Here is a 144179-nt window from a genome sequence, read left to right as displayed (position 1 = left end):
TGGTCTCGATCTCCTGACCTCATGATCCGCCCGTCTCGGCCTCCCAAAGTGCTGGGATTACAGGCTTGAGCCACCGCGCCCGGCCAACAAGTAATGTTTAAAAAATAAAAGATTCCTTATCAATCCCTTGGGACACTGATAAGGAAAGAATCAGTAAGGAAGCAAATCCAGTTTATAGATTGGGAAGGTGCTGTTCTCTGGAAAGCAGAATGTCTCTAAGTCCTGTGCCTGCCCTTCCCTGAGGGACAATTGGAGAAAGAGGGAGGACAGAAACCAGAAGACAATTTGGGCAAGTCTGAGAGCAAAGGGGATCTTGCCCTACTTTTCCAGGCAAAAGCAGGTAAGTGGCAAGACCCTAGAGTAAAAAAGTTTACATGGGATGTCCAGGCAGATGCTAAAAGAACAATAGAACATTTTCTTGGTAACCAAGAGCAGCTGAAATATGGCATTGAGAGCTAGCACCCCTGGAAAGACTACTGAGTGAAATGGGGCATCTTGCATAGACTAACAGCTGAAAACCACAGAGACAAAAGCATATCTCAGCAGATCCAGCAGGAATAGATGATTACATGGAGGCTCATGCTTCCTTCCTCAACAGTGCCTTTACTGCCATGTAGCACCCTCTTCCACTAAAATAAGACACATGCTTGGGAAAAGGGAGAACTTCCAAAGTAACTGAGATCACATTTTTCACTGCCCTATAGACTCTAAAGCTCATAATAGAAATAAAGCTGTCAATATAAAATAAAGCTGTATTTCATAGACCTATGTTGTTGGACTAGAATATGTCATCATGTCATCCCTACCAAGCCACGTGACCAAAGACAGGTGACAACCTCATTTAGAATATGGCAATAGTACTATTTACTTTGCAGAGCTGTTGTAAGGAGTTGAGACACAACATGCAAGTAGCTCATGCACAGCGATGTGTTAAGTTTCTAGTAATATTACTCCAGAAAAAATCCCCCAGCATTATTTAGCATCATCAGAGACTCTCTTTGCTAAATTGTTTTCTATACATAGACATATCAGATGCTGATAGTGGAGCAAGAGTAGAGTTTTCCTGCAAGAAGATAAAAATAAGAGATTAATTATAATTTATACATCCAATGTATATTTGTTGCACTACAACCATACAGACATGCAAACAACAGCACAGGAAAGCCATGGTAAGAATGGTGAAGCTAAATGGGATTAAAAATGACAGTTATGTGGATTGCCAAATATCAACTGCCACCACCACCCCCTCACCCAGATATGTTTTCACTCAAAGAGGCAGAAACATCAGAAGAAAAACTGAGCACTACAACTCCACCCTGAGCGATGGTGGCTTTTGGTTTTAGCCAGTGGTTTGGTTTTGTTCTAGATTAAATTAGTCATAGAATCTAAAATCCATGAGAAAAATGGGCCCCTCTGAGGTTTGGCACAGTTCTACCACTCACCCAATTTCTAAATAGGGGCCTCCAAGCAACGGGGGCCTCCAAGCAAGGGGCTTCCAAGCATAACAACGTCCTGAGCTGCCACCTGCCACACAGTTCATTAAGTTCATTCTAGATTTTTCCAGACTAACAAGGCATTCATAACTATGTAATGTAATATCCACTCAACTGTCCATAAACTTAGAAATGTTACTGCAAGAGAAATGACCACCATTAATCAGTGAGTCCAGTGCTGTTTTCCAACCTTTACTATCATAGTAGACACTAGAAGATTTATAACACAGACTCTACTTCAAGGAAGGACTTATCCCAGTTTCTGGAGGCCAGCAGACAGTCTTCAGCTGTCATTCCCATCAGGAACTTCCTTGGCTACAGACAATCCCGTCGCCCAAGGTCATGCACTTCCCAGGACTACACACAGACAATGATGGATTTATGCATCAGTATCAGGACCTGGCCACCTTGACCCAACTGGAAACAATCCTGAAGGGTCATTTTAGTTATAAAACTCCTGGTTAGGTAAGCCAAGGCTCTGGTTGGTTCTGCATGCCAGGTCAACTTTCTCCTTGCCCAATTCTGTTTCCTCCTTTTCCCTTCCCTTTCTGTCCCTTTTTTTCCACAGGTGTTGATCCCAAGAGCATCCCTTTAAAAACATCCTGCACCCTAAATTTCATGTTAGAATCTGCTTCCCAGAAAACTAAACCTTTGACAGCTATAAGATAAATATCTTGGGTTGGAGGCTGCCAGACATCAAGGAGATCCAATGTGCCTCAAATTATATATATATATTTTTAAAAGCTACCACAATAGTCCTAGTCTTACCTCGAGTTTTGCTTCACAGGGTTAAATTTAAATCCAAATAAATATAACCATCTGCAGATGTGTTGGGAGACAATTCCCCATGGGTCTGTCATATTTCTACACACTTGCAAGTAGAGACATGACAAGTAGAGACACTTTGCAAGTAGAGAGTCCCTTTTCCTGGACTATCTTTTCAAGGATGATTGTATAGTCAATAGCCTTGGAAAATGAAGACAGTGTCTCTCTGGAGAAAGGAGTAGGTTTCCTAAGTAGTATAATAAAGAGACTGTCTCTCTCTGGGGCAAAGGTGAAGCAAGTTTGCTTGCAGTCCATCATAAAAAATAGGAGTTTCCCAACTTGATGTTTTTCAGCTGTGATATATGCCTACTGTATGTTCAGGATTCACCTAGGCTGTTTAATGTTCCCCCAATAAGACTTCTGGGGCAAGAGGAACCAAGACAAACATGAAGCCCACGCTGTTTGCTACACTATGAATAATAAAGAAAAAACCATTAGAAGCCCAAATATCACTTTTATTAATGATAGAGATCAGCATGAAGCAGCCCAAAGGGCTTGCTAAATGAACCCGAGAAGTAGATAGATTTTTCCACTCACTGTAGGCATGATCAGGAAATTAATACCCTGTGGGAAAGAGAATTCCTACTCCCTGCACAAAACAAGCCCCAAGAGACAAACTGGGATGGAGCTGGCCATGGGCAGGCCCCAGTCCTCCAGTTTACCATTAAAATAAACATAGTCAATCAAAGGGGGAATGAAATATCTGGGTATAATTTTTTTTTTTTTTTTTTTTTTTTTTAGCAGAGTCTCACTCTGTTGCCAGGCTGGAGTGCAGTGGTGCAATCTTGGTTCACTGCAACCTCCACCTCCCGGTTCAAGTGATTCTCCCGCCTCAGCCTCCCGAGTAGCTGCGACTAGAAGCTCACCCCACCACTCCCGGCTTATTTTTGTATTTTTAGTAGAGATGGGGTTTCACCATGTTGGCCAAGCTGGTCTCAAACTCCTGGCCTCAAGCAATCTGCTCGCCTTGACCTTCCAAAGTGTTGGGATTACAGGAGTGAGCCACCGCGCCTAGCCACCTGACTGTAATTCTAATGGGGCTCCAGTCAGTAAGAGGAAGCATGAGAAATCAAAGAAAACCTCTCTTCTAGCTACTTGTCAAGAGCTGTTCAGGGTCTAAGATTTCACCTTGCTTGCAAACTGACAAGTCAGCAAGCCACAGTTTCACGGATGCTGGCAGAAGACACAAGATCCTTCAGTCAGAGATAAAGGACTTGTTACTCAGAGCACAGATTCTCCAACTCTGGCTGCAGATTAGAATCATTTAGATAGATTTTGGAAAATACTATTGTCTGGGGCCCAGTCCCATAGGCTCTGATTTAATTAGTGTGAGGTATAACTAGGCATTAGAATTTTTAAAGGCTCCCTTGGTGATCCTATTTTAAAGCCAAGATACTTCAGATTATATCCACATACCCAAAGGCTCAGAATCCCTTCCTACCTCACAGCAGATAGCCTCATGTAGCAACTTCGGACTGGGAGAAAGCCACATGCCTTTATTTTAACTCAATGATCCATGACCTGCTCAGTGTTGCACCTCTGACTAGAAATCATGTGGTTTTACATTAGCATATGTGTTTCATAGATCAGAAAGCATTTTCTCTTATGTTACAGAGGAGAGAGCTGAGGCTAGTAGAACTTAAGTGACTTGCCTTAGGTAGCCCAGTAAGTTGGTTACGATGACTTAAACCTAGTCACTTTACTAGTGGAATGAGTTTCGGTGCTAATTAGTGTGGCCAAAGCTAGAGGACACTATGGGACTTACGACTTCCTATGAACTATTCAGTAAAACACCCTAAATTTCCCTTTTAGCCTCCCTCACATTTGTTTATTGTCTATTTTCCTGGTGACCTATAAGTTTCGGGAGGAGAGGAGGGCCACATCTGTCTTGTTTACTGGTGTATCCCCAGCACATAGCACAATTGCAGACACATGAGGATTCTCAAATATATCTGGTCCTTTGCTCATTTTTTGCTCTTCCTAGAATGATACAACTTTCAGTGCGGATTGAATAGCACCTTTCCTATCTATAAAACAAAAGCCTTGCTCTTATTTATGAGAAAATAGCTCCAGGTTGAAACTTGCTACATTATAAAAGATGGGGTGAATCTTTGCTAGTTGAACAATTTCTACTTGGAGTAAAGTTAAAGACTAATGCTTGTTGAGTTCAGATAAAGAACAAGGGCAGAAAGTAAATAAGTAGCTATTGTGTCACTGTTGGAGGGATACAAACAATAACATCAACGGATGATAGCTGAGCTGTGTCCCTACTGACATTTCAATATTATGCAATTAGGCCCTTCTCATGGGAAAAATCTGATTGGTGTCTAAAATTTGAAGATACACTGTGCCACTGAGTGGGAAATCAGTGTGTTCCCAGTAGTAGATGACATTGAATTCAACCAAACATCCAAATGAGCCTTATTTCCAAGTTCCTGTTCTGTGCACTTTAAGAGATGGAAAGCCACATCCAGATAGACACTGCACATTTTTTGCCACTTGCTTCACTGAGAGTGGGTATTTCATAGCATTATTGTATATAAAGGGCAGAATGAATAGTTCTGGGTAAGATTAGTACTAAGAGGCTTCTTCATAATATTCATATTTTAATTGAATCTCCTAAGTCTGTAGAAAGGAAATCTAAGCCAGCATGCAGTGCAGGTACAAATCCTTAACTCTGGTCCTTTTTTAGTCCCAAGCTGCCAATGTAGCTATGCGGTGTAGACAGTGGGAGAGAAAGCCCAGCACTCATACTTTGTTAGCCTCAAGAAGTACCCTGGAATTTTCAGAACCAAATAGACTCGCATCAGATACACATCTTTGCCACAACTTGAGGAAAATACTGGTATTTTTGTGCGTTTGTTTTGCCAGTAAGTTAATCAAAATACAAATAGAATATATCCCATTTATAGTATGTACAAGATGAAATATTGTTAAGATCTTAATTTACCCTAAATAAATCTATAAATTCAATGTAACAATTATCAAAACTTCAGCAATCTTTTGTAGAAATTAATAAGCTAATTCTAAAGTTTATAAGGAAATGCAGAGGATGTAGAATATGCAAACAATTTTGAAAAAGAACAAAGCTGGAGGACTCCCATTATCTAATTTTAAGACTTACTATAAAGCTACAATAACCAAAACAATGCAATAGTTACATAATGATAGACACACGGATCCACTGAACAAAGTAGAGAATCTAGAAAATGATCCATACCTATACGTCAACTGATGATCAACAAAAGGTGCCAAGGCAATTCAAGAAGGAAAAGTAAGCCTTATCAACAAATGGTGCTAGAACAACTGGATATCCCATGTAAAAACAGAAACGTTCGTCCACACCTCACATCAGACACCAATTTATTACTGACCTAGATAGATTATAGACCTAAATGTAAAAGCTAAAACTATAAGACATCTAAAGGAAAATATCTGCCAGCTCAGGGTAAGCAAAGATTTTTTAATGGGATACAAAAAGCAAAAACTATAATAATAAAAAATTGATAAATTGAATGTCATCAAAATTTAAATGTGTTGGTCTCTAAAATATACCATTAGAAAAATAAAAAAGCAAAGGCAAGAAATACGAAAGAAAATATTTGTGATATACATGTCTTACTAAGGGCCTATACCCAGCAAGTGAACATCAACTAAAAGGATCTTTTGTGGAAAATTGGGAAAATTTGGATAGAAACTATATATTAGATTATATCAGTGTTTCTCAAATATTTTTTCATTATTACTTCCCAAGCAATATTTTAGACATTGTTTTTCTAACTGCACAAAAGAAGTTTTAATACCACAGTTATACTGTATATCTTCTTGTACACTATATGGATAGCTGTGTTTTTCATAGGAAAACAGTAAGTTTTTTGTCACACACAGCCCTGAGAAAAAATTTTCACCTATTGAGAATGCATAGATTATACTTAATTTTGTTAATTTTGCTAAAAGTAATCGTGGTATTATGGCCATACAAGAAAATATCATTATTTTAAGAGCTGTATAACAAAGTAAATACAAAATAAGTGCGAAATGTCATAATAGCTTAAATTTACCCTAAAATACTTTGGAATTAAAAAACAGATGAAACTAACATAGCAAAATGCCAATCAAATCAAATGATTGGTATATGATGGTTCTTTAATACTATTTTTTTTTACTTTGCTTTACATTTAAGATTTTTTATACTAAAAAGTAAAATACGACAAAAGATGTTAACAGAGGTATCTTTATGATGGCGAATGAAGTGGTTTTAAAAATTATTCTTTGTATTTTTCTGTATGATTTAAATTGTTGATATGAAATGTATTATATATATAAATGATAAGATTGTTATAAAAAAATAACAAACTTTAAGCAAACTAGAATAGAAAGAAATTTCTTTATCCTGATAATAGACCTCTATAAAAAATAAATCTACATCAGACATCACTCTTAAAGGCAAAATATTGAAAGTGTTCCTTTACTTTTTTTTTTTTTTTTTTTGAGGCGGAGTCTCGCTCTGTCGCCTGGACTGGAGTACAGTGGCGGATCTCAGCTCACTGCAAGCTCCGCCTCCGGGTTTACGCCATTCTCCTGCCTCAGCCTCCTGAGTAGCTGGGACTACAGGCGCCCGCCACCTCGCCCGGCTAGGTTTTTTTGTATTTTTAGTAGAGACGGGGTTTCACCGTGTTAGCCAGGATGGTCTCGATCTCCTGACCTCGTGATCCGCCCGTCTCGGCCTCCCAAAGTGCTGGGATTACAGGCTTGAGCCACCGCGCCCGGCCTTCCTTTACTATTAAGAACAATACAAGAGGGTTCGCAGTTACCACTTTTTCAACACTATACTGGAAGTTCATAGCAAATGCAGGAAGACAAGACAAAAAAAAATTTAAATCTAAGGATTGGGAAAAACTATTATTATTACAAGGTAATCTAAGATAATTTACAGATTAATAATAAGAATTAATGGTCATTCTATTGAACATCCACTTTAGAAAACTCTTCAGCCTTATCTACTAAAAGTAAACTTGCACATAATGTACCACTATCAATTTATTCTATTTCTAGGAACATATCCTAGAAAACTCTTGTACATGTGCACTAAGAGACATTTATGATCATATAAATAGAATTGTGTTTGCATTAGCAATAAATAAAGAAAGAAAGAAATCAATATAAATATCCATCAGTGGTAGATTGGATACATAAATTATAGTATATACATAAATACAGTTGAATGCTATTCAACAAAGACATGAATGTTCGATATCCTGTCTGCAGACTCTACCCCTGATCCTAGACTAAGCCTTATGAATGCTTGTGACAAGTCACAGGAACGATCAAGCTAGAAGGAAAAACTAATCAACAAAATTCAAAACCATGGAGCAACTCAGCATATTCTGTACCTCACAGAAAAAGAATTATATATTTTTATTCCCCCAGGCCATCAGGGTCTCACTTCTCTAAAGTTTGAATGTGTCACTACAAAATCACTCCAAAAGAAGGAATTTCGCATTCAATTTTGTATCAAATACACAAAATGTAGAGTTAGATTAAATCTCTTCTTAGTTCCCTGAGTCTTTTGATCAAAATAGAATTTCTTTTCTTCTTTCATTGTGATAGATAATAACAAACGTCTTATACTAGAATTGCAGTCATTTTTTCAATAATAATTTTGCTTTCCAGTCAGCCTAAATAAAAGCTCACTGTTTCAACCCCTATGAATGCTGGTTCAAATGAGGGTCACAAACATTCTTAAAAACTACAATTTCTTATCATCTATTTAGCATTGGCATTATTATTCAACAGCATATTGCTCCCTATTTAAGCATTGTGAATATTCTCAATTTATCCTAGTGTATTTCCCCCTGTGAAAGCTGAAGTCAAAACCCAGGACATCATCAAAACATTCCACTTTGGAGACACTTTTTTTCAGTATTACAGAAAAGAGCTTCTCTTTTATTCTCTCACACACAATCTCCAACATGGCTTTCTTGAGTTGAAGGCAAATCACAGGACAGCAGCAGTGACATCACGATGATCCTATAAGCCAGCGTGTGTTACTTTGGGCTGCCATAAGAAAATACCACCATCTTGGTGGCTTAAAGGACAGACATTTATTTTCTCACAGTTCTAGAGGCTGGGGAGTCCAAGGTCAAGGTGCTAGCCAATTAGGTTTCTGGTGAGGTGAGGGCTCTCTTCTTGGCTTGTAGACTACCACTTTCTCATTGTATCATCTCATGTTCACATTGAGAGAGGGAGAGGGAAAGAGAGAGCACATAGGCACTCTGGAGTCTCCTCTTATAGGGAGACTAATCTTATAGAATTACGGCTTCACCCTTATGACCTCATTTAACCTTAATTACTTCCTTACTCCAAATACAGCCACACTGGGGGTTAGGGCTTCAACATATCAATTTAGTGGGGGACACAATTTACTCCATAGTACAATGTGTCTCAAAGTATCTGTGCTGAGGGCCAGGTTAACTTTGTTTGTTTGTTTTGCTTTAAGTTTCATCTGTTGTGGACCAATACTTTTATACAAATCCAACAGGAATGAATCCACAGAACAATGAAATGAAGAAAAACCTAAAACCATCAAGAATATAAGACCTGATTTTTGTATTATCAGATTCAGTAAACACAAAGTTACTCTGTAAATGGCTGTTTAAAATACTTTTATAGTGGTAAAATATATATAACAAAATTTACCATTTTAACCACTTTAAGTGTATAATTCAGTAGCATTAAGTACATTCACATGTTGTACAACCATCACTACCAGCCATTTCCAGAACTTTTTCACCATGCCAAACAGAAACTCTGTACTCATTAAAAAGTAACTCTCCATTTCTCCCCTCTTCCCAGCCCATAGTAACCAGCATTCTACTGTCTTCCTCTGAATTTGCCTATTCTAGGTACCTCATATAAGTGGAATTATACAGCATTTGTTCTTTCTTACTGTATTTTTAGCCGTGCAAAAGTTTTGGTTTTTTTAATGTAGTCTAATATGTAATCTAATCTCTTCGTATGTGGCTTCTGAATTTTGAGTAATAATTAGAAAGGTTTTTATAAATTATAAAGGAATTCACCCATGTTTTCTTCTATTGTTTCTTTTTGAAAAAATTTAGATCTTTCATCCATTTGGAGGAATTTTTGGTGTGTGGAACTGGGACTGATCTTGACTTTTTGGGCATGGATTCCCACACTTTGCTTAGGTTTTCTATTTTAAGTGTTGATGCCCATACTCAAGGACTTGGCAGTCCTCAGCATCTTCCCCTTCCCATTAGTTATCTGCAATTAGCTTTGCCCATTAACCCATCCAAAATACCCCTCGTGAATATTCATCTGTCATACACATTAGCTCCATCCTTTTCCCCAAAGACCCCAAAAGTCTCAGTTCTCCCAGGTACAACTCTTATGTAGGAGGCTTGACATGATATGACTAGCATGACATGCCCAGAGCACTGAAAGTTTTGCATTTCCAAGGGTGAGGTTTGGGTTCTTGGTGTTATTCCTACTGCATATCGGTCTGTATTTGGATTGGAAAGTTTTTAGGAGTATCTGGGGGGTAAAGAGTGGTGAGGAAAGGCAGCACTATAAAATGAGATGGGTAGGTCACGTGATGGTGAGCTTCAATTTCCCTTGGATTTTCCTTCTGGTCCCCCTCCTGCTTTCTTCTTCGCCTCACTTTTGTCTTGGTGTCATTGAATGAGGGTGATTAATCTTCATCATTTGAGCATGTTTTTAAGAATTTTGCAATGCAAGTCTGACTCCTGAAGTTTGTATAGCATGCTTTTCTCTAGGGGAAGGTTAATAAACTGTTTCACTAACAGAAAAAGTTTTCAAATGCGGGAAAATAGATGAGTGTTTGCTCTCCGTGAAAATTCTTTTCATACTGAATAATGCAGCTGTCAGTCCACAAGTTGATTTCTCAAAAACTTACTGCCAAACAAACTGCTACTTCCTGGTCCCTACCTACAATGAAAGTTGTTTATTCATTAATCAGTTATGTGCCTTGTTTACGTGTGCTTTCTGCTGAAGGCAAAATGCCCCATGTGTTACCTTTAAATGAACTAAAGCCAAATTTCCTTTACTATCTTCTAGGATTTTGACTATTCTGGCCATTTTATCTGATCTTCTCTTTTAAATGTGGGAAATCATCATAAAATGGACTAGCTTTTCCCTTGCACTGATCTTTATTTCACATGGGTTTTTGTTTTTTTGTTTTTTGAGATGGTGTTTCACTCTGTTGCTCAGGCTGGAGTGCAGTGGTGCAATCTCGGCTCACTGCAGCCTCTACCTCCCAGGTTCAAGTGATTCTTTTGCCTCAGTCTCCCAGGTAGTTGAGAGACTACAGGTGTGTGCCGCCATGCCTGGCTAATTTGTTGTTGTTGTTGTTGTTGTTGTTTGTATTTTTAGTAGAGACAGGGTTTCACTATGTTGGCTAGGCTGGTCTCGAACTTCTGACCTCAAGTGATCCACCGGCCTCAGCCTCCCAAAGTGCTGGGATTACAGATGTGAGCCACCACGCCCAGCCTGATCTTTATTTTGGTTAGTCAAAAATGGATTGGTTTTTGAACTGAGATCACGATTAATGGAGGTAGAATGAATTAGCCCATACTTGCTTCACTATAAATGAATACCTGAGGTTGAGTAATTTATATATATTAAAAAAGAGGTTTAATTGGCTCATAGTTTTGCATCTGCTCAGCTTCTGGTGAGGGCCTCAAGAATCTTACAATCATGGCAGAAGGCCATGGGGAGCCAGCAGGTCATGTGGCAAGAACAGGAGCAACAGAGTGAGGCAGGGGCCCCAGACTTTTAAACAACCAGATCTCACATGAACTAATTGAGTAAGAACTCACTTATCACCAAGGGGATGGTGCTAAGCCATTCATGAGGGATCCACCCCCAAGATCCAATACCTCCCACCAGGCCCCACCTCCAACATTGGAAGTCACATTTCAGTATGAGATTTGGAGAGGACACAAATCCAAACCACATCATGGAGGATTTGCATTGTGCTGCCAAACAGGAAATTCTCAAGTGGTGTGCAATGAATGAATGTGGGACAGCATACCCCAGATATTCTCATTGATCATAAAACTGCTGTGCTATCCCAATAAATGACTCTTGATTAAAGACAATGCGTTTATTGCCTTGAGAAGTCCAAACCTTGTTGGCCTGAAAGCCTCTTGAAAGGCAAGCACCATGTTTAATTTTGAGTGTGCCCTGAGGCCATAGTATGAAAGAAATTATTACATTGACTAAAGATACAATTTTTAGATAATATTTTTCATTCTAATTTTTAAAAAGTAATAAATCAAAGGAAACTGATTGTAAATAACCTGAACACCATAATTTTAGATATATATGTAAAGTGTGAACGAAGAAATGAGCTAAATCCACACATAACATCTTATCTTTGTAAGACATGGGAAATCCATAGAAAATATTATCTTGGTTTGAGTTGTCCCCTGAAAGCAGATCCTTAATCAAGAATTCAGGAGTTTATTTGGGAGATGATCTCAGGAAAATGCCAGTAGTGGAGCATATACATGAGAAAGAGAAAGGAAGGAAGTCAGTGAAGTGTGTTATCAAGCCAATATCACTGTGGGCAACTGGAACTAAATCCACTGAATGCTGGAAGACACTGAAGACTATGCCTCATAGTTGCCCCAACTAAGGGGTGAGGAAGTCTGTAGTTGGTTGAGGGCTGCTCCTAAGAGCATTAAGTCTCTGGCACATCCGTGACTCGACCAAGGATGAACTCAAGCATGAATGTCAAGGGTATACGGAAGGAGTAGCAACAATATTCCCTCCTAAATGAAAGTGATGGAAAGTAGAGGACAAAAAAAAATTTCATGCTCTTCTAAAACACCATTTGGAGTCTAGAAACTAATTCCCATAGGAAAATAATTTAGAATAACTAAAGCCAGAGAGAAAAGGAGCGAGAACAAAAAGAGATAAAGAGAGACAGAAAGACAGGAGAGAGAGAGAGAGAGAGAGAGAGAGAGAGAGAGAGAGAGAGAGAGAGAGAGAGAGAAACAAAAACCAAAAGAAGTAACCAAAGGTTTCCATTAAAGCAATATATTGAGTTATTAAGTATTCATAGCCTCCCATATCTCTTTGCAATGACCGTAGGGTTTCCTAACTAAAAAATACAACTTATTTAATATAATCCCCCAAATTTCAAGTTACCATGCTGAAAAATCCAAGGATGGGTTAGGTATATTATCTTCCCTACTTGAAGTATTGGTTTTTGCCTTCTCAAAATTTTGTTCATTTTTAAGAGGGTTTTCTTTAGAGTTAGTTTGGTGACTCAGATATGCGAATTTTAACTCTTGATCTCATCTGTAAGCTTCAGGTTTGGGGGGCAGATGTTGGAGAGAAACTAGAGTCATCCAGAAGACAGTAAGGTCGATGATAATGTAGCTGCAAAACACGTAGTGGGAAAAATAATGACAGAAGATCTTTGGCTTGGAGAAGAAGGGGGAGTGGGAAAGCTGCTTCCAATCATGTCAAAATCTGAAATCGAGGTAAAACTGGTTATCCTCTTTTGTTCTCCTGCATCCATCAAAATAGTTTTTATGTGTGTTGGGGAGTGGGAGAGAGCAAATGAGGAAGGAGACAGGGAAAGAGAAGGGGTTAGGAAACCAAGAACTGAAATTAAAGATTAGTGGTTTCTACTGACTCAAGGCAGAAGCTGGTAATGAAGGCCAGAGGCATGAGCCAAGACTCTGGGGAAACAGCAGACACTATGTTGTCAGAATTGCCAAGAACAAACAGAAAGTCCAAAAGACCAGCGGCAGAATTTAAGACAAGATTACAAAACTGAGAGTTTAGATGATGGCAACTGGATCAAAATGAAAGTAAGCTGGGAATAAGTGAAGAGGCGGTTAGGGGGTGTCATGTTAACAGTCCTGAAGCTGGGAGGGACCAGAGCTTAAAACTAGCACCAAATGTTGGAAGGAGCAGGAAAGCACAGCCACCAGAAGGTCCACCATTCCCCAGATGTCCACTATACTCTGCCTTTGCATACAGAGTAAATCTTAACTCTCTTTGCAAGCTCTCTTCACATGCTGCCTCCTTCACGGAATTGGTTTCCCCCTCTGTGCCCCTATGATAATTTTTAGGACATTTTGCCTTACTTCTCTTATAAACAGGCATATGCGCACACACACACACACACACACACACACACACAGAATGAAGACTGTCTTGCTCATTTTTTCATGTCCCCTATCTCCAGTGCAATGACTGCTCATGGTAGTTCATCACCATATTCTCTGACCTACAAAAGCACTTTCTCTATACCTCCCTAGGGGTATGTCCACAGTGAGAAACCAATAAAAATAATAATAATTGTAGCTATTACTTATTGAGCACTTGCTATAAACCAGAAACTGACACTGACACTAGCCTCTTTACCTCTCTTTTCCATCTGGAAAACAGGAATAATGACATCTAGCTCGTGGAGATGTTATCATGGTTACATAAAGTGATGCAAGTGAGACAGACTCTTAGCACTGGGGCTGACAAATATTAAGCATTTGATAAATATTTTACCACAGTATTTGTTTTAATTAGAAGAAGGAAAATTCATGAGATCAATAGAAGAGAAGGAGTGTTATTGCCTAAAGGAGAAATGAACTGCTAGGGAGTTGCCAAAGACCAATATGCTTTATCTTATTTTTTTGCCTACTATTTTGTCTATTCTTTCTATTAGAGAAAAAGAGTGTGTGTTCTGTGGGCACTACCTTTTGTTTAATCTTCATGTGTTTTGGGATTTTCCAGTTATCCTTCTGTTATTAATTTCTACTTTAATTCCATATTTATGTGAAAACAGACATTGAATGATTTCTATTCTTTTCAATTTGTTAAGGTGTGTTTTATGGACAAGAATGTGGTCTATCTTGGTGATTGCTTCGTGTGAATTTGAGAAGAATGTATATTCCACTGTTGCTGGATGTAGTAGTTTATAGATATCAATTATATCCAATTGATTGATGGTGGTGTTGAGTTCAACTATGTCCTTACTGACTTTCTGCCTGTTGAACCTGTCCATTTCTGATAAAGGGGTGTTGAAGTCTCCGACTGTAATAGTGGACTCATCTATTTCTCCTTGCAGTTCTATCTGTTTTTACCTCACATATTTTGATGCTATGTGGCTAGGCGCATACATGGTAACAATTGTTACATCTTCTTAGATAACTGACCCCTTATCATTATGTAATGTCCCTCTTTATTGCTGATAACTTCCCTTGCTTTGAAGTCTCGTCTGTCTGAAATTAATATAGCTACTTCTGCTTTCTTTTCCATAGTATTAGCATATACATATTTCTCCATTCCTCTACTTTAAATTTATATGTATCTTTATATTTAAAGTGAGTTTTTTTATAGTTTCAACTTTTATTTGGATTCAAGGGGTATATATGCAGATTTGTTACATGGGGATATTGGATGGTGCTGAGGTTTGGAGTATAGATCCTGTCACCCAGGTTGTGAACGTAGTACCTAAGAGGTAATTTTTCAACCCACATATCCATCCTTCCCTATCCTCCTAGTAGTCCATAGTGTCTATTGCCCCCATCTTTATGTCCATGTGTACTCAATGTTTAGCTCCCACTTATAAGTGACAACATGCAGTATTTGGTTTTCTGAGCCTGTGTTAATTTGCTTAGGATTATGGTCTCCAGCTGCATCCATGTTGTTGCAAAGGACATGATTTCATTCTTTTTTATTGTTGCATAGTATTCCATGGTGTATATGTACCATATTTTCTTATCCAGCCCACCATTGATGGGAACCTAGGTTGATCTCACATCTTTGCTATTGTGAATAGTGCTGCAATGAACATACAACTGCATGTACCTTCTTGGTAGAACAATTCCTTTTCCTTTGGGTATATACCCAGCAATGGGATTGCTGGGTTGAATGGCAGCTGTGTTTTAAGTTCTTTGAGAAATCTCCACACTGCTTTCCACACTGGCTAAACCAATTTACATTCCTACCAGCAGTGTGTAAGCTTTCCCTTTTTCCCGCAGCCTCACCACCATCTGTTATTTTTTCACTTTTTAATGATATTACTTTTACTGGCAATTGCCATTACTTTTAATGGCAAAAACTGCAATTATTTTTGCACCAACCTAATAGCTATTCTGGCTGGTGGAGATGGTATTTCATGGTGGTTTGATTTGCATTTCTCTGATGATTAGTGAAGATGAACATTTTTTCATACTTTTTTGGCTGCTTACATGTCTTCTTTTGAGAAGTATCTCTATTCATGTCCTTTGCTCATTTTTAATGGGGTTGTTTTTAGCTTGTTGATTTGTTTAAGTTCTTTACAGATTGTGGCTATTAGACCTTTCTCAGATGCATAGTTTGTGAATATTTTCTCGCATTCTGTAGGTGTTCTGTTTTTTGATCATTTCTTTTGCTATGCGGAAGCTCTTTCATTTAATTAGGTCCCAATTGTCAATTTTTATTTTTGTTACAATTCTTGGTGTTTTGTTTGTAAGAATTTTTGACTTTGTCATCAGGTAAGGCCCATGTCGAGAAGGATCGTTCCTGAGTTTTTTTCTAGGATTTTATTGTCTGAGGTCTTGCATTCAAATCTTAAATCCATCTTTTTTTGTATGTGGTGAAAGGTAGGGGTCTAGTTTCATTCTTCTGCATATGGATAGCCAGTTATCCCAGCACCATTTATTACATAGGGAGTCCTTTCCCCATGGTTTGTTTTTGTTAGCTTCACCAAGATCAGATGGTTGGCCAGGCGCGTTGGCTCAGGCCTGTAATTCCAGCACTTTGGGAGGTCGAGGCAGGTGGATCACCTGAGGTCGTGAGTTCGAGACCAGTCTGACCAACATGGAGAAAGCCCGTCTCTACTAAAAATACAAAAATTAGCTGGGCGTGGTGGTGGGCACTTGTAATCCCACCTACTTGGGAGGCTGAGGCAGGAGAATCACTTGAACCCAGAAGGCAGAGGTTGTGATGAGCCAAGATTGGCCATTGCACTCCAGCCTGGGCAGCAAGAGTGAAACTCCGTCTGGGAAAAAAAAAAAAAAAAAAAAAAATCAGACAGCTGTAGATGTGCTGCTTTATTTCTGGGTTCTCTATTCTATTTCCTTGGTCTTTGTGTCTATTTTTGTACCAGTCCCATGCTGTTTTGGTTACTGCAGCATTATACTATAGTTTGAAGTCAGGTAGTGTGATGCTTCTGGCTTTGTTCTTTTTGCCTAGGAATTCTTGGCTATTTGGGCTCTTTTTTGTTCCATATGAATTTTAGAGTAGTTTTTTCTATTTCTGTGAAAAATGATGTTGATACCTTGATACAAATAGTGATTGAATCTGTAGATTGCTTTGGGCAGTATGGCCATTTTAATGATATTGATTCTTCCAATCTATGAACATGTAATATTTTCCCATTATTTGTGTCATGTCTGATTTCCTTCAGCAGTATTTTGTAGTTCTCCTTGGTCACTTGCATTCCTAGGTATTTCATTTTTTTGTGGTTATTGTAAATGGAATTGCTTTCTTGATTTGGCTCTCAGCATGAACATTACTGGTGTATAGAAATGTACTGATTTTTGTACATTTGGTATTTTGGTATCCTGAAACTTTACTGAAATAATTTTTCAGTTCTAGGAGCCTTTTGGCATAGCCTTTAGGGTTTTCTAGGTATAGAGTCATATCATCAATGAAGAGAGATAGTTGGATTTATTTTCCTATTTGAATGCCTTTAATTTCTTTCTCTTGACTAATTGCTCTGACTAGGACTTTCAGTTCTGTGTTAAATAGGAATGGTGAGAGAGGGCATCCTTGTCTTGTGCCAGTTCTCAAGAAGAATGGTTCCAGCTACACTTTTACACCGTTAGTGGGAGTGTAAATTAGTTCAACCATTGTGGAAGACAGTGTGGCGATTCCTCAAGGATCTAGAACTAGAAATACCATTTGACCCAGCCATCCCATTACTGAGTATATACCCAAAGGATTATAAATCATGCTACTATAAAGACCCATGCACATGTATGTTTATTGTGGCACTATTCACAATAGTAAAGACTTGGAACCAACCCAAATGTCCATCAATAATAGACTGGATAAAGAAAATGTGGCACATATACACCATGGAATACTATGCAGCCATTAAAAAGGATGAGTTCATGTCCTTTGCATGGACATGGATCAAGCTGGAAATGAACATTCTCAGCAAAATATCACAAGGACAGAAAACCAAACACCTCATGTTCTCACTCATAAGTGGGAGCTGAACAATGAGAACACATGGACACAAGGAGGGGAACATCACACACCAGGGCCTGTTGGAGGGTGGGGAGCTGGGGGAGGAATAGTGTTAGGAGAAATACCTAATGTAAATGATGAGTTGATGGGTGCAGCAAACCAACATGGCACACGTATACCTATATAACAAACCTGCACGTTGTGCACATGTACCCTAGAACTTAAAAAACAAAGAAGAAGAAGGATTCCAGCTTTGCCCATCCAGTATGATGTTGACTGTGGATTTGTCATAGATGGGTGTTATTATTTTGAGGGATGTTCAGTATGATGTTGACTGTGGATTTGTCATAGATGGCTGTTATATTTTGAGGGATGTTCCTTTGATTCCTAGTCTGTTGATGTTTTTTGTCACGAAGGGATTTCAGATTTTATCAAAAGATTTTTCTGTGTCTATTGAGATGATCATATGGTTTTGGCTTTAGTTCTTTTTATGTGGTGAATCACATTCATTGATTTGCATATGTTGAACCAGCTGTGCACCCCAGGAATAAAGCCTACTTGGTCATGGTGTATCAACTTTTTTATGTGCTGCTGGATTCAGATTGTTAGTATTTTGTTGAAGATTTTTGCATCTATGTTCATCAGGGATATTGGCCTGAAGTTTCTTTTTTCATGTGTCTCTGTCAGATTTTGGTTTCAGGCTGAAGCTGGCTTCATAGAATGAGTTAGGGAAGAGTCCCTACTCCTCACCTGTTTTGAATAGTTTCAATAGGATTGGTACCAGTTCTTCTTTGTACATCTGGTAGAACTGAGCTATGAATCCATGTGGTCCAGAGATTTTGTTGGTTGGTAGGTTTTTATTATTGATTCAATTTCATAACTTGTTATTGATCTGTTCAGGTTTCCACTTTCTTCCTGGTTCAATCCTTGTATATATCCAGGAATTTATCCATTTCCTCTAGATTTCTTATTTTGTATGCATAGAGTTGTTAATAATAGTCTCTGGGGATCTTTTGTATTTCTGTGGGATCTGTTGTAATGTCATCTTTGTCATTTCTGATTGCACTTATTTCTATGTTCTCTCTTTTTTGTTTGTTAATCTAGCTACCAGTCTAGCAATCTTGTTTATTTTTCCAAAAACAAACTCTTGGTTTCATTAATCTTCTGCATATTCGTGTTTCAGTTTCATTCAGTTCTTTTCCAATCTTCTTTCTTTCCTTCTGCCAGCTTTGGGGTTGGTTTTTTTCTTTCTTTCTAGTTCTTCTAGGTACAAAGTTAGATTGTTCATTTGAGATTTTTCTACCTTCCTGATGAAGGCACTTAGCTCTATAAACTTTTCTTTTAACACTGCTTTAGATGCATCCCACAGATTTTGGTAAGTTGTGTCCCTATTTTCATTAATTTCAAATAATTTTTTATTTCTCCCTTAGTTTCATTGTTCATCCAGGAGTTATTCAGGAGTAAGTTGTTTAATTTCCATATATTTGTGTAGTTTTGAGAGATCTGCTTGATATTGATTTCCATTTTTATTGCATTGTGGTCTGAGAGTGTGCTTGGTATAATTTTGACTTTTTAAAAAAATGTCCTGAGACTTACTTTATGACTGAGCACATGTTCAATCTTCGAATATGTTCTGTGTGCAGATGAGAGAACATATATGCTGTGGTTGTTGGGTGGCATATTCTGTAGATGTCTATTAGGTCCAGTTGTTCAAGTGTTGAATTTAAGTCTAGAATTTCTTTGTTCATTTTCTGCCTCAATGATCTAATGTTGTCAATGGGGTGTTGAAGTCTCCAACTATTATTGTCTGGCTGTCTAAGTCTTCTTATAGGTCAAGAAGAACTTGTTTTATGAATCTAGATGCTTTGTTGTTGAGTGTGTATATTTTTAGGATAGTTAAATTGTTGAATTGTACTCTTTATTATTATGTAATGCCCTTCTTGTCCTTCTTGATTGTCGTAGGTCTGAAGTCTGTTTTATCTGATATAAGAATAATGAATCCTGCTCTTTTCTGTTTTCGTTTGCATCGTTGATCTTTCTCCATCCCTTTACTTTGGGCCTGTGGTTGTCATTACATGTGAGATGGATCTCTTGAAGACAGCAGATGATGGAGTTTGTCATTTTATCCATCTTGTCATCTCTGTCTTTTAATTCCCTTACTATTTGCTTGTCTGAGAAGTATTTAATTTCTCATTTGCTTATGAAGCTTAGTTTGGCTGTATATGAAGTCTGGGTTCGAATTTCTTTTCTTTAAGAACACTGAAAATAGGTCCCCAATCTTTTCTGGCTTGTAAGGTTTCTCTTGAGAAGTCTGCTGCTAGCCTGGTGGGGTTTCCTTGTATGGACCTGACCCTTTTCTCCAGCTACTTTTATAATTTTTTATTTCCCAGTGACCTCAGTGAATATGAGGATTATGTACCTAAGGGATGGTTGTCTTGTAGAGTATCTAGCAGGGGTTCTCTGTCGTTCTTGAATTTGCATGTCAACCTCTAGCAAACTTGCATGTCAACCCTCTAGGATTGGGGAAATTTTCATGGACTCTGTCCTTAAATATATTTTCAAGTTGCTTACTCTCCTTCTCTCTCAGAAATGCTAAAAGTCATAGGTTTTGTCTCTTTACATAGTCCCAATTTCTTGGAGGTTTTGTTCATTTTAAAATTCTTTTTTCTTTATTTTTGTCAGACTGGGTTGATTTGAGGAATCCTTCTGCAAGCTCTGAAATTCTTTTCTCAGCTTGGTCTATTCTGCTGTTAATTTTTCCAAGTATAAAATTCTTATAGTGAATTTTTCAGTTCCAGAAATTCAGTTTGGTTCTTTCTTAAAATGGCTATTTTGTCTTTCAGGTCTTGGATTATTTCACCGGATTCTTTGGATTGGGTTTCAACTTGCTCCTGAGTCTCAATGAGCTTCATTGCCATCCAGATTCTGAATTCGATGTCTGTCATTTCAGCCTGGTTAAAAACCATTGTAGGGAAGCTAATGTGATTATTTGGAGGTAAGACACTCTGACTTTTAGAGTTGCCAGAGTTCTTGCACTGGTTCTTTCTCATCTGTGAGGGCTGATGTTCTTAGTCACTATAGTTTCAAATATGTCTTCTGTTTCTTTCTATTCTCCTTCTGGTGTTTTCATTACATATTTGTAGTTGTCCCACAGTTTTTGGACATTCTGTTCTGTTTTTTCAGTGTTTGTTCTCTTTGCTTTTTGGGTTTGACGGTTTCTATTGATACATCCTCAGGCCCAGAGATTCCTTGTTCAGCTATCTTCATTCTACTAATGATCCCATTGAAGACATTCTTCATTTCTGCTACAGTGGTTTTGATCTCTAGAATTTCTGTTTTCCTTCCTTCCTTCCTTCCTCCCTCCCTCCCTCCCTCCCTCCCTCCCTTCCTTCCTTCCTTTGGATTTCTGTCTCTTTGCTTACATTGTCCATCTGCTCTTGCATGCTGTCTACTTTTTCAATTAGGTCCCTTAACAAATTAATCCTAGTAGTTCTGAACTCACAGTCTGGTAATTCCAACATCCCTGCCATATCTGAGTCTAGTTCTGGTTATTTGCTCTTTCTGAATGGTTTTTTTTGCCTTTTAGTGTGTCTTGTAATTTTTTCTTGATAGCTGGCCATGATGTACTGGGTAAAGAAGCTGCTGAAAATAGGCCTTTAGTAATGTAGTGGTGAAGTGTGGAAGAGGGGGAAGTGTTCTATAGTCCTATTATTAGGTCTCAGTCTTTTAGTGAGCCTGTACCTCTGGAGTGTGAACTCCCCAGGGGTTTTTAGATTTTTTTTCTCTACATTCTCCCTTAGGTGGGACAGGATAGCTAGAAAAGGCTGGAATTGGGTATTTCCCTTCTGCCAGGTCAGTTAGGCTCTGACAAAACTCCAGAGGTTAGGCTCTGATCAAATAGTTTCTCTTGCAGGCAATCTATGTTAAGAACAGAGTGCTCTAACATTTTTCAAAATTGTCCCTTTTCATCTTCTGCCAGAAGCACAAGGGCATTTTCCTCCAACATTTACTGTGAGAACCTGGTCAAGCTCCTGCAGGTAAAACTTACAAGAGCATAAAAGACCATCCCCCCATGACTGGATCCCCTGGAGTTTTTAAATCTCAGTCTTGTCCTCGCCTAGCCTTCAGCAATTTAATTACAGCTCAGGTTTTCCTACCCTGGCACTGGTCCCTGTGGCGGTTTCTACTCCAGTATGTCATGGGACACTGTATCTGCCAGTCTGTTTCTCCAGTTTTGGAAACAGCAATTGTCCCTGTTGATGGTCTAAGAAGATTGTTGATTTTTCACTTTGTTCAGCTTTTTACTTGTTAGTATGAAATGGTGATGTCCCAGCTCCTTACTGTAGAACCGGAAACTGGAATGGCACTACCTTTTTTTTTTTTTTTTTTAACGGAGTCTCGCTTTGTTGCCAGGCTGGAGTGCATTGGCACTATCTCGGTTCACTGCTACCTCCGCCTCCCGGGTTCAATGATTCTCCTGCCTCAGCTTCCCGAGTAGCTGGGACTACAGGTGCGTGCCAGCACACCTGTCTAATTTTTTGTATTTTTAGTAGAGACGGGGTTTCACCATGTTGGCCGGGATGGTTTCTAGCTCTTGACCTCGTGATCCGCCCGTCTCGGCTTCCCAAAGTGCTGGGATTACAGGGTTGAGCCACTGCGCCCCGCCGGCACTACCTTTTTAGTCAGTAACAGAAACACTGCTTTTGCTACTACTTTGACCATGAGTCATCTGAGGGCTTGTGTTATGGACTGAATGTTTATGTTCCCTCAAAATTCATATATTAAAGCCCTAATCCCCAGTGTGATGGTATTTGAAGAGGGGACCTGTAAGAGGTAATTAGTTCATGAGGGTAAGGCTTGGTCTTATGAAATTAGTGCTCTTATAAGAAGAGACACCAGAGAGCTTGTTTTCTCTCTCTCTCTCTTCTCTCTCTCTCTCTCTCTATCTCTCTCTCACACACAACACACACACACACACTTTCTCTCTCTCTCTTTCTCTTTCTCTCTCTCTCTCTCTCTCATGTGAGACCACAGTGAGAAGGCAGCCATCTGCAAGTCAGGAGGATAGCACACACCAGAATTCAACTATGCTGGCACCCTGATCTTGAACTTCCATCCTTCAGAACTGTGAGAAAAGGCATTTCTTTTGTTTAAGCATCCAATCTATGGTATTTTTTTAACAGAAGCCTGAGAAAACTAAGACTGCTTTCATCAAGGAATGCTGCTCACAAGATTTTTACATAAGGAAGAAGCAATTTATTCAACAACAATTTGTTGAGCATATGAATACCAAGCACTGTGCTAAGCACTGGGGATACAGTGGTGAACAAGACAGCATTTTGCCTTCATGGATATTTCAGTGCCAAAGGAGAGATAACTACAAGTAAGGGAGAGAGTTCATCACACAGACTCTCTCTCTAGCACACACACACACATACAGATACACACTGTGTGCACAGAGAGACAGAGGGATAGAAAGAGAGACAGAAAGGCAACACTACAAAGGAAAGTCCTCCATTGGGTGCAATTTGGACCAGATAACTTTGGAATCCCTTTCAATTTTCCAAGGGTTTAGGCGTTGATTTGCTTAAGCCACAGTTCAAAAGCCTTGCCTGAGGGAAGGAGGTCTGGGGGCCTGGAGGGCTTTGGGGCAAAGCTCCACTGGCTAAACATCCTTCCCAGGCTCTGATGAGTGACTGGCCAATCATTCCCAATGACTTAATGAAGCTGATGTTGAAATAGAAAAGTGTATCTTTGCTTAGGCTCATCTAAGCTCTGTGTCCACCACACTTACATGTGTATATCATTAGATTACATTTCTCAATCCTTGCAGCCTGCATGAAATTTTATGTCTTTAAATTGTTTCCGTCTGTAATTATTCAGCCCTTCAGAACCAGAGATCAACTGTTAGTGGGTAACTGGTGCTGAACCACATGATTCACTGGGATAATGTATGATATGCCTTGCAGCCTGAAAATGCCAAAGGTCCAAACAGCTTATTCTTAGAATGTTAGGAAGCATGGAAAAGGCCATTTCTCATTGCAGAATAAAGCTTGGAAATGGAAGTAAGTCATCCGTTTGTGCTAACGTATAGCAGTTTCATCACTGAAAACACCAGAGGCATCAAAAGACAACAGTACTGCCCTTTGACTTCATTGAAAAGATACATATATCAGTTCCTGCTCAGATTCTCCAGTGACCTTCCTTCTGATGCACAGAAGCAGCCGATGTTCAGTCAATAACCTACAAGGACTTAAGTGGCCTCTTTCACTCAGGTTCTCTGTGCTTTCCTGCAGCCTCCTCTTCCTGGAACTTTCTTCCACCACATATCTGGGTGGCTTACTATCTCACATCTTCCTGACCAGTGTTCAAATGTTCTTTCTCAGAGAGGCTTTCCTGGACCTTCCTTACTAATAAAAAACAAACAAACAAACCCAAAACAAAACAAACAAACAAAAAAACAGATTCCACCTCACAGTCCGGACCCCCTTAGCCTGCTTTAGTTTACATGATAGGAGTCATTAACACCTGAGATGTGTGTGTTTATTTGTTTTCTTTCTCCCTCAACCATGGTTTGCAATGTCTACATGGGCTCGGAGCTGGTCTGATTTGTTCTGAATCCTCAGAATTCAGAAGCCTGTTTGACTAGAGTAAGTACTCAACACATACTTGTTCCAAAAATGATAGGGAAGTGCAAAGGCCTCTGAATGATCATGACATTCTTAGTGACAAAGAGCAAGAATGGGACTTGCCCCACCAGATATCAAGACTTAATATAAAGCTATACTTCTTCAGGCAGTATGATACTGATGCAAATACACAATAGATTGATGGAACAGAATAGAGAGCCCTAAAATAGATGCTTGTGTATCCGGACACAATTTACAACCAAGGAAGGTCAGTGGGGAAGGGATGGACTCTTCAATAAACACAATTCAACGGCTGCTCACAAATGCAAGGGGAAAAATAAAGAAAGCCAGTACCTTACCTTATGTGTACACAAAAATCAGTTTTAGATGGATAAGACCTAAATTTGAAAGGCAAAATTAAAAAGCACTTATATGGTAATGTAGAATATCTTTATGTACTCTAAATAGAGAAAGGTTTCTTAATATGATAGAAAATATATTTCCACAAATGAAATAATTGATAAATTAGACTACTTTAATAAAAAGGAATTCCATTTACCAAAAAATCATAACAAGAGTTAAGTAAAAACATAAGATGGGAAAAAGCACTTGCTACACATATAACCAACAAATAATTAGTGCTCAGGCCCTATAACTGCACCTTAGGAATCCTTTTCTTTCTTTCTTTCTTTCTTTTTTTTTTTTTTTGAGACAGAGTCTCACTCTGTTGCCCAGGCTGGAGTGCAGGGGCGTGATCTTGCCTCACTGCAACCTCCACCTCCCAGGTTCAAGTGATTCTCATGCCTCAGCCTCCCAAATAGCTGGCATTACAGGCACCTGTCACCACTCCTGGCTAATTTTTGCATTTGTAGTAGCGATGGGGTTTCACCATGCTGGCCAGGCTGGTCTCGAACTCCTGGCATCAAGTGATCCTCCTGCCTCGGACTCCCAGTGTTGGGATTACAGGTGTGAGCCACCATGCCTAGCCACAGGAATCCTTAATAACAAAGACAAAACTATTTGAAAAGTGAGGGAAACAGTAGAACAGACATATTACAAAATAGGACATTTGAATGTGTTCACATGTATTAACATGGAAATGCAAATTAATACCACAATAATATCAATTCCATGCACATTTTAACAAAATCAAAAGTTACAATTCCAGATACTGGTATGAATGTGGAGCAACCAGAACTCTCATACATGGCTGTTTGGAATATGAACTGGCACAACCATTTTTGGAGTAGAGCTTGGTCTTTCCTAGTAAAATAGAACATGTTCTACAACCCAGTAATTCCACTTCTATATGTACATTCTAAAGAAGCTCATGCCCATGTGGTCCAAGAAGAACATGCAAGAATATTCAACACCATAATATTTATATCATCTGAAAGAGGAAACAATTCAAGCGTTCATCCATAATAGAATCAGTAAGTAAACTGTGTTATAACCAGAAAAAGAAATATTCCATAGCAATGAAAATTGATGAAATAGAGCTATATCGGATGAATCGAAAAAGTCACAAAAGAAAACATTCTGTGTAGTTTAAACTATATTAAATTCTAAAACAAGCAAAATAAGTACATTTTATTTGAGGATGCATGTATATTTACAAATACAAAGAAGAGAAAGAAAATCATTACCCAAAACTCAGACTTGGGATAACTCAACAAAGAGGAATGGAAGTGGGGCCGGATACTTTATATTTTGGCATTAAGGCTGGGCGCGGTGGCTCAAGCCTGTAATCCCAGCACTTTGGGAGGCCGAGACGGGCGGATCACGAGGTCAGGAGATCGAGACCATCCTGGCTAACACGGTGAAACCCCGTCTCTACTAAAAAATACAAAAAACTAGCCGGGCGAGGTGGCGGGCACCTGTGGTCCCAGCTACTCGGGAGGCTGAGGCAGGAGAATGGCGTAAACCCGAGAGGCGGAGCTTGCAGTGAGCTGAGATCCGGCCACTGCACTCCAGCCTGGGCGACAGAGCGAGACTCCGTCTCAAAAAAAATAAAAAAAAAAAAATTGGCATTAAACAACAAAACTGAAACTGAGTATATTCTGATGCTCATTAGTTCCATTCTGAGGAATATATCCTCTAAGACTAGAAAATCTCTTGAATATGTGCATCAGGATACAGATTCAAAAATGTTCTTATCTATGTTGTTTGTAATCACAAAATATCGGGAACAATCCAACTGCCAATTGACAAGAGAATGAGTGAATAGTTGTGGATATTCATTTAATGAAAATTAATGACCCAGAGCTTGGCATGTCAACTTGGACAACTTTTGCAGCATAATATTGAGGGGAAAATGCAAATCATATTAATAAAATACATCAACTGGTTTCCATTTGTATGAAGTCCAAAAATATATAAAACTAAAGACAATGCTATATGCAGCTACACTGCCCAATATAGTAGCCACTGGCCACATGTGGCTAATAAGCATTTGAAAAGTGGATGGTCCAAATTCAGATGTTCTGTACATTTAAAATATGCACAAGATTTCAAAGAATTCATATTTTTAAAAGAATGTCAAATACGTCACTAATAATTTTTTGTATTGACTCTACAGCGAAATGACAGTATTTTGGATAGACTGGGTTAAATAAAATATATTTTTAATGAATTTCACCTGTTTCTTTATACTAATTTAAATGTGGCCACTGGAAAATTCAAAATTACATGTGACTTGCATTTGTAGCTTACATTATATTTCTATTGGACAGTGCTGGTACACCAATATCCACACAGATATTATGACTTTAAAAGAAACAATAAAAACAAAATTTGGGTTAGAGATTCTTGTAGGTGGAGGGAGATGGTGTGTGGAAGGAATACGGATGGCTTTAAAGTTTTGGTAAGATTCTCCTCTTAAGCTGAGTTGCAGGTATCCAGCTGTTCATTTGATTGTTAATCTGTACTCCTCACATATTATTACAAATATTTTTCCTATATACTTATGTTTAATACCAATTTTTTAAAATTATAAATTATTTTAAGCCTTAATACCTGAAAATTGAATTTTACATAAGTAAAGCCAAATAAAACTAAAATGAGAATATCAGATGAGTCATCAGGAAGGTCATAAGGATAGAGATTCTATTGGACTGTGGCAGGCTGAAAAGGAGCCAGTCACAGGGAGAGGAAGAGATGGAGCATTCCAGGAGGAGGAACAGTGTATATGAAGACTATGAACTTCATTCTCATGTTTGAAGAACTGAAAGGAAACCAGAGATATGAGGATGATGACTAAGACTAAGATAAAGATGATGAGGTTGGCAGGGGCAGTATATGCTTATAGGACATAGTAAGGGGCTATATATTTTTCAAAATGCAATGGAAAGCCACAGAAAGGTTTTAAGCCTGATGACAAATGGATTCTATATTTTCTTTAAAAAGATTAATCTGTCCACTGAGTGGACAATATATTGTAGGTGGAGGTGAGGTCCAGACAAGGATGACAGTGGACTAGGGTGGGAGTGGCGGGAATGGAGAGAAGTGGAGGGATGTGGGGTTTAGTTTTGAGATAGAATCAAGAAATGACTGATGAACTGGATGTGCTCAGAACAGAACACTGAAAAGTCTCGAATGAATCCCAGACACTCCCAGATTTCTGGCTCAGTCAGATTTCTGGCTTGAGAAATTCTCTGCCTGGTGGTGGTCTTTACCGACATGGGGAAAGCTTGGTGGGAGAAAGGATTAAAATCAAGTATTTGTTGAACACTTTAAACTTAGCTTGAGACATTCAAGTGGATTTATCAAATAAGAAGGGGGATATATGTAACTAGAATTCAGAAGAGAGATTTGGGGTAAAAATAAATGTGGGAGTTGTCAGTAGGTAAAATAGAGCTGAAAACCATGACGATGGGTGCCTTCTAGAGCACAAGTCAGCAAACTTTCTCTGTAAAGGCCTGGGAAGTAAATATTTTCAGTTTTATGGGCCATACACAGTTTCTGTTGAAAAACACTCAGTGCTGCCATTGTAGGGAGAAAGCAGTCATAGACAATGTGCAGATTAATGGTAATGATTGTGTTCCAATAAAACTTTATTTACAAAAAGAGGCGCTAGGCTAGAGTTGGCCCACAGACCATAATTTGCCAAGGCCTGTACTAAAGAGAGAAGAGGAAAGCGCCCAGACTAAGACCTAGAAAACACCAATCATGATAGAGGAAGCAAAATATGGACACAGTCTCCTCCTAGGAGAGACATGTTAGCTCCGAGAGCAGTCATACACAGCTGCTATGTAAGTTAATTATTCACATTTCAGTATCAGTAGGACATTTAGTAAATATGCTCTCACTAAGTCACTGATTATCACTCATACTTCCAAGTGTTGGTGCAATACTCCATTTACAAATATTAATTTACTCTTTTATCTCTTGAAGGCAAATTTAACTATGGGTAAGAAATTGTTGAATTTCCGGAACATATGAGCTGTGGGAAAGAAAGATTGGCAGAAAGTGTAGTAGCATCCTTGCTACTCCCCACTGGAGGAATGTGCCTTTAGCTCAGGCGTCAATATGAAAAATACTCTTTCCAACAGAGAATAAGCACAATAAAACTCACTCCTCTGCAGTTCAGCAGATGACATGGAAAATAAGTTAGAGGCATCTAGTCATAGTCCAAGCAGTTCAAACTAAGAAAGCTACTGAAAACTGTGCTACAGAGAAAAGCCAACAGCAGGCTTTCTGACATGAGTTCAACAGGTACTAGATGAAGCAGCCTCATTAGCAATCAACTGGTAATATAAATCTCAGAAATTAAGGATGAAGGGACTGATAATTTTGCAAAAATGTTAATAAGAGATGTAAAATTGGAAAACAATTTCAGCAAGGACTTGTATGTGGGAAAAATAAAATGTTTTCATTTTTCCATTACTTCAAAAATAGGTAATGGGCCAGACTATTTTTATAAACAAAGTTTTATTGGAAAACAGCCACACCCATTCATTTATATATTGTCTAAGGATGCTTTCTCTCTACAATGGCAGAGTGGAGTAGTTGCAACAGACATCTTATGGCTCATAAGGCCTAAAATATTTACTATCTGGGCTCTTACAGGAAAAGCTTCCAGGCCTCTGTCTGATACACGATATTTAGAAGAAAATCAGCAGAATGTTTCCAGAAAAAGGAAAGAACTCCTAAATAGAGAAAATCTCTCAGCCACATACAGTAAGGATTGTGACCAGTTTCTTAATGAAAAGGGAACAGGAAATAAAGAACAGAACCTCACCATATGTCACTATGTCACATGTAGTTTTTTTAACAATTGATCATAGGTAAACTGTATAAAGTTCTTATTCTATAATTTTGGAATAGAAATAATTTCCATCTAATCCTTTTGAAGTTTTCATAGGTGTAGATTTTAAGAACCACCATCTGTTACAGACACTTATGCAAGTCGAATGGGTGAACTCTCCCTAAGTATTGCAAGCAGTTAGTATCCAGAATAGGAAAAACCAAGACCACAATTCTCTGACGCTTACCAGGACTATCTTAGCAAGTATACGAAACACATTATGGAAGTTCTAACCCACCCTTTCACTTCCATTTAACCTCCTTTCTTCCATGATAAAAATCAAAAGCTGTGCTAAAGTAGAAATTTACTATTTATTAAAATGTTATTGCATAGAGGATGATTTAGCACAGAGAAATAGAAATAGGTATCAAAAGATTTTCATCATATAACTCTCTCTGCCACCAACTAGGTCCATGTTCTCAATCCATGATTATACACTATGTAACATTTTCTAATTATGTCCACATAGGTTTGCTTATCCTACATGGGACATATTAAATTTTATGATCCATAAAAGCTGGTACTATGGATTAAATCTTTTTTATTTATTCCTTGGCATCTATCAGTAAGGAAGAAATTAATTTGATAAAGTCTTTGTTACATAGATATCTGAATGTAAACATTTTTCAGACATTAAACCTACTTTATAATAATCAGTTGAGATATTGAACACTGATTGGATGGGTGAGAAGAGAGGAACAGGCATTGCACAACAGATGTGCATGTATGCATGTACACACACACACACACACACACACTCAATGCTTAGTTTAACTCTAATTTTCAGAAATATATAATTTTCTGAAATTATAAATATTTAATTTTCAGAAATATAACCAGAGAAGAGGGCAAGAGCCAGGAGACCCTGGCAAAAGTATGAACCCAAGAGACTGAACCACTCCAAGGTGGGAGAAAAAAAGATCAATTATTGAGTTGGGATATGAGGGACAAAGGGTAAGATATTGCATATATTGGATATTGGGAGATAGCTAAGCTGAAAAAGACCAGCAGATTCCAAAGGTTAAGAGAGGCAGCATCAAATGTAGAAGCCTTAGCTAAGGCAGGACAGAGCAGACAGGTGCTCCCATGTTTTAAATGTGTAGTAGAAAAAGACAAATTAAGAAGGAAGAAAGATTATGTTATTTGGGGCTGATAATATAATGCTAATAGATGATAGACAAAGCAACCTTATTCAACCCAAAGCTATTTTCTTATTCTTCTCTGTTAAAAAGAATGACCTTTGGACTAGAGAATATAAATCAAATAGTGTTAAGAGTGAAGTGAAGACAAAGATGGGTGAGAAGACTGCATGAAGGTAACAAGTCTTTTTCTTTATTTTAAATTCCTTAGCTTGAATCAGTTATATCCCAGGACTCTGAAAAACTTGAACAAGAGGTTATATTCAAGAAGTTTGAAGAGTCATAAAGTATGGGAGAGATGCTAAATGCACTGTTGATCTCATATAAGATGAACAGATAAGGTGGTCCTAATTCTTTTTTTTTTTTTTTTTTTTTTGAGACGGGAGTCTCACTCTGTCGCCCAGGCTGGAGTGCAGTGGCCGGGTCTCAGCTCACTGCAAGCTCCGCCTCCCGGGTTTACGCCATTCTCCTGCCTCAGCCTCCCGAGTAGCTGGGACCACAGGCGCCCGCCACCTCGCCCGGCTAGTTTTTTTTGTATGTTTTAGTAGAGATGGGGTTTCACCGTGTTAGCCAGGATGGTCTCGATCTCTTGACCTCGTGATCCGCCCATCTCGGCCTCCCAAAGTGCTGGGATTACAGGCTTGAGCCACCGCGCCCGGCCAGAGGTGGTCCTAATTCTTAAAAGAGTAAAGGAGAATTCTTTTTCTATAGCCTAATGAACAATTTGTAGAACAAGATTCTAGAGCAGGCTATTGGAAGGACTATTTGTGAAGACAAGTGGTGCTCGTCATGGGGAAAGATTTACTCAGGACAAGTAACATCTGGCCATTTGATCCTCATTTCTGATGGTGATATCTGATTGGTAGATCAGAGAATGTGGTAGCCAAAGAGAATCTGAAGACTAGCAAATCATTGACAAAGCCTGTCAGGATGTCCTTGGGAAAAGACTAAATGAAAGTTGGATGGATGTTTAATGGTTGAACATCCTTACCTCATAGGATCTCATTGCTGGGTCAAGTCAACACAGGGGAAAATTCCTAGTGATCTCCAAAAGGCTCTATTCTCACCTGTCACTATTCAACATATTGATCACAGATTTGGAAGATAATGTTGGTCATATGCTAACCAAACATGTTTGTGACAGGAAGCTGGGTATTAATAGTGTATTAATACACTAGGTGGCATAATTCAGATCCAAAGAAGCTTTAACAGACTAGATTTTAAATCGTTTCATTACAGGCTCCCTATCTTTGCATTCCTCTGGTATTTATCTCAGTTTCTTACACTAGATTCTCAAAGAATGTTTTGTGAATGGACAAATGAATTAATTAATTAACAATAGGAAGAGTCTAAGGGGATGAGGTTAGTAGTAAAAACGATAGCTGACTACCAAAATCTGTCCTCCCCTTCTTATATAGAAATAGAGTTGTGTCTAGTACATGATTGCTCAACTAGACCACATTCCCCAGCCTCCTTTGCAGTTAGGCATGGTCATGTGACTGAGTTCTCACTCATTAAATGTTGGCACATATGATGAGTTCTACTTCCAACTCTCTTTTAAGATGTTGAGAACCTCTTATATGCTCCCTTTCCTTTCCCACTGGCTGAAACTGGGACAGACTTGACAGTAGTCCAGCCTCAAGAAAGTAGATAAAGACAGTGCCCCAGGAGAATGACTGAGCTACAAGGTGGGAGCTAGCCTGGGTCCCTAGAAGGCCATATGGGGCAAAGCTTCTCTGATGACCCAGACTGCTCACATCAGAACTGTTATATGAAATATAAGCCACTTTACAGAGAGCTTCTTTCTTAATTTTTAATTTTTGTGGGTACATGGTAGGTGCATACATGTATGGGGTAGACAAGCTATTTTAATACAAGCATGCAATGCATAATTATCACATCATGGAAGATGGGGTATCCATACTCTCAAGCATTTATCCTTTGCATTACAAATACTTCAATTACACTCTTTTAGTTATTTTCAAATGTACAATGAATTTATTGTTGACTACAGTCACCCTGTTGTGCTATCAAATGCTATCATTCTTTCTATTTTTTGTACCCATTAACTACCCCTACCTCCCCCTCACCCACCCCTCAACTACCCTTCCCAGCCTCTGGTAACCATCATTATATTCTCTATCTCTATGAGTTCAATTGTTTTGATGTTTAGATCCGTTCAATTGTTTTGATGTTTAGATCCCACAAATAAGTGAGAACACACAATGTTTCTCTTTCGGTGTCTGGCTTATTTCACTTAGCATAATAACCTCCAGTTCCATTCATGTCATTGCAAATGACTGAATCTCATTCTTTTTTATGGCGTATACTCCATTGTGTATAAGTACCACTTTTTCTTTATCTATTTATCTGTTGGTGGACACTTAGTTGGCTTCCAAATATTGGCTATTGTGAACAGAGCTGCAACAAACATGGAAGTGCAGATATCCCTTCGATGTATTGATTTCCTTTCTCGTGGGTATATACCCAGCAGTGGAATTGCTGGGTCACATGATAGCTCTATTTTAGTTTTTGAGGAAAGTCCAAACTGTTCTCCATAGTGGTTGTACTAATTTACACTCCCACAAACAGTGTACAAGGTTTCCCTTTTCTCCACATCCCCATTAGCATTTATTATTGCCTGTCTTCTGGATATAAGCCATTTTAACTAGGGTGAGATCATATCACAGTGTAGTTTTTACTTGCATTTCTCTGATGATCAATGATATTGAGCACCTTTTTGTATGTCTGTTTGCCATTTGTCTTCTTTTGAGAAATGTCTATTCAGATCTTTTGGCTATTATTTAATCAGGTTTCTAGATTTTTTCCTATAGAGTTGTTTGAGCTTCTTGCATGTTCAGGTTATTAATCCCTTGTCAGACAGGTAGTTTGCAAATATCTTCTCCTATTGTATGGGTTGTCTCTTCACTTTGTTGTTTCCTTTGCTGCACAGAAGCTTTTTAACTTGATATTATTCCATTTTTCCATTTTTGCTTTGGTTGCCTGCGCTAGTGGGGTATTACTCAAGAAATCTTTGCCCAGACCAAGGTCCTGGAGAGTTTCCCCAATGTTTTCTTGTAGTAGTTTCATAGTTTTAGGTCTTATATTTGATTCTTTAATCCTTTTTTTAAATGTATGTATATGGTGAGAGATAAGGGTCTAGTTTCATTCTTCTGCATATGGATATCCAGTTTTCCCAGCAATGTTTATTGAAGAGACTGTCTTTTCCCCATGTATGTTCTTGTCACCTTAGTTGAAAATAAGTTCACTGTAGGTGTATGGATTTGTTTCTGGGTTCTCTATTCTATTCCATTGGTCGATGTGTCTGTTTTATGTCAGTACCATGCTGTTTTGGTTAGTATAGCTCTGTAGTACAATTTGAAGTCAGGTAATGTGATTCTGGACGGTTTCTTTTTATGTTTGCTTAGTCTTGATCCTAAGAAGAGATTCAATGTGAGGTCGTCCAGCCAATAAGCAGTGTATTAGGGGTAAAAGTCATGGAGTACTCTTATGTCTAAAGAAAAACCTGGCTGGGCGCGGTGGCTCAAGCCTGTAATCCCAGCACTTTGGGAGGCCGAGATGGGCGGATCACGAGGTCAGGAGATCGAGACCATCCTGGCTAACACGGTGAAACCCCATCTCTACTAAAAATACAAAAACGAGCCGGGCGAGGTGGCGGGCGCCTGTAGTCCCAGCTACTCGGGAGGCTGAGGCAGGAGAATGGCGTAAACCCGGGAGGCGGAGCTTGCAGTGAGCTGAGATCTGGCCACTGCACTCCAGCCTGGGCGACAGAGCGAGACTCTGCCTCAAAAAAAAAAAAAGAAAGAAAAACCTAATGACTTCACAAATACGGAATAGGAGGACTCTAGCTTAACTGCCTCATGTGTGAAAAGACTTGGAGATTTTTTGGTTAACTAAAGGATGATTATCACTCAATAGTGTGCCATAACTGGGGGTGAGGGTAGTGAATATAGTCCTATCAGTGTGCCATCTAGAATGAAGGCAGTGACAGTTGGACTGAAGTCTTTCTGCCCTTGTCAGACCATGGCTGGCAACCTTCAGATCACAGTGCAGACTCATTTCTTTGACAAGACTTATCGAGTACGTTATGGGAATATGATTACATCTTAGTGGTCCATGAGTGCTAACAAATTCGGTGAAACTTTTTATTTTTGCTTACAATTCTCAGGTGGACTGCATCTGAGTCAGACAATCTGGATGCCTCCAGCAAAGCCTATTCAGAGGAGATAAATCAGGATGGTGAACACATTAAAAATTATGTCCTATAAGGAGTATTTGTTGGTCTTGAGTGGGAAGAAAGTGACTCACCACAATGCAGAGGAACTCTAGGGGGACAAAATAGCAGATGTCTTCAAATATTTGTAGGACTCTTCACAAGGAAGAGGAATGAGACGTGTTCTGAATGGTATCTGAAAAATTGGAACTTGAAACTGCACACAAAAAACAGCAATACTCCATATAACGCTAATGTATAAACATCTACATTTTTCTAAAATTAAGAGATGCCCATTTATATTTACAGAAGAATCCTTCCCTTCATAAAAGGATTTTAATAGTGATTTCTTCTATGCATTTAATTTTTTAATTTTTTTTTTTTTTTTTTTTTTGAGACCAAATCTCACTCTGTTGCCCAGGCTGGGGTGCAGTGGTGCAATCTCTGCTCACTGCAACCTCTGCCTCCCTGGGTCAAGTGATTCTCCTGCCTCAGCCTCCCGAGTAGCTGGGATTACAGGCGCCTGCCACCATGCTTGGCTAATTTTTGTATTTTCAGTAGAGACAGGGTTTCACCATGTTGGCCAGGCTGGTCTCAAACTCCTGACCTCAGGTGATCCACCCGCCTTGGCCGCCCAAACCGCTGGGATTACAGGTGTGAGCCACTGTGCCCGGCTGCATTTAAGATTTTTTAGTTGCAAAATAACCTTACAGGAATACTGAATCCCTCAGCTCCGTGGCACAGCACAATCAGCAAGGCTAATATGAGGCAAGTTTAAAAAAGAAACTACTGACAAATGTGTGGGAGGCAATAGAGAAATCACAAGGAGTGGCAAAGAATCCCAGGGCTAGTAACAACAGGGCCAAGGGAAAGGCAGTTACTGGAACTTGCAGACAGTGAGCATTGAAAGTTGAGTGAAATTGGCTGCATGCTGAGGGATGCACATTATGATGACCCTACAGGATACTTGAACTTCACTGTCTTCCCCTCTTGCAATCTGCCACGGTTTCCCATTGGCTGAACCCAACCAGAAGCCAGAGGTCAGGAAACACATTTATGGAATCCATGCAGATCAGCCCTTCAGTCCATAAAGCAGATCAGCCCTTCAGTCCATAAAACAGAGTAGAAAAGGTGAAGAGTAGAAAGGATCTGCAGGAGCAAATGGAAGCCATCAAGGAAATGTAATGTGAATCTGAATGTTCTACTTTATGTATCAATGCTCCTGTCATACATCTTTTCATTTTATTCCATATATGAGCAATACTAATGAAACCTCAGTGATAGCAGTCTCCAAAACAAGTAGTGTGAGCTGATATAAAATGAAAATGAAAACCCGGTATGCTGGAAGTGAAGCTGGTGTTTTCTCATCTCCCTCCACTCACATGGATGAGTGAGCTCTCCATTTTTAAACACAATTTGCAGACTGATCTGCCTCTATTATATGCTAAACCTATGGTAAATCAAAAGAGGAAAATACATTTTGCCTCTGTAAAGAATGCCTCCAACAGTAAGATGAAGATTTTGTTTTCACAAAGCATCAAATGATCCACTGTAAAAGTTCGAATAGTTCAGAATTCTAAAAGCAAATCTAGCTGCATAAAGTTAAAATCCTGGGGGAAAAAAAAGATAAGATACAGTAATACTCTCGGGCCTAAACATTTTGTTTGGGTTTTGAATTAGACATATGTTCACTCATCATCCTCATTTGTGCAAAGAGTAAAACCTGTCTCATTGGCAATTTTTATTTCAACATGACTCCCTTCTGTAAATGCCCTCTCTCAGTTATAGCACATGGTTTTTTTAAAGCCTTGGGCAGACTCACACATTTTCTGCTGCTGTTGTTGCTCCCACGGCACTTTTTTCTTCCCTTTCTTACAGCACACATCATTTCGTATCATAATTATTGAACATGTCTGACTCCCTTGCTAGACTGTGAGCCCCCAGGAAGAAAGACCATGCCTTACTCATCTTTGCATCCTGCAGTCCCAGGAGCTCCTTCCCCAGGGTACACACCCAATGAATACTTGTCAAATAAATTAATGATGACGCATCTTTACCTTCTGTCTTTGCTTTCTTGGGGAGAAGGATTCGTGAACTAAGAGAACACCATCCTTCCTACACATTCTCCAAAGTGAAGCTTGTGGTTTGTGTTTTCTTCTTAACTATTCTGTATTTGTATTTGCATGTACTATACAAGCAAATGTAAGGTTTTGTTAAACTGAATCACTTCGAGTTGAGATCAGCACACTTTTTTTTTCAAGGGTCAGAGAGTATAACTATTTTAGGTCCACCCTTGTAGCGCCATCGACAATATGTAAATGATAGGGCGTGACTGTGTTCCAATAAAACAGGCCTCCATTACCAGACACTAGGTTGTGAGCAATGCTGCAATGAGTAACCTTGTACACATAGCCTTCCTTTCTTGTGCATATGTATCTGTAGGATCAATGACAAAATGTGGGATTGCTGGGGAAAGAATAACTACATCTGTAAATTTGGTAGATATGGCCAAATTTGTGCATTTGTTGATTTAAAAATTTAACTAAGACAAGAAAGAAACATGATCTCAAAATCAAATATTCCTGGCTTCTAAAGTTAGAATCAGAACAGGAATTAGTCAACATTTACTGAATATCTATCATCTCTGCCTACTCACTACACTATGAGAAAAACAAATGTCTCTTCACTCAGAAACTATAAAATCTGGTCAATATAAATTGGCTACAGTGATTTTTTGACTTGAGGTCGTTTTTAAGTAAATTGAGTAATTAATGATTTAACTAATAAGAGAATATCTGCTCAAAATTTATTACCATTATGGCTTAAGATACCCTTGGCTAAAAGAGGTCATCTGGACTAATATAACACTTTATCTTTGCATCTTTGGAATCTCTTTTTGATGTTTTACCTTATATTAAGAATATCTATATACTTTTTTATGTCCCTTACCTAATGAATATACATGAGCTCTTGGTCATTTACCTTTTTTGCTTGGTTAGTCCATCAACACAAAGTCTGCAGAAAGCACAAAGTACCCTAAATAGTTACTCTCTGGTCCTTTTTTAAAAGGAAGTTTGCTGACCCCAACTCTAAATGATTTCGTTTAACAAAATCTTACATTTGCTAGTGAATCCTTTTTTAAGGAGGGACTCCATGTTCAGCATTTTTATCATATACAGAAGACCATTCAGATCATCTTTCTAGCTATGTCAATTAAATTTCACAGATGATGAATAGATTAGACCTTGCACGATTCATGTAATATTAGGCATGCTGTTGTAAGGAGACAATACCTTTCCTTTGCTTGTACTTGGGGCCTCAGAATTCCTCTGAGGATACGAAAACAAATGTGGGAGTGGCCGAAAGTTAAGAGACCCTGGGAGAAACCACAAGGCTGCTGAATGCATCATCACATGGATTTTCTCCAATGCCTGTGGTCACCTTGTTGTCCCCTCTCAGACCAATATTCATGGATTATCTTGTCAGAAAGCTTTACCACTGGATTCTCATGTCACACAACAATGTGTCCTCTACTCAGCAGATTCGAGTCTGAACAGCCAGAAAGTTCAAATAACAGAAATGGCTTTGATCATACACACACACACACACACACACACACACACACACACAAATACGGTGAATTAGCCCCCAAGATCCAACAACCATAACTAGTTTGATGTTGTGCTTAAAACCTTTGCAACATCTAAAAGTGTTTTGTGAATTATCAAAGAAAGATTTAAATAAGGATAATATAGCTTTAGTGTTAATTATATCACATTGTTGTATAAACTCTTGGAATTTGGTTCAGTGAAATGAAAATCTTTTGTCTATAAGTTTTTTGAATTATTTTCATGTCTTTATTAAAACATGGTAATATTATGGAGTCTCCAGGGAATTTGGTGATTGTGTGGATTTTTCTGATTACACTCTAATTATTGCTGATTACTTAAGAGTTTAAAATATGTAACAGTAACACTAGTAGTATAAATTAAATATTCAGAGTAAGCTGATTAATACTCAAACCAGAAAATTAGTTGACTACCTAACTCCCCCAGATATCTGGAATAATCAGTTTACTTACATGGAATGGGTCTCTGGGAACTCTCTTAAACATTCTGAGTTAAGCAAAGCTGACTCTTCATCGGCCTTCTATATTTCTTTCAGCCAGAAACTGGCTAGCTTAAGACAACAGAAACTTATCCTCTCGCAGGTCTGGAGACTAGAAGTTCAAAATCAAGTTGTCAGCAAGGCCACAGTCCCTCTGAGGGCTCTAGGGGAGAATCCTTCCTTGCGTCTTCCTAGCTTCTGGTGGTTGCAAGCAATCCTTGGCATTTCTTTGGCTTATAGATGCCTCATTCCAGTCTCCACCTCTGTGGTCTCGTGGGGCTCGGCCTGTGTGTCTGTCTCTGTGTTTTCTCCTCTTTTCATAAGAACACCGGCCATGTTGGATTAAGAGCTCATTCTAGTCCAGTATGAACTTATCTCAACTTAATTAATTATATCTTCAATGACCCAGTTTCCAAATAGGGTCACATTCTAAGGTGTTGGGAGTTAGAACTTCAACATATCTTTCAGGGGACATAATTCAACGCATAACCCTTCCCACTGGCAGGTACCCTAATTTAGTCCCAACCAACACCTACCCATCCATGAACTGAAGAGAAAAAAATCATTTTTTATTTACGCTCAGTGATGCATGTCAGGGGGATTGGAGAGCATTGGGATTGGCTCTGGGCTTTCTGCAGCATTGACTACTTTCCACTCTTGAATTCTTCCCAGTCCAGGTTTAAACAGCTGTAAACTGGGAGGAAGCATGCACAAAGCCAGGCCTCCCACAGATGACTTTGGAAGGGTCCACTGAGTCCTGATGACAGTGGCAGTGGTCCTTTGGTTTTGAGACTCCTACCAGGACAAGAATAATGCATGAAAAGGACTCCTGAAAGTTCCAACTCTGCTCTGTGTCCTATACAAGCAACCAGCACTGAATGTCCTCCAGATATTCCTTATGGGGTAATCAATGCCAAGTACCAAATCTATTTCTTCTTGGTTAGTCATCTTCTCGACTCTGACCAGACCTTCCTTTCCTTCAAGAGGTTATCTTTTATCATCTTTGGCTAGAGTTGCTAGTGAGTAACATCAGTTTTCAAGCCCAGCCCCCTTAGCCTTTTCTTTGCCTATTGTCAAGGTAGCAAAGCAAAGTCTATAAAGCACAGGAAGGGAGAAGGAAAGATGGGAATTAATTTATCGATCAGGTGGATCTTATTAAGACATAAAACATAAAACTGACTGAAACAAGCAAGCTTATAAACATGATGCACCTCATATAACTTCATTTGTGTCAATGTGGAGGAAAAACTGGCCCAAAGCAATACCAGTATCAATCATGAATGCATATATATGTGACAAAATTATAAACACACAGACTGGATATTGCCAGATTCATAGTGAAGTTGGCTTCTGGGGATGAACAGAAGGAAAGAGAAAAGGAGAAAGGGGAACAGCCTTGGGGCACAGAAAATAAGACGTTTCAATTTTATCTGTTAAAAGAAAAGATAACATTAAAAGAAAATGTGTAAAACATTAACATTTATCAATTCTAGATGGCTTGTATACACAGGCATTTTGTCATATAAACTGCAATTGTTTATGAATGTTTTAACTTTTAAAAACAAAAAAGTAAGATAATTGTTGTTGAATAATATGGAGCTGGGTGTAAACAAGCAAGAGGTCATTTCTTTCTTTTTTTTTTTGGTTTTTTGTTTTTTGTTTTTGAGATGGAGTCTGGCTCTGTCACCTAAGTTGGAGTGCAGTGGTGTGATCTCGGCTTACTACAACCAGCAAGAGGTCAATTCTTTCTATTTCTACATTATGGTTAATCACCTGAAGGGGATTTTCTCAGCTTTGACAGGATGGCTGGTAATATTTAGTTTGAGTAGCATTGTCTTCCATTCTGAATTAACTGTACAAAAGATTACCCTTGGAAATGAAAAGAAACACAATTTTTTTAAAGTCCAAGTCAAGTTTATCCTATCTTACTCTCCCTCTAACACCTCTTAGCAGTGGTTCTCACACTTGGGCGTGCATCAGGATCACCAATGGGACTTGTTTAAACACAGGTTGCTGGGCCCCACCACCAGAGTTTCTGATCCAATAGCTCTGAACCAGGAATCTGCACTTCTAACAAGTTCCCAGGTGATGCTGACGCTGCTGGTCTGAGAGCCACACTTTAAGAACCACTGATCTAAAGAAAAAAGAAAGAAAAGCTTTACTGAAATCAAGGCTGATTTTAATGTGGACAATTTATAACTGACAAAGTGTTAAATCAATGGTAGAGGCCTTTTATATAATCATTTTAGATGAGAAAATAATATTGGTTTTACTGAAATATTCATTCATTTATTTGGGGCCAAATAGATCCAAGGAAAATAAAGAGTCCTAGGCAGGGTTAAGAATACCAAGTGTTGCAGTTGTTTAATACAAATGCAAAATATTTCTAGAAAGATATATGTAACATGCAATACAAACCATAAATCAATGACTAGTATCCTGTTCATCTGTTTTGGTAACAAATAAAGACAGAAAACTAGGAGTTCTTACCTTGCTGCCCCTCATCCTATTACCTACACCTAATTACTGCTCCCATCTAATTCCACCTGATCCACTGCTCATGTACCCTGTACACCTGCTACCCCACAAGGTATCCTTCCAACTGACATCTGTCAACATTTCTAGATGTTCTTACTTCATATGTTGCTACTGGTTTTTCAAGATGCCCTATCATTATTTAAATTACTGCTATAACACAAACTTTGACAATGCTTTCTGAAAAGAAGCATCTTGCTCTTGGTACTGTTTCAAAAAACCCAGTTTCATAATTCGTATTTCAGTGCACATTTATTTTCAAAACCATTTGATGGATAAATCATCTTCATAAAGTTATGTTTTTGCTTCTCATTGCAACCCAAAAATCTTTGAAGACGCCATGTGTGAATATCCAGGACTCAAAATACAAAAGTCAGCAATTATCTGCCTTTAAAATGCCATCTTCACAAAGCTAATTTATCAGATGTTTTCCAATATTCTCCATGGACAGCAAAGGCAAAACAAGTATGTCAATTGAACAGCAGTTGCTGCTTTTCGCCCAGCATAGTAGCCAATGCAACTAGAACTCTTATCAAATTAAGCACTATGAAATGAGAATGAAGGAAAAGTAGTGACAACCTCCATCAAAGTTTCTCAGTTTCAATAAAATAGGACTTTAGCAAGAAGTCTTTTCACAACATACCACTTACTTCTCCTTTCCCCTGAACATAGATTCTGGATGTTCAAATCATCACAGCATAGTAGCAGCCCACTAAAATTTATAGTAGGTAGGCATCATTCAGGATTGTGTAGCCCTAGGATCTAATTCAACAAAATAATTTCTACATTAATTCAAAAACTTCCCCCTCTGGTTATAGAATGAAGTCTTAAGATCATCGACTAAAAAGCAGTATCCCACACTCCTGGGCTCCAAAACACTGTGGTTGGTGTAAGAAAAGATAAGAGAAGGAAGCTGCAATCTGTGATCCAGGTCAACATAAAAGAAAAAAGAAATGAGCTCACGAAAGCTTACAAAACATTGGCATAACCAAATGCCAACCAATGTTGCTACCGTAAGAGTTAAAGAAAGATGAAAGAAATACGAAACACAGCTTGGCAGTCAAAGACAGGTTTTCTTTAGATAAAACCTGAGAGGGACTTCTGACCGATTTCGGCCAGGAGCCCTTTCTCTTACAGACTAAGAGTATATATTGGTTTTAGGGTAAGGGGGCTTATCAGAAGCTTGGAATGTTTATATATGGGGAAAAGTTTATGGCAGGGTTGGAATCTCTCTGGGAGGAGGGGAGGTTATCTTGGGGCAGACATCTTTCTGGCCCAGAAGGGGGTTACCTTGGGGCTAGCATCTTCCAGGCTGGAGGGGGCTTATCTAGGGGCCAGCATGTATCTGGTCTGGGAGGAGTTTGGAATGTTTCTGATTGGAGATGTTATTTGCAGTTTATGGTCATGCTGACCTTAGCCATTAGGCTGATGCCCTTTGGATTTAGGCGTTTTTTTATCAAGGTGAACTTTAGAATGAGGAGCTTGTCCAAGATGACGATGCTCCCTCTCTGTGAGCTACGTAAAAAGGATAGTATAATATTGTCTTAGTCTTAAGTAACTGGAATGGGCTATTATAGCTAATGTAGTTTTCTATTCCAAGAAAGGCTAAGCAGATGCTTTTCTTCTTAATTTTCCAATATTGTTGCTAGCACATGGTTGTAGTGGGTTTTGTAGACTGGTTTCCTCAACTCTGTTCCAACCTTCTTCTGTGCCTTCTAGGATTACAGAGACTTGAAAGCAACAAGCTCTGTTTTCCAAGTTCCCTTACAGCTAGAACTGTGGAAGAGATTTAGATTCTGTATAACAGATGCACTCTTATAATACTTGGATTTGAAACCAAGTTATGTAGGAAAAGAGGCCAGATGTGAGAAATCCATTTTGTGGGTGTAAATTATACCTACAGCGGCCAGGTTCCAATGCTATCGTTTGAGGCTGTGGCTTCCTGACTTAGCAGAGGTGGCTTCTCTATCACAGCAGAGGCAATACAGCTCCTGAGCCAGCACTTTAGGGGTCATGACCCACTCAAAAGGCAGGTTTTAGACTGAAGCAGAAACAACAGTGACACTGGAGGCCCCATTTTGTGGTTTGCTTTGAAAATCGCTCCTGGCAGTTCAGCTCACAGCCTGTCTCTTCAGGCCTTCTAATGATATTGTCACTTAATACTCCATACTTGTCCCTTTATGCTTAAGCCATTTATATTTTATTCTGTCTCTGTAAGTGATCCCCAATGAATACAGTAGATATTCACTTCCCTACCTTAATAAATACAGTGTAATAAATGTACTTGATGATTAAAGTACCTTAAAATTCCTCAAAGTTATTGTTGGGATAATAAAGAAAAAGAGTTTTGTTCAAATGAAATTAATGAATGCCAAATCACCTTGAACTTGAACTTCCAGGAATAACTTAATTTTATGTGAACAAAAATCTCCTTTCACATTCTCATAGTAAGCAAAATACTAGAGGTATAGAAGAATAAGGAAATCAAGTGAAGAGAATATTGAAAGCATAACTTACAGTTAAATGAGTAAATAAGGCTGTGTGTTAGCAGTGGGTTTAATATCTCAATAGTAAAATGGCAGAGACTCCAGCAGCAGCCCAGGAAAAGACAATGTGGGCTTGGATTGGGGTGGTAAGAAAGAGATGGAGACTAGAGCAAAGATGGTGAGTATCATAATTTGAATTCCCCCAGAAGCAAACCTTGAGAGGACAATTTGAACGCAAGTCGTTTTTTAAGAGACAAAAACCAATAGGGGAGTGGGAAAGTGTATAGTTTTCTATTGCTGCTGTAACAAATCACCACAAATTTAGTGGCTTAAAACAGTACAAATGTATTCTCTTACAGTTCTGAGGGTCAAAAGTCCAAATCCGTTTCATTTGGCTAAAATCAAGGTGTCAGCAGGACTGGTTCCTTGTAAAGTCTCCAGGGGAGAATCCATTTCCTTTCCTCTTCCAGCTTCTGGAGGCCACCAGCATTCCTTGACTTGTAATCCCTTCCTCCACTTTCAAAGCACATCATTTCAGTCTCTGCTTCTATCATCACATTACCTTCTCTTCTCACTCTGACTCCTGCTGAGTCCCTCTTAGAAAGGAGCCATGTGGTTACATCAAGCCCACTCAGAAAATCCAGGATAATCTCCCCATGTAAATATTCTCAAATTAATCACATCTGTGAAGTTCCTTTTGCTTATTATATTACCTGTAATGTAATAATCACAGGTTCCAAAGATCAGAATATTTGAGCGGCCCTTATTCAGCCTACCTACCACAGGAAGTGAGACAGTGAAGGGGAGGAAGTCAGTAAAGTGTGTATTAATTGAGCCAGTTTTCATGGTGGACCACTGGAATTCAATCCCACTGGGGAACTCTGGGAGAGTGTGGAGAGCAGAGCTTCTCAAGCTTCAAGCTTCAGTGTGCATATGAATCCCCTGGGGATCTTATTAAAATGCAGATTCTGATTCAGTAGGTTTGAGGTAGAGCTGAGATTCTGCATTTCCAACAAGTTTCCAGGTGACACCAATGCTGTTGATCTGGTACCATGGTTTAAATAGCAATGATGTAGAATGTACCTCAACGCTATCCCAAATGAGGGGCAAGGAGGCTGTTCACCTCCTTGTCAAAAGGAGGCTTATTGGAGGCTTATTCACCAACTCCCTGTTCTTCCTTAGTGGAGAGCTGCTTTCAGGCCACTTCCTGATTGCCCTGTATGTGGGTGGAGAATGCTCCTGAGGCAAAAAAAAAAAAAAAAAAGTCCAAGGGGAGTCATAGTTGTTTACAATGAACAACCTTCATTGTATGAAGGTGAGTGGAAAGGGAACATGGGCAGGACACAACAACATGTGCTACAGTGACTGACTAGGTGTAGAAAGACAAGAAGGAAGAATAGGATGGAGGACAGGAGAAGAAGGAAAAGCATGCTAATGAGAAAGGAGATTCATCCAGTTTGGAATCCAAGACACTGGGAAAACACTGGTAGCATGAATAAATAATTGTGAGGGTCAAGATGACTTTATTTCCACCCAGATGCTCAAATGCCTGACTTAATGCTATGCTGACTCTTTGGTCATCTAGAGTGTACAAAGCTGCATCAAAGCCTCTGAGTGTCTGTTTGCAGCCTATCAAAATGATGTCTCCCCTGAACCCCTAAGCCTGGGGTTCCCTCTCCACATATAATTCTCTTGCAACCTGGAGGTTACTCTGGGAACAAGTCCTCTGCAAATTCCAAGAAACAGGTAATAAGAGCTTGGAGGAGGATTGTGGTTACAAGAATAGAAGCATGAGATGTAAGAAATATTCCAGAGGACATGCTTCAAAGGAGGCAGAATATTTAAGTGCTGAAATTGTGCTCAAGTGAATGTCACAATTTAAAGCCAATGTAATTTTAGTTTGATTACCGATTCTCTAAATGTCCTTAAGTATAAGTCATCTGTTGACTAGCAGTTTACAATGCATTAGCTGTTGACACACGCAATACGTGAAACTTGGAAGTATTGCCATGTAAACAAAATAAGATTTGCCTGCCATTTTGCATTATATCAAAAGAGCATAAATAAAAATTAAGGTACACTTCTCTTCCAGTTATATTGCTATTGTTCCTTCTAACAAAGCAATTTCTAGAAAGGTAGGATGTTACCTAGAATATCTTCTTTGTTCAAACACACAGAAGTAATAACTGACTTTTAGAGACATGTGTGTACTATCCATTTTGAGTCTCCATCATTCATTGTCACACACTATTACTACTGTAGCCTTTAGAGAATTTTCACTTTTCCATGGATATAACTGATGTGAGCTATCAGCACAAGAAATTCCTGGCACCAAGTCATCTTAAGCAGCACATGTCTTAGAAGGCACCAGGTTATCAAGGAAAGAGGGATTTGGAGTTATAAGTCTTAATTCCACAACCAGCTTTCCCCAGATTGTCAACTGGCCTCAGATTGATTGAATTCAAAGCCCTTTTCTATGCTAAAATTTTAGGTTTTTGATAAATATTTTTTGTATATATATATTATATATATCATTTTTGATATGTATAATATATTTATAATTTCCAGTAACATATGTATATATGTTACTGGCAATGATATAGAACCAGATTAATTTAAATGCTTTGCACCAATTGCTCACACTCCTCTACTCTGAGTTCACTGTTTCCCTTCCATACATTCCATACATTCATTTCAGTAACTCTCCTTCCACTTACAAGATGCAAAAACGGTAAGATGTTTAAAAAAAAAAAACTCAGCTAATAAAATCCCAATAAAAGTCTGGAATCTAATTAATAGTCATATAACAGTGTGTTAGTGTTGACAAATGTCCCATAGTCACGCGGGATGTTAACCTTAGGGGAAATGGGGTAAAGGGTGTATGGGAAGACCCTGTGCTATCTTTGCAATTTCTCTGTAAATCTAAAATTACTCCAAAATGAAAAGCTTATTACAAGAATAAGCAAACTTGGGTTTGGAAATCTACCCACCCAAACCCCATATTCACTAGCTGTGTGATTTGAAAAAAAGTGATTAAATGCTCTCAGAAACAGTTTCCTCATTTGTAAAATATGAACGATACCATCCACTTTTCTGGAGAAGTCAGGATTCAAGATCAGATTAGACACTTTATACATAGTTTTGGTGTTACTTTTACTAAATTTTAAAGGATCTGGGGTAACTTAGAGTAAAAAGCAACAGAGTAGCCAGAAAAGGGCACCATCATCAACATTCTCCTTGGTAAGTTGCCCAAATGAGTTCTGCAAGTTCATTCTGATTTCCTTAAAGGTGGCACTTTCATAAACATAAAATGAATGTATTATAAAAGATCTAAGGAAGACAGAGGAATTGATCAATCCAAAATCTAAATTCTTGAAAAACAAATACCATAAAAAACTTGTAGAAAATCAAATCAAGGGGAAAAAATATAAGAACACTGTGCAGTTTCATGTTAGCAAAATTCTAAACTTTAACAAAATTGATGTTTTTCTTTTTAAATTTGTTTATTTTTAATTGTTATGGATGCACAATAGTTCTACATATTTATGTGATATTTTGATACAAGCGTGTGATGATCAAATTAGGGTAACTAGGATATCCATCACCTCAAGCGTTTATCATTTCTTCATGTAAGAACATTCCAGTGCCACTCTTCTATTTTGAAATATGCAATATAAACTGATCTCACTTTAAAATATGGATATGAAAATCTAACTAATGTAATACTAATTTAATGAAACTAACATTTCCTTTAAATAATAATCTATCATAACTAAATCCATTTTATTATTCTTACAAAAATGGAAGAATGACTTAATATGAGAATATTTGGTAACACACAGTAAATCAAAGAAATTAAAAGACCAACTAAAAAAGCATATGGAGCTGGGCATGGTGGCTAATGCCTGTAATCCCATCACTTTGGGAGGCCAAGGTGGGTGGATCGCTGGAGCTCAGGAGTTCAAAAGCAGCTTCGGCAATATGGCGAAATCCTGTCTCTATTAAAAATATAAAAATTAGCCAGGTGTTCTGGTGCACGCCTGTAATCCCAGCTACTGAGTTGGCTGAAGCAGAACCCAGGAGGCAGAGGCTGCAGTAAGCTGAGATCCTACCACTGCACTCCAGCTGGGCGACAGAGCAAGATTCCTTCTCAAAAAAAAAAAAAAAAAAAAAAAAGCATATGATATTCTCAGTTACTGAAAAGGCATTTTATAAAATAAATCCCCCATTCTTTAACTATTTAAAACTGAAATTAGAAAAGCATAAACTTATACGATTTTCTAAAGTCTGTATCAACCTCTAAGATCAAAAACAAGGCAAGGATGCTCAGTCTTGCCACTTTGATTCAATGTAATATTGAAAATCCTAGCCAGATAAATTAGGCAAGAAAAAGAAATACAAGGAATTCAAATGGAAAATGAAGAGGCAAAAGTATCTCTGTTTGCAGATGCCATGATTTTGCATGTAGAAAACCCTACAGATTCCAGGGGGAAAAAAAAAAAAAACCTGTTAGACAAATTCAGCAAAACTGTAGGATAGAAAAGGAACACTAAAAAATTGGTTGTGTTTCTATACACTAATAATTTTAAAAGGAAATTAGGAAAACAATCCCATTTATAATAGCATCAAAAAGAATAAAAACTTAAGAATAAACTTAACCAAGGAGGAAAAAGACTTATACACTGAAAACTATAAAACACTGCTGAAAGAAATTAAAGAAGACCCAAATAAATGAAAAGATATCCCATGTTCATAGACTGGAACACCTATATTTAAAATGCCCATACTGCTCAATGCAACTTACAATCCCTATCAAAATTCCAATGGTTTTTTTTTTTTTTTTGAGACGGAGTCTTGCTCTGTTGCCCAGGCTGGAGTACAGTGGCCGGATCTCAGCTCACTGCAAGCTCCATCTCCCGGGTTTACGCCATTATCCTGCCTCAGCCTCCCGAGTAGCTGGGACTACAGGAGCCCGCCACCTCGCCCGGATAGTTTTTTGTATTTTTCTTAGTAGAGATGGGCTTTCACCATGTTAGCCAGGATGGTCTCGATCTCCTGACCTCGTGATCCGCCCGTCTCGGCCTCCCAAAGTGCTGGGATTACAGGCTTGAGCCACCGCGCCCAGCTCCAATGGTATTTTTTGTAGAAATTTTTAAAATGCTAAAATCCAAATGAAATATCAAAGAACCTCTAATAGCTAAAACAATCTTAAGAAGGAAGAACAAATTTGGAGACCTCATAACTTCTAATTTCAAAATATATTGCAAGGCTACAGTAATCAATCTGTCTGTTCCAACTATGCCTGTTGGAACCCAAAGCTGGGAAGCTCATCTGCCCACTTGACCCTTGGGATTCCTCTGCCATCCCCATCCCTTGTGCAGGTTGTGTGCCCCTCTCTGTGGAGGTGCAGTGCAGACAGAAGCAACAGCAGGGGCCTGGCTTCCAGGGGAATTGCTAGGCTAGTTTGAGGAAGGAAGGAAGCCCCACCTATGATGTCCACCCCATAGCCTGGAAGAAGCTCCATGCCAACAGGAAAGACCAACATGGAAGCCACAGCCCTACTAATTCTGTGGCTCATCAATCCTGCTGAATAGCCCAGCTACAATCACCACATCCCATTATCAGGGCCTCCTGTCCCCACATTTCCATCTGCCCATAGACAAACATGCCTCTCTTCCTGTCACTTCAGAGTAGACCCAGTTATTGGCTGATATTTTTCAAGTAAACTTTCAATGAGAAAGTTAAAAAACAATAACAAAACGAAAACAGTATGATACTGGCATAAAGACAGGTAAATAGGCCAATGGGACAGAATAGAGAGCCCAGAAATATACCTTCACATATATGATCAAATGGTTTTCAACAAAGATGGCAAGATTACACAATGGGAAAAGGATAGTCGCTTCAACAAATAGTGTTGGGAAAACTGGATATCCACATGCAAAAGAAGACGTTGAATCCTTAATCTTATGCCATATACAAAAATTAATTCAAAGTAACTTAAAGAACTAAACATAAGACCTGAAATATCATTAAACTCCTAGAAGAAAATATAGGGGAAAAGCTTCACGATACTGGAATAGGCAATGATTTCTTGGATATGACACCGAAGCACAGCCAACAAAAGCAAAAATAGACAAATTGGTCTATGTCAAACATAAAAACTTCTGTCCTTCAAATGAAACAATCAATAGAGTGAAAAGAGGACCTATGAAATGGGAGAAAATGTTTGCAAACCTTATATTGGATACAGGTTAGTATTCAGAATATATAACTTACTTCTACAACTCAACAGAAAAACAAATAACCCAGTTTAAAAGTGGGCAAAGGACTTGGATAGATATTTCTCTATAGAAGATGTACAAATGGGCAAAAGCATATGAAAAGATGCTCAACATCACTAATTATCAAGGAAAATACAAATCAAAACCACCATGAGATATCACCTCACACCCATTAAGATAGTCACTATTTAAAAAAAAAAAAAAAAACAGAAAATAGGCCAGGTGCAGTGGCTCACGCCTATAATCCCAGTAGTGTGGGAGGCCAAGGCAGGCGGATCATCTCAGGTTGGGAGTTCAAGATCAGCCTGACCAACATGGAGAAACCCCGTCTCTATTAAAAATACAAAATTAGCCAGGCATGGTGGCGCACGCCTGTAATCCCAGCTACTCAGGAGGCTGAGGCAGGAGAATCACTTGAACACGGGAGGTGGAGGTTGTGGTGAGCCAAGATCATGCCATTGCACTCCAGTCTGGGCAACAAAAGCGAGACTCCATCTCAAAAACAAAACAAAACAAAAAAACCCAGAAAATAGTAAGTGTTGGTAAGGATGTGGAGAAATTGGAACCCTTGTGTACTGTTGGTGAAATTGTAAACTGATGCAGCTGCTACGGAAAACAAAAAATGAAAAATGAAACTACCATATGATTCAGCAATCCCACTTCTGACTATATATCCAAAAGGATTGAAAACAGGATCTGAAAGAGCTATTTGTACACCCATGTTCATTGCATTATTCACAATAGCCAAGAAGTGGAAGCAACCTAAATGTCCATTGCTATATGAATAGATAAAGAGAATGTGGTATATACATACATACATATATACATATTCAGCCTTAAAAAAGAAGGAAATCCTGTCATATACTACTACATGGATGAACCTGGAGGATATTATGCTAAGTGAAATATGCCAATCACAAAATGATAAATACTGCATGATTTCACTTATTCAGTAACTAAAGTAATCAAACTCATAGAAACAGAAAATAGAATAGTGGTTGCCAGGAGCTAGGGAAAAGGGAAAAGGGAAGTTGTTCACTGTGTATAGAGTTTCAGCCATGCAAGATGAAAGTGTTCTATATATCTGCTGCATAAAAAATGTGCATATAGTTAACAATACTATATAGTACACTAAAAAATTGTTGAGGGTGAATTTATATATTTTTTTACCACAATTTTAAAAAGCCTATATCAAGCAACAGCCAAGATATATTTAACAGCAGAGCCATAGAAGCACTCCATTAAAATAGGATATAAAACAAGCATTCTCACAATAATCATTAATATTTAGCATTATTTTCATTCTGTCAATTGCAATAAGATATGAATCAGAAACAAACATAAAATTATTATTTGCAGGTAATATTATACAGATGTAAAACAAAATAAAATCCACTTAAAAATTATTTAAAGTGATAAGAAAGTTCAGTAAAGTGACTGCACACTTAAGTACAGAACCAAGAAATGCAAGAAATTAATAGTTTTCCTTCCCAATAGTAGCCAAAAAGAATATATATTTGAAAAACAGATCACATTCACGAAAGCAACAAAGATATAAAATACTCACTTGTTAAATATGTAGAACCCCTATGACAGAAACTATAAAATTTTACCAAGACACATAAAGAAAGACTTACGTATATAGAATCCTGCCATATTTCCAGCTGTCATGACAAAACATTATAAATATGTCAATTATTCCTAAAATGATTTATAGATTCAATTTCAGTAAATAGTCCATTTTTTAAATTTAAAAATATTTCTCTCAGAAATGTGAGTTGGGCTTTCATCTTTCATTCTACCCATCTTTGTAATTTCAAGAAAATGAAAAAAAACTAAAGGTTTGGGCTATGATGATGTCAATGGGATTAGGGGAATATCTGGACTTCTAAAAAACACTTATGTTCCAGAATCAGGAAGCATGTTCATGCTATGCCATCGTGTCCCAAACACATATTTTCTCTTCTATTAAATAGTCACCCAATGATTACTTTAATCAACTTTCTTCCCTTCTCAATTAGTTGAAATTTAGTATTTATGTACACCTGAGTATTTGCCTACTTATTTATTGATTATGGACTTGGTGGATGACCGCAAGGCTCAACCTATCTAGAACAGCCCAGATTTTTGATATGCTGAATAGCATGAGATGTCAAAAACTCACAAAGAGAAAATGGGAGATGAGTTGAATCATTGTTTGCAGCAACAGACTGATTATCACATAACTCTACAATGTTCCTCCAGCCCCACTATTATGCACTGTGGAAGAGGTTTGCTAATGCTAGGCTGCTTTGGCAGATTCTTGAGGACTCTATAAATCTCTATAAAGGACTCACACACTGGAGATAAGATTAAATTATTATGTGGGTCTTATGCAACCCACTAGCTCTGACCCTCTCATGTATTGGTCAATAATTGGTCCTTGTCCCTTTTTTTTTTTTTTTTAATTTTTTTTTTTTTTTTTTTTGAGACGGAGTTTCGCTCTGTCGCCCGGGCTGGAGTGCAGTGGCCAGATTTCAGCTCACTGCAAGCTCCGCCTCCCGGGTTTATGCCATTCTCCTGCCTCAGCCCCCCAAGTATCTGGGACTACAGGCGCCTGCCACCACGCCCGGCTAGTTTTTTGTATTTTTAGTAGAGACGGGGTTTCACCGTGTTAGCCAGGATGGTCTCGATCTCCTGACCTCGTGATTCACCCGTCTCGGCCTCCCAAAGTCCTGGGATTACAGGCTTCAGCCACCGCGCCCGGCCCTTTTTTTTTTAATTATCCCAGGACACAAATGGGCCACACTTCTGGGAAGAAGGACCTGGTCCTTGGAATTATTTGGCATTTTAAGAGGTGATTCAAGGGGCCCATGTCCCTCTATTTGTGGCTCCAAGACCTCCAGGGCATAGTTCTTTTTTTTTTAATTTCAACTTTTATTTTAGATTCAGGGGGTAAGTGTGCAGGTTTGTTACATGGGTATATTACATGATGCTGAGGTTTGTGGTACAATTAATCTCATGACCCAGGCAGTGAGCATAGTACCCAATAATAGGCAGCTTTTTTTTAGTCCTTGCCCCCTCCCTCTCTCCTCGCTTTTGGAGTTCCCAGTATCTACTGCTGCCATCTTTGCGCCCATGTGTACCCAATGTTTAGCTCCCACTTATAAATGAGAACCTGCAGTATTTGGTTTTCTGTTCATGTGTTAAGTCACTTAGGATACTGCCCTCCAGCTGCATTCCATGTTGCTGCAAAGGACATGATTTCATTCTTTTATAGTATTCTTTATCCAGTCAAGGGCATAGTTCTTATCTCCATGGTCAAAGCGAAGTATCCTGGCTAGCAGGAAAAGGGAAGAGTAAAGGAGTTGGAAACTGCACATTATCAAATAGCATTGAAGAGAACTTGGTCACAAAGACACACCTAATCCCAATGGGGAGCTGGGAATGTAGATTCTAGTGCCCTGGGACAAGGGGAGAATTCATTCAGGGGACAACCAGTTGCCTTTCACAGTCCTTACATGGAGTACAGCAGTGAATGGGCACAGACTTAAACATTTGAGAACAATGCCTGGAGTTCCTACTTCATCACCTGCACACCATGTGCCCTCATTTTAAAATCATTTCCCCATTGATAGTGTTGACCTGCCATAATGGCATGTTTTCCCAAACGCATTGCTGACTGGACTAGATAAAGAGGAATATCTTTATCCATAAAGATAAAGAAGACCTCATGCATTTGCAGAAAGATCTTAATACGCAAGTCTTAAAAATAAACACCTTCAGGGTAACTATCCCTTAAAAGATGTTTCAGAAATTGTAGTTAACATTTGATTACATGTAATCATTTCAAATTTAGTCAAGTCCTTTCTGGGTTCGGCTAAATAACTTTCTCCCTCTTGCTTTTCATATTTCACTGATGTTTCAAAACCAATTTCTAGAGGAAGGGCTTGTCAATTCATACCAATCAAGTCCAAAATGGCCTCCATGTATTTTTCTCTGGCTTTGTGCTCTTCATTTACCACGTGCTTTGTCATCGGTAAACCCAAGGCCATCTTACAGTCCCTCTTGTACTGAAAACGAATCACATTTATTTATAACTAAGACACCCTTGAGGGAAAGGGAGAGAACAAAGTAGCTGGTTTACTTAAGTACGGAACCAAGAAATGCAATTTACCTCCTCAGTCTTTGCCCACCCTTTCCCAAGGCCATAATATATCCCTCAAAATAAGCACAATTGACTAAGATGTACTGCAACTGCAAAAAAGGAGATATTCTTCAAAAATATAATCTTTTGACTAAAAAATGTAATCATCTCATTACTAACATAGATCAGAATAATCCAGACAACTGCATTTTATATGAAGATTAGTCTAAATGGAACCCAGAATTAACTCTAAAATGAGTGAGTGTTTGGAAAAACAAAGTAGTTCTTCCTTAGGTAGCGAAGTCTCTGAGCTGCTGATTGTGTACCTGTGTTGGATAACACCTTAAAATGGGTAAAACCTCATGAATAAAGAGGCTTCTTTGCGGCTGTTTTTCTATAAACCACAGAACACTTCTGTTTACTTTTACTAAAGAATTAGATGAACACAAGCTGAAGAGTAGCAAATGAAGTGGCTGTCAACAGACAGGGATAAACCTATTAAAAAAAAAAATCAGATTGCTCTTTGAATTGGGAGAAAAGGATAATAGATGCTGGCAGAGCCACCCAAGGCAATTTGCCTGGATCTCAGAAAGATATTTGCTAACCTTGGCACAGTAAACTAATAAATAAAGAAATTTAAAAATCAATGCTAACATTCATAAATGAAAATTATCCTGGCTGGAGTTTGAGGTATATTATTTTAAAGACAGGGATGCCACATTGTCATGGTAACTAAGACAGAAAAGAACTCCTGGTATTTACTTAGGCAAGGCAAGCTATCAAATAAAATTCTTTTCTAAACAATAAAGTTCTTTGACGGAAAACATGTGGGTTTTCCTATATAAGACTAAGCATATAATCTAAGTAAATCTTGTTAAACTTAATGTTTAATCATTGCTCTTACATAAAGGGAAATCACTCTTGCCTGTTAACTCAAATTGTAATTCCTTAATTTTTTTCTTGGAAACCTATTTGCAAAAAACAATGTGCTTCCCAGGCGCATTGTTTAATACCAAGGGCATGGCAAAGAAGGCTTTTATGACCTGCTTCCAACATATGTCTCAACATTAATTTCCCGCATACCCATGTTCCTGCCATGTTCCTTAAGCTCTAATTACTTAAGAATATCCTTTATTTCTAGAACAGGCCATTTGCCTCCATCTAACTTTGTCATATATTATTCCCTCCATCTAGAATGCTCTTCCTGCTTCCCTTACGTCCCCCACCTCCCACCTAACAGCCTAGCAAAATCTTACTTATCCTGATCTCATTAAGAAACAGTTTCCCAAGATCATGTCCTTTGCAAGGACATGGATGGAGCTGCAAGCCATTATCTTCAGCAAACTAACACAGGAACAGAAAATCAAAAACCTCATGCTCTCACTTGTAAGTAGGAGCTGAACAATAAGAACACATGGACACAGGGAGGGGAATAACACACACTGGGGCCTGTCAGGGGGTCAGGGGGAGGGAGAGCATCAGAATCAATAACTACTGCATGTGGGGCTTAATACCTAGGTGATGGGTTGATAGGTGCAGCAAACCACCATGGCACATGTTTACCTATGTAACAAATCTGCATGTCCTGCCCAATGTATCTTGAAACTTTAAATTAAATTAATTTTTTTTTTTTAAAGACAGAGTTTTGCTCTGTTGCCCAGGCTGCAGTGAAGTGGTGTAATCTCGGCTCACTGCAACCTCTGCCCGCCAGGTTCAAGTGATTCTCCTACCTCAGTCTCCCGAGTATTTGGGATCACAGGCATCTGCCACCACCCCTGGCTAATTTTTTTTTTTTTTTTTTTTTACTTTTAATAAATATGGGGTTTTGCCATGCTGGCCAGGCTGGTCTCAAACTCCTGACCTCAGGTGATTCACCCGCCTCAGCCTCCCAAAGTCCTGGGATTGCAGGTGTGAGCCACTGCGCCCCGCCTAAATTAAATGTTTTAAAAAAGAAACAGTTTCCATGTCTCTTCCTTTGTAAAACTGTCCCCAAGCAAAGTTAGTTCTCCTTTCCTTTGTTCCCCGACAGTCCATACACCAACTTCAGGCATGGCCATATTCTACTGCAATCCCCTGCTTACATGCCAATTCTCCTATCCAGGGCATCAGCTCCCCAAGGACACATAGTCTCAAACATCTCTCAATTCCCAGCGTCTTCCCTATAGCTACTGCCCAACGCATGTGAGATAAAGGAACTTAAGTGTAATGACTGCTGTTGGTTCAAGTTCTATGAGTACCTGTGATCTTTTGCCAGAGGGCTTTCTTTGGCTACTAAAGCTTGCTCTGCCCACACCCAAGCTGAAAGCATAGAACAGGTTAGAGGTACAGGAGTAGTCTTCAAGCAATGACCGACATAAGTTAGTGGATAAAAACTCCATTCCACTCACCCCTTAGATGGGAGGACTCTCAGTTGCATGATCTATACTGTCAAGCAAAATTCCCCAGAGTCAGATTAAGCTTGAGTTGCCCTTAGTTTGTATGTCTTTTTTATTGATATATAACAGATGCACATATTTGGGAGTACATGTGATAATTTAATACATTTATATAATTTGTAAAGATCAAATCAGTGTAATTGGCATAATCATCACCTTAAATATTTAACTTTTCTTTATGTTAGAAACATTCCAATGATTCTCTTTTAGCTATCTTGAAATATACAAAAGATTATTGTAAACTATTGTCACCGTACTGACCTATTAAACACTAGGTCTTAGTTCTTCTATCAAACTGTATATTTGCACCCATTAATCAACCTCTCTTTATCCCTCCTCCCACCTACCCTTCCTGACCTCTGGTAGTGTCAATGTCTTGAAAACACACCCTGCAAAGACTTCCTTTCCTTTTCTATCTAATTTCCCCACTCTGCTACCGGTGTTTCCTAGAACCACCTCCCACATAAACTACTTGCACTCAAATCCTTGTCTCCAGGTTACCTTGTGAGGGAACCCAATTAAGAAAAGAAAATACTGAGTTGAATGTAGCACAAAGTTTCAATGGGGTTTCAGTCAAGGTGAGTGTGTTCTTTTAGAGACTGCTTGATTTAACTTGCTCTTTAAGATCAAATGCATACTTTCCTAGATCACGTGCCCCAAAATGGGAAGTTTTTTGACTTATTTCTTAAAATAATAGGTGATTTTTAAGGCTGTTTAAGCAAAAGAATAGCATAACAGAAGCAGTGTTTTAGGAAAGCTATTCTGGCAGCAGTATACGGATCGATGGATGATAAAAGGAAGACACTGGGGAAGCTGAGTAGTCATTGCTAATGCAGGAATTTTCAGATAGGAAATGATGAATGTCTGTTCTAGGATAGTAGCCTCGGAAATAAAAAATAAAAGGCAAATATGAATGATAGTGAAGAAACAAATAGCTCAATCATTCCTGTCAAGCTGTGACTATTTGCCAGTTGCTACTGAATTCAAAGACAAGAAGTAGGGTATAGCACAAAAAGTCAAGGCATGAGCTCCAGCTGAGCTTCTGCTAATGACTCTTGGTCAAGTCGCTTGGCTTCAGCTTCCACATCTGTTAATCAAGACAGATGAGAACAATACCTCCAATCCTACCTGCTTTTACAAAGTTTTTCCAACTATTTAATGAGACACTGTCTATAAAAATGTTTTGAAAGTTATAAAGAGCTAAAGACATTTGATACACTTTTACTGCAGAATATATACATCTCATAATCTCAGTCTACAATCAAAAGTAAGAAAGAATAGCCAAGCATCACAACAGTAAAAAAATGGCAGCATTAAACATCGATAAAATGCTATTGTAAATTGAGCAATGCAGACTATTAGATACAAGAAGAAATTATAATGAATGTATTAATCTTGCAAGCCACAGAAAGCAAAAGAACTCAGTGAAAGGAGGAAAAAACAGTGAACTGGATTTGGCAGAAAAACTATAGTTAAACATTTCGTATATTTATGATCAATTGATTTTCGACAAGTGTGCCAAGACAATTAAATGGGGAAAGAATAGTCTTTTCTACAAATGCTGCAAGGGCAACTGGATATCCACATGCAAAAGAATGAAATTGGACCCCTACTTTACACCATACACAAAAAATTAACTCAAAAGGACCATAGACATAAATGTAAGAGCTAAAACTATAAAACACTTGGAAGAAAATATAGGAATATATCCTCATGACCTTAGGTTGGGCAATAATTTCTGAGATATGACACCAAGAGCATAAGTTACAAAAGAAAATAACACATAAAGTGTGCTTCATCAAAATAAAAAACGTTTGTGCTTCAAAGGACACTATCAAGAAAGTGAAAACTAAAACCCACAGAACGGAAGAAAATATTTACAAATCATATATCTGATAAGGGTCTAATAACCAGAATATATTTCTTAAAACTCTTGTGACTCAACAATAAAAACACAAATAACCCAATTTTAAAATGGGCAAAGGATCTGAACAGACATTTCTCAAAATAAGATATATAAATCACCAATAGGCACATTAAACAATGTTCACTATCATTAGTCATCAGAAAAATGCAAATCAAAACGACAATTAGATATTACTTTATATCGACGAGGATAGCTATAACAAAAAAGAAAGATAAGACTTCTTTTTTTTTTTTTTTGAGACAGAGTCTCACTCTGTCGCCCAGGCTGGAGTGCCGTGGCTGGATCTCAGCTCACTGCAAGCTCCACCTCCCGGGTTTATGCCATTCTCCTGCCTCAGCCTCCCAAGTAGCTGGGACTACAGGCACCCGCCACCTCGCTCAGCTAGTTTTTTGTGTGTGTGTAGTTTTTAGTAGAGACGGGGTTTCACCATGTTAGCCAGGATGGTCTCGATCTCCTGACCTCATGATCCGCCCGTCTCGGCCTCCCAAAGTGCTGGGATTACAGGCTTGAGCCACCGCGCCCGGCCGAAAAAAGAAAGATAATAACAAGGGTTGTGAGGATGCAGAGAAACTGGAACCCTCATATATTGCTGCTAGGATTATAAAAAGGTGCAGCCACTTTGGAAAACAGTCTGGCACTTTCTCAACATGTTAAATAGAGAGTTGCCATATGACCCAGCAATTCTGCTCCTTGTTATATGCCCAGGAGAATTGAAAAGATGCCTACACAAAAACTTGTACACAAATTTCATAGCAGCACAAAACTGGAAACAACTCGAGTATCCACCAATCATGAAGGATAAACATAAATGTGGTACATCCTCACAGTGGAATATTATTTGGCTATAGGAAGGCATGAAGTACTCATTCGTCCTACCACTGTTAAAAAACAGTATACTAAGTGAAGGACATCAGTCACAAAAGACCACATGTGAATGCATTTATGAAATTCCCAGAATAGTCAAATCCAAAGAGACAGAAAGTATATTAATGGTTATCAGGGACTAGGGGAAGGGAGCAATGGGAAGTGATCGCCAAGGAGTACAAGGTTTATTTTTGGAGTGATGACGATTTTTTGGAATTAGATAGTAGTGATGGTTGCACAATGTTGTGGCCACACTAAAAAACACTGCATTGTACACTCTCAACAAGTACAATTTATGGTATTTGGGTTGTATCTCAATTTTAAGATTATATATTATGTTATTCCATTGCTTTTTTTTAAATTTATCTCCTCAAATTCCTTTTACCAGTGATTCCATTTCTATAACATTCTTGAAGTAAATAAATTTATAGTGATGGAGACTACACTAATGATTGACAGGGCATAGGGATGAGGCAGGGTATGACTATAATGAGGTAACATGAGGGAGTTCTTGTGGTGATGGAACAGTTCTGTTACACATATCTATAAATGTTATAGAAATTCATAGAATTATACGAGAGAATGAGGGAATGTAAAAACTAATGAAACCAAGTAAGTTCCGTAGTTGAATTAATAGAGTTGTACCAATGTTAGTTTCTTAGCTTTAATAAAGCACTATGGTTGTGTAAGATGTTATCATGGGGAGAATTTTTTGTAAGAGATGTTGTTACAAGGGGAAACTGGATGAATGGCACATGGGTACTCTCAGTACTGCTTCTGCAACTTCCTGTGAATCAAACTACTTAAAAGTTAAAACATATATACAAATAAATTGATTTTTAAAAACCATTCATGATGCAACCTAGACACAAGCAGGTAAGTCCCAACCACAATCTCCCTTTGCTCAGGGATTTAAACCTTTGAGATTTGTTCCTTGTTGCCTAGAACTCAAGATGACAGGTCCCCCATGTGATTTACCTTTCCCCTGAATATCCAAAGCTAAGTGATTTCTGCTCAGCTCTCCCCCAGCCTCTGCCACTTGGTTTCTAGAGCAAAATCCTTTTCTGTCTGAGCCCTTATTCTTCCTACTTGGATCACAATTGCCAGAAAACCCACAACTCAGGGGAATCCCCTCAAGTCTGCCCACCAGCCTCAAAGACCTCTCTGCTGACGCAGTTTAGTGAACTTTCCCACAACCCATGCACTCTACATCAACCCCTTCGGTCGCTGTTTTCCCTTTTCCGGTAAGGAGAGAAAACTGCTCCTATTTTGTGTCCTATAACCTCCTCCCCCTACACATCAACTCCCTAGCCAGTCTGGAGAGCCTTTCCCCCATGCAGGAATCTCTTTGTCCTTTTCTTAGGGATCCACTTCAGCACTTCAAATAAAATCATCCTCAAGTCACACTTCCTTTACACATCTCGTGCTCCCACTCAGCAGCCCTAAACCAGGGTACCCAATGAGTTTTGGGGGATGTGTTTCCTTCCATTATTCAGAATACAGAGCCTGGCTCAGAACAAGGGTGCACAGGTAATTGACAATAATCATATCCTTCTTTTTAAATATTACAGCATGTAACACTCTAATTTTATTTTTAATCCTGTGAATCCATTGGTTTCTCCCCACCACTACCACCACCACTCACCCTCCACTGTAGAGTAACCCCCTTTTAAACTCAAATTCTCTTTTTCTCTTTTTGAGGAAGGAGTTACTTTGGCAAAACCTGGCATTGCCTAGGCCCTGATAATCAAACACAACAACATCTTGTTGGCTATATTATTAGTGAAAGTAAATATATATGTCCATCAAGACCCGGGGTCCTGATTAATCCAGAAAATTGCTTTAGTATCGATCTAGAAATTGTCATTAGTGCAAGATGAAGGATTTCAGAGGCATTAACATTGGAAATTATCCTATAAAGATCCAATGGCTCCTGCTGTCAGAAATATTGTAAAATCAATTTGTCAGCAGAGCTACAAATGCCTATAGGAAGTTATGCTTTGCTGATGTTTCCTCTGGCATGAGGCCTTCCTCCTCCCATCAGATGTCAAGATGGTCTCTGGTTGTGATGACACAGGTACTCTGTGTAACACGCTCCACTCTTGCCAGCTGCATAGTATTCCTTGGTGTTAAAATCAGCGCTTCAGAGATTTCCATTTCCTTTGTTTTTGATGAGAAACTTTCATTTCAGGTCCTTGGAGCTGTTATGATTATTTTACATTTATTTTTTATATTTATATATTTAATCTACTGAAATATTTTATGTTATATATTTGATATTATTCAATATACTTAAATATTTCTATTTTATATTTACATATTTCTGTATTTTATACTTAATGTTAATCGTATTTGGCCTCAGTAGCAATAACATCAGAATAAAATTTTTCCTTGAATCTCAAATTACTAGTGAACAGATGTCTTTTTATGATGTGCCTATGGTTTTAGAATAAGTTCTTTTCAAACATTGTGAAATAGTAGAAAAGGCTCAGAATAGCATCCGTCAGAGTTCCTACAACCCAACTATAACTAAGTAATGTTGAACCACATTAAGAAGAAATCTAAATTGTGCTACCCAATTAATTTTCTTCCAACCTCAGTTCATAAGATAAATTGGAACCCAGCTGGAATAAGTTTGTCACTGATTTGTCACCAGGACCAACTATATAATTTGCAGGGCCTAGTACAAATGAAAATGAGGGGGCCCTTGTTCAAACAGTAAGAATTTTAAGACAATGAGAACTGAGCACTAAACCCAACTTGAGGCCTTTCTAAGCACAGGGCCTTGTGCAACTGCACAGGCTGCACACCCGTGAAACCAACCCTGCTCCCTACCATTAAACTCCACTGTGACCTTGGAAATGACTTGGGACCTCAAGGTTGAAAACCAGCCCTGTGTACCTTCTGAGTTAAGAAATCAGAATTTAAACATGTTTCAGAAGGGCTTTGGTTCATAGTCAAATGACCTGGAGAAGCCAGTGTAACAATTACAGGTTTCTTCTGGGAACCCATCTATAGTAGTTCATCCAGGTAGGGATGAATTCTTTTCTGACACCAAGAATTCTGGATTGTCTCTGTGATTATCTGAACAGCATAAAATTTAAACTGACGATGTAAATTGGACTCACATGAATAGCCTGCTTCTAGAAAAGAAGAATGCCTCTTCTTTTAACTTTCAGATGATGAGTTTATCAGCAGTGATAATGAATCAGCCAGGAGAGTGTATCAATCACCTAGGTTTCCTCAGCTGTAAGCAACAGAAACCAACTCTGGTTGACTTGAACATGAGGCAAATTATTGGATGACTCTTGCTACAAATAAACTGTCTTCCTTTGCCTCAAATAATTTTTCACCCCTGAATAGCTGAGCAACCACAAGCAACAATCTGAACCCGTCTATGCCTCAATTTTTTATTGGTTAATGGAATATGAATTTAACTTATAGGGTGTTTTTAAGTGTTGTATCCACTAAAGGCAAGTATCTTGAATAATGTCTGATAAATGGCACTCAAAAAATGTTAGTATTTACCCCTTTATAATCAGTTATACATTCTTCCTTGTGTCACAGCTATTTGTGTATAAATATACTGAAATGAAGGGATACTAGACTTTGGAACCATCTGAGTCCTACTTACAGCTTTTCCACTTACTAGCTGTGTGGTCTTGTTCTGCTTACCACTATACTTTCACCACCCAGTATAGTACATATCACTTAGAGCAAGAGCTTAAGGAACAGTCATTGAATGAGTAAAAAACTGAACTTTTCTGAGCCTTGGTTCTCCCAGTATGAATTAGACAATAACTGGCTCACTATACCAAGATATTTCAAACTGAACAAATATAAACATTGCCTGACACAGCCCTTAACTGCATATTTGCTGCTCTATTAATGTTAGTTTCTTTCCTTTCTCAAAAACTGGTATTTCTGGCTCATGCCTATAATCTCAGCACTTTGGGAAGCCAAGGCAGGAGGATCGCTTGACCCTAGGAGTTCAAGGTTATGGTGAGCTATAATCATGCCACTGCACTCCAGCCTAGGCAATGCAGCAAGACTCTATCTCAAAAAAAAAAAAAAAAAAAAAAAAACCTGATATTTTCAATGAATAAAAAAATAGCCTTGGAGTGTGGTCCATTTCATATACTCAGATTAAATCAATGAGTAGTTGTATTCAATTAGATATGAATGCTTGTTTTAAAAATGTAAATATATGGGCCACAAAGGAATCCATTTCAATTTGAACTGAAGATAATTGAATACATAATTCCATAAGGAAGAGGCCAGACAAAATATAAATCATTTCTTTTTTCACCCTCCATTATCTCAAAAGTTGTCACATTATTGATGTACACTCAGAAAGTGATTTTGATGGACTTTGAAGAAATAGGAACAAAAGGACACTTAAATCACATGCCTGTTATTATTTTAGCTGTAAAATTAGAGTGGATGAAATTGAAAACTGTCTATTTCTTCAAATTATTGAGGATTGGTCACTCTGAAAACAAATTTTTATGTTTGGAATTTAAGATATGCTTGGAAAATAATATCACTGTAATAAACTGAAATTCAGTGTGGGCTCCTTTCCCTATAGGACTCAACTGGAGCAAGCAATTTTCTACCAATCTGTGTTGTTATACAAACACAGGCAAAAAAGAATAGCTTGGGAACTTGTTTTTTTCTACAACAAAAAATAAAAGCTGCTCTTTTCATTTAAAAATCTTTCAATTACCTTTTACTTCATTCCCTTCTGTCTTGCAGATGGTTTCTTTTCTTTTCTTGATTGTTTTCCATTTCACTGATAAAAGAGAAAACCAACCGCACAATTCTTGTGTCAGATGTATAGCCTATTGATGACACAGCTATCTTAATTTTTCAGTTACAGACCTTAAAGAGTGTAACTGTATTGTTTGCAACTGAAAGGATAAATGCTTGAGCGGATGGATATCCCATTCTCCACGAGGTGCTTATTTCACATTGCATGCCTGTATCAAAACATTTTATGTACCCCATCAATATATATAACTACTAACCTACTATGTACACATAAAAAATAAAAACTGAAAATAAACATTTTGTTTTGTTTCAGTTATGGGGTTCAGCTACATGATACAAAAGTTCTGTAATTTTTGTCCTCTCTAAAGTATACTGGCAAAAATTGAGCTATAGTAAAACATCTGTGTATGTATGTTTGTGTATTTGTAAATGGGGATGTGTGTGTGTGTGTGTGTGGTGTGTGTCTGCACAAAGCAAAGGAGAAGCTATAGTCTAATTTAAGTGATAGCTGTTTTTAATAAAAAATGCCCTTTACTAATTATTAGTTCTAACTTTAAAAAAATATTTCTTGATAGCAATGCAAGAAAACAACAATATAAAAATGAAGTTAAGAATGTGGGCCAGGCGCGGTGGCTCAAGCCTGTAATCCCAGCACTTTGGGAGGCCGAGACGGGTGGATCACGAGGTCAGGAGATCGAGACCATCCTGGCTAACATGGTGAAACCCTGTCTCTACTAAAAAAATACAAAAAACTAGCCGGGGGAGGTGGCGGGCGCCTGTAGTCCCAGCTACTCGGGAGGCTGAGGCAGGAGAATGGCATAAACCCAGGAGGCAGAGCTTGCAGTGAGCTGAGATCCGGCCACTGCACTCCAGCCTGGGCGACAGAGTGAGACTCCCTCTCAAAAAACAAAAAGAATGTGATATGGGTCACAGGTTGATCATCAGAAAAGCTGGACTTTCCGTTCTCGTTTCACTGCCAACTGGCTCTCTGACTATGGTAGCCAGCCTCCAAGATGGCATCCAATGATCTCTTCTTTCCAGTATTTATACCCTTATGTAGTCCCCCTCACATTATATCAGGGTAGGCCTGCATGACCAATAGAACATGGCAAAAATGATACTGCATGACTTCTGAGGCTAGATCATAAAGGACATTGTGGCATCTATCTCTTGCTCCCTCTTGGATCACGCATTCCCAGGGAAGCTAGTTGTCGTATCACTCAAGCGGCCATATGGAGAGGCCCACCTGGTGAGCAACAGAGGTTAATGACCAACAGTCACTTCAGTGAGCTTGGATGGAGACCTTCCAGAACTAGGCAAGCCTTCTGATGACCACAGTTTTAGCTGACATTGTGATCACAGCCTCATGGGAAACTCTAAGCCAGAACCACTATCTAAGCAGTTCCCAAATTCCTGACAGAAACTCTAACATAATAAATATTTATTTTTTAAGCCACTAAATTGTAGAGTAACTTATAGGTAGAAATAGATTACAAATACAGCAACCCAGTAGAAACAACCACTTTATGTTTCCATTTCTCAGGTTGTTTTTATTGAGTCAACAACTATTTACTGCCTAGTGGATCAGGCATTATTAGAATGAGAGTGTTAGAGTGAATGTTCCCGCCAGAAATCACAAGAGAACCCACAGTTTGCTAGATCAAATGTTCACTTTCAGAAAAAGTTCAAATACTACCTGAAACCAGTACCATTGATTGGCTGACCCAACAATAATTCCCTTGTCCCTTGTTGCTTTCAAACTTAGGCACTGGAAACAGAACTCGTTGGCTTTCCCAGTCTCTCTTGCCACCAGTGGTAGCCATGTAACCTAATTCTGGCCTATGAGAGAGAAAACATTTTTTAAGGATTCCAGGAAATATTTTGCTTTCCTGATAAAATGGGCAAATACGGCTTGTACCACTCTTTCCCCTTTTTTTCTGCCCAGCGTCTGGAGCTGCAGCTGCCATCTTTTAGCCATGAATAAAGGCCTCGGGAATTAAGAGACTCTTGCCTTCATATAATTGAACTGCAAAATTAATGCCAGGATCTTCCTGTCTCCACAGACAGAGAACTCTACAAGGCATAAAAATTGCATTTTCTATTACTTCTCGCCAAATTCAATCCTAACTGACACAATACCATAGAAGGTGTTTGCTTTCAAAAAAATAATAAAGAAGAGTTTATCTCCCAATACATCTCTGAATTCCATGAATTATTGGGATATATTTTTGCTAATATCAACACCAACATCAGCCAAAAATGCCTCTTCATGCCTTCCTAAACAATAGGCAATAGTGTGTTAGTAATACTGGCTGGGCACGGTGGCTCACATCTGTAATCCCAGCACTTTGGGAGGCTGAGGCAGGAGGATCACTTGAGCCCAGGAGTTTGAGGCTGCAGTGAGTGATCATCACACCACTGCAATCCAACCTGGGCAACAGAGTGAGAACATGTCTCTGAAAAAATAAAAAATAGTAATAATACTCAACATTTCTTGAATGCCTACCATGTGCCAAGTGCTGTTCTAAGTGCTTTACAAGTATTAATTCATCTAATCTTCATAATAATTCCTCAAAGTCAATACTATTATTTTCTCCATTTTGCAGATGAAGAAACTGAGGCACAGAGAGATTTTAAAAAAAAAACAACTTGCAAGGCTTCACAACTAATTAAGTGGTAGAGCTGGAACTTAAACCAAGATCATTCAATTCAATTTCTCTCTCCGTCATTTTGCTTCCTTATTTGACATTAGCAGATGAAGCAATAAAGATAAGAAAAAACCATTTGCACTCCTCAAATGCACAGGATCTTCCACATTTTGAAATTTTAAGCTCCTTGAATATTTTCTACTTAGGCAACTTTTAAAAAATTTTATTTTACTTTAAGTTCTGGGGTACATGTACTAAGTGTGCAGGTTTGTTACATAGATATACATGTGCCATGGTGATTTGCTGTACCCATCAACCTGTCATCTAGGTTTTAAGCCCCACATGCATTAGGTATTTGTCCTAATGCTCTTCTTCCCTTTGTCCCAACCCCCCTACAGGCCCCAGTGTGTGATGTTCCCTTCCCTGTTCTCATTGTTTAGCTCCCACTTATGAGTGAGAATATGTTATGTTTGGTTTTCTGTTCCTGTGTTAGTTTGCTGAGGATAATGGTTCCCAGCTTCATCCATGTCCCTGCAAAGGACATGAGCTCATTCTTTTTTATGGTTGCATAGTAGTCCATGGGGTATATGTGCCACATTTTCTTTATCCAGTCTATCATTGATGGGCATTTGGGTTGGTTCCAAGTCTTTGCTATTGTAAATAGTGCTGCAATAAACATGTGTGTGCATGTGTCTTTATAGTAGAATGATTCATAATCCTTTGGGTATATACCCAGTAATGGGATTGCTGGGTCAAATGGTATTTCTGGTTCTAGATCTTTAAGGAATCACCACACTTTCTTCCACAATGGTCAAACTAATTTACACTCCCACCAACAGTGTAAAAGCATTCCTATTTCTCCACATCCTTGCCAGCGTCTGTTGTTTCCAGACTTTCTAATGATTGCCATTCTAACTGGTATGAGATGGTATCTCATTGTGGTTTTGAGTTGCATTTCTCTGATGACCAGTGATGCTGAGCTTTTTTTATGTTTGTTGGCCACATAAATGTCTTCTTTCAAGAAGTGTCTGTTCATATCCTTCACCCACTTTTTAATGGGGTTGTTTTTTTTCTTGTATATTTGTTTAAGTTCCTTGTAGATTCTGGATATTAGACCTTTGTCAGAATGGACAGATTGCAAAAATTTTCTCCCATTCTGTAGGCTGCCTGTTCACTCTGAAGATAGTTTCTTTTGCTGGGCAGAAGCTCTTTAGTTTAATTAGATCCCATTTGTCAATTTTGGCTTTTGTTGCCATTGCTTTTGGTGTTTTAGTCATGAAGTCTTTGCCCATGCCTATGTCCTGAATGGTATTGCCTAGGTTTTCTTCTAGGGTTTTTATAGTTTTAGGTTTTACATTTAATTCTTTAATCCATCTTGAGTTAATTTTTGTATAAAGTGTAAGGAAGGCATCCAGTTTCACAGTAGGTGTATATGTTTATGGGGTATGTGAGATGTTTTGATACAGGCATGCAATGCTTAATAATCACACAATGGTGAATGGGGTATCTATCCCCTCAAGCATTTATCCTTTGAGTTACAAACAATCCAATGACACTCTTTTAGTTATTTTTGATTGTTTGTTTGTTTGTTCATTTGTTTATTTGAAATGGAGTTTCACTCTCGTTGCCCAGGCTGGAATGCAATGGCACTATCTTGGCTCACTGCAACCTCCACCTCCCGGTTCAAGCAATTCTCCTGCCTCGGCTTCCCGAGTAGCTGGGATTACAGGTGCCTGCCACCACGCCTGGCTAATTTTTTTGTATTTTTAGTAGAGACAGGGTTTCACCATATTGGTCAGGCTGGTCTCGAACTCCTGACCTCAGGTGATCCACCCACCTTGGCCTCCCAAAGTGCTGGGATTACAGGCGTGAGCCACCGCGCCCGACCTCTTTTAGTTATTTTTAAATGTACAATTATTACTGACTATAGTAACCCCATTGTGCTATCAAATAGTAGGTCTGATTCATTCTTTCTAACGATTTTTTGTGGTCATTAACCATCCCTGTAAGTCTCCTCTGCCTTCACTGCCCTTCCAAGCTTCTGGTAACCATCCTTCTACTCTCTATCTCTATGAGTTCAATTGTTTTGACTTTTAGGTCCCACAAATAAGAGAGAACATGTGATGTTTGACTTTCTGTGTCTGACTTATTTCACTTAACATAATGACCTCCAGTTCCATTCATCTTGTTGCAAATGACAGGATCTCATTCTTTTTATGGCTGAATAGTACTCCATTGTGTTTATGTACCACATATTCTCTATCCATTCATCTGTTGATGGACACTTAGGTTGTTTCCAAATCTTGGCTATTGTGAATAGTGCTGCAAAAACATGGGAGTGCAGATATCTCTTCAATATACTGACATCTTTTCTTTTGGGTATACACTCAGCAGTGGGATTGCTAGGTCATACGGTAGCTCTATTTTTACTTTTTTGAGGAATCTCCAAACTGTTCCCCATAGTGGTTGTACTAATTTACAGTCCCACCAACAACATATAAGGGCTCCCTTTTCTCTGCTTAGGCAACTTTAAATCGTATGTATAACCAGCACGTGGAGAAGAACTGGGATGAACAATAGAATAAAAGGTGAAATAAGTGATTTGAATGAAGGAGAAAGTAACACTAACAACCATCATCACCACCACCATCTTCATTAAAATCATATTTAATATTGATTGAGTGCCTGTCTTATTCCATGCACTATACTAATACTAATTCTATGCACTATACTAATAACTACTGTCAGTCAGCTTCTGGGAGTGATACGCTGTCTTAGTTGTTCAAACCCAGCACACTAAACTACTAATAACTAGTGCATAGAATAAGTCATACTAATAATTACTATGTCTTCTTTATATATAAAATGTTTAGGTATGATTCCTGAAAGGTCATTTAGACCTGATTTTCAAATGGCCACTCCAATCATCAGAGACACAAGTATCCATCAATTAAGAGAAAACCAAAATCATACTCAGATGAACCTTGGGGAAATGTATCCAAAGCTCTTTAATAGAAGAAAAATTAAATAGCTATGATTTATTGAGCATTTACTCAGCATTAAATGCCAGACACTGCACTTAATGTGCTGCAAGAATTCTCTCCTTTAACTTCACAAGACTCTCAGAAGTCTGATTATAAGTCTTTGGTCCCTTCTGTGTGGAGGGCTAAGAAAGGGATGCAAAGGTTGGAAGTAACTTGATAAAATCTCTCAGAGCCCCCGTCCCATCCTCTATCTCTCTATGCACATAAAATGACCAGACTCCTGGTCAGAGACAAAGGACAGCAATAGCCACAGCTAAAATAACATCACGTGCACTGATTCCCTGAATCCCAGTTTCCACAGGTTGATGCAACGAGGGCCAGATGATGCCTGAACATACATTACAGGTGCATTACAGGAAAGGAGCTCCAAGCTTAGGAAACACCAACCTTTGATAAGAGGGCTACTAGTAAATCTGCCCTGGAGAGACACATTATCCTGGACAGCAAACAAATCTACTCTCTGCTCTGGAGGGAGACACTCTCTCTACCTTCTAAGGTTCCTCATTATGCAAACATCCTTGAAAAGTTAGTCTGGAACACAAATCTGTTAATGCATTTGCCCAGATGTGCAGAAATGCAAATTACCCTTGGAGAATTGCCTCCCAACAAACAAATGGTCCAGCAACGTTTTCACAGGATTATTCCAGCACTTCTAGGTGAGTATAATTGTAGGAACAGAAATTACGATTGTACATGTTTCTAAGCTTCAATTTACTTAATTATTTTGAAAGCCATTGTAGGATGTCTATAGGCTATAATGTCAAAAATCATTCACCTATTTCAAAGAAAATACAGTGCAAAAAATGTTTTTATAAACACGGAGTGCCCTTCCTGAAACACAGATAGGCTCTTGACAGAACCCACTTATACCCACCACAATGTATATTTAATCATGGACATCCTAATGATAGGAGAGCTCATCCTTTCATTGAGCTCTCAAGCATTGAGTCATTGAAGTCATCAAGTGGGTTTTCTGAGAAGAATAAAGTTACGAATGGTGTTGGTGATGAAGTTTGTGAATGAATAAATCAAATCCATCGATACTTTATTAACAACTATTAAGAGCTGCTAAAAGGGTGCCATAGGCCAGGTGAAACTGGTTCAGTCTTCAACCTATTAGGTTAATATCTAATTAACCCTTATTATTACAGATGAGGAAACCCATGTAATAAGTATATTTCCCAAGATTACACAGTAGGTTATGGCGAAAAACACATCTATCTCACTCCACATGTAGTCCCAAAATGTATTAACAGGACTCTTTTGATCACCTTTAGGCATATTAGAATACTTTTAGAAACCAGGGACCTTCATGGGCTCAAAGAGAAACTTGAATTTGGATTCTGAACCCATATAAAATGATAACACCATTTTTTTTTCTAAAATAACCACTCTCCAACCAAAAATTTGGGACCCAAAAATGCCTTTTCCCAAATGGAATGGGGAAAAAATAAGCCGTGGCATTTGTAAAAGCTAGTCAATGATTAATTAGCCTCTGGATTATCATAAAACTAATTTGGTAATTCTGTGATTGTTACGAAATTAATAGTAACTAGGGAAAGTTACCCAAAGACCTCAATCATTTATTTAGTGCCAGCAATATCCCACGGGGAAAAAAACCCACAAGCAACTATTTAAACCACCTCACACATTCATGAAAAAAAAAGAACATGAGTATTATCAATTAATTGAAATCTCCATCTTTTCAGTTCTTAAACCTAGAGAAAAAATATAGGAATAAATCATAACCATGTTGCATCATAAATACCATAGTATAGTGTAACAGCCTCATATTTTAATCAAGATGTCATCCCATCAATGTGTGCGAATTCCAATGTGACAAAGTCAAACGACAGTGTTACATAAGAGGATTCAATTCCCAAAAAAATTTTAAAAATTAGAAAAATCCAAAACACATCAACATATTGACAACACTTCAGTTTTCAGAATTTTGGAGATGTTCATTATTTTTCTTGATTTTCATCATAATTATTATAGTGTACCTATGAAGTCTGATGAGCATCCAAATGAAGATTATCAGCTTTTACCATGCTTAAGAATCTATACTGAGTTTGAGATCTACGCTTTTCTTACTGGCATTTTTACAAAATAATAAAGATAAAAGGTAATAAAACATTCAAATAATGGCACAAGCACTGCTGTGCAAGGATGGAGATGCTTTTAAACCTGATGGTTGAATGACAGGTAGCACCAATATAAGATAGCTGGAAATACTCACTCATCAGATGATATACTTAAATTTCGATTTGGCTAATGAAAGGCAGTTTAAGGATTTCCCCATGAATAATGTATTAACATGTGGGATGCATAAAACTCAAATTACAAAGGTCAGCACAGATGAATGTAAAAGACTTCTGAACTTCCCAGGTGTGATGGCAGCTAGCTAGCACTGTGTGCTCCTCAGTTTCCATTATCTCTGCAGAACACCCATGGATGCACAGGACATTTTCTTTCACAGAAGCCCTGGAAGCTGAGCAAAGCAATCAAGACTTGCCTCCCACTAGTAGAAATTCTGTTGGCCGTAGGGGAGATGAGCTTGACGTTAAATTGTCTTATTCACTTCCTAGTCCTTCAAAACAGGACAGAGCCAGAGAGGAAATAGGAAGGAGTGGAATGTAACTGACCCCCCAATATCCACCCCTACCTTGGAGAGAATAGGTCTGAGTCATACCTTTTCTGCAGGAAAACAACTCTCTGAGTCGCTTAGGATTGTAGATACCAGGAATTTGGCTAAGACCTGTACCCATCAACTCACTCCCTCAAGTTAAAATCTGAGACAGAAATTATGACAAACCCCAGTTGGTCCATGAACATACCAGGGAGAGAGTAGTATTACCTCATCTTTTGCAAAACTCAGGTCAGGCTAGATCTCTTTCTTGTAAGGATGAACTCACAGGAGAGGAATAAAAGAATTTAACATGAAAAGATCAACAAAAATATTTTGCAACATTAAAATCTGATCACATAGCAGTTATTTTTCAAATGTTGATGTTCCAGGTACTCTGCTTAGCACTTCACATACTTACTTACCTTAATTTTCAGAGTCACCCCGTGAGAGAGGCACTGAAGTTCCAGAAGGATAGTTAAATCTCCAAAGTCACACGGCTGATTGGTGGCAAGGCTGGGACTCAAATAAAAATTGAAGGTCTGTGTTCCTAATCATGCCCCAGGCTCCTTCCCAGGGAACCAGGGACCTGTGCTTCTCAACTGTCAGGACACATACAAATCCCTGGTTGAAGTGGGGAGGGTGGCTGTGGGGATGGGGGAGCATGTCATGTTAAAATGCAGATTCTGATTCTGTGAATCTGGGGTGGAGCCTGAAAATGTACATTTCTAACAAGCTCCTGGGTGATGCTGATGCTGGTGGTGCTTAGACCACAGTTTGAGCAGCAAAGATCAAAAAAGCATGCAACTGTGGGAAAACAGGAAGAAATTAGGCTCTCAAAAAAACGACAAAAACCTCAACTACTTTTGCACCATCCTTATATATAAGAAAATGTGAACTCTGTGAAGTAGGCAATGAAAGAAGAAATAAAAGCACACAAGGCTGGCATGAAAATAGAAGGATGAAGAAGGAGCTAGGGCAAATTGAAAAGAATCCAACGAAACTACAAAGAAAGACAGAAGTATCCACTGGAGCCAACAAAAGAGCAGAATCTGCATTAGGAAAAAACAAATAAAAAATGTATAAGGCAAACCTACACAGCACTCCAAAATAATGAGGGGAAAGAACAAAAGGATGAAAATGATTAAAAAAAAAAAAAAAGATTACAGCAACAGGAACAAAGATACAAGCTTCTAAAAACAGGCATTGTAGAGGGGGAAGCAGGACAACTGGGGCAAACAGTAAACTTGAAGATCCAGTATAGGAAAACATTCCTGCACAGAAGATATTCAGACTTAACAGTGAAAAAGTAAGGGTAATTTCCATGGCAGACGCTGTTGGTGCCCTGCCTCGTTTCCCCTCCTGACACTTCAGACTCCACCTGCTGCTACAGTGGATTGTTCCCTGGGCTCCCTGACAGCTCCCTGCCTCAAGCACCCATATCCCTCTGCCTTCGAGAGAGCTTGTGCACCAAGAAGCTCAGATTTAACACCCTCAGATTAAATCAACCAAGGCGGAGCCAGATTCAGTGGATACACACCTCAGGTTCACCTTCACAGGCTGCGACAGTTTTGAGGTGTGCTCTACATTGTCTCCCAATATCCCCAATAAGATTGAGCCCCAGTCATCTGCAGCTGTAATCCACACATTCACTCACTCTTTACTGGCTTTTCTCTCTTCCTTGACCCACTTCCCACTCCCTAACTTGGGTATCCTGGGATCACCTCCCAATTAAATTATTGGCTCCCAAGTCTTTGTCTCAGGATCTGCTTTTTGGGAAACACAAGCTAAGATATGCCCCAAATGTGTAAGAGGAAAATCCTTAACTATATTCAAAAGGAAAGAAATTCCACGTTTAATGGTGCATTATTTAACGGGTCAAGTGGCTCCCATGTTTTGAATTCCAGAGCTTAGAGGCAGCACTAAAGTGGGCAACAGACAAGTCTTTCCAGACCTCACCCCTTTCACCACTTTCCCCTCCTTTGGTCTCCACTATACATGGTTCATAATACCCAGAATGCCTTAGAGCATGATTCCTATCCTTTGTCTCCCCCTCTTACCTGTCAACACCTCATAAACAAAAACTGCAATTTAATGGCTTTGTATTCCAAGCACATAGCACAGTATCTTACACACAGAAGGCTCTTGATAACTTGCTAAATAAATGTTGGGTAAATAATTGGGTCCTAGAACTGGCTCTGCCACTGACTAGCTGTGTGACCTTGGAAAAATCACTTAAAGACTTAACTGAGCCTTAGTTATCTCCATTTATAATATGAGATAACTCGACTCCATGTTCTCTGAGGTCAAGTTATTATATGAATCTAGATAAGTAAAATTTTGCCCCACTCTCTGATTTTTTTTTTTTATTTTTGTGGGTACATAGTAGGTGTATATATTTATAGGATACATGAGATGTTTTGATACAGGCATGCAATGTGTAACAATCACATCATGGAGAATGGGGAATCTATCTGCTCAAACATTTACCCTTTGTATTACAAATAATCCAATATACTCCCTTAGTCATTTAAAAATGTACAATTAAGTGATTGTTAACTATAGTCACCCTGTTGTGCTACCAAATAGTAGGTCTTATACATTTTATCTAACTTTTTTTTGTGCCCATTAACCTCCCCCACCTACCCCCCATCTCTATCTCTTGAGCCTGGTTAATGCAGTATAAAGCTGGCCATACTATAAGGGAAATAGTCAAATCTTTGTGGATCACACTAAGCTGTAACTATGGCATTTCCTAAAATCCTAGCACTTAACAGCTTCTTTTTGTGCCTAAGTAAAATTCTACCGGTGACTATGATGCATCCTTATTGTCCAAGGCATTGTCTGTTCCTGTGTTGTCCAGTATGGTGGACACTAGCCCCATGTGGCTATTAGGCCCTTGAAATGTGCCTAGTCCCAAATGAGATGTCAGGTAAGTGTAAAAGACACACTGAATCTGAAAAATGTAATACCAACAAAATGTGAAATATCTCTGCTGTGTTGTATGGATTACATGTTAAAGTCTCACATGTTGGATATATTGGGCTAAATGAAATATATTACTAAAATAATTTTACTTATTTCTTTTTACTTTTTAAATGTGGCTATGAGAGCACTTAGTGTGAAGAAAATTTAGTGACTCACATCCTGTTTCTACTAGACAGTTTCCGATGATAACAAGATGCATGTCTTAGTCTCTGACCTTTAAGATTGTTTTAGCATAGTGGAGAGAGACATGGAGAGAAGAAATAGACGCAGAAGTAACTAATAGAAGGCAGAGTGACTATGAAACAGAAGAATAGAGGGACAATGTACTACATGAGTTAAGAGGAGAAAGGAATTCTATAACCAGGTTTTATTTATGGGGGAACCATGTTGAGCCTACTCCTACATAGGAACACACCCTGTTGTGTTTTGTCATTTTTCTCACAGAGATTCGTGCATTATCACAATAAGCTTTTGCTAACAGCTACAGAGGAACTAGAGAAAACCAAACCAAACCTGGTCTCAAAAGATATTATTGTCCCAGAAATGCTCTGAGAATAAGAGAAAATCTTGTTTATATTTCCTGCCTGTGGTGTTCAAATCTATCCAGGGACAGGATGATATAAATTCCCCAAAATAAAGAATTGTGGCTTGACTCTCCCCATACCCCCCTAAAAAGACAAATTATTGTTTACAGTGCAATCTCTTGAATTGGCTAAATGGTCTTCCAAATAAAATTTTGAGAGATAGGTCCCCCAGGTGCTTATAAATTCCCCCAGTCCCTTAATGAGTATATCAGTGCAACTTCATGACAACCGAATGGAAAATGAAAAACTTGATGAGTGACAGAGTCGGCTGAGATGGGTTTACTTGACATCCACTTTGTAATGCTAGCTTCACCATGATCTTGTGTGATACCAAGTGAGACGTAAAGGCAGTGAACCGAATTCTACCTTTTACAATCCAGTATCTATTCCCCCTTTTTTCCTTGCTAGCAGAACTCTGTTTTTGCTGGAGGAGGCAAAGGCCCGGCTAAAAACTACATTCCCCAGCCTCTATTGCAGATGGGATGACCACGCAAGCCAGTTCAGGCCAAGAAAACATACCTAGAAGTTGTTGTATAGGGGGCCAGGCTCACAGCTCACCTTAAAGAGGGTATCAGGGTGGCCCACAGCTGTAGTTTCAGCTACTCAGGAGGCTGAGATGGGAGGATCTCTTGAGTACAGAAGGTCAAGGCTGCAGTGAGCTATGATCACATCACTGCACAACGGCCTGGAAAACAGAGTGAGACCTTGTATTAAAAAAAAGAAGGCAGCAGAGCAGACTCAGATAGGGCACCCTCCACCCTGTGACTTCTGCCCTGCCAATCTTCCTGCCCACAATGTGGGCACAGTGAGGAAGGAGAAGCAGCCAACTGTGACCTGAGCAACAATCACACACTGAGGACAGCTGAGGAAAGAGATGGAGTCTGCAGCCTTAGTGTTATTATGGAACCACTAGCCCTAGACTGGATTCTCTGTTATGGAAAAAACATGAAATAACTATTTGTTTAATCCACTGATTTATACATTTTTGTAACTGATATATTTTGAGTTGGCTGGTTGCTTTGTGTACCCAACTGATGATCTCAGCTTGTTCGTTTTCACCAAATGTGTTGATGTTTTGGTGACCTACCAATCCAGCAATGGCAGTGTCAGTGTCCATCATTGCTGTCTAATGGACCACAAAACTTAAAAGAATAAAGCATCTCGACTACAACAAATGTTATACTGGGTGCGACCTGTGGTTTTCTAGTTCCTTGTTGTCACTGACTATACTCACTGACACTTATCTCAAGAGCCTGAGGATGGTGTATTGAGTACTTGCTATTGACCAGGCACTATTTCAAGTGAATTATGTATATTATGCATTTAATCCTTAGATGGACTCTGCAAGATAGGTAGTTATTTTTTCCATGATACAGATGAGGCAGAAATAGGGCATATGAAGTTAAATGACATGCCCAGCATCTCAACTACTAAGTGTTAGGTTCATCTGAATTCAAATTCATGTCAGCTAACACTAGAGCCTGTTCTCTACTAGCTATACTTGATTGTCCCCTGCTCACAAACAGCCCTAAATTCTTCCCTCAGTGATGCTTTAAATGTGTGGTGCTCATTATTTTTTGTATAAACCTAGTCAATGTTTTAATATCTTCTTGAACCTACTTACAATTCTATTCAATGCTATCTCTCATGGCATGATTCAAAATCATCACCACCATCACTACAGACAGGATCATTCTGGATGTGCTTCCAGTTGATAATGGGTCAGAGCTAAAAGGACACATCATTTAACTCCATATTGCTCGATAACCATTGTTTTAAGCTATCCAGCCCTGTTTGAACCACCTGATAACTACATTCACACAAGTGACCCAAGGCCGGATCAGCAGAGGAACCACTCAGCTGAGCCCAGCCCAAATTGCTGACACATAGACTCATAAGCAAACAAAATGGTTGCTATTTTCAGTCAAACAATATGCCCATAATCCCAGCTTCTAATTTAAAGCCATGCCAGCTGACACTAGAGCCTGCTGTCTACCAACTATACTCTTTGGCTTGGGTGAATCTAGTTTCTACTTATTGTCCTAGCATCCTGTTGAGTTTAGCATTTGTTTTGGTACTTTCATTTTTAAGAATGTAATACTATAAATAGATGTATTAATATAAGTTGAGCAGATTTTCTTGACTTCCATCTTGTAATTACAACTTCTGGGATGCTTTCATGCAGTAGCATGTGAAACCCATAAGCAGTGAGTAGAATTCTGCCTTTAACAAGTGATTAAGTATTAAACTTGGTTACTAATAATCAATTCCTTCTTTTCCAATGTTTTCCACACGCAGATGTATTAACACTGTTCTTTCAAGGAAAGCATGGAGAGCTCTAGCTGATCAAATGAAGTGCTCTCAGACTAGAGCAGGCGAGGATAATGTATGAAGTATCCATTATGACCTAACAAACCACTCCAAAACTTAGGGACTTAACTGCTATTTTGTTTGCCTATCAGTCTATCAGTAATTTATGCTAGGCTCAGTTGAGTGGTTCCTCTGCTGATCTGGGCTTGGATCACTCGTGTGAGTATAGTCATCAGGTGGATCAAAACAGGGCTGGATATTTTTTTTTTTTTTTTGGCACTTCTAGACAATTTTTATTTATTTATTTATTTTGAGACAGGCTCTCACTTTGAGGGTTGGATAATTTAAAACAATGGTTATCGATAACAATTATAATTAGGTTGACCATGTAATTTGTAGTCCAAACCAAGACAGATCCAAAGTAAAATGGGAAGGTCTAAAATAAATGAAATATTTATTTCATTTAATTTTTTAATATTTAAATATTTAAATATTTAATGTTTTATTTTGAAATAAAATATTTCAAAAAAAGACATGAAATCAACCTAGATGCCCATCAGGAGTAGACTGGATAAAGAAAATGTGGTACATATACACCATGGAATACCATGCAGTCATAAAAAAAAGATGAAATCATGTCCTTTGCAGCAACATGGATGCAGCTGCAGACCATTATCCTAAGCGAATTAATGCAGAGACAGAAAACCAAATACCATGTATTCTCACTTGTAAGTGGGAGCTAAACATTGCATACTCATGGACATAAAGATGGAAACAATAGACACTGGAGACCACTGTCAGGAGGGTGAAGAGGGTAAGGGTTGAAGAACTAACTATTGGATGCGATGCTCACTACCTGAGTGACAGGATCAATTGTACCCCAAACCTCAGTATCACACAATATACCCATGTAACAAACCTGCACATGTATGCCCTGAACCCAAAATAAAAGTTGAAATTCTTTTTAAAATCTTTCAAAAGTAAGTTTTACATATATATGTATGTACATGAAAACAAAACTGAAACTTTTTTATTGATAATCTTGACATGAAAAAATAACAAGCAGGGCTGGGCATGGTGGCTCACGCCTGTAATTCCAGCACTTTGGGAGGCCAAGGTGGGTGGATCACCTGAGAACAGGAGTTCGAGACCAGCCTGGCCAACATGGTGAAACCCTGTCTCTACTAAAAATACAAAAAATTAGCTGGGCGTGGTGGCACATGCCTGTAATCCCAGCTACTTGGGAGGCTGAGGCAGGGGAATCGCTTGAGCCCAGGAGGCAGAGGTTGCAGTGAGCCAAGAACATGCCATTGCATTCCAGCCTGGGCGACAGAGCTAGATTCCGTATCAAAAAAATAAAATAACAGCAGAACGATGATTTTTGTATACACAGTTGACTCCTGAACAACACCGATTTGAACTGTATGGGTCCACTTATATGCAGATATTTTTCAATAAATATATTGGAAAATATTTTAAAGATTTTATGACAATTTGAAAAACTCCCAAACCAGGTAGCCTAAAAATATCTAAACATTTAAGAAAAAGTTAGACATGTCATGAATGCATAAAATATATGTAGATACCAGTTTACTTCACCACTTACTACCATAAAATACATACAAATCTATAAAAGTTAAAATGTATCAAAACTTCTGCACACAAACACAGACAATACATGGGAAACAGTCGAGGGAAATGTAAACAAATGTAAAGATGCAGTTCTAAATCCAGACTGCATAACATTTACTGTAGTAATACTGCACTGCTGTCATCATTTCATAGACATCTCCTGTTGCTTTCGTGGTGAGCTCAAGTGTTGTAAGTATGCGCTTAAAACACCGCGACGTGACTGATTATCTTTACATGAGCAGTTTGTCTCTACAGTAAATTGCAGATCACAGTAAGAAGTAATCTCTTGCGGTCCTCAAGCATTTATCATTGTATTTAGTGCAATACTGTAAACCTTGAATAATACCATGGGACCCATATAACGTGCCACTAGTGATGCTGGAAGTGCTCCCAAAAAGCAGAGAAAACTCATAACATGACAGGAAAAAGCTGAATTGCTTGAGTACTGTAGATTGAGGTCTGCAACGGCAGTTGCCCATCATTTGAAGATAAATGAATCCAGCGTAAGGACCATTGTAAAAACAGAAAAGGAAATCTGTGAAGCCATCACTGCAGTTATGCCAGCAGGTATGAAAACCTTGCACTTTTTGCAAAGTACCTTTTTATCTTGTATTGAAAATACAGCTTTCATGAGGGTGGAGGATTGTGATAAGAAAGGTATACCTATAGACTCTAACGTGATTCTAGAAAAAGTGAAGTCATTATATGAAAATTTAAAGCAAAAGTAAGGTGAAGGATCTAAACCCAAAGAATTTAATACCAGCAAAAAATGGTTTGATAGTTTTAGAAAGAGATTTGGCTTTATAAATATCAAGATAACAAGAGAAGCAGCTTCTGCCGACCAAGAGGCAGCGCATGAGTTCTCAGCCACCTTTGAGAAAATCATTGCGGAGAAAGGATATCTGCCTGGACAGGATTTTAATGGAGACAAAAGTGTCCTATTCTGGGGGGAAAAAAAAAAAAAAAAGCCACAAAGGACATTTATTAGTAGGGAAGATAAATAAGCACTAGGATTTAAGGCAAGAAGGGATGGGCTAATTCTACTGTTTTCTGCAAATGTAGTCAGGTTTATGATCAGGCCTGCCCTCATCTAACCCCTGAGCCTTGAAGGGAAAATAAATACCAGCTACCAGTCTTCTGGTTATACAACAAGAAGGCCTAGACAACAAGAGCTTTTTTCTGAGTTAGTTCCATTGATGCCTTGTCCCTGAAGTCAGGAAGTACCTTGCCAGTAAGGGACTGCCTTTTTAAGTTCTTTTCATATTAGACAATGCTCCTGGCCACCAGAACCCCATTAGTTCAACACCAAAGGTGTCAAAGTGATCTACTTGCCCCCAAATACAACGTCTCTAGTTCAGGCTCTAGATCAGGGGTCAAAAGGACCATTAAGGCACATTATATACAGTACTTTATGGAAAAGATTGTCAATGCTATAGAAGAGAATGCTGATAGAGAAAGCATCATAAAAATCTGGAAGGATTACACCATTGAATATACTACTGTTGTTATAGAAAAAACTGTGAAAGCCATCAAGCCTGAAACAATAAATTCCTGCTGGGAAAAACTGTGTCCAGATGCTGTACATGACTTCACAGAATTTATGACAGAGCCAATCAAGGAAATCATGAAAGAGATTGTGGATATGGCAAAAAAAAAAAAAAAAAAGTGGGGGTGAAGGGTTTAAAGATACAGATCTTGGAGAAATTCAAGAGCTAATAGACACCACACCAGAGGAATTAACAAAAGATAACTTCATGGAGATGAGTGCTTCTGAACCAGTGCCAGACAATGAGGAAGATGTAGGAGAAGCCATTCTAGAAAACAAGTTGACATTAGAAAATCCTGCAGAAGGGTTCTAATTGTTCAAGACTATTTATGACTTCTTTTATGACATGGACCCTTCTATGATATGGGCACTGAAACTACAGCAAATTGTGGAAGGACTGGCATTATATAGAAACATTGTTAGAGGAATGATAAAGCAAAAGAGACAGAAATAACAGTGTACAATATTTCCATAAAGTTACACTGAGTGTGCCTGCCTGTCCTGCTTCCCCTTCCACATCCTCCACCTCTTCTGCCTCTTCCACTTCGGAGACAGCAAGACCAACCTCTCTTTGTCCTCCTCCTCATTAACCTACTCATCATGAAGATGACAAGGATGAAGACCTTTATGATGGTCCACTTCCACTTAATGAATAGTAAATGCTGTATATTTTCTCTTCCTTAGGATTTTCTTAATGACATTTTCTCCAGCTTACTTTATTATAATACAGTACCTAATACATATAACATACAAATTATGTGATAACTGTTTATGTTATCAGTAAGGCTTCTAGTCAACAGTAGGCTATTAGTAGTTATGTTTGGGGGGAATCAAAAGTTATATGCAAATTTTTGACCGCTCAGGGGTTCAGTACCCCTGGCCCCTGAGATGTCCAAGAATCAACTGTATTTACATGTTTTTATTAGTTTTTAACTGTATTACTCTCTAAGACTGTGTCATTAGTGTTTACCTGAAGAATGTATTTTTAAAATTTTTTTTTTTTTTGTAATTTTTATTATACTTTAAGTTCTAGGGTACATGTGTACAACGTGCAGGTTTGTTACATATGTATACTTGTGCCATGTTGGTGTGCTGCACCCATCAACTCGTCATTTACATCAGGTATAACTCCCAATGCCATCCCTCCCTCCTCCCCCCGAAGAATGTATTTTTAATACAGTCTTGTTTTAATTTTTTTCATAAAATTGGTTGCAGTTTTCTTTAAAGTTGCATTTTTGTGGTTGTTGGTTTGAAACTGTTGATACATCAAACAGCTATCTCTAGACCATAATATTTTTAATTGAGAATTTACTCTCATTATAGATTCTGAGTGAATTCTGCTAAATGGGGAATGTTCTCATTTCTATTTTTGTGGATATTCAAATATGTAAGAATTCAAGTCCAAATAATTTTTATAAGTACTGTCATTTTGTTTCCAGGTATCTTTCTTCAACAAGCACTTTTATAAGACAAAACTCAACCAAAAATTGTCTCTCTTTTATGATTCTTTTGAATGTGTCACCAAATTTAGATGCTGTAAAATTGTAGGCTTTATCAATTTAAATCCATCTAGTGAAAAATATATGAATTATCCAATTAATAATGTGAGTGCCATCCCAAGGTTCTTCTCACAAGTTAAGCCAACCCATAACACAATGATAGAATGTCAAATTAAACCATGTATATCATGTAAGTTCTCATCATTTATTTTGTTTGGCTTTTCTCTTGTGCTTGTACCAACATGTTTTAATGACTTCCATATTTTAATTATTTCCTTATTTTAATTATTACATTTGATTAAAAGCTTAAATATTTTGGTTTTCCATTTTTTGAATACCTTGATTAAAGATGTTCAATAGATTTGGGGAGAAAAAACGCAACCAAAATTTAGATGACTCTTTGTACACACACAAAAATCTTATACTGTTGGAAGGCTTAAAACGTCAAACATTTCTACAATCTGATAGATGAGAGTAGCAAAGAAAGAATGCATGCACTGCCATGCTGACAAATTCTTTTTGCATTCAACATTGTTTTTGTCACAAAAAATATTGTAGTTTAGTTACTTTGAGTATATATAAAAACATGTTGAAATTTGGCAGCTACAGCTTCTATTTTGACAAAATATTCCTGCTTGTTTGAAAACAATCATGAATAATGAATGCAGCAAACCAATTTCAAGAACATATGCACACATTTCTTGATGAAATAATGCCATTTTTTGTGCCATATCACTGTCCTCCATGAAATATATATAATGTATGTAAAATATGTGTGAAATATATACACATTCACATAAAACCAAATAATTTTATCTTCCGTGTTGAACTTTATAACTAAATTTGTTATTGAATTCATGTCAGGTGTTTCACTTTTAGCAGAATGAATGTCCAAAGCTTTGCTTTGATTTCATGAAATGGATGGATAAAATCATGATTTGTATTTACTGCTTTTCTATTCGAAACATCTGAAATCTTTTGATACAGGTCTGGCATCATTTAACTGTCTGTGAAATTATCTTCTGCTAATTGACCTGACATATTAACTGCAATGTTATGTGCACCAGAACATTTAGAATTGAAAATGAGCAAATGAAGAGTAGTTATTTGGTCAAAATGAATAGCCTGGCTACACGGAGTACTAGATCTTGATACCTTTGGTAGCTGTTCGGGTTACACTGTTGTCTTCAACTAGGGACTTTTAAAACTAACAACTCACTTCTGAAGTAGATGCAGATATTTCTTCAGTAGATTTGGTCATCTGGTTGATATGATAATCTAATTATAATTTACATATGAAGATATAATTATAACCTAATTCTAATTTATAGCCTAAATATTATTTCATTATTAAACTATTTGATCATTAAGTAATAATCAAATATGGCTAGTATTACATAATGTCATTGTTTATTCCGCAGAACAAATATAATTGTATTAAAATAACAGAAGTTTTGATGACATCATAAGATGGAGAAGACATCACAAGCTCATAAGAGAGACAGAAGAGATGTTCAGTTTTCACTCAGCACAAAAGATCTTTTCTTTTTTCTCTCTTCTATTTGCCTGGTAGCTTCAGGGAACAGGTTTTGATGCTGTGTCACTGTGTTCATCGTATTTCTCATTCCTTCCCACTGTGCTCCATTTTAATGATGCTCAAGGAGGGTTTCACACTCCTGAGTACCTGAGGGTCTTCTTGTGATGATTACTAAGAAGATTTGCCCTTGACTAGCTGAAGACCTTGCAGCTACAGTGTTCCTTTCCCAAGTAGTTGCACTGGGCATGACCCACACTCATCTTAATCATTTGAATCAAGCCCTGTACCAGCAAAGCCAGTTAGAGAAAGCCAATAGCTATTCCCTTACATTCCTTCTTTCCCTCTCTTCCCTCTCCCTGCCTTCACCCCCTTAATGATATACCACAGTAAGTAAAAAGCAATAAAAACTTTTTGTCATTGAATTATAAATAGAGAAGTATTCTTAAATACTTAATGGTTTTTTGAACTGAACTTGTTTACAATCAGAATGGTCATTATTTGTTTGTTCCCATTAAGGCTCCACTTCAATTATTTTTCAGCATGTGGGCAGCTGCTGCATAATATTTCGTAAATGGACTGGCCCAGATCACTGCAATGGGAAAGGCCAGACATGCCTCCATACTTTCACTGTTTCTATTCTTACAATTGTAATGATTATTTATGTGTTTCGGTTGCTTCTGTTCTCCAATGTTCCCATTGTCTATCCTGTGAGTGAGTTAGTGTGATGCTAGTTGCCCTGAAATCTGAGCAGTTTAAACAATTAAAGTTGATTGCTCTCTAAAAGACTGTCCAGTAAGCTGACGGTTGGGAAGTGGGTCACATCTCTGCTCCACAGAGTATCCCAGGGACCCAGGCTGACTAAGACTTTGCCACCTTAGAGTATCGTGTGGGAAATTGTAATGGTCCAGGCCTGAAAGTGGCCCACATCACCTCTACTCACATTCTACTAGCCAGTGTTCTGTCACACCTAAATGTATATAACTGCAAGGGAGACTGGGAAATGTAGTTCAGTTGTGTGTCCAGGAGGAAAGGAAACAAGTATGGTTGATAGTCTCTTCCACAAACAAGTTAGACATAGTCATTGTAGGCATTGGAATTAAATACTTAATTACCAGAGAAAACAATAATTTCATCTTAAGAAGTAGTAACATAAGTTGCTAAGATTATGTTGAGAGACTGAGGAAGTTTTTCTCTGAAAAGAGAGTGTGATTCAAACAGATTTTCTTTTCTCTTACTACTTTTGAGGATTTATTTGGCTGGCCCATACATCTTGACTGCACATTGAAGACAATTGGCAAACTTACGGACCTACATGTCAGCCTTGGTGAACTTCTAGAGCAAATTTTACACATAAATTACATGGAGTCAAAAGCTGGTGTTTTTTGGCATTGCTTCTCTACAACTTCACAGTAAAATGGATTTCTCTAACATAATTTTGAAACTGCTTGCCGCTGCAATGATAATTTCCCAAAATCTATTTATACCTTGCAAACAGCAATCACAGCTATTCCCTCACCATCTTTACAGAGTTTCCATTCTCGTTTTACAGGTGAGGCAGCAAATGGAGCTCAAAGGTCCTCACTGTTTTGCAGTCCTGAAGTGGCTTCCTTCCCCTATATCTATATCTGTAGTTTCATCACCCTTCTTGTTATTGTATTTGTGAACATGTATTAATCTGCCTTCTAGGTGGTAGAAAAAATTAGTATCATCTGTTTTCATAAATCTCTGTTCTAATAAATAATATTGATGAGCATATTCCCAAAATTATCTTCATAAAAGCTTTAAATGATGGCAAAGGCAACTCATATCCAAATTCTCCTTTAAAATTCATTTTTTAGCCAAGTTATTTTAATCTGTGTGTTAGATCATTTGCTCCTTCATTTTTTTTATTTCTCCATTCATTTGTTCAGTCAATCATTCTCAATATAATTTATTTCATCCATTTAATTAACTTTAAAATAGCTATATTTGGCCAGGCGTGGTGGCTCATGCCTATAATCCCAGCACTTTGGGAGGCTGAGGTGGGTGGACCATTTGAGGTTGAAACCAGCCTGACCAACATGGTGAAACATACAAAAATTAGCTGGGCATGGTGGCACATGCCTATAATCCCAGCTACTTGGGAGGCTGAAGCACAAGAATCGCTTGAGGGAGGCAGAGGTTGCAGTGAGCCAAGATCACACCACTGCACTCCCAGCTGGGTGACAGAGTGAGACTCTGTCTCAAAAAAAAAAAAAAAAAAGCTGGACTTATTTGCAGAGGGCACATTTTGAGGAACCTGATTAGGGTTCAAACTCCATGGTCACAAAACTAAAATCGGAGAGCTCTTGCGACTCTTTGAGTAAGTTGTTTTCATAAGTTATACTTGTATGTGCTGCAGAGATATTCCAGTTCATTCATTATTTATGTATTTGTTCTTCATGTACTTACTGAGCACATACCATGTGCTGGGCACTATCTAGGTACTGAGGATCCCGTGATGGACAAGATACACAAAAAGTCTCTTTCCTCATGGAATTCCATTCCAGTGGAGAAGACAGTAAACAGACAAATATATACAATGAGATAGATTATATCACCTGCAAAAGCCAATTTTGCAACTTTTCCTGTCTCAACAGCAACCCTACGTAAACCCCCCACTCTACCACTACCTTTGTAACATTTGGCACTTCAGGAAAATTCCTGTTGTTAGTAGACAAAAGTGCTGCAGAATAGTAAAAGGTAAGAGACATAAAGCTCATTAACGATTAGAATTGACAAGTGTTGCATTTTGCCATTATTTTGTTTCATTGTAGTATTTTAACATTGCATGACTTTTCTTCCCCCTGCTCAAAACAAGGGTCCCAGGTTGTTGCTATCTAGTTATTTATTTCCTTCCCGTTACATGAACACAAATCTCTAAACACAAATTCTAAAGGCCTTGAGAGATAATCTTGAAAGATAATCTTCACTGACCACATTATTTTATAAATGAGGAGAGTTAGGTTCAGAGAGATGAAGCAATTGCCTGAGATTACAGAAGTAGTTGGAGGAAGAGCTGGGACTGGATTCCGGTTCTAATTTTACATCCCCAGGAGAGCACAGCAGTGAATAACGATCCATTTATAATACTAAGCAAAATACTAGCAAACTTGGCTGCAGAAAGTGGGACTTCGAAGTTGTTAACTAGAAGTTTGAAAAGTCTATTTGCAAGTCTTTCTTTGCTTTCTTCCCTCCATGCTTCTTTTGAGGACGGAGTTAGATTTTCTTTTCTTTTTCTTTTTTGAGAAAGTGTCTCACTCTGTTGCCCAGGCTGGAGTGCAGTGGTGCAATCTTGGCTCACTGCAACCTCCGCCTCCTGGGTTCAAGTGATTCTCGTGCCTCAGCCTTCTGAGTAGATGGGATTACAGGTGCGAACCACCACACGTGGCTAATTTTTGTGTTTTTAGTAGAGATGGGGTTTCACCATGTCAATCAGGCTGGCCTCCAACTCCTGGCCTCAAATGATCTGCCCCCCTCAGCCTCCCAAAGTGCTGGGATTATAGGCGTGAGCCACTGCACCCAGCCTGGAGTTAGATTTTCCTTACAAAGTTGAATAAATTTCAGACATCAGAACTGAAAATTGGAAAATCAAGAGATCTGAAAAACATAAGTGCAAACCAGTTTAATCCCCCTAAACACAGGTCGGATGGTATCTTTCTAAACACTGCTTTCATAATGATTAAAACATCCAACAATCTACAAGTTAGGCAAGAGGAAATAAACAAAAAAGAAATCCAGACTTTCCAGCAACATATAGAAAAACTTTACTAAAGATCAAAAAGTGCAAATTAAAATTTTAGGATGTCCGCTTTTTAAAACTTATATACATACCAGGAGTTTTCCTAAGGATAATCCTCAGGGCTTATGAGGGTTGATAACATAGAGGCACGTTTTCAGAACAATGTTCCAGGAGCCTTGAAACGTTCGTGTCTTTTGACTCAGAAATGTACTTCTAGGCTGGGCGTGGTGGCACATGCCTGTAATCCCAGCACTTTGGGAGGCTGAGGCGGGTGGATCACGAGGTCAGGAGTTCAAGACCAGCCTGGCCAACATGGTGAAACCCCGTCTCTATTAAAACTACAAAAAAAATTAGCCAGGCATGGTGGTGGGTGCCTATAATCCCAGGTACTCGGGAGGTTGAGGCAGAGAATTGCTTGAACTCAGGAGGCAGAGCTTGCAGTGAGCTGAGATTGTGCCACTGCACTCCAGCCTGGGCAACAGAGTGAGACTCCATCTCAAAAAAAAAAAAACGAAAGAAAAGAAATGTACTTCTAGGAATTGGTGCTTAAGAGATAATTAGGGCCGGGCACGGTGGCTCAAGCCTGTAATCCCAGCACTTTGGGAGACCGAGAAGGGCGGATCACGAGGTCAGGAGATCGAGACCATCCTGGCTAACACGGTGAAACCCCGTCTCTACTAAAAAATACAAAAAACTAGCCAGACGAGGTGGCGGGGGCCTGTAGTCCCAGCTACTCGGGAGGCTGATCCAGGAGAATGGCCTAAACCCGGGAGGCGGAGCTTGCAGTGAGCTGAGATCCGGCCACTGCACTCCAGCCTGGGCGACAGAGCAAGACTCCATCTCAAAAAAAAAAAAAAAGAGATAATTAGAAATTCTACCAAAGATGTGTAGGCAAGGATACTCATCACTGTGTTGTTCATGATGAAAAAAAAAAGAAAAGAAAAGAAACAAACTAAATATTTGGGGGAAAAAGCCGTAAGTAAATAAAGTACGGTATGTCCATCATATGGATTTTTAAATGACTACTCAATGATATGGAGAAAGTGCTCACAATATAAAGTTAAATCAGAGATTCTCAACCAGAGATTATTTTCCCCACCAAGGAGCATTTGGCAAAATGTTTAGGCCGGGCACGGTGGCTCGTGCCTGTAATCCCAGCACTTTGGGAGGTCAAGACGGGTGGATCATCTGAGGTCAGGAGCTTGAGATCACCCTGGTCAACAGGATGAAACTCCATCTGTACTAAAAATACAAAAAATTAGTCGGATGTGGTGGCAGAAGCCTATTATCTCAGCTACTCGGGAGGCTGAGGCAGGAGAATCCCTTGAACCCAGAAGGCGGAGGTTGCAGTGAGCTGAGATCATGCCAGTGCACTCCAGCCTGGGCAACAAGAGTGAAACTCTGTCTCAAATAAATAAATAAATAAATAAATAAAAATGTCTGGAGATATTTTTGGTTGTCACAGCTGGAGGGAGAGGAGTGCTACCAGCAGCTAGTGGGTAAAGGTCAGGGATACTGCTAAAAATTCTATAGTGCACAGGAACAGCCCCCACAGCAAAGAATGCTCCAGCCCCAAATGTCATTATCACCATGGTTGAGAAACTTCTGAGTCAGATGAATAAAACAGGGCACAATGTCATGAATGCTGATTGATCTCAAATTTTAAGGCGGGGGGGAAACAAAGATATCACTTGGTGATTGTGTTAGTCCATTCTTGCATTGCTGTAAAGAAATACCTGAGACTGGGTAATTTATAAAGAAAAGAGGTTTAATTGGCTCATGGTTCTATAGACTTTGCAGGAAGCATAGCAGCTTCTGCTTCTAGAGAGGCCTCAAGAAGCTTCCAATCATGGCAGAAGACAAAGTGGGAGCAGGTGTCTTACATGACAGGAGCCGGAGTAAGACAGAGAGCAAGCGGGGAGGTGCTACACACTTTTAAACAACCAGATCTCACTATCACGAGAACACCACCAAGGGGGATGGTGCTAAACCATTCATGAGAAACCCACCCCCATGATCCAATCACCTCCTACCAGGCCCCACCTCCAACATTGGGGATAACAATTCAACAAGAGATTTGGGCAGGGACACAGATCCAAACCATATCAGTGATAAAATTACAGATGATGTTGTTTTCTTCTTTATACTTTACTTTCCCAAATATTCTACCATGAATGTGTGTTATTTATATAGTCAATTTTAAAAGTTTTAAAATAATCCTTCAAAAGTTCTCTGCAGCCTCTTGCATCAGATCAAACTCCTCCACCCTCTGCATCATACATCATTTGGCCCTGCCTAAACTAAAACCTTTATTCTTCCCTATTTTTCATCAAGAACTCTCTACTCTAATTAGAACAATTTCTCCTGCATCCCTGAACACACCCTGCTTGTTTGCTCATTTTTTTATTATCTGTGACACAAGAATAATTGCTCACATCACAGGACTGTTGAGAGGATCAAATGAGATAAGATATACAGACGAAGTTTATAACTGCCAAATATATGAATGTTAGTTGTCACTCTCTGTTGCCATGCCCACCTTCTCTCCAGCGGAACTAACCTACCCATGATTCAACTCCTAACCCAAAATCACTTTTTCTGTGAAGCTTGTCCTGACTTCCCCAGGCTGTTTTGGGAAACAATGAACCCTACAACTTTGCCATCCTAATAAGAGAAAGGTTGAAGTTGGAGCACAGCTTCCTTGGAACACTATTCCATGAGATATTATATCAGTGAAAGTCATGTCAGGAAACAGTACATTTGAATTGGGCAATTTGAGGAAAGATGAATAATGGGCTATTCACAAAGATGTGGCAGAATGTAGGGAAACCGCAAGAAATAGGTCAGTATCCCAGGTCTAGTAACAGCTGGAAGTTCTTACCATCCCCAGTCCTGAAGGGAAAAGAGGATGGGGTGGTTTACTGAACCCAGACGCAAGAAGGAAAGAGTCACAGAAAGAAGGCTCTAGAGAGGAACTGTGACTTCTGTCCACAGACGCAGTGAATTGTAGGTGACCCAGAGTATAAATATCCTAAGTCCTTCCTCCTTCTAATCATAAGATCAACACCCACTGGCCAAACTAACTGGAAGTTAAAGAGTGTGTCAGTCAGGGTTCTCCAGAGAAACAGAACCAATATTTAGAAAGAGAAAGGTGAAGGTGGGGAGACAGAAATATTTTAAGGAATTGGCTCATTTGTTTGGGGGATGAGTTGGGATAAGGGGAGCTGGCAAGTCCAAAATGCATAGGACAGGCTGGAAACTCAGGCAGAAGTTAATGTTGCCTTCTTGAGCTAGAATTTCTTCAGGAAACCTCGGTTCTTGCTCTTAAGGCCTTCAAACAATTAGGATACGGCCCACCCACATTATGGAGGGTAATTTGCTTTACTTAAAGTGTACTGATTGTAGATGTTAGACACATCTACAAAATATCTTCACAGTAGTATCTGGATTAGTGTTTGATTGAATAACTGGGTAATAGAGCCTAGCCAAGTTGACACATTAAAGTAACCATGATGGAGATCAAAGGGGACCTGTTGATGTAGACCATACAGGTCTGCCTCCCTCAGAAGGCACATAGCAGAATAGAGGAGGGTTGTGGGTGGAGAAGGAGAAGACAAGAGCTATCCAGTACAGTTTTAACAGCTATCTTGTGAGCAAAAGTGTTCCACGGTTAAGTACATTTGGGAAACACTGAGTTAAACAAAATTAAACCAAACCAATTGTTTCCCAGGTAAAATGAAGAGGTGAGACATTCTGAACTGGAGAGATGAGATGCCCAAAGGCTCTTTGTCGAGTTAATTGGTGGGTGTAAATACACACAACAGGCAGAAAGTGTAAATGGGCTTATGTAGCTGCAGTAGGATGTCCAATTGAGGAAGGCAAGGGAGGCATCAGGTAGAGGAGGTTATAGGCTAAGGAGCTTAGAGTATGTGATTAGGAGGTTTAATTTTATTCAAGAGGAAATTGAGAGTTATTCTGGGCTTCTTAGAATGGGAGTGGCCTAATCCAATAATAGTTGAAGAAAGGATTCATGCTGCTATGTATAGGATGCATTGGAATAAAGACAAGAAACAGAGAAACCAGAAAGAAGGCAGATGATGCACTGTGGATCTAAGATGGCCTACTGGTTATTATGGGATTGGGGTGAGAATGAAAAGGAAGCAGGAGGGCCAAGAAATATTGCAGAGGAAGGAAATGCTTAATGGCAGGCTGCAAGTAGAAAGTGAGAGAGAGAGATGATTCTAAAGCTGGAAAATAATTATAATGTTATTTCTTAATAATTAAGGATCTAGGATACTTATGTACCCCATCCAACTCCAGTCAGCAACCAGCTCTTTCATCCCAAACAAAAATTAGAGAATGCTTCATGTGAGAGGTTGAAATGACATAATCCCATCCATTCCATTGTGCCTCTGGGGAGCCACGTCTTACAATAATATAATAATTGGAGATGAAATTGCAGAGGCTTCTTGAGGCAAGGGCTCAGAAAAGAAATTTATAATGGGAAATAATCAGTGTCATTGAAGAAAACTATAGAACAACTGTGTTAGTAGATACAATAAAAGAGTGTCTTTCATTACTACAATCAGTAAGGAGCTACACACTCCAATAAGCAAAGAATCAGGCATCATGGAAGAAGTACAATGTTCCTTTTTTCCACAAAGTGTTCGTCTTCATTTAAGGCAACTAAGCCTTTCATGAGAGTGCATACAGCTGTACAGGGACAGGTAAAACCTGCACAGCCTCCAACAGGGACAGGTAAAACCTCCTTCCCTCCAACCACCCAACCTGCCACAGTGGATAAAGCAGATCTTCTAACACATACCATGGCCCAAAGGAATGGACACTGGCCTTGGAGTGGGATGATACAGGCCCTGACCCTGCCACTTGACTCTAGCAAACCATTTCACCTTCTGAATCTGCTTCATTACCTGTAGAATGCAGACAACTTACCTTACAGTAAATGCAACATGATTAAATGAAATACTGTAAATAAAAACATTTGTGAACTAGAAACCATAATCCAATCTCTGGTAATATTACTCACGGGGGCAGTCACTTTGTCAACCTTTGTCAACCCCACCTTGAGTACAAAGGGCCATACGGAACCCTAAATTTGGGCTGGGCTGGGAGTCATGGCAAGGAAACCTCTAGCCAACCCCATTCCTGAACCACAAACATGGGAATCTCTAGGGTCACCAATGAGTCAGAGAAAACTACCTAAAGCCTGAACTTGGCCACTTTCTTCATCCCCATCTGGTTGCCATGGAAACCCCTAGTCATACTGTCAAGGGTTTATTCGACCTGCCATTTTGACTGTAATAGAGACAGCAAATGTGGCTTTAATATAGTTAGCTTTCCATTAATTTCTTTAATAGAAAAATGCTTCCACCATTTAATGAAGAAGAATGCAAACAGCAGTAAATTCCCCAAAAGGTCAGAGAATGAGAACATATGGGTAATTTCTCCTCTCCCAGAATAGCTTGGTTTTGCTTAATAAAATATCATCTCTCCTGAGTAAGAAGTTACTGTTTTCCCATAAGATGTGGCAGAAAATTGGAAAACGCTGACTGCAATGGCAGTTCCCTTTACAGAGGGCCTGAGACTAACAAGGAATCATTAGCTGTGGCCTCCTGCCACATCAATCATTAAAGATCAACAGGGATCCAAGACCCAGAAGTTACTAATACTATCAAGGAAGTCTGGTCAGCAAACCATGTTAACAACTCCAAGGATTCTGTGAAACTGAAAGTGTATACTTCAAAGACCACGGATGTGACAATGACACAATAATAGCTCACATTTATCGAGCATTTACAATATAGGCTAGACACCATGCTAAGTTCCTTTCCTGCATCAGTTCATTGAATCATCAAACAAAAAAAATCTCATAAAGTTATTATTCCCCATTCTACAAAAGAGGAATCAGAGGTTTAAGGCCTTAAATAGTCTAATCCCACAAAGAGAAGAAGGACCAAAATCAGCATACTGGTGTGTACAGAAGTAATAAGAATTTCAAGCCTCAGCAGCCTGTGGACATAAATTCAAAGTCATTACACAGGCCTTCCAAAAAATTCTCCTACTCATATATATATATATATATATATATAGAGAGAGAGAGAGAGAGAGAGAGAGAGAAGAGAGAGAGAGAGAGAGAGAGAGAGAATGAGAATCTCACTCTTTCACCCAGGCTGGAGTACCGTGGCATGATTACAGCTCACTGCAGCCTCAATCTGCCTGGGCTCAAGTAATCCTCCCACCTTGGCCACCTAAGTAGCTGGGACCACAGGCACACACCACCATGCTCAGCTAATTTTTGTATTTTTTGTAGAGATGGAGTTTCACTATGTTGCCCAGGCTAGTCTCAAACTCCTGGGCTCAAGCAATCCGCCACCCTCAGCCTCCCAAAGTGCTGGGATTACAGGCATGAGCCACCGCATCTGGCCCCAAATATTATTAAAAGTCTTCAAAGGCTATCTCTCCTATCTGCATGGACCAGGTATCAGCCAGTCACTGTGTCTTCACAGTATTTTCTCTCCTCTCCATCCCCTCCTGGTCAATGTGTCTGCTCATGCAGCCACTAGCAGGCGCCTCAGAGAACACCCTTGTCCGTATCTCCTTGTGGTCCTGGAGTTGCCAGTTTTGAAAATTCCAGACTGATCCTGGGTGCCAGGGAGAAGTGGAGACACTAGTGGGCTTTTGTCCTTTCATAGTGATGCCCATTGTCACCTGGACCCTCAAGCAGCCCATTCAGTGCCTGGTTCTGCCTTTCTTCATGAGGACTCAAAACTTGACCCTCCTTTCCTAGTCTTCCCCGAACGTTTTCCCCTGACCTCAGAAACAAAAGCAAACATAACAAAACAGAACACTGAAGTCAGTTTATGTTTTCCAGGACAACTTTCGTAATTCAAAACTCATGTAATTCAAGAACAATTTTCCATAGGACTGGAAAAGAATAGTAGCAGGTCATTCTGTCTTCCAGCTACCATAGCAATAACACAAACAGAGCTCCGAATTCACTCAGTCCACCTTTGAACATACACAATTATTGATTATTTTTCCTCATTTGGGGAAATTCACATTATTTCAATTTTGTTCCAGAAATGAGACTTTGTTATTATATTTACATAACATTATTTCATATTCATATAATCTAAATTCACATAAGGCTATATTAATATATGAATACTTCAGCCTGTCTCCCCCAACCCCATTTCTAAAGGAGAAGGAATCTTACTTGAGAGTTAAGCATCTAGTTTCTCCTGTAGTGTGTGGAATCTGGATAATGAGATGATCCTCAGGGAAATAAAACCAGATTACCCACCCCACCCAGAGGCCTGAATACATCGTGGAGGGGTCAGGTGCAGGGAGCATTAGCTTTTAGGAAGGGACCACTATGCATGAACAACATGGGAATAGAAAAGAGGAAGTGAATGAAGGAGTATCGCAGTGATTATGAAAGAGTTTAGATGAGAGGAAAAGAAAGACTTTTAGCTATGTGCGTGAGTGGGAACTCACAGTCAAGAGGCAGAAGAGACATGCATTTTGCTTTCAGGAAAGAGTTTTCAAGGACTCAATAGTGTGGGGAAAGAACATTTATATTTTCATGAGCCACTTCCAGAAAGAGTTTTTAGAAGTTCCACTGCAGGGCACACTAGAAAGATTGAGAACGATAAAGATGTCTACAAACGATGTTCTTTTAAGTGAACTTTGCTGGCATTATGAATGTACTCTCCATTGGTTTTTTTGTTTTTTGTTTTTTTTTTTTTTTTCAAGAGACTGAGTACAGTTGTGAATAGCTGTCATTCTGTTTCCTGCCACAGTGCTGTGTTTTGAGCAACACTGCTCAGAGACTGAGCTATATGTGACCCCAGTTGCATTCACGTTATGCCAAGGGAGTTAACCAAGAACTCCCTCTCTTTTCAAAAAATAAAAAGGTAGTCAGGCATATCGCACATATAAACAGACGCCTGGTGAAGTCACCAATGTCTGAATTTTAATTTGAGCTGAACTTGGATATATGGCACAAAAGCTGAGTGCTGTCTAGAATCAGGACGTTTTCCTTCATGCTGGGGGGCATGTTACCCAAACCTATTCAGATACCCTATGGATTTTTCATACCAAGTATTAGAAACAGATTTCAGTTTTCTGGATAGTTTTAGATATATATATTTTTTTTTTTTTTATTTCAATAGGTTTTTGGGGAACAGGTGGTGTTTTGTTACATGAATAAGTTCTTTAGTGGTGATTTCTGAGATTTTGGTGCCTCTGTCACCTGAGCAGTATACACTGTACCCAATGTGTAGTCTTTCATCCCTCGCCACCCCTCACCCTGTCCCCAGTCCTCAAAGTCCAATGTATCATTCTTATGCCCTTGCATCCTCATAGCTTAGCTCCCACACGTGAGTGAGAACACACGATGTTTGGTTTTCCATTCCTGAGTTACTTCACTTAGAATAATAGTCTCCAATTCCATCTAGGTTGCTGCAAATGCCATTATTTTGTTCCCTTTTATGGCTGAGTAGTATTCCATGTTATAGATATATACATCTTTACATCCTTTTCTTTTTCACTTACTCTCCCCTTCAGGCTACAAAGCCAAGTTTTATAGATCTAAATCCACACTATTGATGAATCCATCCCATCCCCCCCACCCCACCCCCCTTTTTCTTTGAGACAGAGTCTCATTCTGTTGCCAGGCTGGAGTGCAGTGGCGCAATCTCAGCTCACTGCAACCTCTCTCTCCCAGGATCAAACGATTCTCCTGCCTCAGCCTCCTGAGTAGCTGGGATTACAGGTGTGCACCACCACACCTGGCTAATTTTTGTATTTTTAGTAGAGGCGGTGTTTCACCATGTTGGTCAGGCTGGTCTCGAACTCCTGACCTCATGATCTGCCCGCCTCAGCCTCCCAAAGTGCTGGGATTATATATTCATATTCATATTCTTATATGAATACTTGTATCAGTTAGCTTTTGCTGTGTAAACAACCACCCAAAAGTCTAGTAGTTTAAACAACTACTATTTATTTAGCTGATTGTAGAGGTCGCCTGGGTTGTTCCTCTGATCTGGGCTGGATCAGTTGATGTCTGCTAAACTTGAGCATGCATCTGCAGTCAGTTGGCCAGCAGTTGGTGGCTGGATCATCTAAGGTAGTCATATTCATATGTATGGCAGTTGGCAGACTGGAGCAACAGGGCCACATGTCTTTCATCATTTAGCAAGATTGCCTGGATTCCTTCACACGGTGATCACAGGGTCTCAAGACAAATGAAAACAGAAGCCTCATGGCCTCTTGACGCCTTGATGTCTAGGTCTGAAACTCTTCTAATGCCACTTCTACCATATTTCCAAGGCCAGGCCCGATTCAAGAGTGGAGAAACAGACTCCAACTCTTGATGGGAGGAGCTGCAAAGTATTGAGGCCATTTTTGTGATCTGTTCAGCTGTTGATATAACTGAATTCACTGTGCCCTACTCCAGGAAAAGACATGTGTAGCAGAAGCTGCACATACTCTTCTTGCCATTTACTATAGAGAAACTTCAGCAAGGACCATTGACTGGCTGCTCCTGAATTAGAAGCAGTAGTTTGGCAAAGTGCATATCAAGACCACTTATAGGTAATTATTCACATGGTGTGATGTGTTTGGTAGTAAAAGTTCTGCCTATCTGGTGAGTTTTATTAGAGCCACTAGGATTTCCACGTTGCCTCCAAGGAGAATGTCTCCTTTTATGTATCCTCACTTGCTGGCTAATCAAATGAAAAGACCAGCCCTTAGAACAGGACTCTTCCATAATGAAGTGGGACAAAAGGCACATTCATGAGAGATGCCAGAATGGTAGCATCCAGAGATGAGAGACAGAGACAGTCATGGTCCCCCAGTGGAGACTGGGAGTGCAGAGTAAAGGGGTCCTTCACCAGTTACAGAAAAATAGAATGTCCCAGAAATTTAAAGGAGTAGCTACCAACAGATTCTAGGCATATGAAAAGGTGATGGAGAATTCCAATCACATTGCAATGTGGTCTAACCCCTCTTTCCTAGCCTACCCTTTTCTTCCCCATCCTTGTCCCAGTTAACTGATCCCCATGTGCAATTTGCTAACGTATGTCCTTTTTATCTTACTACCCTGCCATTGCCTAACGCAGTGACCAATCCGAGTAGTCAACAAGAATGACTGATGGCAAGGCCTGGACTCTGGAAACTAGTGAATTAATCCATTCCCTTTTCCCTTGAAGTTTTCCCTATGTCTGAATTATTAGGTAATACAGATCAATATCATTCCCAACTGTATCAATTCTTTTATAATTAACTTCCTACAAGTGGTACTCAATGAAAGGCTACTGGAAAGAAGGACGAATAGATAGGTGAACACCAAGCGCAGGAAAGAACTGTGAGGTGCAAATACAGAAGTAGTCAGAGGTAGGAAATTGGGGACAGATGGGGAAGGTTGTCAAGAGGCTTTCCTTGAAGAAGAGGCATAGGGAAGATGAAAATTTACATTCCTGCTGCTCTGATACTCACTACTCTGGTTTGGATGTTTTTCCCCCAAAATCTCATGTTGAAATTTGATCACAATGTTGGAGGTGACGCTTAATGGGAAATGTTTTAGGTCACGGGCACAGATCCATCACGAAAACACTAATGCAGGGAGAAAGGCTGACTGGGGGCGAGGGTGTGAGTGAGTTCTCACTCTATTAGTTCCCGTGAGAGCTGGTTGTTAAAAAGAACCTGGTATCTCCCTTCCTCTGTTGCCATTTGATCTCTACACACTCAGCTCCCCTTGGCCTTCCACCATGAGTGGAAGCATCCTGAGGCCCTCACCAGATGCCCAGTGTCGAATCTTCCAGCAAGCCGAATCATGAGCTAAATAAACCTCTTCTCTTTATAAATTATCCAGCATCAGATATCCTTTATAGCAATAGTAAATGAACTAAGACACTGAAACAATAGCAAAACACGTACTTTTAGCCCCACAGTGCCTCTGAAAAAGGTCTTCCCATATGTTACTGGGGTTTTTAACTGTGACTAAGCTGGGTAACGATTTGAAAAAGCAGCGTCTTTTGAATAATATTTTGTATGGCCCTTTGACTACTCAATGTGTTCACTCCAAAATTTGTTTCTCATATCCATTTCTGTGTCATCCACAACCTCAACAACATCTTCATTCTGTAATAGAGTAATAAGATCTTATAACTTGCAGACATCTGTAGCTTACCATTTTTTAGAAATACAGATCTGTGGTGTCAAAATTTTAAAGATAAAACTTGTAGCCATTATTTTCTTTTTCTGTCTATGCAATGTAATGACATTATAAAAATACCATTACACAACATAAACTGTGCCATTAAAAGTTAAATTAAATCAATGAAATATTGTTTTCAATTTTGTGTGTTTAATTATGTAGTAGTCCCAAATCTGATTTCAGATGGAAAATCAACTTGTTTTATTCTGAAATTATATATTTTAGAAATAGGTACTCCAAAGTTATATCTAAGTAAAGAATTTAATAAAATTGACTTTTTAAAATGTAAAACCTGCCCATATCTGGTATTGTCCTTTTGCAGACTTTGGCATTTGATAGTGTGTTTTATTATTTTATTTCAATTCAGTATTCCAGAAAAGTTTTTGAAACCATTTTGATTACCCTGACAGTTGAAATGAAATTTTTACAAGGACAGCATGTTTGGAGCCAAAGATCTGGTTGACACAATGAATGTGATGATGAAAATAATTTTACATCAGTCCAGCCTAGGATATTGGCTTCATTTAAAATTTATATTAGACAGGTTTTTTTTTTAACACTTTTCGTCTAAAAGAAAACAGTAGTTTTCAACTCTTTCCGTCAGCCAAGAAAAGTCCTAAAGCTTTGGAGATTTGGATAGTTACAAGAGTCCAACAAACCTATTTCTCAGCATTCTATCTTAGAATTATTTTCAGAGGTTTTGGAAAGAAAAGAAATCCTAGGAGCTACATAATTAAGAAATTAGTCCATTTCAGGATAACAATATACCCCTGTAGAGATGTAATAAATTGTGTTTGAACATGTAAAAATGGCCCCAATAAAATATCCACCCTCTCCAAACTGTGTCCTACTGGGTATTGACACAGCAGTGGTTGCAGGTTCAAATTGGTGATCAGATGCAATGCACTACTGGCTTTAATTCTCACTCACTTGACCTTGTGGAGGGACAGAAGACAGGAAATAGCATGTACAGCACCTTCATTTCTTCAGGATACCCGTGGTAGGCAGAATCACAGTACCCCAAAGATATTCATGCCCTAATCCGCAGAACCTGCAAATATGTTACATTACATAGCAAGGAGGAATTAAGGTGCAGATAGAATTAAAGTTGATAAGTCAGCTGACCTTAAAATAGGAAAATTACTCTGTATTATCTAGATGAGCCTAAAGTAATCAGAAGCATCCTTAAAAGTGGAAGAGGTTGGCAGATGAGGTCAGAGTGATGCAGTGTAAGAAGGGCTCGATCCTCCATTGCTGGCTTTGAAGATGGAGGAAGGGACCATGAGCCAAGGCATGCCAGATGCCTCTAGAAGCGAGAAAAGCCAAGAGAACAGATTTGCCCCTAGAGCCTATGGAAAGGAATGCAGCCCTGCCAACACCTGGATCCTAGCTACTGTAAGACCATGTCAGACTTCTGTCCTACAGAACCATAAAGTGATAAATTTATGTTGTTTCAAGCCACTAAGTTTGTGATGATTTGTTACAGCAGTGATAGGAAACTAATGCAATGCCTCACAGCTACCCAAGTGCACAGCTTCTTTTGCCCCCACATCCACACAGGAAATGCAAGTTTGCCACAGAATGACATCCAAAGTGTCAGAAAATCACCTTGACATAGAGAAGCCACAGTCACAGCTTCCTAACAATCTTTTATATGGTTCCAGTAACACAAGCCCCAAACCTGCATGTCAACCCCCAGCAGCCCCAGTCCAGGAGCAGTCCCACAGAGCAGGGCTTCACAGCAAGCAGGGCAGGTGCAATATCCCACATCTGTTGATCACTGCAGTTTTCAAAGAAACAGGACTCTGTGGTCGGTGGTTCTCACAGGCAGGCCTGGATCAGCCCAGTGCTGAGGTTAACCGTTACTCACAATTGTGATCCCAGTGTCATAAATATATGCACATTATAGATTGGAGGAATCTGTCACTGTTTGAATCTTGGGTGCAAGTAGGGTCCCCTCCCCACAGAAACCAAAGGCCAAGCACTTGCCTTCCCTGGACCCAGGTGCTAGGAAGATGATGCACATGACCTAAGCTCAGCCAATCAGGATGCTAAGAAGGAAGTTTGGAATGTCTTCTAATATTGTCAGTCACAACAGCGTTCAACGCCCAGTGAGAAGAGCAGTTGGACCCAAGAAGTCTGGCTTGGGACGTTTTGGGACCACAGGATTCTAGTCCATTTCCTGAGCCTGGTTCAACACCTTTGCCATCAGTCCTATGGGATACTTGATAGCCTTCTAATCAATTCCTTTTCTGCTTAGGATAAGCAAGCTCAGTTTATGCTGTTCATGTCATGAACCCTAACTGGATCAGAAATTGTTACCAGGAGGGACTGTAGAGAGCAGATCTTCTGGAATTGAGGAGAATCCAGGATTGGTTATATAAGTTGGTTGGGGTAAAGGCAGCGAACATTCAGGAATGAAAATCTGGTAACCAGTGGCCCAGAGTGGAAGAGCAACTTATCAAACTGTAATTTATACAGTAATTTTTTTTTTGTAAGCAAGCCCTGGGGGCCCACATTGGTGGTTTGTAAGCAAGCCTTGGGGGCCCACATTGGTGGCGCTATATATAGCAGCATGAGAAACCAGGACTGGAGAATGAAGTGTCTAATACCGGAAGTTTAAAGAGAGAGGATGATACTCAAATCCCTAGTTCTTAGCTGAAAGCAAAACCCGAAACCAGGGGGATTTTGTATCCCTGTGCTAAAAAAGAATGTCTGATTTTTTGTAGCAGCAGTACAAAACTACCCAAACTCAATCCTCTATTCCAGTGGGGACTAATTTAGAACATCAACTGGATCACAGACTTATCAAGGGCCTTATATGAAAGTGAGGGCATCAATAAGGAAAGAGCAGACCCTGAGAATTGCAACGGTGTTAAGTGGGAGGGTGTCAAGGCCTCAAACACCCAAACCTCCAAACTCCACTGAACCTAGGTTTTCAGCTCAAGCCATTCTTCTTCCCACATCTGAGGCAGCTCACGACTCACCTGAAGACTCTGTAACTCTCTTTCCTTGTAAGAATTACTTTGCACAAGGAAGACTATCCTCCACAGGCCCTGAATCCCCTAACGAAGGGGAAGTCAGGCAGGGCCTTAAAGAAGTGTTCTGAAATTACTTCACAAAAATATCGGGAAATCTTCTTCCTATCCTGTCCCAAAGAGACTTGTAAATATTTATCAAGGAAACAGTGTATTGGGCCAAGGGAAATGCCTACCCATTTCAGAGATTATCGAACATTGAATCTGAGTAAACAACACTGTCACTCACCAGTTAGGGTGGAGACTTACAAGATTCAGGTGATCAATAGCATTTAAGTCCCAGTCCCGGTCTAATTTAAAGCGGACATACTAACACTCCGAACTCAGCCCATGATAGTTTATCTATCTGTTTTCTAAGGATTTACTTTGAATAGGTAAATCTAGCCACTGCTAGAATCCCCACATTGTCTCCGAACCACAGGTAAAATAAGTCCAATGGAAGCCCCTAGGACTACCCATTTCACTCAAAATGAAAAATAAAAAGCAATACCATATCTGAGAAAAGTATAGCAATTAGCATCACCATGAAAATCTTAAGAAATGCAGGGAAGGTGATTCCTAGTACATCCCCACCTAACTTTCCAGTTTGTCCAGTGCAGAGAATGGGGGCTTCTTACAGAATGATGGTGGATTAACATGTGCTTCAGGAGGGGGTGATTCCAACTGCAGCTGCATTTATGGATGTGGCCTACTACTGGGGAAACATAACCCAGTCCCTGATGTCTGGCATTTATTCATTCTTCAGTGAATTGAGCACCTACTATGTTCCAGGTAATGTTCTAGGTACTGGGTACAGTGAAGTGAGCAAAACAAACAAAAATGTCCATCCTTGCAGAGTCAAATATCTTTGTCTCTTATCTGATAAACACCAGAAGCATTCTGCTTTTACCTAGCAGGGATAGCAGAACATCTTATCAACTTGTCACAGGGCTTTTCTAGTTCTGTTCCACTATTTGGTATGCAGGAACTTTGACTTTCTCGCCACCGTACAGGACATTTCTGAATACTGTATCATATTAAGAAGACATGAAGAGCAGGAACCAGATTGGCTGGGTTCAAATCCTATCTCTACTGCTTTCTAGCTGTGTGATTTTGAAGAGGTTACTTAACCTCTCTGTGCCTCTATTTTCCTATCTGCAAAAGGTAAAATCCCACAGTATTTTGGGGAGGGCTAAAGTTGTTAATGTATGTAAAGTGCTTTACTGCCTAAAGAAATAAATTTTCCACAAGAATGATGTTCATTTAGTGAGAAGCCAAGACTTTCACATCACCATGCTGGCCTCCACACACATCCCTAGAGAAAAAAAGGTGAGAAAAAAGCTCATTTAAAAAAAAAAAAAAAGTGAGGAGTAAGTATCATCTTACTATTAAGGGTCAGTTGAGTTGCTGCTACTCATACAAGCAGGGATGAGTATGAATGAAATTGGGTGAGTCTTACGGTTCCTCCTAGTATTATCTTGTCCAGTAACAAAAACTAATGAAATACTAGTATAGGACAGTCCAGGCAGGCCCACCAAGAGTTCAGTTTCCTTAGAAATGAAGATTTGAGTGACTCTACTCAGTAAAACACACTGAGAATCTGAGGTACAGGCTGTAGGCAAAGGAGATCTGGAATAGGGAGAAGTGGGAGTTATAAATACCAGCTGTTGCCTTGTGGCAGAAATATAAATGGTGACAGTAGACTCTACACATTTCCTTGATTACTGTGACATGAAAATATGGAAAGAAAAGTACATGTGGATATCAAGTAGCCAAAGAATAAATTGTAATTGCTTTTTTAGGAAGGGTTTTCCAGGATCTGGATGCTATCCTTAAATTTGGAGAATTTCCCATGGCGCGAGCCTTAGGGAAGGCAGTTCCTCCCCCTTGCAAAAGAAAAGGTCAGATTCTGGCTTTCTCTGAGCCCTGGCTGCTGCGCTAGGAGGGGGCACACAGTCTAAGCTTGGCCAATCAGGTGCTCCCACTCAGCTCTTTGAATCTTGAGTTAATGACCCAAAGAAAGTCTTAGTGGTGGTGCTGACAAGGCTTCTAGTATCCAGTGCAGCAGTGTCACCCACAGAGTATGTCCAGCAGTGGCAACAGAAGCGTCCAAATCAGACTGTTCCACTAGAGGGTGCTCGAAAGAAGTTCTGGTAGCTGAGTTTAATATGGATGCCTCCTACCACGTTCCCAGTCAGGTTCTCCAAGAGTCCCATATTTCTTTGAGCTGCCTGGTATCTTACCAATAAGCTTCTTTTCTTATCAAGGTAATGAGGGTAGTTTAATGTGATTTGCAACCAAGAACTCCAGCAAGTTTTCACAGAAAAAAAAAAAAAAAAGACTGAAGAGAAATATATCAAAATGCCAACAATTTAGAATTAAATTTTTATTTTCTACTTTATGCTTTTCTGTCATTTTCAAATTCCTAAAGTGAATATATATCTACTTTTAAAGTTAAAATGTTAGTAGTTAATAAAAATAATACTAATTGATGGCAACTTGTTTATTAGTGAATTAATTTTAGAAAAGTAAAGTACTGGGGAATATCTAAAAGGTATGTTTTGGTGGTGGGCAGGAAAAGTTTGAAGTACAGAATACCTGTTTAGGACAGCGCACTTAAGTAAGAGAATGAGAGCTCTTCTAGAGAGAAAATACCTTAAAAGTGTGTCTTAGCCAGCTCAGGTTGCAATAACAAAGTACCATAGACTGGGTGGCTCAAACAACAGAAATTTCTTCCCAGTTTTGGAGGCTGGGAAGTTTAAGATCAAGGTTCCAGCAGATTGCAGATTCTAGTGGTGCCACAGCTTTCTTCCTGGCTTGCAGATGACTGCCTTTTTCCTGCATCCTCACATGGCCTTTCCTCTCAGTGTACAAGGAGGGGGAAAGAGAGAGAGACCGCGCATGAGCATGAGCGAGCACATGTGCGGGCCACCCCAGTGTCTTTTCTTATAAGAACATTAATCCTATCAGATCACGGTCCCACCCTTATAACTTCGTTTAACCTTAATCACTTCCTTAGAGGCCACAGACACACTGGGGGTTAGGGTTTCAGCATATGGATAGGGAGGTGGGGGTGTAAACACAAAGGAGATGAGACATCAAAGAAAAAATTACCCTGGTTCTGACACTTTCAGATCCCTGTATAAAGAAGAGGTATTGGGAGGGAAATACTGTCTTTTAATAACATTTGGCAAGATCTTGGGGGTACATGGCTAAAATAGTATGGTAGACAAGATCATTATTAGAGAGAAAGTCAAGAAATGCAGTGCTCATATCATCAGAAAGATCAATACAGACACAGCCAATCCTCATTATTCACAGATTCTCTGTTTGCAAATTTGTCTACTTTCTAAAATTTATTTGCAGCCGCAAAAATCAATACGCTTGGAACTTCAGCAGTCATTTGCAGACATGTGCAGAGCAGCAAAAAATTTGAGTTGCCCAACATGCACGCCACCAGCTAAGTCAAATGAGGCGATACTCCGCCTTCTTGTTTCAGCTCTCAGGCTATAAACAAGTGTTCTTTTCACTGTTTAGTGCCATGTTTTTTGCATTTTTATGCTTTTTGTTGGTGATTTTGCTGTTCAAAATGGTCCCCAATGACTGGGTAGGGTGGCTCACACCTGTAATCCCAGCAATTTAAAAGGCTGAGGCGGGTGGGTCACTTGAGCCCAGGAGTTCGAGAGCAGCCTGGGCAACATGGCAAAACCCCGTCTCTACAAAAAATACCAAAAAAAATTAGCCAGGCATGGTGGTGGCATGTGCCGGTAGTCCCAGCTACTCTGGAGGCTGACATGGGAGGATCACCTGAGCCCAGGGAGGTCGAGGCTGCAGTGAGCCATGACCGTGCCACCATATCACCAGCCTAGGTGATATGGTGAGATCCTGTCTCAAAAAAACAAAAAAACTAAAAATGGTCCTCAAGTTTAGTGCTACCTAGCACTCCTAAGTACAAGAAGGCTGCGATGTACCTTATGGGGGGAAAAAAAATTGTGTTAGAAAAGCTTCTTTCAAGCACGCATTATAGTGCTTCTAGGTGTAAGTTCAATGTTAATGAATCAACAATATATACTAAACAAGGTGTCTTTAGACAGAAACATGTAAAACAGGGTCATGTTTGATCTATTCATGACAATGTAGTTACCAGAAGCTTGCAGGAACCTGTGTTTTTCCCCTAGGAACGATGTTTAGCATTCACTGATTCGGTGTTCATCGCAAGTTTATAGACCCTAACTACCACAAATAATGAGAATCAACCGTATTTAAATCACCAGGAATTATGCTGGAGCAGTGCTGGAAAGAACGACAGGAAGCATTCTTCCTTGCACTCTTCAAGAAAGAAGAGTGCCCCAGGACTCTGGAGATGACTGCAACAAGAAAGGAAAAACTGGTGAAGTCTGATGGCATGAGATGCAAAGCCAAAGGACATTAGGAAGGAGGAAGAAATTTCTGGAAGAATCAATGAGGAGCAATGAAACAATCAATGGGAGCTAATATCAGAAATGTGAGACAGCAGGGGTAGGTTTGTGACAGAAATTTTTTTGGCTCTTGAATGGCACTAAACCTCACCAAGGTATTCATCATCCCTCCTATGCTATGTAATGGGAGCCCTGATTCTCCCCCTCTTCACATAGCTACAATAATGGGTCACCTCTCTTCTAAACCTTCACATTTGGAAAAAGAAAAGAACAGCTTCAAACAAAGGCATAATTCTGCTTTACAACTCAATGTTACAAAATATAATCCATTTCCCTTTGCTATTTTTACATAAACACTTTTATTATGCCAATAGAGGAGAAAGGTTACCTTTTGAGGGAAATTATTCATGAGGGGAAAAAATTAGAATTTTGAACAAGCCATTTAGGTGTCCTATAGAGATGCATGAAAACAGATTTTCAATCTGTATTCAATGACTAATCCAAAAAGATGAAAACATAATCAAATTGCAGTAGCACCCCTCAGTTTAATTTAACCTTTAAAGGACCTGGTCAATGTTCTCTTAAAATTTATTTCATCCTGTGACTTTCCAGGGAACAGAGAGAAATAGAACTTAATACTTAAATATATGCATGCACATTTATGAACATAGTTTACTTACCTTTATGCTTTTTCTCCCAACAAATAAGTCTAGATTGCGTTTTATTTAATTTGTTTATTTTACTTTCAGTTCTGGTGTAGAATGTGCAGGTTTGTTACATAGGTATACACGTGCTATGGTGTTTTGCTGCACCTATCAACCCATTATCTAGGTTTTAAGCCCCACATGCATTAGGTATTTGTCCTAATGCTCTCCCTCCTCTTGCCCCTCTCCCCTGCCCCTGCCGACAGGCCCCAGTGTGTGATGCTCCCCTCCCTGTGTCCATGTGTTCGCATTGTTCAACTCCCACTTATAAGTGAGAACATGCAGTGTTTGGTTTTCTGTTCCTGTGTTAGTTTGCTGAGAATAATGGCTTCCAGCTTCATCCATGTTCCTGCAAAGGACATGAACTCATTCATTTTTATGGCTGCATAGTATTCCATGGTGTATATGTGCTTCAATTAGAAATTCACCAAAAGTTTAATATCTCACAAGTTCAAAAAAAGTGCGCAGAGCTTGCTTTTCTCTACTTATTTTGGGTTTATCATTTCATTCCTTTTAAAAATATTTAAAGGCTGGGTGTGGTGGCTCAAGCCTGTAATCCCAGCACTTTGGGAGGCCGAGACGGGTGGATCACGAGGTCAGGAGATCGAGACCATCCTGGCTAACACGGTGAACCCCCATCTCTACTAAAAACTACAAAAAACTAGCCGGGCGAGGTGGCGGCGCCTGTAGTCCCAGCTACCCGGGAGGCTGAGGCAGGAGAATGGCGTGAACCCAGGAGGCGGAGCTTGCAGTGAGCTGAGATTCGGCCACAGCACTCCAGCCTAGGTGACAGAGCGAGAGTCCGTCTCAAAAAAAAAAAAAAAAAATTTAAAAAGTAGAAATCAAATTATGTTCCAGTTTGACAAGATCTTCCCACCTTTAGGAACAGAAAAAATATAATAAATTGTCATCACTAGCCTGAAATGATGGAATATATAATTTACCTAAAGTTTAATAAAATAGCTGAACTAGGACACCATGGGGAAAAGTGTTTCATGGAGAAAAATGTAGACTAATTCATATGAGAATTATTTTAAGGCATACTTGGAACTCTTGCTTAAGTTTAAGAAAGAGTAACACTGCCAAGGGTTGGCACAAGAAGAAGGAAGCAGACACTCTCCTACACAGCAGTGGCAATTTAAGCTGTGTCCAAATTTCTAGAAGGCAATTTGGCAAGATATATCAAAAGCTGTAATAACAGATGTCCCCATTGACCACGACTGTCACTTTTCTTGGATTTGTCTTAAGAAAATGAAGGATGTAATAAAATTTTGCACAACATTGTTTACTCTGTTGTTTAAAATTAGAGAAAATTAGAAACAATGAAAATGCCTAACAATAAAGAATTGCTTAAATCACAGGGCCTTCCATCTCCCACCCTCACTCCCTTCAGTCTATTCTCAGTGCAGTGGCCAGTGTTATCCAATTAACAAGCAATGACTTGATGGTCACATCACTCGTGTGCTCCAAGCAATGACTTGATGGTCACATCACTCATGTGCTCCAAAGCCTTCAACGGTTCCCCTCACTCAGGGTCAAAGCCAAATCTTTACCATGGTCTAGCACCACATTTGCATACTACAGAGTTGCTATTTAAGTGGCTCTTCCCTACAAGGGTATGTGATCCAGGTAACCTGTGGTCTTCACCTTAGGCACAGAAGAGTCTAGAATTTTAAGTAGCTCCCTCTTAAAGTATATTCCAGATGATATTAGCCCTGATAGACACATAAATTTTTAACATTTTCTACAAAATTGTGATTAGATTTGAGATATTGAACAGAACGCTGTTTTTCCCTATCAAGTGACTATCGAGTTCCGTATCACTATCAAGTGACTACCATCCATCACCTAGACTACTGCAAAGCTGCCTACACTGTTTCCTGGCCAGCAATTCCCTGTCCTCTCCAATCTATTCTCCACAGTGCATCAAAAGTAATCTCTTTTTTAAAAAGCGGTCATAATTTCCTCATGCTTAAAACCTGTCAAAGCCTTCCCATTTCTCTACATATCAAGATCTAATTTATTGATGGTCAAGGTTCTAGAACATTGCTATGTAATGGAAATATATTGGGAAGTATGTATGTAATTTTAAATTTCATAGTAGCCATTTTTTTATTTAAAAAAATAGAATTTTTTTTTTTTTTTGAGACGGAGTCTCGCTCTGTCACCCAGGCTGGAGTGCAGTGGCCGGATCTCAGCTCACTGCAAGCTTCGCCTCCCGGGTTTTACACCATTCTCTTGCCTCAGCCTCCCGAGTAGCTGGGACTACAGACACCCACCACCTCGCCCGGCTAGTTTTTTTGTATTTTTTAGCAGAGACGGGGTTTCACCGTGTTAGCCAGGATGGTCTCCATCTCCTAACCTCGTGATCCGCCCGTCTCGGCCTCCCAAAGTGCTGGGATTACAAGCTTGAGCCACCGTGCCCGGCCTAGAATTAATTTTAATACTGTATTTTATTTTAGTCAATATTTTCAAAATAGTATCATCTTAATATATAATAATTCAAAAATTACTGATGAGATGCTTTACATTCAGTTTTTCATAGGAAGTCTTTAAAATCTGGTGTGTGTTTTACCCTTACAGCACAACTCAATTGGACTAGCCATGTTTGACATGCCCATAACCCCATGTGGTTAGGGGCCACCATACTGGATAGTGCAATTCTACAAGGTCACGACTATGCCTACCTCTTTAGCCTTCTAATAAGATTCATGCTATAGGTATATTTAACCACCAGGTTCTCCAAGTTGCCATTCTCTCTTTCCCAGTCCTTATTCATGTTGAGTTTTTATACAACAAATAATTTGAAAGAAGAAAAATAACCAAATTTTTTAATAGGCAAAAGATTTGAAAAAACATTTTACCAAAAAGATATACAAATAGCTAATAAGCAAATGAAAAGATACTCAACAATATTAGGCATTAAGAAAATGCAAGTCAAAACCAAAATAAGATAGCATTTCACAACCACTAGAATGGTTATAATAGAAAAGACAAACAGTAACAAGTATAGATGAGGATGTGAAGAAACTGGAAATCCTCATACAGTGCTAGCAGGATTGTAAAATAGTACACTTACTTTGGAAACCAGTCTTGTAGTTTCTCAAAATGTCAGAGAGTCACCATATGACCCAACAATTCCACTCCTAAGTATCTACCTAAGAGAAATGAATGAAGATGTGTGTTTATATAAGACATATGTCTCGACAAGACTTGTAGAAGCCATCAAAATGTTCATCAATGAATAAACAAACTGTGGTATATTCATACAACACAGTACCATTCAGCAATAAAAAGGGACAAAGCACTGATACATGTTACAACTTGGATGAATCTCAGAACATTATGCTAGTAAAAGAAGCCAGACACAAAAGACCCTGGATGTTAGGTCAGTAGCCTGGGCCCAGCTCCGCTAATCACTACCTGTGTTACATTGGCCAGCTACTATACCATTTTAAGATACAGCTTCTGCTTCTGCAAAAGTCAGTTTAATAACAAGTGCCGTTTCAAACTTAAACAGCCTTGCACATCAAGAGAGGCAGCATATAAGAACATATAAGAACAAGCCTTAAATGGCTTTTGTCAAAAACATAGAGGATAACAAGTGTTGGTGAGAATATAGAGAAAAGGGATGCTTTACATTGTTGGTGGAAATGTAAATTAGTATAGCCATCATGGAAAATGGTATGGAGGTTCCTCAAAAAACTAAAACTAGAACTACCATATGATCCAGTAATCCCACTTCTGGGTATATTGCCAAAAGAACTGAAATCAATATGTCAAAGGGATATCTGCACTTCCGTGTTTATTGCAGCACTATCCACAATAGCCAAGATATGAAATCAATCTAAATGTCCATCAACAGATGAATAGATAATTAAAATGTGGTATATATACACAATGGAATATTATTCAGCTTTAAAAAGAAGGAAATTCTGTCATTTGCAACAACATGGATGAACTTGGAGGACATTATGCTAAGTGAAATAAGCCAGGTGCAGAAAAATAAATACCATGGGATCTAATTTATATGTGGAATCCTAAAAAGTTAAACTCAACGGAAGTAGAAAGCAGAATGACGGGTACAGGGACTAGTGGTGGAGGAAAAGAGATAATGGTGAGCTGTTGGTCAAAGGGTACAAAATTTCAGATAGACAGGAGGACTAAGTTTTGAGATGTATTGCACAGCAGGGTGACTATAGTCAATAATAATGTATAGTTCAAAGTAAGAGTAAATTTCAAATGTCGCACAACAAAAAATGATAAGTGAGTTGATGGATATGTTAATTATCTTGATTATCTTGATTTAATCATCACATATTATATACATATATCAAAACATCACATTATACCCTATAAATATGTACAATTATGATTTATTGATTAAAAATAATATGAATAAAAATAAAATAAGAACATACTCCTTAGTTAAAAATGTTCCATGGGTCCAGAGTTGCTAATCATTGCCTTCCTTTCTGGTTTTCCTTTGCACTTTGCTCCAATGTTTAATTTAGTCCATTGGGATCTGCAAATTATATCTCAGATGCTGTAGGACAAGGAACTACTTGATCTCTTTCAATCCAACTGGAGAAATGTATGCTGAGCAAAGTCTATATAAAGGGCTTCACTCGGCTAAGCACTTGATACCTTTATTCCCTGAGTATCTTGAATGACCTTTCTCCAAAGCCGATCATAGTAGCTTGATTTAAAACAAAATGTGTTATTCCTAAAGTTGGCAGAAAATCTAAGGGATGACATTTGTTCTCTTCTTTATAGTTTTCCTGTTTTTTTTTTTTTTCAGCTTTTCACAAAGAACATGTATTACTATTATATGTAGTGGAAGGTGTTATTCAAAAAGAAAACACTTTAACGCTGATTCCACTTTAGACCAAACATATATTGCTAGTACTTTCAAAACACTTACTAAATCATAGGCCCTATCATAAGAAATGTATATCTATTAATCCCCTCAACAACTCCATGAGGTAGGTTCTATTATTATCCCTTTTCGAGAAAATAGAGACATGAAGATTAAGGAACGTACCCAGAGTCACATAGCTAGTAAGTGATGGAGCTGGGATTTGAATTCAAGTGCTTTGGTTTTCAAGTTCATGCTTTTAACTAGTATTCCAGGAGTGAAAAGTGAACGTGACTGCTATTACTGTCTAGCATGGCTCTAAGGGTCCAATTACACAAGCAGCCTCCCTTGGGAGCAAATTATTGGTCTCTTAGACTATGGTGTCCTGAAGGCAAGAACTATGTCTCATTCATCTGTGTTTTCATTAGCTTTTGCTGCATAACAATCCAACCTAAGCTTAGTGACCTAAAAACTACAGCCAACTACATGACTTGCAATTCTGTGGGTTGGCAATTTTGGCTGGGCCTTTCTTTTGCTGGTCTTCTGCTATACTTAGTTAAGCTGTGCCAGTTGGCTGCTGGTCAACTAGGTGTCTCAGCTTCTGGAAGTCGGCTGGCTGAAGGCTGAGGTAATAGGAGCCCCTGGGGTCACAGATCTCTCATCATTCAGCAGGCTAGCTTGGGCTTCCTCACACGACAGCAGTGGCAGGGTCTCAAGAGCCTCAAGAGTGGATAAGCCTCAGTGAGCAAGAGCTTTCAGGTCTCCGCTTGCATCACATTCGCTATTGACCTATTGGTCAAAGCAAACCAAATGGCTATGCCCAGAGTCAGTGTGGGAGGGGACTGCCCAAAGGCATGGAGACAGACAGGTAAATAATTTGTGGCCATTTATGCAATCTACCAATATCCCCATAATCAAACCCAGAACCTAGTAAATAGTAGACATGAAATAAATGCGTATTGAACTGAATGCTATCTCCCCTTCATGAAAAATCAAGATAAGACCAATAATCTCTTTCCTCTCTGCACTGAGTACACCACATCAAGGAGACAGAAGAGGCTGGCTGACCCCTCCTCACAGAGGGTTACCTCACCCTGGGTGATGGAGCCCATCACTTGACAGTCACCTCATAACCATGGTCATCTCAGCTCCTGGGGTGAGGGGTGTGTTCTTACTGGTGGCTGCTTCCTAATGGTCTTAGGATGGCAGGACTTGCTCTTATCAATGGTTCCATCAAGCTCCCAAGGGGAGTCCCTTTGCCCCCTGCTTCTGCCAGGTCCCGCACTGACACCTCTATGAAGCAGCTCAAATTAGCAGCCCTACTCGCCCTCTAGTGGTCTCTTAAGGCTGTACAGCCCTCTGAAGAAAAGTGTTCAAGGCCTTCTACAACTGTACCAGAATAAATCATTGTGGGTGCTTTGGATCAGTGATTTTCAATAGGGCATGATATTTTCCTGCAGTGGACATTTGGCAGTGTCTGGAGACATTTTTGGATGTCACAGCTTGGGGGTGGATGCTGGCATCTAGTGGGTAGAGGCCAGGGATGCTGCTAAACATCCTACATTGCACAGGACACTCCCATAACACAAAATTGTCCAGTCCAAAATGTCAATAGTGACACAGTTGAAAAACCTTGCCTTATATTCAGAGTGGGCCCTCATTTGTTTTAAGGATGCACCCACAGGCCCACTCAAGGTTGTTCCATGGATGGATCACCCCCTCTGGGAAGAGTCAATCTGTAGGAAACAACCCTAAAGTCCCAATGTGAAACTTAAATCTCAGTTACAATTCCTGGGGCATCCCACGATTCTCCAGGTTAGACAAACAAACTAAGTGCTAAACGGGAGCTTGGTTACAGTCAAGAAGATCTTACTGTCTCTGTCCATTATCTATGCTCAATCCCATTGATTCTGAGAGCAATTTCTCAGGAAAGAAAAGTGCTTTAAGTTTTTATTGTAAGCCAATTAATAGCCCTAGGAAATAAAAATGTCTTCCAGTGGAGAACTGCATTGTGGGACTTCTTTGTGAACCATCAGAAACCTTTGATAAAATTTATATTAGTTGCGTAAACTAGAAAAAAAATTCTAAGCCCCCCAACCATCTGAAAGGACCCCTTCTCTCACCAAGGACATTCCAAAGAACCTGAAAAACTAGTTAAGGCAATGATGGGATCTGGGGGCTGGTGGGTGGGGGGCGGAGGGGGCGTAGTTGGACATGCCTCATTATACCCGCCTTGCTTTGGAATTCAGGCACAACCGACCAGCATTCACATTACAACAGACATCTTAAGACGGAGCAATAAGACACCAAATTCCAGCCTGACTCTACACTGTCTCTTGTGGGGAAAATCTACATTCTGGAGAGAATCCCTTTACTTTTCCAGGTCTTCGTCCTGATCCAGGAGAGAATTAACTAAGAGCCTGGCACCTTTTTAAGTCTAACAAGAAATATTTACCATCTATTTTCTCTGAAGCCTGCTACCTGGAGGCATCATTGGCATAATAAGAACCTTGGTCTCCACAACCCCTTATCTTAGACCAGACACTCCCTCCTATAAGATTCCAGGCCTTTAGAAGAACTCTTTCAATCAATTGCCAATTGGAAAATCTTTGAATTCACCTCTGACCTAGAAGCCCCCACTTCCAGTTGCCCCACCTTTCCAGACCAAACCAATGTATATCTTACATGTATTGATTGATGTCTTATGTCTCCCTAAAATGTATAAAACCAAGCTGTGGCCCAAACACCTTGGGCACATGTTTTCAAGACCTCCTGAGGCTGTATCATGAGTACATCCTTAACCTTCTCAAAATAAACTTTTTTTTTTTTTTTGAGATAGAGTCTCGCTCTGTCACCCAGGCTGGAGAGCAATGGCACGATCTCGGCTCACTGCAACTTCCACCCCCCAGGTTCAAGCGATTCTCCTGTCTCAGCCTCCCTAGTAGCTGGGATTACAGGAGTGTGCCATCACGGCCGGCTAATTTTTTGTATTTTAGTAGAGATGGGGTTTCACCATGTTGCCCAGGCTGGTCTTGAACTCCTGAGCTCAAGCAATCCACCCGCCTCGGTCTCCCAAAGTGCTAGGATTACAGGCGTGAGCCACCACGCCCGGCCCTCAAAATAAACTTCTAAATTGATTGAGACTTGTCTCAGTTCCTTTTTGGTTTACAGTTGCAAGGAATAAATGACAGGCATCTGGTTTTAACAAAATAACACTTGTTCCATGGAGGAAGAGAATTTCTTAATGTCAGAGAAAGAACATCAAGAGCAGAGGGAATGAAAGCTACACAGACATTGATTGCTGTGGCAAGTCCAAGTAAAAAGCAACAGGAAATGAAAGCCTTTGCTCTAAGCTTTTAGCAATGTTAATTAGAGGAGAGTGGCTGACATTTCCCTAGCATGGAACATAAACTAAAATTTGCCTAGGAATTTTACTTCTGAAATTTTCTCAGAAGAATTCAATTTAAAGGTGCTTCTTATTAAGTCTGGACTTTATTCCTTATCTGCTATTTTCTTATGCTCCCTTATGCTAGTAACTAGGAAAATCCTTCTCACTCATTACTTCAAGATCCTCATTCAAGAATGAGGCAGGGAGGACAAGAAGGAAATGAAGCATTCGTGGCTCCTGCTGCTCTTTGCTTTCTCCTCTTCTTACCAAGGAACAGAATCTTGGGCCATGCGGTGAGTGTTATAGCTCTATTTGAAGCCGTGGGTCACAGAAGAGAACTGTGGAACCCAGTAACTAGGGTTCAGCTCGATTAGGACGAACCCAGGCACTTAGCCATGCAGGAACAATGGCAAGCCTTTAGCCCGATCGGGAGTGGCAGTGGGTGCCTCGCTGGATCAGGAGCACAGAGGACACCCTGCTGGATCCGGAAGGATGGAAGTCGGCGGCGGGTCTGCGACAGCGGCAAACGGCAGTGGTAGACGGCGAGCGAAAGCTCAGCTCCAGCCGTAACAAAATACGAACCAGAAGAGTGCAGTTGCAAGATTTAATAGAGTGAAATAGAGTGAAGACAGACCTCTCACATAAGAGGAGGGGACCCAAAGGGGGTTGCTGTTGCTGGCTCGAATGCCTGGGTTTATATCCTGATCCTTGTCCCTCCCGCTGTGCTCTCAGGCAATAGATGATTGGCTATTTCTTTACCTCCTGTTTTGCCTAATTAGCATTTTAGTGAGCTCTCTGTTTGGTCGGGTGTGGGCTAAGTTGCAAGGCCCCTGTTTAAAGGTGGGTGCGGTCACCTTCCCAGCTAGGCTAAGGGATTCTTAGCCTTGGAAATTCCAGCTAGTCCTGCCTCTCAATGGTCAGCCTTGGGATTAAAGGTACATTGCTCCCTCCACACTCCCCAGGGTTTGCTGTGTGGCTCAGATAGGCCTTGGGAAAAGGACCTCCTGCTCTGATCACTCTCCCAATGCAAGGCCAGCTCTGGGATTTGGACCCATCCAAGGAAGAGCCAGGAGTCTGTCCCCAGCCTCTTGCCTTATGAACCCACCTCCTATGTTGGCTCTGTTCTCTAATATCTCTACACTGGCTGCTACCTGTGACTGCCTAGACTTCTCCAAGGCTTTCCAGACCTTGCCCATAGTAAGCCATGGAGCAGCAGTCAAGTAGCACCCAGGCTCAGGCCTTAGGGGAAGAGTTTCTCAAGAAAAGTTCCCCATTGGGTTCCTGATTGGTATTCCATCACTACTGGTTATTATGCCAGAGGCTTCTTACTTCACAGAGACTTAAGGAACAATGAGGTTGGGCTCTCTGTTTAGGTCAGGAACCACCTTTGGCTGAACTTAATTTCCAGGATGTCACAATAAGGTCAGAATCCCTGTGTCAAGTGGTAGCTATGGAGTGGAAAGAACAAAGAGAGCTTACAAGCTCAGACAAAATGGTGACCTGAATGTATACTGAACCAACATGAGCTTTTGAGTTATAAAAAGCTCTCTACTGAGGGCTTATTCTGTACTATAAACATTTTCTCACATGCTAGCTGTGTGACCTTGGGCAAGGTGGTTACCCTCTCTGTTTCTGTTTCCTTTGCCAGGTAGAAATACCTACTTTGAAGAGTGTTTTGAGGATTAGTCAAAACAACATACAGGAAGTTCCTGGCACATGGTAGGTATCTTAGCCCAGGCTGCCATAACAAAATACCACAGAATGGGTGACTTCAACAACAAAAAATTTATTTTTCTCACAGTTCTGGAGGCTGGAAGTCTCGGATCCAGTTGCCGTTTGATTCAGTTCCTGGTGAGGGCTCTCTCCTTAGGTTGCAGACAAACAGCAGACAGATCTCTCTCTTCCCCTTCTTATAAGGGCATTAATTCCATCAAGAGGACCCCACCCTCGTGACCTCATCTAACCCTAATCACCACCCAAAGGCCCCATCTCCAAATATCATCACATTGGGAGTTAAGGCTTCAACATAAGAATTTCAGGGGACACAAAATTCATTCCACAACAAAAGACAGTAAGCAAATGATAGCTAGTATTACTATTACAATTATTAATAAAACAGGTATAAACTACTCCTTGGCACTAGGAAAATAGCTACAACGCATGGCTTTGTCTAAATCAAAGAAAATATGGCTTGAGCACCCACTCAGCTGAACGGGTATTGGCAGAAAACTAAAGCATCAATTTGTTGGCGCCTCCTCAAAGGCTCCCAGTGCTGTAGCAGTGCTGAGCTATTTCTCCCTTCTGTGTCTTGAGACCTCTGGTGAACAGTTCCCCCATCACTGACTGGGTACCATTGATCTGGTCAGCTGCTACAGCTACAATGCCTGCTAATCATGATGCTTTCTACCATCAACAGAGCATTCTCTTTGATCCTTCCACATCTAAAGTGCTACACTCCTGTGAGTGCCACTGTCTTCTAATTATGGAATTTCCATCCTGGTCCCTCTTCCTTATCCCCAGGATCCATAGCACCCAAGAATCAAGTTTCTTCCCTCTTTAGACTTCCAAGCAGAAGTCTCCACCCACTCCCTTTCTTTGATAGTCCAACCCAGTTATGGGTTACCTTCAGGGCAGCCTTCCCACATCCCCAGTAAATTGTTTTCTTCCACCCTGAGAAAGGTGAAAAGTATGTTTATTTCTGTCTTGATCAGCGTCAAATTCAAGTGAATAAGTCAAAAGTTAATTTGTCAATCAACTTCTACATGATTTTCAAAAGGATATTTGCTTACAAAGTGATAAGATGCTGTAAAATTCTAAGAAATTTAGTTAAAGAGGAATAAACATCCTCATTTGTTTTCATGGAATGTGGAATCTGTTTTTTTTTTTTTCTTGGACTATGGACTCTTTTAGGTTCTGAGAGACCATCTAATCTATACTCCCAGATGAAATATTAAGTTTTCTTTCTGTCAATTCAACCCTTTGCCCTGCACTGTGCCAACAGAACATCCAGTGAAAAGAACATCAAGTTGGGCCTCAGGAGATTTGGACTCTGGACCAAATTCACTCGATATTTGAGGTTTCAGCTTCCCCATCTCTAAGGCTCCTTCCACCCTTAACATCGTGTATTGTTTTAAGAAACAAGATCCTGAATTTGGAAGTGGTTACAACATTCATCTAAATATGGCGTTCTGTTCTACAATAAGCCCCTTTTCCAAATGTCTACTGTAATTCAAAGAGCAGTGAGAACCATCACTAATCATGAAGTCCAGCAAACATTGATAGAACTCCAACAGAATTCTTGATAAGTTCAAATATTTCAGAATTCCTTGAGCACCCAAGGCTTTGTGCCTTTAACCAACGTTTTGTACACACGTTCCTCTTATTTATCACTGCTTCCTTAGGCACGAGTCTGACGGCTATTGAACTATTGCGGGAAAGGGGTAAAATTTCAACATAGGTACATCAAAGTTTGCTTTTGTGGAGCCAAACATTACCTCTGGTTTTATTACGCAGATATAATATATAATCTTTGTGCTGAAAAGTGAAAATGAAACACAAAAGTGAAGGCTGTGTGATTGAAATAAGACTTGTGCGTTCAGATATAATGTATAAAGTAGAAGACAGTATGTGGCATAAATCCTCTAATATCTCTCCTATAGTATGGAAGAATCTGGGAAGCAGAAGTATGGTAATTCAGGCTCATGGTTTTCCTATCTGGAAAACAAGGATAAAATTGTGGGTCTCAAAGGGAAGTTGTAAAAATAAAAATACATTTGAATCAGAAGTATTTACTGGGCATCCAGCCTGTATTCCACCATGCTGGGCCAAGAGTAAGCAGGAGAGCAGGAAAGTCCCTGTGTCCAAACTCACAGGTAGCAGCCTTTGTCCTCTCACCACAAGCAGGACTGAGCACTCTCCTCAGACACCATAAAGAATCCATTTGCACTAAAGAATCAGTGAAAATCCATTGATCGTCTCCTGAGGAGATGAATAAGAAATTTACATTGCACAGCACATAGCACATCTCATAAAATTTCCTATAAATACCTCTCCCCAAGTCTTTTCTCTGAGCCATGCAACTCCTGGGCTCATATTTTTCCTCCAGCTCAGATATCACCATCTACCCTACTTATGTGGAAAATTTTCCCCATGTCCTGGCTTCTTTCTTCAGTCTTGTATAGCCCTACCCAACAGTGAGATCATAAGCTTCTTACAGTGAGGGATCATGTTTGTACTTAAGCTACACAGCAAAAAGCACCTTTATAAAAAATCTCCCACCAGTTAGAATGGTAATCATTAAAAAATCAGGAAACAACAGGTGCTGGAGAAGATGTGGAGAAATAGGAACACTTTTACACTGTTGGTGGGACTGTAAACTAGTTCAACCATTGTGGAAGACAGTGTGGCGATTCCTCAAGGATCTAGAACTAGAAATACCATTTGACCCAGCCATCCCATTACTGGGGATATACCCAAGGATTATAAGTCATGCTGCCATAAAGACACATGCACACGTATGTTTACTGCGGCACTATTCACAATAGCAAAGACTTGGAACCAACCCAAATGTCCGTCAGTGACAGACTGGATTAAGAAAATGTAGTACATATACACCATGGAATACTATGCAGCCACAAAAAAGGATGAGTTCGTGTCCTTTGTACGGACATGGATGCAGCTGGAAATCATCATTCTCAGCAAACTATCGAAAGAACAGAAAACCAAATACCGCATGTTCTCACTCATAGGTGGGAATTGAACAGTGAGATCACTTGGACACAGGAAGGGGAGCTTCACACACTGGGTCCTATTGTGGGGAGGGGGAGGGAGGAGGGATAGCATTAGGAGATATACCTAATGTAAATGATGAGTTAATGGGTGCAGCACACCAACACGGCACATGTATACATATGTAACAAACCTGCACGTTGTGCACATGTACCCTAGAACTTAAAGTATAAAAAAAAAAAAAAAAATTCTTCAATTCACTCTATGACGGCAGGCGGGCGGGTGCAGAGAGCTGGAGGTACCCCAAATGCTTTATCCTCAGCAAAATGGCCTCTCCATACCTAAGGAATCCTGCCTGTTGGGTGGGAGTAACAAGACTAAAGAAAGAAACCAGGACAGGGCTTAAATCTTACGAGGGGAGGAATGGAAGAAGGGGAGAAGCCGCCTGAAGGGATAAGTGGTGTCCAGGCTGGAGCTGGGCAATTGAATGGCTGAAAGGAGAGACTTGGGAAGAGACATTTATAGAGATTTTTTTTTGAATGTGTTGTACAAGATACTCCAAGCCCTGGCATAGAGTATAGATTTTACATGCAAGAAGCAGTAGAAGTGACACAATTGCCCAGAATGTGAATGGGCAATGAGAAGGAGTTCAAAATAAGTTGTTAATTTATTTATTTATTCATTTATTTTCTTTTTTTGAGACAGAGTTTCACTCTTGTTGCCCAGGCTGCAGTGCAATGGCATGATCTATGCTCACCGCAACCTCCACCTCCTGGGTTCAAGTGATTCTCCTGCCTCAGCCTCCCGAGTAGCTGGGATTATAGGCATGTGCCACCACCCCAGCTAATTTTGTATTTTTAGTAGAGATGAGGTTTCTCCATGTTGGTCAGGCTGGTTTTGAACTCCCGACCTCAGGTGATCCGCCACCTCGGCCTCCCAAAGTGCTGGGATTACAGGCATGAGCCACCGCACCCGGCCAATTTTTTTATTTCTTAACATGACTGGGTAACAGTTCATAAATGTCTCCCACTCTGGAATGACTCACCTCTCTCCAAATATCCTGTGCATCCTTCAAGGTTCAGATCAATTTCCAACCATCCCCTCCATGAAGCCTCCTCAAACCCTCTGGCCACAGTGCCACTTCCCCTGTCTCAATTTAGAGGTATAATTTGTAATGCTGAACCGCCGTTTTGGGGTTCTCCCTCTCCTGCCATCCATCCAATACACAGTTGTGGGTCACTTTAACGATGGGAATACAATCTGAGAAATGCTTCTTTTGGCGGTTTTTGTAATTGTGCAAACATCATATACTTATACACACCTAGGCTATGTGGTATGGCCTATTGCTTTAGACTACAAATCTTAACGATGGGAATACAATCTGAGAAGTGCTTCTTTTGGTGATTTTTGTAATTGTGCAAACATCACAGAGTGTACAAACCTACACACCTAGGCTATGTGGTGTGACCTATTGCTTTAGACTACAAATCGGCACAGGATGTGACTACTGCATGCTATAGGCAGTTGTAACACAATGGTAAGTATCTTTTCTTGCATTTAAACATAGAAAAAGTGCCAGGTATGGTGGCTCATGCCTGTAATTCCAGCACTTCAGGAGGCTGAGGTGAGTGGATCGCTTGAACTCAAGAGTTCAAGACGAGCCTGGGCAACATGACAAAACCCTGTCTCTACAAAACATACAAAAATCAGCCGGACATGATGGCGCACATCTGTGGTCCCAGCTGCTTGGGAAGCTGAGGCAGGAAAATTGCTTGAGCCCCGGAGGCAGAGGGTACAATGAGCTGAGATCGCACCATTGCACTCCAGCCTGGGTGACAGAGTGAGGCTCTGTCTCTAAATAAGTAAATAAATAAATAAATGTAGAAAAAGCACAGTAAAAATGCGGTATTATGATCTTACAGGACCACTGTTGTATATGTGGTTCATGCTTGACCAAAACGTTACGTGGGGCATAACTGTATTATTATAGAAGCAATCCTTAACCACAGTTTTTATCACATCATACCTCCACTAAAAAAAAAAGAAAAAGAAAAAGAAAAAATTGACTGGCTCCCCTCTGCCAACAGTATTTTTTAAACTGAAGGAAATAAGTCATTTATGATCATGACAACGTATTCTGCAGATAATGACCCAGTACCTCCCGAATATAAGCATTTTCCCAGAGCTTGAATGAATGTGGCAAGCTGTCAAACTTCAAGCCTATTTTAATACTCTTTCACAGCTTATGATCCTGGCCTGCTTGTCTACCTGTCAGTTCTATGCAGCCTCCAAAAACCCAGAGCCATGGAGGATAAAATTTAATGCTCACATTAGTGTTTTTCAAAGCCTAGTCCAAGCCAACAAAGAACTCACTGTATCAACCACAGAAGTATGTAAGTATCAGTAACATGATTCTAGACCCCCTTTGGAAGCAATCATTCTGTAACTTCAATTGCTGAACTGTTGTGACTACCAATTAAATATCCCCAAACCTGTTGACCCAATCTAGTTATACAGTCCTCATTAGAGGGTTTTCCTGAAAGTTTATTCTAACATTGGGTGAAACTCGAAGGGGCTGGAACCAAAATTACAACTGATTAAAGTAGTATTTTCAACCCGAACTGCACATCAGAATCCCCAGTACCCGCTGTGGACCATTAATTCAAGATCTCTGGAAGTGGGCTTGCACATCTGCATTCAGATTCTAACGTGTAGCCAGGGTTGGAAACTATGGCCTTGGAGGGGCTGCCCCTTGCTATCTCAATAGAAAGGGGGCATGCCCAGGCCCACTTTAAGAACTTTGTAAGACATGGAAGCACACCAGCTTCTGAGAAGGCTGGCAAGAGCAAGAAAGGATGCCAGCTTCAGAGAACCTAGGCACTACACCGAGGACTGAGGCAGGAAAACACCGAAGAGGAGCAAGACATCTGCACCCCAGTCACCGATGCTGCCTCCTGGAGGAAGCAGCCATGTTTCCGCAGTGAAATAAACACACAGAATCTTTCTGATATCAAGATAATCGTGGCCGGTTGCAGTGGCTCACGCCTGTAATCCTAACACTTTGGAAGGCAAGGCGAGCGGATCACCTGAGGTCGGGAGTTCGAGACCAGCCTGACCAACATGGAGAAACCCTGTCTCTACTAAAAATACAAGATTAGCCGGGCGTGGTGGCGCATGCCTGTAATCCTAGCTACTCGGTAGGCTGAGGCAGGAGAATCACTTGAACCTGGTAGGCGGAGGTTGCAGTGAGCCGAGATCCCATCATTGCACTCCAGCCTGGGCAACCAGAGTGAAACGCTATCTTCAAAAAAAAAAAAAAAAAAAAAAAGGTAACCATGTAGCAGCAATGGGAATTGGTTAAACTTTCCTACAACACTATCTTGCTTCTAGAGAAAAATCTATATGATATGCAATTCTGCAGAGAAGCCCTGTTGTCCTCTGACCTAATTTAAACCATTATTAAATTACTGCTTCTCAACTGATGTTGAAAAAAGAAAAGACCTTGCTGAATGGCCATGTCTTTACACCAACAACTCCTGACTCTGGGGCCAAGCTCCCAGCCTGCATTTTCAGGGAGGTTCTGCGTAAACATCAACGAACAAACAAAACCCTACACAGTGACATTGAAACTATCTGTCAGGCTTGCTTTAGCTCAATATTCTAGGTGACATTAGGCAAAAGAACAACGATGATTCAGCTCTAGTAATTAAAAACAACTGCAATCTTCAGATAAGAGGACATTTTAATTCTGTGATGGTAACTTTCTTGTTTTGCAACATTTAAATCATTTTTACGCCATCAAGATATTTCTAAAACTTGAATCCAGTTATTAACAGACCATTTACATTCTTGCAAATCCTCAAGTTGAGAAATACCACAAAAATTATAATTTCCTCCATAACATACAATAAAAAATAACTGGGTAATGGGAGTAAGCCTACTGGGCTCTGTGCTTAAGAAAGAAAAACAAAATCTTGTGGTCCTCCTTATCTCTAAAACGCAGGGTCCCATGACCCTCAATCTCTTATTTGTGTCATGCTCCCCCAGCACACTCACCGTGCTAGCCTGTCCTCTCCCCTCAGCCTGAAGTCCAGCCTGGAGCAAAACCTGCCTTTGTAGTGCCTAGGTGTAGTGCCTAGGTTCTCTGAAGCTGGCATCCTTTCTTGCTCTTGCCAGCCCTCTCAGGAGCCTGCCTTCCACATTGTCCCTGCTTCTCCTGCCCTCAAATTTAACTTCATTCTCCCCAAATGGTGAAATTCTTGCATTCTGCTCTTCTTGGGAGGTCAATATTGGGCATTTGAAATAGGAGTGTGCCACACTTCATGGGGCCACTTTGTTGCCTCCACTCTCTCACTGTGTTCATTCTTTGGCCCACCAACCACAGAGCAAACAATATTCATATATATATATATATACACACACACACACACACACACACACACACGTATGTATGTGTTTGTATATAAATATACGTGTATGTATATATATGTATGTGCATCACTGTGGTCAGTGAAAGAAAATACAGCATCCTTCCTCCTCACAACTTTCCCATCATCTCAACCCATTACTAGTATCTGGTTGTGGCAAAGAGTTGAAAGGAAAAACCATGTAGAAACAGAAAACTTCATTGTAGTACTATGTATCAACCAGCCAGCCAGTGGTCTTTGAAACCCCAAGACTCCAAAGACACATAATTTAACTGTTTATGGCCCCAAACAGGACATTGTGAGTTCCCATTGTATGGGAAGTGCAGGATGACACTAACATAAAACTAGTCCCAGAAACTCAAAGCAGGGAGCAAGCTCCTCTCTGCCTCCATTGGCCTTGTCATGCAAGAGAGGGACAATTCGTTCACAGCTTTATTCACTGCCTGTGATCGGCCTGCCTGGAGCTGCGGGATTGCCAGATCAAACTGTAAACTTCTGACACTGCTACCTTGAAAATGAGTGTGGGATTAGGGGAGTGATGGGGGAAGGGAGGGTGAGTGCAAAGAGAGGGAAGGAAGTCACTTTCCTTGACTCAGAGATACTCGGGGATAAAGGTTCTTATTGGATTTTTGTGGCTTAAAAATGTCACACACGTTCGTGTGAAGAGACCACCAAACAGGCTTTGTGTGAGCAATAAAGCTTTTTAATCACCTGGGTGCAGACGGGCTGAATCCGAAAAGAGAGTCAGCAAAGGGTGGTGGGATTATCATTAGTTCTTACAGGTTTGGGATAGGCAGTTGAGTTAAGGGTAATTTTTTACAGGCAGGGGGTGGATCTTACAAAGTACATTCTCAAGGTGGGGAGAATATTACAAAGTACCTTCTCAAGGGTGGGGAGGGTGTACTGGGCAAAGTACATTCACAAGGGCGGGGGAATATCACAAAGTACACTATCGCAAGGGCAGGGAGGGCGTATTGTTACCAGGTCAATTGACCAGTTAGGGTGGGGCAGGAACAAATCACAATGGTGGAACGTTATCAGTTAAGGCAAGAACTGGCTACTTTCACTTATTTTGTGCATCTTCAGTTGCTTCAGGCCAGCTGGATGTATACATGCAGGTCACAGGGGATATGAGGCTTAGCTTGGGCTCAGAGGCCTGACAATAATGACCTCAAATAAGTGATTATCCAACCTACAATCAATACCTTCTGAAGCAGCCCATTCTATTTTTGACAATAATCAGATACATGAAAATAAGTCTCTAGACCATAAACTCCACAAGGGCATGGGTCTTACTTAGGTCATGTTCATAGGTAGGTCTCAAGGGCCTAAACAGTGCCTGGTACAGAGCAGTTGCTCAAAAAATATTTGTCAAATGAATGCCTCCTGGTGGCTTCCCACAATGATTCTATTTCTACTCTAGAAAATTCAAAAGAAATATGTTTCTTCATTATGACAGCCCAACGAACATCTTAAGACAATTGTTATGTTTACCCCTCTTCAAATCCCACTATAATTTTTTTTTCTTTTGCAAGTTAAACATTCCAAGTTTACTCAACCATTTCTTATAGGTTGGATTTCCAGTCCCTACAACAAAGATTTACTGGATGCCTGTTATACAGTCACCACTGGGGAGGGGTGAGGCCATGAAAGAATTCTGGATAGTATCTACTCCATTCATCAGAGCCCGGCTCTGTCATCTACCACATTGTCCTAATTTGTCCACCAGAACAGTAATGAAAGGTTTTGGCGAATGGATGGTGGAAATCCACATAAACAGTGTCTACTATTTTTCCCTAATAGAGCTGTCTGGCTACTTTATCCAAAAGAAGGAGGAAAGGAAAGATGAGAAGAAGGGAGGGAGGGAGGGAGGCAGAAAGGAGAAGGAGGGAAGGAAAGAAGGAGGGAAGGAAGGAAGGAGGGAAGGAGGAAGGAAGGAAGGAAGGAAGGAAAAGGAAGGAAGGAAGGAAGGAGGAAAGGAGGGAAGGAGGGAAGGAAGGAGGGAAGGAAAGGAATAACAGGTGGGAAGGTCCAAATATTAAAAACAAAAACAAAAAACAAATAAACAGTGGTGCCCTGGTTTTTTAAGAGAAAGTCTATGAACTTCTCAAACTACAGACTAATGAATTTGATATTGATTCTAAGCCAGAGATCAGCAAATTATTCTCCAAAGTGCCAAATAGCAACTATCAGAGGCTTTTCAGGAAAAAGAAGCGAGGTTAACCTGGCACTACTTCATGACTTCATGCAGTGGTTCTCAACTGTGGCTTCACATTGGGACTCACTTATGAATCCTCTAAAAAAGATGAACTTCTGAGGCCCCACCCCAGGGATTCTGATTTCATTGGTCTGGGATACAGGCTGAGCACCAGGATTTTTCAAGGTTCCCCCAGTGATTCCAATGTATAGCCTTGCTAGGCTAATGTCATCCTTGCTGGGGCTGAGGACCACTGCGTTCATGCAAACTCCTGGGGATCAACACATCTCTTTTTAAGGATTCACAGTCTTTTTTTCTTTTAAGCCTATTCTAGAATATTGCATCTGGCCCTCCATCCATTTTTGAGTATCAAGTTGTGTTGGCACACAACCATGCTCATTCACATACACATTGTCAATATCTGCTTTCACACTCCTGCAGCAGCGTGGAGTCGTTGTGACTGAGACCATGTGACCCACAAACCTCAAATAGCTACTTATTCTCTGACACTTTTGAGAAAAGTTTGCTGACCTCTGGCTTAGAATCAATATCAAATTCACCAGTCTATAGTTTGGGGAATTCGTGGCTTTTCTCTTCAAGAACCAAGGTACCATCGTTTGTTTATATATTTGTTTGTCTTTTTTTAAACTTTTCAGTTCAGGGTTACACGTGCAGGTTTGTTATATAGGTAAAAGCATGTCACAGGGGTTTGTTGTACAGATTATTTCATCACCAAGGTACTAAGCCTAATACCCATTATTATTTTCCTGATCCTCTCCTTCCTCTCACCCTCTACCTCCAGTGGGTCCCATTGTCTGTTGTTCCCCCCATGGGTCCATGTGTTCTCATCATTTATCTCCCACGTATAAGTGAGAATATGTGGTGTTTGGTTTTCTGTTCCTGTGTTAGTTTGCTAAGGATAACGGCTTCCAGCTCCATCCATGTTCCTGCAAAAGACATTATCTTATTCTTTTTTATGGCTGCATAGGACCTTCTTACCTGTTACTCTCCTGAACCCTCTTCTACTCCTCATGATTACTTAGAAAGCCTGGCAATAAGGTGATTTTCACAATATCACTTATCACAACACTGAAGAGGAGATGTAATAGATTGTATTCTGATGTATGAACGTATGTAATAGGAAACCTTTTAAGATCACCTACAGTAGCATTTCATAATTGTTATGTACATGAGATTATTGACCAGAATAAGCATGTGTTTCATCAGTGTTTACGTATTTCCTATCTGAGCATCCCACATACTGTACGCAGCCAAGCTTCCTACTCTACTCTCTGAAGCTGCAAGCTGTTAAAACTCAAGATTATGATATATAACAAGTAATATTTGATATATAATGTCTACTATTTAACATACACTGGATGGCACATAATAGGCAATGCATGTCTGTGAGGCAGATGTTGTTGCTGTGGCACTGGCTCTTGGGCATTTTTGGATTTCACTCTGCAGGCATTTTTAAAACTTATGATCAATGATCCGTGAAAAATGAGCCCTAAAATAAACCTGCGCTTCACTTTAGGCATGAATAGAATATATGCGAATAGAATATATGGGAAAACATTTGTAAGCATATCCACCCCACCTGCCTTTATCTAGATCCTTCTCATATTGCATAATAATAATCTGAATTTCTGAGATCATTCAGCATGATCTGCTGGTAGCACAGAAGATGCAGATAGATGACATGTGGCCAGAGCATTTATGATTATGTGTAATGCATATGCATATCGCTTTACTCCAGGTACATTAGAATTAGTGACAGTTTTGTCTGTCACTTGCACAGTAAATGTGTGCCTTCGTAGAGACTCATTTTCCATGGGATATTGATAAGCCCCAGAAATTTCCACAGCTGGAGAAACTGCATCACAGTGTGGACCTGCTTTAATTATGGACTTGCTCTGGTCCTAATAGTTGCAGGTTCAAAGAACACAGCATTAAGGTAGGCTGCTGGCAGCCCTCAGATATTAAGCACGTGAACATGCCTCCCACATGGGAATCACTCTTATTTCAGTCAATAACCCTTGAAGAAAATTGAATCATTAATTGGAGTAGTAAAATCTGAGAAAGCATTTTAATGCATTTACTGTACGAAATGTTTTCACCATTAGAAAGACCTTTGATTGAGGGGAAGAAAATTGCTGAGAATTTTCAAAAGCTAAATGATCTTCAGAGCTACTCCTAAGCCTTTTGCTGGCTTGATTTAAATCACAAGTAATGAATGACTATACGGTGTACCCTAACATAACATATACACAATTTATTAATATATATTTTGACAAGAAGATAAAGGAACCCATTTTGATTACCTTAGAGTCCCAAATATTCAGAATACCCAAAGGCTCATGTATCTGGTCTTGGAGTGCTGAGAAAGCTCCTATCAGTCCCACGTCAGCTGAACTCCCATCTCATCACCAAGTGGCATCTGGCCCTGCTTTCTGGTCCCTCAGGTTGTGACACTCTGAATCACTATTGATTTCTGGAAATCCACTTTAAACCATCATGAAGAGCTACTGATGTGCTTTTAGTACTGAGTTGATGTTTTTTGTGATCAAATTCTTTTCTAAAAGAATTCATCTATGTTTTGGGTCTATGGTATTGTTCTCTCAGCCAGAATATTTAATTAACCAGAAGAACCCATTTCCATGTGTAGCTTAACTAAGTTTAGTACATCAAGTCACACAAAAAAATCATTGTTCGGATTCCACCCTGAGCAGGGAAGACTATACTCTGTTCTTTCCCCCATCAGAATGTGCCATAGCCCAGCTAATAATGGTAGAGGGGGGATTCTACCTCAGTCCATCACCACATCTCAGGTAAAAACAGCAGAGGTGGAATTTGACCCTGGCTTGCCTGGCTCCAAAGCCCATGTTATCTGCACCTCACAATAATGTTTCAAATTATGCTGTTGTTGTTGTTGTTATTGTTGTTGTTTTGTTTGTTTGTTTGAGATGGAGTCTTACTCTGTCACCCAGGCTGGAGTGCAGTGGCACAATCTTGGCTCACTGCAGCCTCTGCCTCCCTGGTTCAAGCAATTTTCCTGCCTCAGCCTCCCGAGTAGCTGGGATTACAGGCGTGCACCACCACGCCTGGCTAATTTTTTTTTTTTTTTTTTTTTGAGACGGAGTCTTGCTCTGTCGCCCGGGCTGGAGTGCAGTGGCCGGATCTCAGCTCACTGCAAGCTCCGCCTCCCAGGTTTACACCATTCTCCTGCCTCAGCCTCCCGTGTAGCTGGGACTACAGGCGCCTGCCACCTCGCCCAGTTAGTTTTTTGTATTTTTTAGTAGAGACTGGGTTTCACCGTGTTAGCCAGGATGGTCTCGAATTCCTGACCTCAGGTGATCCACCCTCCTCAGCCTCCCAAAGTGCTGGGATTTCAGATATGAGTCACCGTGCCTGGCCTCAAGTTAATGTTTTTTCAATGTACCAAGGCTGTTTGTTAATTAAAATACGACTGGGATAAATCTTTCAATAAGACAATTAACCACCTGACACTCTCTGGTCAAATCCAAAGTCAAACAGAGTCACCATATGACCAGCAAGTCCACCTAAGGTAGATATCCAAGAAAAATGAACACACATGTCCACACCAAAACTTGTACATGAATGTTTACAGCAGCACTATTCCAATAAGCAACAGGTGGAAACAAACCAAATGTCCATCAACTGATGAATGGATAAACAAAATGTGGTATATCCATACACTAGAATATTATTTAGCCATAAACAGAAATGAAATTCTGATATATCGGCCGGGCACGGTGGCTCACGCCTGTAATCCCAGCACTTTGGGAGGCTGAGGCGGGTGGATCACGAGGTCAGGAGATCAAGACCATCCTGGCTAACACGGTGAAACCCCGTCTCTACTAAAAAATACAAAAAAATTTAGTCCGGCGCGGTGGTGCATGCCTGTAGTCCCAGCTACTCAGGAGGCTGAGGCAGGAGAATAGCGTGAACCTGGAAGGCAGAGCGTGCAGTGAGCCAAGACCAACCCACTGCACTCCAGCCTGGGCGACAGAGTGAGACTCTGTCTCAAAAAAAAAAAGACATTCTGATATATCCTACAACATGAATGTAACTTGAAAATATTATGCTAAGTGAAAGCTGCCTGACAACAACAACAACAAAAAACATGTACATGTGAGTACATTTATATGAACTTCCCAGAAAAGGTAAATCTCTAGAGACTAAAAGTGGATTCCTGGTTGTCAGGAGCTAGGGTTGGTGCAGGGAATGGGGAATGGGGAGTGACTACTAATGGGTATAGGATTTCTTTTTTGGGGAGATGGAAATCTTCTGGATTACATTGTGGTGATAGTTGCACAACTCTGTGAAAACACTGACTTATAAACTTTGAAAGGGTAAATTGTATGGTATGTGAATTGTATCTCAAATGTAAAGGAAGGAAGGAAGGGAGGGAGGGAGGGAAAGGAGGAGGGAAAGGGGGAGCGAGGGATGGAGAAAGGAAAGTAGGAAGGAAGAAGGAAGAAAGCAAGCAAGCTTTCAGGCTAAGGGAGACTAAGGAAGAAACAAACTTGAAATGGGATGCGGGAGAGGCCTCCCCAAGGCTAGGATTCAGCCTTCACTGGAAAAGATGGGCTACAGCCCACTTGGTGGAGGAGAAGTGTCAGGTTGTCCTGGGGTTGCACTGGACCAGAGCTGGTCTGTGTACCGAGAGCCCTGGACGGAAACTGTGGGCCACAGCTGGCAAGCTGGAAATCCCCCAACATGGGCCATCAGGCCAAGGCTGGTGGGAAGGAAACTGCCCACTGGAGTCCCGATAATTCACGACAAAGCTTCCCTTTGGGAATGCTGTTGAATTTTCTGCGAAGCTAGCATGGCTAGACTCCACAGAAAGTCACAAAGGTGTCACCTGCAGGGGGTCCTGCTGAGCTCATGGGGAAGTCAGCCGGGGCACCTATGGAAGAGGTTGTCACTGAGCCCATCACAGCTGGGGCGCCTGTAAAACTTGCCATGAAGCTGCCCACAGAGGTGCCATTGAAACTCACTGGCATGAGCTCCACTGGGTATCCCACATGCCCAGCCCACTGCCATGGGAACAAGGAGAAGCAAAGCATACCAACACTAGAAAGAGGAGCCCTGCCCTTCTCCCGAGTCACCCCAGCAGCCTCTACCAACAAAGCTCAGCATCACGCCATTCGGCAAGGGGCAAACATCCCAGAATCAAAATCTGGGCAACAGTGTGGATTTGGAGCTGAGGGACAAAAGATTGATATTAATGGTTGTTCTTTAACTACGAAAGGAGTTTGTGTTCAAATAAGTTTGGAAAACCCTACTTAACACACCACCCTCTTGATATTCATTATTAGCAGTGCTAACGTATTCTATGGAACGAACCTTATTTAACTCTGCTCGACGTAGCATTTCCAAAATTCACTTGATCACAGAACTCTGTTCCTCCTGATCATTAACACCCACGCTCTCTGGGAAACTGCTCTGAGTGTGGTGTGGTGAAACTGGCATGCAATAACCAGAACAGGAAAGGCGCCACGGCGGTTGGAGAGCAGCTTGTGCGCCTTCACTGAATCACATGGAGCCGTCTGCTGCTGAAGGGATTCCTCTGGAACAGAATGCACACAAATGGAGTCATCTGGCCAGGCTCCCTCATGGCATTCCATCATTTTATTTACTGCACACAAACCATAAGCTCTGCAGACACTGTGGAAATACAATTTATTTAGGTAACTAAAAATATCCCCCAAATGGCATTTGGCCATTGCTGCATTTCCCAACTCCTCTGGCTTGCCCAGGCCCTGCTCTAAAAATTACCCCTTGCTGATCCAAGGAAAAGAAGATGGGATTTAACAACCAGAATTGATGGTATTGAGGTCAGGGGGCTTGGGATGCCATAATCCTGCCTAGCTACTCACTCAATTTTCCTTTTTTGAGATTCCTAAGGGAATTAGACACACAAAAAATCATAAATGAGAATCAAAACAGTGTTTTATTATCTGCCCGCTGGAAAGGCAAATTGCAACTAAGAAAAGAGTGAGCACACATGGGCTGTGTGGTGGGGGAGAGAGCCGCTACATCATTCAGTCATGGGTTCAAAACCCAGTTCACTCCATTTCTGGACAGCTAGCCTCCAGACCCAACTGCTTATGCCCACAGTAACATGTCTATAACATTACTTATCGCAGCAGGGCTTTTAACAGCAAAAGAATGAGAATAACCTAAGTATTCATCAAAAGGGGACTGGTTGAATAAGCCATGGTACATCATGCAAAGAAAAACGATGGGCTGGGCGTGGTGGCTCACACCTATAATCCCAACATTTGGGGAGGCCAAGGCAGGCAGATTTCTTGAGCCCAAGGGTTCAAGACCAGCCTGGGTAACATAGGGAGACCCTGTCTCTCCAAAAAATACAGAAATTAGCCAGGCATGGTGACTTGCGCCTATAGTCGCAGCTACTTGGGGGCGCTGAGGCAGAAGGATCACTTGAGCCCACGAGGTCGAGGATGCAGTGAGCCATGTTTACACCACTGCATTCCAGCCTGAGTGACAAGGCAAGACCCTGAAAAAAGAAAAAGGAAGGAAGGAAGGAAGGAACGAAGGAAGGAAGGAAGGAAGGAAGAAGGAAAAGAAAAAAACAATGAAAACTATGACGCTATAAAAAGAGAATGAGGGAGATGTCCACCTAATGCTACAGAGAGAATTCCAGGAAATAATGTTAGGTGGAAAAAACAGGGTAAACAGTATTATATATCTTATACTCTTGTGTGTAAGAAGGGGGTAAATTACAAACTATATTCATACTTGCATGTTTTTGGCAAGATTCTTTCTAAAACCTCATGAAAGGGGTTACATAGGAGGCAAGAAGGAACCAAGAGGCAAACGAGGAGAAAGCTTATCAGTCTGTATTTTTAAAACTTTTTTTAGTTTTTGAACTGTGTCAATGTGTCGTTACCAATTTGAATTTTTAAAATCTCCCCCCTTCCCCACCCCAAAAAAAACACCAGTCTGCCACTTGCTAGGTACATGGTCCTAGCCAAGTTATTAACTTCTAATCTTAGGTTCCTGAATATGTAAATCGTCAGCAGTGATATGTATCTTGCAGAGTTGTTGTGAGTGTCAAATGTCACATTGTCATTGAAAATGCTCTGCAACGATGGGTTCTTTATTGAACTCCCAAAGCCTGCACCACTAGTTTTGTTAATGGAAAGCGAGACTCTGTCTCAAAAAAAAAACAAAACAAAAGAAAGTAATTATCAAGGACAATGAAGTACATGGTGGCTCACAACATAATTGTTCATTTTCTTTCAGTGCATGTATTTTAGAGGATGCATGGATGCCTCTCTAAATCCAGTTCCTTCATTAGCAAATGATCAATTAAAGCAGTGTCTCGCCGGGCGCGGTGGCTCAAGCCTGTAATCCCAGCACTTTGGGAGCCCGAGACGGGCGGATCACGAGGTCAGGAGATCGAGACCATCCTGGCTAACACGGTGAAACCCCGTCTCTACTAAAAATACAAAAACTAGCCGGGCGAGGTGGTGGGCGCCTGTAGTCCAGCTACTCGGAAGGCTGAGGCAGGAGAATGGCGTAAACCCAGGAGGCGGAGCTTGCAGTGAGCTGAGATCTGGCCACTGCACTCCAGTCCGGGCGACAGAGCGAGACTCCACCTCAAAAAAAAAAAAAAAAAGCAGTGTCTTTCTGTATTTAAAAAAAAGTACATTTCCAAAACATGTACCCCACATTCCCATGGTCCTCTCCATTAACATTATACTTCATCTTTCAATGTGATCTATTAGAAATTTGATGTTCTAAACCCTAATAAATTACTGGCATTTTGATATTATTATTACTAATGAGGATTCAAATATACAAAATGTTTATTTTAAAAAATAGTTATATTTTCTTATATTCCAAATAGAAAACTATTATTACAGGAAGGTACACACCATGCTTGTATTCTTATAGAACTGTTCAACTGTTAGAAAAAAGAACAGGGCCGGGCGCGGTGGCTCAAGCCTGTAATCCCAGCACTTTGGGAGGCCGAGATGGGCGGATCACGAGGTCAGGAGATCGAGACCATCCTGGCTAACACGCTGAAACCCCGCCTCTACTGAAAAATACAAAAAAACTAGCCGGACGAGGTGGCGGGCACCTGTAGTCCAGCTACTCGTGAGGCTGAGGCAGGAGAATGGTGTAAACCCGGGAGGCAGAGCTTGCAGTGAGCCCAGATCGCGCCACTGCACTCCAGCCTGGGCGACACAGCGAGACTCCGTCTCAAAAAAAAAAAAAAAAAAAAAAAAACAGATACATTTGTCAGGTAAGGGAACAAAAGAAATTGGAAGACATGAATCAGAGATGAAGTGTATTTGACCATTTCAGTCCACTCTCTACTCAAGAAGAGAAGGCAGAGAAGGAAAGGGCAGGGTAGGGTGAACACTTAGCTACATAATTTCACGAACTAAAAAATAACAAATACGATAGGTTCTCCATCTTCTTTCCTGTTGTTAACTCCCAGTGGACTTAGTTGTGAATTTGGCAGTGTCACATCTGACTCATGACATAAGAAAGTTGCTCATTGACTTAAGAAAACTGCCCTATGAATTTCTATGCCCTATGAATATCAATCTGAAAAGTACATTAAAATAAATATGTCTACAGTCTTATTTGAACACTAAATATAATTGGTATTGAGCACATGGTTCAATGACTGTTGTCTGTTAAAAATGACAACCTTGGAATAAGTTTTCATGGTAGTTTTTTTTTTTTAATGTCCACAAAACCTATGATAGTCCACAAAACCTTTGATATGCCTCCCTTCAAGAGGTAAGGCCTAACTCTCGTCTTTAGTGTGGGCTGGACTTGGTGACTCGCCTCTAACAAATAGAATGTGGCTGAAGTGACTATGGGTGGTGAGTTTGGGGATTAGGTTATAAAAAGGTACTGCAGTTTCCCTCCTTGTAGTGATTCAGAGACAGGCTCCTTCCATCTCATGGCTCTACCTTCCCAGGGGCTCGGAGTCCTCTGAAGATAGTCAGTAGACTAGGAAAGTGAGGGAGAAGGCACACTTGCTTCTCAGTCGCCTCCATCCAAGAGTGATATACAACCCTTCCACTCACAGGCCATGGCAATAAAATTTTATGTAGCCCCGTTGCTATGTAAAGCAATTTGGGGAATGTAGTCCCAACTACAGTGCTATGCTAGAAAGAAGAGCAGAATCTTTGCTAGGCAGCCATTTTTCTCTGCTATAGTCTCATTGATCTATTCCATCCCTGCCTGTTCTACCTGCTGACCCTGGCTTTAGCCCAGGCACAGTCATGCCAAGGGGAACAAATAACTCCCATAGATAATCCCAATGAGATTATCTATAATCTCATTGCAAAAATTTCAATCCTTTTTGTGAGTCATTTCCTTGGGTTTTTTTTTTTAATCACCTGTAGGGGCTACATATGGAGTTCTCAATCCTCAGAGAAGTTTATCAGATTTAATTTTTCATTCCTTGACATAAGAAATTACCAGCTTACCTAGTAACTCAATGAGCTTTCATTGGGGACTACAAGGGAGGTGGAATGAGTATGTGCTGATAGCCACTCACAGCTTTCCTAAGGGTGAGTGTTTGGGGTCTCCATCACAAACTTGACTCCAGGTATCATCTTAACTACGTATCCACAGCCACTCTCCCAAGTCAAAGAAACACTTTGAAAATGCATATTCACTGTATATGGTCTTTCTCCAAGAGAAAAGAACGACCCCCAGTTAATTGTACAAGCAGCTAAATGTCAGGAGTAATCACTGAGATAAGAGTGGCTCATCAAAGCAAGTCAGGAAAGAGGAGTCTTATTTAAAAGCTAAATGGGGTTCTGAAAGGCAGACCCTGAGAAGAGTGATTTCTGGGCTGATTTCACTTTAATGCAAAGATCCACTGTTTGCTCTTACTCTCTATGATTATTTTATACAAATTGCATTACATCAATTCCTTGGGAAATACAGGTGTAAGCTGCATTTCCATTTCCTAGGATTGAAAATGACTTCGGAGGGGCTGAATTGGAATTTTTAAAATCTTCTTTAAACATTCATATGTTCTGGAGGCAATAGATGCAAATACAGAGACACATTGCCTTGGTTGACAGTTTCAAAGTCTATAACATCAACCTGTAACCTTATGTGCTAAAGAAATCTGTTCGCCCAAGAAAGTTTAACAACTTCCCCTTGGAAAGGCAAATCATCAGCATATTTCTATAAAAGTGAATTAATTTGATACCACAAGGAAAAAAAATACCACCTTGGGTTTTTAATTAGTTATCACATCTGTTTCGATTCTGTCTTTAAAACTGAATGGGTAACGTCAGTACACAATGTCGCGGTCACTTTAACTCAGGAGAATTAAAGTGGTCCTGCTGTCTCTATGACGTTAGAACTGAGAACTGCAAGAACCGTACTCTCATCCCAATCCTGCTCTTTAAAGCCACAGACAGAAACATCTTTGAATGAGTGTGTTCATTTTCTAGGTCTGCTATAACAAAGTGCCACAAATTTGGTGGATTTAAGCAACAGAAATTTATTCTCTCCCATTTCTGCGTGTCAGAAGTCCAAAATCAAGGTGTTGTCAGAGCCATACTCCCTCCCAAGTCTGTAGGGAGGATCCTTCCTTCCTTGCCTCTTCCAGTTTCTGGTCACCCTAGGCATTCCTTGGCTTCTGTCAGCATCACTCCAATCTCTGCCCTATCTCTTCATGATCATTTCCTCACCGCGTGTCTTCTGTCTTCACATGGTGTTTTTCTCTTCTTATAAAGACATCAGTCACATTGAATTAGGGCTCACCCTAATGACCCATTTTACCTTGATTACATCTGCAAAGACCCTATTTCCCAAAAAAAGGTCATAGTCACAGGTACTAGGGATTAGGACTTCAACCTATCTTTTGAGGGGACCCAATTCAACCCATAATAGAAGGTAGCCCAGATAAGGGGTTCAAAATATTACTGCAGAGATCATAAAGCCTGCAAAGCTACTATAATAGCTTTGCAAAGTAACATCTGCAGAGCCTAGAGCAAGCATATGAATGCAGTCTCACGTACCATAGTCTAAAGATAAAGAATTTACAAATCAAGCTACGCCAACAGCTTAGCATACCTTCCCACCCAGAACACCACACCCTGGGGACCACCATTCCCTTGGATAGGCTAAAGAAACCTAAGTTTACCCCAAGGTCAGTCGTGTCTGTGAGTCTAAATACCAGAATGGGTCTTGTGGGACAGGGCATGGTGGAAGCTGGACCCAAGTCAAGGATGCCTAGGCAGTGTCAGGGTGCCTGGATCTGCCCCCAGATCGACCAAATCAAGCTCCCCAAGGAGCCGGGAAGGACACTTTCACAGCTCAAGATTTCCAGGCAGTTCTAAGCATTTTCCAAAACACCACCACCCAAGCAGAGGGGGAGGAGGGAACAGTTATTTGGGGCACCCCATCTGCCTAATCACCCACGTTGGGTGATTTAGAACAGCCAACTTAATGTGTTTTTTTCTTAATTTTAATTTTTTTTTAAGAGATGGAGTCTCACTCTGTCACCCAGGCTGGAATCCAATGGCTGATCATAACTCACTGTAGCCTCAAACTCCTGGGTTCAAGAGAGTAGCTGGATCTACAGGTGTACCACACTGTGCCAGACTAGAATGGCCATCTTCAAATGAAAGCAGCCACTCTTCCTCTGGTTTCCTGGGGTGGAAGCAGTCCCCTAACCCTCCACCACGTGCGCACGTGCGCGCGCGCGCGCACACACACACACACACACACACACACACACTCTCTTACAAGTTCTCAGCCTAACACACACTTATAAGTTCTCAGCCTAGAATCCTCTGGCCTGGGGGCCTAGGAGAGTACATCTCTCTCCCGTAATTCCCAGTAACTTAATCAGCTATCGCACTTATCAAAACGTCTTTAAAAACATTAAAAATTCATCAAACTTTTAAAACACTTCAAATTTTATGAGTTCAAAAAAATTCCAAAAGTCATTGTCTTTCACTGCTCATGATGTATGGAGTCTTCTAAGGTGTGGGGCCCAGGGCAGGGGCCCCTGGTGTCCTGGTCTGAGGGCAGCACTGCTACCTTGCTGTGATGCAGCTGTTCAAAAGAACTCTGGTTCCTTTGCAAGCCTCAGAGGGACATACAATTCCCTCAGTGCCCCAACCTTGGGCAAAATTCAGCCTCAAATCATCTCACCACTAGGGGCCAGAATTGGTTACTGAAGCAAGTCTGATCCTACTAACTGAACCGCTGGGGGCAGATCGTGCAGGTTCTTCAGAATCCCTACAAGCAAGCCACCTGTTCCACTTGATTCCTGGGCAGGGCAACTTAGGTTGAAATGCTTTAGTGGAACCCCGAAGAAGCTGTGTGGGGTTCTGAGGTCCTGATATAAGAAAGAGTCTGGCCGGGCGCGGTGGCTCAAGCCTGTAATCCCAGCACTTTGAGAGGCCGAGGCGGGCGGATCACGAGGTCAGGAGATCGAGACCATCCTGGCTAACATGGTGAAACCCCGTCTCTACTAAAAAATACAAAAAAAAAAAATTAGCCGGGCGAGGTGGTGGGTGCCTGAAGTCCCAGCTACTCGGGAGGCTGAGGCAGGAGAATGGCGTAAACCCGGGAGGTGGAGCTTGCAGTCAGCCGAGATCCGGCCACTGCACTCCAGCCTGGGCGACAGAGCGAGACTCCGTCTCAAAGAAAAAAAAAAGAAAAGAAAAGAAAAGAAAGAAGAGAGAGAGAGAGAGAGAAAGAAAAAAAGAAAGAGAGAAAGAGAGAAAGAGAGAAAGAGAGAAAGAAAGAAAGAAAGAAAGAAAGAAAGAAAGAAAGAAAGAAAGAAAGAAAGAAAGAAAGGAGTCCTGGGCTTGGGGTGAAAAGAGATCAGATCCTACTCTTCCTCCTTTCCTCAAGTAGCCATACAAACTTGGGTGTGGCATTTATACTCTGTAAGTCTCAACTTTCTCCTGTAAAATGGAAACAATAAATCGTAATATCTCTCCAGCATATGTCATACAGGGTTGCTTCTGCTCTTGCACCATACACTGGGTTTGTTGAGTCATGACATCTTGTAGCTGTCATTAAGGAGCTATAATTTCCACTAAGGAGTTAGAGTCCTAGAATGGTTTACCCTCCAGGCCTAATAAATTCAAGCTTTAGAAGATGATGATGATAACAATATAATATAATCAATTAATATTTTATGTAAATATCAAAATAATACTGATAAAACAAGGGCAGGTTTTTGTTTTTTGTTTGTTCGTTTGTTTGTTTGTTTGAGATGCGGCCTTGCTCTGTCACCCAGGCTGGAGTACAGTGGCACAAACATGGCTCACTGCACCCTCGACCTCCCGGGCTCAGGTGATCCTCCTGCCTCAGCCTCCAGAGTAGCTGAGACTACAAGCATACACCACCATGCCTGGGTAATTTTCATTTTTTTTTTTTTTTTTTAGAGATGGGGTCTTAAAACTATGTTGCCCAGACTGGCCTTGAACTCCTGGCCTCAAGTGACCTTCCCCCTCCCCTGGCCTCCCAAAGTGCTAGGATTACAGGTGTGAGCCACTGTGCCCAGCCCAAGGGCAGGTTCTGTTTGATGAAGGGGGTAATTGTTTATGTGATATAATATAAAGGGAGAGGTGCTAGAAAAACCCCCAATATAAACATAATATCTCTTTTGTGCTATTGTCTACAATTCAATTATCAAAGTATTTTTTTCCTTTGGTTGAGTCATATCCACTTCTCATGTCCCACTTGAAAAGCCATAAACTTAACTTGTCAGTACATATGTGCTTATCACATAGTGTACTTTCCAGAGAGGTGACAAGCCCAAAAGTCGCCTGTGCCCAGGAAGGGGTGGGAAGACATGGGAGAAGAAATGAGTTAGGGAGCAGAAAGCAGGATCGGCGGCTGATTAAAAGACAGACCAAAGGAAAACTGAAAGACCCCTCAAAGGTAGTTTCTACCAACCTCACACTCAGCAGCCTCACAACCTGGCCCAGTCTCAGGACAAATGGAGATAGATATATATACACATATATATGCACTTATACAATTATATACATAAATTATGCATGTGGGTGTACTTTTTTCCCAGCACACTTATGTTAAGGGAGAAATGAAAAATATGATGCAAGTAGATAACGCCTAAAAAGTAAACATCACGAGTGAGCTATATAGACAGGATTTTCAGGAAGCTAATCATATCTCACAAAGAAATTGAGATGCCCTCTTGATCTTTATCTGAAAAGAAAGTCTTTCCAGCTATAATAAACTTATAATTTAGAAGAACTCAAAAAGTCCTCCAGCTTTGTTAGTGAAAAGCAACCTGTCTTTAAGTGCCCCAGGTCATGTCCTCTTTTCTCATCTCAAATTATTCTGGGACAATCAGAAAGAAAGTGATCTATATCTGATTACCTTTCTGAAAAAAGAAAAATGTCAGAGCTGCCTGCCAGGAGTTTTTACAGTGTAGTTCTTCTTAAACACAGAAAATGGGGAGAAAGTCGCTGTCATTTAACAGACATTAATTTTGACCAGCCATGAATGAAACTTCTGCTACTCCTGAAAAATATGTGTAGCTTGTCATGCCCTCAGACATGTGACTGGAATCAATTCTCCACCTGTCCATGACTTTCGCCATGTGGTTTTGCCATGGAAAAATCACTAAAGCATCTCACTAAAGCAGCAGTCTATCTTTGCCCCTTCAATCTGAGCCCCACCTGTAAAGGGCCTGAGAGTAAATATTTGAGGCTTTGCGAGCAAGACTGTCTCTTTTGCAACTACTTGTAGCACAAAAGTGGCTATAGAAAATATATGTACAAATACACATGAATGTATTCCAATGAAACTTTATTTACAAGAGCAGATGGCCGGCCAGATTTGGCCCACAGCCAGAGTTTGCCTACTTCTAGCCTAGACAAACTATTACCATAGCAATAATAGCTAATTATCATATTGACAAGAACTTACTTATGTCATTGTGATGTAGTGTTCCTTTCACCCAGAAGGCTCTGCCCACCTGTGCTTTTAGTTGATATCCTTTTTCTTTATGTCTTAGCCTCCTCTTCCAAGAAGCCTGAGACTGTTTACCTTAGAAGAGTGTTCTAATTACCTGATTACTCATCCTTCTCCTTCATCACGCTAAAAGTGCCTAAAAGCAAGGTTATGTTTTAATCACTTTTGTATACCCAGACCCTTGTAGTGAACCTAGACCATAGAAGATGCTCAGTAAGTGAATGTGAAGTGAATAATTCAAGGAAATACAATCACTTCAAGAGAATGAGAGGACAAGCCACAAACCAGGACAAAATGTTTGCAAAAGACAGATCTGATAAAGAACTATAATCCAAAATACACAAAGAACCCTTAAAATCCAGCAATATGGAAAATGAACAATCCAGTTTAAAAAATGGGCAAAAGATCTGAACAGACATCTCACCAAAGAAGATATGAAGATGGCAAATAAACATACGAACAAATGCTCCATATAATCTGTCATCAAGAAAATGCAAATTAAAACAACAATGAAATAGCACTACATACCTATTAGAATAGTGCAAATCCAAAACACTGATAACACAAAATGCTGGCAAGAATGTGGAGCGACAGGAGCTCTCATTCATTACTAGTGGGACTACGATATGGTACAGCCACCTTGGAAGACAGTTCAGCTGTTTCTTGCAAAACTAAACATACTCTTACCATACAAGACAACAATCATGCTTTTCAGTATTTACCCAAACAGGAAGAAAATTTACGTCTACACAAAAACCTACACACAGATGTTTATAGCAGCCTTATTCATAATTGCCAAAACTTGGAAGCAACCAAGATGTCCTTCAGTATGTGGATAAATGGTGGTACGTCCAGACAATGAAATATTTTTCAATGCTAAAAAGAAATGAGCTATCAAGCTATGAAAAGACAGGAAAGAAACTTAAATGCATATTACTAAGTGAAAGAAGCCAATCTGAAAAGTCTACATACTGTATGGTTCTAACTATATGACATTTTGGAAAAGGTGAAACTATGGAGATGGTAAAAAGGTCAGTTGTCTCCAGGGATTGGGAAGAGGGAGGGATGAGATAGGCAGAGCACAGAGGATGCATAGGGCTGTGAAAGTATTCTGTACGATACTGTAATGGTGGATCCGTATCATTATACATTTGTCCAAACCCATAGAATGTGCACCACTAAGAGCAAACACTGATGCAAACTACATTTTGGATGATAATGACACGTCCACGTAGGTTCATCAATTGTAACAAATTGTTGGTAATGGAGGAGGCCAGATGTGGTAGAGGGGAAGGGGACATATGACATTCTATACTTTCTGCTTAATTTTGCTGTAAAATGAAAATTGTTCTAAAAATAGTCTATTTTTAAACACACACATGCAATTATATATCATTGTTGCAAGTCTTTACTCAGCCTCTTATATGGCCCTTATTCTCAGGAGACACTGAAAGCTAATTACTTGATTAGACAATGGCTCCTTAGATCCGACAAGGTCTAAGCACAACCAAAACCACAAGTGACAAAAGAAAAAATAGATAAATTGGACTTCACCAAAATTAAAAATGCTTGTGCTGCAAATGTTACCATCAAGAGAATCAAAAGACAACACACAGAACAGGCA

The sequence above is a fragment of the Trachypithecus francoisi genome, unplaced genomic scaffold (genome assembly GCF_009764315.1).
Source record: "Trachypithecus francoisi isolate TF-2019V2 unplaced genomic scaffold, Tfra_2.0 Lachesis_group6, whole genome shotgun sequence".
NCBI classification, from domain to species: domain Eukaryota; kingdom Metazoa; phylum Chordata; class Mammalia; order Primates; family Cercopithecidae; genus Trachypithecus; species Trachypithecus francoisi.
The sequence above is the reverse complement of the archived record's forward strand: the minus strand, read 5'-3'. Positions refer to the sequence as shown.